This window comes from Saccoglossus kowalevskii, chromosome 5 (genome assembly GCF_978046115.1).
Source record: "Saccoglossus kowalevskii chromosome 5, keSacKowa6.1, whole genome shotgun sequence".
NCBI lineage: Eukaryota > Metazoa > Hemichordata > Enteropneusta > Harrimaniidae > Saccoglossus > Saccoglossus kowalevskii.
Genome location: NC_140645.1, coordinates 19,904,622 through 20,038,850, shown reverse-complemented (window position 1 = coordinate 20,038,850; position 134,229 = coordinate 19,904,622). Strand labels below are relative to the sequence as shown.

The 134,229-nt window shown below is 37.7% G+C and overlaps 2 protein-coding genes across 2 annotated transcripts; one reads left to right on the top strand and one right to left on the bottom strand.

Moving 5' to 3' along the window:
* Positions 1–13,454: 13,454 nt before the first annotated feature.
* On the bottom strand, positions 13,455–16,980 carry LOC146745865 (uncharacterized). The gene is made up of 11 exons (XM_085499601.1): positions 16,417–16,980; positions 15,879–15,982; positions 15,665–15,732; positions 15,354–15,466; positions 14,994–15,103; positions 14,793–14,894; positions 14,586–14,678; positions 14,253–14,386; positions 13,999–14,154; positions 13,779–13,901; positions 13,455–13,674 (listed from the first exon to the last, which is right to left on the bottom strand). The coding sequence occupies exons 1-11, from the start codon at positions 16,953–16,955 to the stop codon at positions 13,525–13,527; spliced, it is 1,692 nt and encodes a 563-aa protein (XP_085355727.1). The 5' UTR covers positions 16,956–16,980; the 3' UTR covers positions 13,455–13,524.
* Positions 16,981–65,906: 48,926 nt separating this feature from the next.
* LOC100377453 (serine/threonine-protein kinase SIK2-like) lies at positions 65,907–94,404 on the top strand. The gene is made up of 8 exons (XM_006811388.3): positions 65,907–66,621; positions 72,174–72,290; positions 73,647–73,710; positions 80,104–80,219; positions 87,028–87,198; positions 87,916–88,039; positions 88,326–88,543; positions 89,036–94,404. The coding sequence occupies exons 1-8, from the start codon at positions 66,496–66,498 to the stop codon at positions 90,656–90,658; spliced, it is 2,559 nt and encodes an 852-aa protein (XP_006811451.2). The 5' UTR covers positions 65,907–66,495; the 3' UTR covers positions 90,659–94,404.
* The last annotated feature ends 39,825 nt before the right edge of the window (positions 94,405–134,229 follow it).

Here is a 134,229-nt window from a genome sequence, read left to right as displayed (position 1 = left end):
TGCTGTGACAGATACACATTTTTCAAAGATAATTTTACATCATACCCACAGTGCTTTTACTAAGGAATGCGCATCAAATCAAGGTGTATGATTATTTGTTTCAATGTGACCTTGTAAACAAGGATGGTGTACGAAGATTTTGATACATATCAAAGGAAATGAAACTATATTGTAACTTTGTCCTTCTTTCTGGTTATCATTTACCAAATTCTGTTCAAGTTATGTTAATGGCTGTACATATTAAAATGCGTATGCATGATATAATGATATTATTATTAATATTATTATTATTATTATTATTATTATTATTATTATTATTATTATTATTATTATTATTATTATTATTAACTGTTGGTGCGTCATGAAATTTACCATACCATGAAAGCAATATCATGTAGCCGAGTGAATATACAACGAAACAGAAACATGATTATTTGTTGTATTACTGTGTATTTTCATATATACAGCCCAGCTCACAATTCATGGGTTGTGTACATATACACAATGAACAATGAAAGAAGAAGGGGGTAATTTAACAATCCTTTTACTCAATTCATTTGATAACCATCGGAATAACAAAAGCTAGTCATGGTCTCAGCAAAAACAGACATGTCATCGCATTTACGTTTATACCAGTAATGCGATTTGTCACAATAACTACGGTTTAATTTAGCAGCACACATACGGACATGACATAATAGTGAATATTGTTATTATTATTCAAATACTCGTTTATCAAGTACAACTGCATTGGAAAAAACTTCAGTGAGGGTTATGCCGAATCAATGCTTTTAATAAAATATTATTTTTATAAATCGGAGTTATAATTTTTTTTTCAGGAATTGAATTGCAATTCATATTTTCTGTTGACTGCTAATCTATTTATGGTTCTACTGTGCTGAGTTGTGTTCAGCATGAAACAAGTGCATAATCCGATTTGATTATTAAACATGAAGCTAAAGTTATATTTAGATTGTTAACTAGGCTTCAGATGGCTTTCATAGTTTTGTCGTTGAAGCTGTTGTAAATGGTTCTGTATTGGTGAACCAGTACAACAGCAACACTCATTCGCTCAAAGGTTTACTATGAACAGGGTAGGCCCCGGTTAGACATTTGGGCGTATCGGCAACGGTGTAAACACCTCGCACACACACCCTAAATTATGCAAATTTATGAAATAGTTACATTTCATCAATTTTAAAGGCAATGTAAGCTTAGTACGCAGTATATCACATGGTAAATAAATAAATATATCTACACGGTAAACGACGCTGGTGAAGCTGGTAGGTCAATACCAATTTAACCATTTAATTTGGTGTCTGTTTTTTCTATTTTAGACACAATTTACAGAAATTTATACATCTTTTTGTGGTGATGTGACAAATCATTATTCAAATTATTATAACAAACTTATGGTAGAAATATTGTGCTTACCCCAACAGGGAAATGGCTGAAACATATGGTGATGAAGCAGGGGGGTTGGAGATAGACCCTGAAGAACTTGAGGAGAAAGGAAAAACAACGTACGTCAGTCAATTATCTGTCATTGATCAGTATGTTTAATATTCAAATACACATGCTATGTGTCAGCTTTTATACAACTAGCACCGAACACATTTGAATTTGCCGTTCTGTAAAAAGCCAGGATATCAGTCCTCATACTGAAACATAACAAAACTCATTATAAGGTTCGAATGTTCCATTATGCAAAATATATCACCAACATTGACTCGTTCTAGGTTATTGACGTCGCAATCAAACACTTGCCTTTGTTTACATTGAAAGAAGCCACGTTATAGCGTGTTAGCAATAGACACCCCGTCATTCACGCAAACGTTCGCACGCACGACGAACAAGCGTCGTTCAGTCTCATTCTGGCCTAAAACTCTAATTAAATTAATATTACAAGCAAGAAAAAGATGCACAATAAGAAGGTTATCGCGAAAATACCGCAAAGTATACACTCGGGCAGTACAGGTGGCATCGACTTTCAGGTGTATACTTTGCGGTCTTAACCCCGTAGTATTTAATGTAATTGCCATTGTGGCCACGTGGTGCTGGAACACGCTATATTTATCTAATTCGCATTGTGCAGTGTTATTATGTGAACATATTGTATGGTTCACAATGTACCTATGATTGAGTAATATGGCATGGTAATAACATTTTTATTTCTACTCACGTCTTATCTGGAAAGAGTGTTCATACCAATTGCATGTTTGTTTGTTTCTGCAATACGTATATCATAGTATATCATATCATACGAATAGTATATGTTGTTATGATAAATAATTCAGTACAGCTTCACAGCGACCACACTTGCGTTCCTTTCATTAATGGCATAGTTTTATATCTCCTGAGAATATAGTAAACCATTTCAAAAGTTTGTATTCAATAATACTTCTCGAGTATAAATGTATTCGTTATAAAGTGGAGTTTGTTGGTAGCTAAACAATACCATCCAATTCGTATTCACTTTGTATGATACTGTATTGATATTTGTAAGCAATACTTACCATTCTGGTGATCAATTATTTATCCATAAAGATGGGACCTCATTAAGAAAGTGAAAGATCTGGCAACCAATGGAAAAGACAAATTGGTAAGTTACATTCATGAAATTATGGCTACTTAAAATTAAAGCCAAATACAAGTTTCAAATAAAAGGCCTTTAGCATACCTAATCCACATCTTATAATTGTATTATTCGGACATTTTCTAACTGGTTTTTAACATATATGTTCCATGATTGTTATTACACTATAACAACTGTAGTTATTTTGACATGTTATATAATACAGTTTATATATCTACCCTATTAGAATATATTTGAAGAACATTTCATAAAAATATCATCGAGATTAATCGATTCAATGTGCAATTATCGAAACAATTTGAATTTATTTTTTTAGTTGCGTGCGACATATATACACTGAGAACATTTCAAAATAATTTACTATATAGAACAACAATCCATGCAGCAATAACACTGAATATGCGAGTACAAACTGTGTTTTACAACCGTATCCGACTCAATTTACTCTGCGTTCAACATAGAAATACGCCTTTGGTCTGTTATAGTCCTCACCTGTGGTTGCCTTACACATATTTAAAGACTACGAGGAAATGCTTCCATTTGCTTAAATACCGCCGTCTAAAGCTAAAATTATTCATGTTTGCATTCGCATTTGTTGTAAAACCGTATTTTATTCATGAAATCTTATTTTCTGCACTGATTAACACAAATTTCAATCCCAGCATTCCATTGATACGAATCTATGTATTTTTTTTCATTTTAGAGAAATCTATGTTGTCCATTCACGCCTTCAGTGTTATTTGGCAGTATCCTAGCAACAATGGGCGTGACTGCCTTTGTTGGTACTATCACAGCCGTAGTTATAGTTACCAATCAAAACGGTGAAGGAAATGTGAATTCCTCATTGGGTAAGATCTATGACGTTATATCAATACAGAGTGACGTCACATGTCTGACATGGATCTCAGGTTTCCTATGTAATTCATTTGTTTATGACTGAGAATGACTCTAGACTCTCTGAAACGCTATTTCCTGCATTTTAAGGGGCAAAGAGTTTAGGCTGATTTTGGAGGGGCGGCGCCTCTGCCCTCCACCCCCTGTGCCGCCGCCACTGTTAATGTAAGGTACATGTGGATTGTTTAGTTTGTTGTTGTCTTTCAGTAATGGATTTGTAAATTTCCATATAACTTGTTCCCAAATAATTACGGCTGGTTATGTTATTGTTACTGACATTGTCGTTATTGATTTTGTTAGGTGTAATTCTTACACAATCGATATCAAACTTGTTGAATTCGGTTAACATAATTATTACAACTATGTACAGTTTTAGTTGTTATGGTAAATTCAGATGATGTGCATTTTACATATCACAAACCTTGTTCAGCTCATACGCCAACAAGGAATAGTCTGACTAATTAATTAATTAATTAGAATTATTATACATCTGTCACCGTAACGCCATAAGATACAGCGTGTCGTGATTTTGCGGTATTTTACGAGGTATTTTCATGCTACTATATAAGGAAATTTGAATTCCAAATATGGAATGATTACGCGCGTAAGCGTCCTTCAACAATAAAAACAAACATGGCCGCCACCAGGGTTTGACCGGACTCCACACAAAGAAGTTCTCTGATTCTGTTCTAACTTTTTAGATTTCGGTATTCCCATAAGGTCATTGCGAGGATACCTCAAATTATGCACTCAGACAGTACACCGTCGCAACGACCTCCGCTACTCGTCGGTGGATACTCGGACTCGCTGTACTGTCTTCGTGCATATGAATAAGCAATATCGATTTGACGTGCAACTTTTCTGAATAAAAATTCCTTCATTTCCAGTCAAATTGTCTTTCTTGGCAGATTTTCAGTTCCAACATTCCAGACAATGGTGCATAGATGTGCAAATATTCGACTTTTAAAACACCATTAAATTTCTGACTCTAAACTTTACTTGCAAAATTTCTGTCTTAGAAAAACTATTTATTTTTGCATGCTACTGTTTCGATATTCCAGGCACGTTTACAGGCATTCTTGACAACTTTTCCTGATAATCTTTCTACTTTGCTGTCAAGTTTCCCGACTTTTCATGAATCGTTTCTATGTAACTTTTCGTTCATTATATACCACTTTTCGACATTCCAATCATTTTTCTACATTCTTAGACAACGTCGGAATTCCGGAATTCTGGCATTCGACGCTTCTTCAACCTTCCCACTTCATTTTTTAATTTTCGTGATAAACTTTTAATTTTTTATTCAACGTGTTGACTTCCTATGTAATTCTTCCTTCTTTGCATGCAACTCCTCTGACTTTTCATAAACTTTTCCAAATTTAATTAAAGAAATTAAATTTGCACTGTCCCATTAATCTGTTTAACCAAGCATATTTTGGGATTTATTCCGGTCACCCATTCAGTAAGACACATGGGAATTTAACATGAAGTTGTTGAAGAATCGTTGAAACTCCAATATAACTATAACTGTAAGACAACTGTAATAAAACAAGCTAAATCACAGAATTCGTGAACAAAATGGCATATATCAAAACGCTATTCACAATTAGTTGTAATTTTCATGTGAATGTCAAAGGAAAGAAAACAATATGTTTCTATAAAACACAAGGGCCAGTTTCTGTATGTGAAGTGGTGTAACTCAAGACAGAAAATCACTCAGTGCGGATGGATGTATTTCGAACCAAAATGAGTAAACAAAAGTGCATTATGTCACTAAACCAGGAATCCTGGCCAAATGTACCCATGTTCGTTTTAAAGTTGTCACAAAACTAACGGGTAACGCGTATGTTGCAGTGGCTAGTTGCATTTGTGTGATCGTTAGTTCAAACGCCGCCCCGTGTGTGTTCAGTGGTTGTAATATGCCAATAATTAATATTACTTCCATTCGGGTGTTTGTCAGTATTGCTGGAATGGTCTTATCCCCTTTGGGGGTGATCGTGACTGGGGTAGGCTTTCTAAATCTGATATAATGGCTATACATATGAGCAGCACTATTGTGTATCTGCCATGTTAGAGAATCGATTTGCGTGTGTACGTCTTAGTCGCTGCAAGTACGCGCTATTTCAATCAACGTCCCCCTATGTTACTCTTATCATGATTTATATTTCAGTCAGTTTGACAGCGGTTGTCATGACATATACTGATAAAGGTTAATGACAAGACCAGATGGCGAGCTGGTCGAAATCAACCAAAAAACATCTTATGACTCTGCAGTTTTTAAGATACAAGACAGTAGCTGTAATTCTAAACCAATGTTGTTTGCGAGTTTAAAAAAGGTAGTATCTTGGTGGAATGTTAGTGCGAGATTATTACCCCATCAATATTAGTTAGTGTTGACAATGTATAGAAATGTTTTCTCTAGACAGCTTGACGAGTAATTAATTGATTATGACGTGTAAAACTTTCATGTGATTGGTTGTTTGTTGGAAGGCAAGGCCTTGGAGTCTCTTATACTGATTGTAATTGGTTAAGGGGTGACAAGAAATAAAGATGGATTTAATGCTGTCTCGGGTGAAAACCAGGGACTTGGCAGAGAATCGTTTTGGGAACATGAACGAAGCTTGTGTGTGTCTTTTGTTAGCCTAGCGTGGAAACGACCGAACCCCGGTTACCTAAGTGAAAGGTTTTTACCCATCAAAAATACCTATCACACTCTTCTGACTTACCATTCTATTTCCACGACTTTTGAAGGGCGGTGGTTTTTATACAACTTGTATAATTTCTAAAGACAACTTTCCTAACATTCTAGGCTGCTATTCGGACATTCCAACAAGCTTATGCACAAAAGATCATTCCATGACACGACATAACATCATAGACACCATGTTTTCCACTTATCTTTCTTTACTGATTTCACGTTGTACTGTGGTTTACTTGTCAGTTGTTCTGTTTTGTTATATGAGATTGAAGGGTACTTCATACTTTTCGTACGTGGTATTTTTTAACCACCAATAATTACCTTTAGTCATATACTTGTATTGTTCTCTTGTGTTACATACATTGCATCTATTACAATATAAATATGCTAATTAACTGCGTTCATTGTTCAATATCAGAAGTATCAACACCTTCATGGATGACTACGTTGGTGCACACAACGGAGTACGGTACGCCCAATTCAACGGTTATTTCAATAACCGACATGATGGCAGTCACTACAGGTAATAATCTTACACAAAAATGGCTGTCCAGAACTCACTGAGGGCGAGCGAACCACGATACTTGTTGATGTCCATTAACCCGTTTTCATTTTCTCCCGTAACCACGTCAACCATTTCTAACACCATGGTTACGTAAAGTCAGAGAAACGACGGACGCGATGACGGAACAACTACTTGGGGAATCACCAAGTCGTGCAGCTCGCTCGTTCTCAAAGAGGTCTCAGCGACTATTTACGTTTAGGTATATTAATTAATTTATAAATATGGATTTTTGAATATCTACCTTACGGTGTGGGAACAAGTGTTAGGGTAGTTTCAAATCTTGAATTTACTGCCACGGGGAATAATTTGCATAGATGCATTGAATACCATACACAAAAGCTTGATAAAGCTTCATGAGCCTGTACATCAATTATTCTGAATATTTTATCTCAAGTCTTTAACTTAATTTAACACGCACATTTTACCAAATCAACATGTTCATCAATATATTTCACGCATCTTTGCTAAATCTTGTAATCATATATTATTGTATATATTTAAACGAACACGTCAGTCACATCCATTCTCTCGACGAATGTATCTGGAAATAACTGCTACTTTCCAACAGATCATGGTTCGACAAAAGAAGCAACGTCCATTCCTACGACACTCACCGATAATTCTATCATGATATCGACGATAGATACAACGGACAGAGTTACAAGTATACCCACTACAGAACCAATAGCTGCTGTACCGTTCACCACGGTGGAAAAATCCACACAGGCGACGGACAAAATGTCAAGTACAACCTCAATCTTCCAAGCTACTCGCACGGGGCTTCCTACTGAGTTAACGAAAACCTCACCTTACATCCCTACAACGACAACCAGCAGTGAGATTTCTTCTCCGGTGTTTGCTACAGTAGCATCTCACACGTCGTTTACAACTGCCAATAATTTCCCGCCACCAACTACTGCACAGACGACAGTGCCACCTACCACGCAAGCTCTGGTATCCGAAATACCATTATCTACGTTAATGACTACGTTGACTCCTACCACAACAACTATGGCGTCAACAAGTGAAGCAACTACTACCCCAATGACTAAATTCTCGTCTCCCATGACAACTTTGGTGTCAACAATAAAATCAACTTCCCCAAAGACGACGCTGCTGTCGACCACAACAACTTTGGCGTCAACAACTTTAGGTACTACGCTAATGACGACGCTACTGCCTACTACAACAACTTTGGTGTCAACAATAAAACTAACTTCTCCGAAGACGACAATGCTGCTAACCACAACGGCACCAGTAACCAGTTCGCCTTGTAAGTTTTTCACATGATTATTTTACTATCTCTCCCGTAAGAAACATACTGTAACACACGTTCACCTCAAACACTCAACAACTTACACTTCCATGACGCAGTATAATGTATATTTCAATAAAATAAAATAATATAGCATTATTAGTGTTCTCAGTAACTATGTTGAACAATAGTGTTGTTAAACAGACTGGTAAAAACGGGAATACAATATTCTAAAAGCCTGTATGTATTCGTCCATGAACAAATCCAGTATAATTATGAACCTTTACCCGAGACAAAACTAAATGTAACTCAATATATCATATATATCTATTTCAGTTACGACCGAAACACCGTGCAGTTCTTATTGCGCCGATGTGTGCACGGTAAATAGTCTACAATCGTGTCCCTGTGACAATACGTCGTGTGGTGAGTGTACTGCATATATATTATTAATTTATTATACATCTGTCACCGTAACGCCATAAGTTACAGCGTGCCGTAATTTCCGGTATTTTACGGGGTATTTCCATCCTACCATATTAGGAAATGCGAATTCCAAATATGGAATGATTACGCTCGTAAACGTCCTATAATAATAAAAAGTTCGTTGATTCTGTTCTAAACATTTTGGATTTCGGCGTTCCCATGGTGTATCATTGGAAGGGAAAGATGTATAATAATAATAAGGTTATTACGAGAATACCTCAAAGTATGCACTCGGACAGTACACCTGCGCATCGACCTCCGCTGCGCGTCGGTCGATACTCCAGTTGTACTGTCTTCGTTCATATTTTGAGGTATCCTTGTAATAACCTGATATTGTAACGATTCACATGGCTAATAAATAACACAGAGTCAGTGTTATAAATAGCCAACTTGCACGTCTCTTTCCTTTTTGTATTGTTTTTTTCAGAATACCAACACATTGGTTGTTTCGGTGATTCAAGCGTGCGTGCTATACCGACGCTCGAGGGAACTGACCAACGATTAGACGGGGTATACTCATCGCGAATTAATGCTATCGAGAAATGCGCTTCCGTAGCTCGAGATAATGGTTACGCTATGTTTGCCATTCAGAATGGAGGATGGTGTGCATCAGGTTGCACAGCTTGCCAAACGTATGCGACATATGGACCTTCGGTTGCATGTGCTGGTGACGGCAAAGGTGGTGGTTATGCAAACGATGTTTACATTTTTGTAGATCAAACACCTTGACTACAAATCTAGTTGTTTTGTTTGTTTTGTTTTATTTTGTTATATTCAGGTGGCTAATGTCTTTTAAAGATCGAACAATGTTAAACTAATTCAATTAATCTTAGTTTTGAATTTGCGTTCGCGTGAATAATTAGGAAATATTAATATACATATTTGATTGTTCAATTTGAGTAATGCAGTATATATGCAAAATACACAGTATGTGCCCAATGTTCTCTATGTAATGGCACTCGCTCACTTTGAGCCATTCACAGACACAATCCTTTGTTATGTTGATTGTTGTAAGTTGTTATGGCAACAAAGTAGTCAGTTGGTTTATTAGGCATAGATTCAAGATCGTATAATGAATGGGTAATATAGTCATAATTATTGCAATCCGGTATTAAAATGATATAATTTGTATATGGATGTCGTTTTGATGAGAAAGTTGAAACAACATACACAAAATCAAGAACACAAAACAAACCACGTATAAACTTTACATATACTTATATAGATATTACTACAGTATGTAGTATATTGACTTATAATGTATTTGTCGTCGTAACGCCATAAGTTACAGCGTGCCGTAATTTTTCGGTATTCTACGGGGTATTTTCATCCTACCATATAAGGAAACGCGAATTTCAAATATGGAACGATTACGCGTTTAAGCGTCCTCCAATAATAAAAAACAAACATAGCTGCCACCAGGGTTTGACCGGACACAAAAAAGTTCGCTGATTATGTTCTAAACATTTTGGATTTCGGCATTTCCATGATCTATCCTTGGAAGGAAAAGATGTATAATAATAACTCAGACAGTACACCGTCGCATCGACCTCCGCTGCGCGTCGGTCGATACTTCCGCTGTCCTGTCTACCATGGAAGGTACTAACGGAAGGAGCCACGACGCTATTGTTTTAGCTTTACCCCATGATCTTTTGTCAATGTGTGTTCACAAACATTGTTCTTGTTAGCTTTTAACACCTTCGTACAATGGGTTATGCTAATCTCGAGCATTTGGTAATATTCGGAGCATGTTCGGAAGCGATAGTCGTACCTCGCATGCACAATATTGAAAATGGCGAACTTTAATGGAAAATTGTCAGATATAACATTGATTGAAGAAACTCTGGTGAAATATCGTGAATTTTGTATTTGTAATGGTATTAGAGTTAATCAATGATTGCTTGTGACGATTGCATTATTCAATGGTACCATTGTCAGTGCGTGGGTTTGGCGCCCGAAACTGTCGAAATTGTTGACCACCGGACATCGGCGAACACCAACAGAAAAGATAGTATCGAAAGAAGAGCATGCCTCGACACATTCTCTGTGATAATATTTCTTAGGAGTCCTTAGGAATTGTTGTTGTATGCACTCGAAATCTTGTTCTAGTTACAGTTGCTAATATTTAAAACATGGGAAATTTGTGAAGTCAAACGTTCATCAGTTGAATTTCCAGTTGTGAAATACGTATTTTGACCTTTTACACCTAAATAAACCCAGTGCGCATGTGTGATGACCGTAGTTTCATAATGCGCATATATTTTATAGTCACATTAAAACAATGGCGGGGTTGTATCATACTCCGCTAACTCGTTACTTGTGTAAACAATCGCAAACTATCACGGACATCAAAGATGAGCTAGACAATGGCCTTATCAGGATTAATTTGGGTTGAAACAAAAGGAAATAAGCCAGTTAAGAGGCTTAAGTGGCCACTTGATTGGCGTCGTGGCTCCTTCCGTTAGTACCTTCTATGTGTCTACGTGCATATTTTGAGATATTCTCTATGGTACAGATAATATCGCAAATCTCAAATTAGTTATTATTTCAAAATAACGGGTTTTAATAAAAGATACAAATATTATATTATATTGACATTATGTTCTATAGAGTACTGTAAGACGTGTCTTTTTCGCCAATTTAGCGAGAGAACTGATTCGCTAATTTAAGATGTCGCTAATGACTTCATTATAAATTTAAAATGGCGGCCAAACAACATCTTTTTCTCCACACACACACTTTGTAAATAACACAGAAAACATAATAATCTGGAGCGCTTCCCTATTACACTTGACAGTTTTTCTTTGTTTTTATGGAGGTGATAACTGTGCATTTGTTTTGGCAGGCGACAGACAAGTATTGTGAAAACAGGAAATCAACAAAAACAAGAGAGATTCGCTAAATCAACATTTCGCTATTACGTCATTTTACCACAATTCATTTTAATAAAATTGCATGTCGCTTTTTCAACATGTTTTACAGTAATTTTTAGGCAATCTTAGCTTCATATTGTACATACAATTGCAATGAACAAAATAGAAATGTATGAGTAAGCTTCTACATTTAATGTGTTATAATCCTGAATCAGTGTTTAAAATTCACTTTGAAAAGAGACATATACACCACATTAATACATTTTGTCTGCGTTATATACTATATTTATTCAGAATACTAGCGTTCTCCCTTCATCAACCAGGCACAACGTGAATAAATAAAAGAAAAGTGAACATTATTACAGAAACGGATGCGACATGTTGTATATTATGTCAATCACTTTTGAGACATACAATACAGAAGCATTTTCATCTATGCAACCTGCTAAAACAGAAGTTTTTTTTACAAATAATACATCTTTCCAATAAATTGCGCCCTCTGGTGGCGAATCCTTTCTGTAACCTAAATGTTTGACACGAAAGTCGTTCAACACGTTCGATATCGTGATCTGTAGTCGTCTTCTAAAGACGATTGCGTTTTCACAATATTCTAGACGAGGAACGACTAAACAAACAAACACATTTGTCTATTTGAACAACATTTCCTTCACCCACCATTTTGACGCCAAACAAGAGCTCCGTCACAAGAGGGCGCAATTTACAAGAATTGTGCCTAATGTCAGATACGAGTTCTGATTCTTATAAGATATTCGCTGCACTCAGTCTACGTATTTATTTCTGGACTACATTAAACAAACAGATCAAGTTGTACAACGTTGTGTTACATGGTTCTGCAATCCGACTGCTACAATGATTACACTATGTCATTTAATTCTCCCTTTAACTTGTCAGCTGTGGTCACGGTGTAAGATTCATATCCTCGGGGGCGGAGCTACGTCACAAGACGTTCCACGTTGCTACGACGCGCACCACTGTACATGCATTTCTATGGGCTCTGTGCGCGCTGCTCTGGAACGCCGGTCGAGCCGGTGAAAATTCGAAAAAAACAACACAAACTCAACTCTGAAGTAATCCCAAACAACCAAACTTATATATGTTACACACGTAGGGCTAATCTTGTTACACTGTTCAGAGGAGTCTCAACAGTTATTCCAAAGTACCGTTTTCTGCGAGTTTTGGGCCTTTGTTTTCACCGCCGCAGGTTGCCAGGCGGTGAAAATGCCCGGATGTCCGCCCCCGAGGATTGCTTAATTTCTGGGTCACTAAATTTCGTGCATTACTACTAGTATATTCACATCACGTGGAAGTTGTAAATTTCCATCATGATTTAAAGCGCGGCTCCGCAATCCCAGGAATTGCACCAGTGCATCATGGGAAATGTAATTTGCATGGTCCGCCCAGTTGTTTACTTGGTATACAGCTGTTATCATTTCAACTGAAGGCGTTAATTCCGTAAGCTAACATCATGCATTACGCTATTATCTGATTTGAAAGGACTTGCTGAATCCCGTTGTTCGACGTTCACTGGGCCTACGCACTCTTTTGAAAGCCGTTTTCTGTGTTTGTTTCGCTCGTGGTCGACTGTAAAGCACAATTTCTGTAAATGGCGTTACGGCATTGTAAGGTTCTCTCTGAATTGAGCTCATGCCTTTGCTTTCTTGCTATTGTACTAATATGTTACAAGTGCGACCTTTTTATACAATGTATTTATTAATTCACAACCCGTACGTTACGAGCGCGATGTATTCATACTACGTACTGTGCTATGTTGCCGTGGGTTTATTTATAAATATAATGAGTACGTAGTTGCAACAAGCCAGTTATTATTAAAAATCTAAATAGACAAAGTTATGAGTAAATCAATATAGATACATCGAACATGCAACGTGCGGATCATGAATAAATAGTTATAAGTAAACTTTTGGCAAAAATCCGTTGCCGAAAAGTCGGGGTGGTAAATGGTGACCGAAACTTCCATTCACCACTTCTAACTTGAACAGATCAAAACAGCATGGTAATTGTTCTTCCGCAAAATGGCTGGCACAATAAAACAATGGACTACTCTGTTATATTAACTGTACATGTATTTTTTTATTTAAAATTATCTTTACATCGTTTATGTTTTACTTGTTTTGTCTAAAACATTTGCTGCATCAATCTGTTCCAAATATTTGCACGCCAAATATACGTCTTCGAAGTCAGGTTTCGTTTACCCGACCTCCTCCTCGGCGCTCTTGCATTCTGTCCCACAGTCACAGACGTAGCAGGGCGGTCAACATTTTCATTCTGTCGAAGAAAATAATTAAATTGTAACTATAAGATTTGTTAGCCAGTGTCAACAGAAAACGCAATAATTTAGAGTTGGTAACGATGCGGACGCAATTACATACCCAGTCAAGGCAGGTGAGATCACTTCGGAATTTGTAGGAATCCCTGAGCTGAAAGTTGATTCTCTTGTCGTGGTAAAGTAACGCAACACTGTTGAATGTCTCAACATAGTGAGTGTCTATACACTGGAAATAATAACAATATGAATCGCTTAGAAAATAAATTGTGGATTTTGTAAATAAATATTGTATTAATTATAATCGTGAAGTAAGCACAACTTACATCCACGTAACTCAACGGGTTTCTATATATAGAAGTCTGTTTTATAAATTTCTGCAATAAATTAATAGCAACAGGGCTTCTCATTATGGTGAATGACGGCTCGTAGTTCGCTTGTGTGCGACACCTCGATGCAGAGTCACAATCAGCATGATTATTCTGTGAAGTAAATGAAAAAAATATATGTAAAAAGTCAACATTTATTTTAGCTTCGACGTTTAAAGCAACGTTGAAAATCTGTAGATAAATTGTTGTACCTGGTAGTGGTTGACAATATTTTCGAGACTGGCTATCAGTGCGGCAGCGGCGGCATCCCTGTCCCTATTGTTGCCTGCAAGTGTTGTCTTAGCTTTTTTCATGGCCCAATAAAAATGCGTCTTTACGGAAGCAGCTTTTTAAAATAAAGAAAAAAGAATTACATATATATATATATATATATATATATATATATATATATATATATATATATATATATATATATATATATATATATATATATATATACATTGCACATAAGTCACAATGTTCTAACATCGATAACATTATTCAATATTGACGATTCAAAACCACAAATCAAGAGTAAGACATACCTTTATCCGACAATTCTCTGTGCCATGTTTTGTTATGGTTCCTTGCAGCGCCCTTGGTTATGTTTTTTATTTTCTTTCCAATTTCTTTGGTAGCTAGGCAATGAACATATTTATTTGATTTAGTAATACAATATCTTAATATATAGCTAAGTGTTCGAAATTAAATCATGTATACGCAACTGATTGTAATGTAAGTAATATATTTACCATGCCACGTGTCGTTGCTACTGACTGTGTCCGGGCGTTCCTCTCTCAGGAATTTATTTACGGACATGTTTTTGTCGTGGCCATGAACCAATATTGGTACTCCTGTAAAATAGACAGAAATATGAATGACGTGAGTTTCGTTGCAGTCTGGCACAATAGATATGAATCGTGTTTTAAATCAGCATGTAAATATTACTGTACCTTCGTCATCTGCCCACTGGTAAAACCGTCTAACTCCAACCATTTCGTGTCTCTGGCTGCATGTATCGTCATGTTTAGTCACCAACTCTTTGTGGATGCATTTGTGTGTTCTAGATATTTTAATAACAATATATACAAGCAATATATTGTAAATCACACTAAAGTTTGAGGATGTACTTATGTTTTAATAAATACTATTCATAACATATAAAGAATATCACGCGAATACGTATTTCGAGTTGATATGCCAACAAAGGTAAGTGCAACAGTTTCATGTTCACAGCTAGCTGTTCACAGTTATTACTAATCTATCCCTCTTGTTATAAACAATACACAAATCGTCCATGGATTAATACGTACATGTCTCCCAAGAACACTACATCACTGTGTTTTGAATTTTTTCTTGTGCCATGTCTGGCATCCGACACGATGTCAATACCTTGTCTTGTCTCTCGGTCTTCCGAAGCATATTCCTTTAATAACATAAATTGATTTTTGCATAGATGAGAAATGTGGGTCACATCTGAATTACCTTATATTATCGATAACTGAATAATATAACTGTTGCATTATGAGATGGCGGTTTGTTATCAATAGCTGATGTAATAATATTGCACACAACGGGATGTACACATGAATATATAGTGGTCACGTTTTCTCTAATTTCATACCTCATGTAAAGCATCCTGCATGGATTCATTTGCGGCATCAGAAACATGTACTTGGTAATTCTGAAAAACTGTAGACATAAACAAAAAGTATACAGGTCAGTATCAGATAATATAATGTTGTGTGGACGTGTTATAAAATATATCGTTGTACAGGTGTATGCAATATTATAAACACAAATGTTTACGGTCATTATTTTAGAAAGTGGATATTTACATGATTTCCTGTACGATTTCTTTATAACTCCCATATTAGCGGCATCCACTATCACTTTGTACTCTTGCTCTCTCATGCCGGATGCATAGAATCCATGCAGCAGTCTGATTAGTAAATATGAAAGAATAGTTCTTTCGTTATTGTTGTTGCGTGTAAACATGGAAACTAAAAATATCAACCGTGGTGTGTTTGTCAGTCATTGCTGCTTGATGTGAGTTACAAACGCGTACGAATTCTACACTTTTTTACAAATGGGATTCTAGCTGTCCTCGTGTTTATTTACTAATAACTGTACATGTACATTGCAAGCAATGCTCATTTATAAGTGTCAAGTCACGAAACAAATATAACAATACGCAGTGTGAGCAAATCACGAGTTATGAGTAAATATAAATACGCTGTTTCTGCAACGTGATAAAATAATAATTATGACTCAAAAAAATACAATAAAAACACAAAGAACTGAAGTACAAAAGAATAAATAAACGACTGCGAAAAACATGTTAGAGGAAATACTATTAATTGAGAATTCACTCACCTATAGTTTACCAAGAGTCTACCATTTGGCAAGTATGGTGATGAGTTCCAAATAAATGCATGCTTGCAATTGCACTGAAAATGGAGTCTCGCTGCGTGACCAAGCATACAAGTCCTGTCCGTTATCATTAGGTTATCTGAACAGGTACGACTATGATGCTCGATGGTACTCGTCAGATTACGCATGGATGTCACCGTACTCAAAAACATCATTTCATTCGTTTTAGTTTCGTGGCATAGCTGATATACTGGTCCGTCAAAAGTTGCACCATTTTTGCTACCGTCATCAGGGCGGCAATCCTCCGAGCTGACCTTGTGGTTCATGAGAAAGAAGTCGATAACTTCGCTCAGGATCGAGTAATTTGCATTTCTGACGATATCAACTCGAGACCGTAGATTTGACAATTTGTTTAGCAGTAACCTCTTTTCCTCTGCGGAAGGAGCGGAAAATTCTATCTGACCGCGAATAGTTGAGTCACGTTGCCTTCGTTGGTTGCGTGCCTTGATTGCTTCTTTAGTCATAGACGGCCTAACATCCATTTTTTTTTTATAAATGTGCACGTTATAAAATATATAAAATGTGTTTTAAAAAAATCGAAATAACAGTAAATATAAATAAAAAATTTGTTGAAGTGTCAAAACTTTAAAAACTATAATTATATTATAAAAAAACGAAGTAAAAAGGATTAAAAAATGATGTAAGTAAAAAAACTGAATAATTGAAAGAGGTTTACGTATATGACGAGTGAGCAAGTGGCTGTCAGCGTTGAATGTACCAACATAAATCTGTATCGTCAGTTTTATAATTTACATATGAAGTAATATTACCACGGAAATGCTGGAGCTGGCTTTGACAAGGTGATATTGTCTCACACTTCTAACGTCTACTATCATGAAATCGTATTGTCCAAAAAGGGAAACTATTGTTTATACCCATTTGCACTTGTTTCCGGAAGCATAGCAGAACTTCGCGTACTTGAAGTCAAGTGTACGTGTTTGGCGGGACATTTGATTGCACCTTTACCGTGTAACAGCCAACATGCACAGAATAACGATACATGTCTCGGAAGCACAAGAGGCCGCGATACGCGCTCTATTCTCCCACTCTGATTGGGATTTAGTTTACGAGAACCAGGCGGAGGAAGAACTAGATTTAGATGATAGTGGGTTGGAGCCTGATCTGGTTGTTGAGAGAGTCGTCGGGCAAAACGAGTGTCGGTTTTGTCTTAGTCAACCTTGTGTGACAACAAACAGGCAAGATTGGTTGGGAAATGGCCAGGGTCCGTGTGACAACAACGCTGCTATTAGGCGTCGTTTATACAAAAAGTATTGGACGATGCTCGGACGACGAAATGCGTGGACTGACGAAAGATACATCCAGCGCAAGTCACAACTTATGAGGGCTGATGACGTTGTGGTAACACAAAGAGAAGTGATGCCGGAGTGTGTTGTAAGACAGATACGCGGACTGTATCCCAATCTCCCAGGCGTGCCTTATATGGGTCATCTCTGGTACTGAAAAATACGTGTCTTTCATTGATACAAACGAACCAAACGGCCCTTTTCAGGGCCAACAAATATTCCAAAAAGAGAACTACCGTATTGTCAATTACTTGCATCATGAAATAACTGTAGTTTATTTGAATGACCTACACAATGTAGTTGTCCTACAACGTTTGCCATAATGTGTCTTGTCGTCTAGGCAATAATGACGTTATGCAACGTCAAAAAAACAAAAACAAAAAAAAACTTTATTATACGTATACGGCTGTGCGGCACGGGTCCGACGCCAAATATACATGAATATATGTGCGGCTCATACTAGTACGTGACAAAAAGGGCTAAATATTTCACTGCAGGGACATGTTTCAGGGAACATTATAATTTTTTGTGAGACCTTTCAATTTATTTATTTCGAGAACGAAGAGAAATTTGTCGGGGACGTATTTGGGACTCCCTCGACTCTTTTCATCGATATCAGAGTGAAAACCATTTTTTTTTTATTTTCCCAGCCCTGTAACCGCGAATGTCTTTCTTTGCGCACACACACTACAGAAATTATTGGTATGTTTACGCAAAGTCCCTCCCCTCTCGCGCACACCCCAGCTCGTGCGATTCGCACTCGCTCGGATCGGACCGCTTCACGGAGCGCCGACGATGTCCCCTGAGATGAACGGACGGACAAACAGCTCACAGCATATCATTTCTTATTAGCTCCACGATATCACTTACATGATCAACTCCGTAATTACATAAACATACCTAGAGATTGAACAAACAACTCGGGACTAACACCTTACATTTACATAAACCCATGACTGACAGCCAGTTTGAGCAGTCAAAACGACTGTTTGAATCATGCTTTTCCGTCGCTTTTACGCGGAAATCACACTGATATCGCACCGAACTCGTAAATTAACATCGCAGTTGTATCGCGGACATATTCATGTTTGTGTACGACATGAAAATAAAGCACCACAGGCGTTAAGATTGCCGAAAAGAGTGATTTTGCGGAGCACCCCGAAGAGATGTTTCACGCTTGAGTGTCATTTGCATACTGAAAAGTGGCGGCCATCTTTCCTTTTATACACCCAGACCCGCGGTTTAATATTAATTACTTGTTACTGTAATTGTAAATGAACAGGAGAACATAATATCAGTTCTGTGCTCTAATATCTAAGACAAGTAATATAACTTCGGTCTATAATATTCACCGACACTGACTTACTGCAAAATTGATATAGATGACTTGAGTGGGACAGTTCGACTGGGTGTAATCTGGACTATAATATGAGGTTATTACGAGGATACCTCATAGTATGCACGAAGACAATACAGCGAGTGTATCGACCGACACGCAGCGGAGGTCGATGCGACGGTGTACTGTCTGAGTTATTTTTATACATCTTTACCTTCCAAGGACACATCATGGGAATGCCGAAATCCAACAAGTTTAGAACTGAATCAGCAAACTTATTTGTGTGGAGTCCGGTCAAACCGGCAGCCATGTTTGGTTTTATTATTAGAGGATGTTTACGTACGTAATCATTCCATATTTGGAATTCGCATTTCCTAATATGGTAGAGAAACGACATGTATAATGTGTCGTGATTGGGAGAACTCTTCGGAGAATTTGTCTGCGTCAGTGTCTGAAGCAGTGAATGGGTCAGTATATCCCAATACATCCCAGAAATACATCATACCTAAAAAAAAAGACAAAATCATAGAATATTATTGTACTGCAATATAGCAAATTATCCTCTTTTTCTGTAATATTCTGTAATCGGTAATTATGAAAATTATTTTATTGGTCCATAGGGAATACACTTCGTTATGTATTATTTCCAATATATTTCTGAATTATCTTGTCAATACCGTTTTTTTCAAGTTTGTTTTTTCTCATAAAAAACAAAAGAATTTCTTAATGTCAAAAACGGAAAGTCTTTATCGTTAGTGTTTGACCTACAAAATGGCAACTATCTACTAAAACAAAACTATCATTTTTTCGAAAATTTGGCTGGTGACCCCAACCGGCTAACCCTGGTATTTGCATCCAGTTTATGAATAGGCTTCTATCTTAACAACTTTTAATTTATAATCATACTTTGTTATTGTAGCGCCATATCAATTTCCTGTTCCGTTCAATGACGCCGTGTGATATGTATTAACACATCCATACAGTGAAATGCAATTTCTAGTGATTTGTGATTGGTTCATATGAACAGATTTACTTTTTGATATAATGGCCGACAATTTTAAAATACAAAAATATCTCAACATATTGAGGAGATCTACACTATATCTAGAATGGTAGTTAAAAGGCGGTAGTCGTCGCGCCGCGCATGCGTGGGATATATGGGTCTCATATAAACAAAGATGGCGATCAACGAGTACAAACTGAGACGTTAACAAGCTTTAATTAGGTCACAGTCCCTCTATAGGGACTGTGATTAGGTATTTGTAGGTGATTGGAAGGTATCGAAGAGTTCACCGGCGGTAACTAGCGCGACAACCACAGCCCTTTAAATTAAATCGTAGATTTTCGGCACACGAAGTATAATTATCTAAAACATAATTTGGTCTTCACCCATGTCCAATGAAGCTACGCCGTCGACTGCATAAACTCCACTAATTGAATTGTCTCTAAAATTAATGAATATGTTTTAAAAAATGCATCTAAAATGTGTTAATTTATTAAATGGCTTCAGAAATAAACATACACCTTAAATTATGTTTGATGTATTTTACACGCGTTCTATCCGTCACCGCATTGGTTCCCATATGGAACCCGACGCGGATCGACGACGCCCTTTAATCGATCGAATGGTAAACTGCCGACATGAAACTCTTCAGCAAATGATACAGAACGGTCTGGAAAGCTTTATCAGCTCACGAATTACGAGTCATATACTGTACGTAGTAGTATACTGGTATATTCATGACTACGAGTCATATGTTAGTGTTTAAAAGCTGCGAAACATATATAAATGGGATAAACATGATATCAAATTTGCGACGAAAACAAGAAAATCGCTATAATCTAGTTAAATATTTGACGAGGGTATCTCACGCGGTTTCATTGAATCGACCGTTTATGTGTTTTGTCACGTGACATTTTTCTCAGTGTGCATGACTATCCGCCATTTTGTCGACTTTTTTCGTATCTGGTTGTTGTAAAACAAGTGAGATAATATTGGGTGCCGATTGCTAGAAATCTTGTTTCTGTGGCATTTGATGTTATTGTGGTATGCATGAGCTGTTGACAGAACATGTCGTGAACGAACTTTGAACAAGCATGCAGCGTTACTGGCGTCAAAGAACATATCACGCGCACCTGAAATCAGCAGATCGTCCACTAGTTCTGTAGAGGGCGCAACCAATAATTGCAGATCAATGCTAAACTTAAAGTGGGAGGGTCGTCACCTGCGCACGCTCGGGAATTGAGTCCCAAGCGATGATAACAACACACACTAAAAACACCTGTTTGTAAACAATGACACGCTATGGCCACCTGACCCACAATCAATTGGGGGCTGAAAATTAATAAATACTAATTTAAAAAAAAAAATCTTCCGCTATACGTAAATAAATAAACAAGTTGTGAAACATGGCACCTAGTAAATCGACAAGGGGGATTCGCACAGAGTCCTGGGTAAATCAAGGAAATACTCGCTGTTACGGCACGCCTGATTCGCTAGAAATGAGTATGCGCACTTGATTTACCTAGAACTCTGTGCGAATCCCCCTTGATTCTGGCTGCTGGCCAATTCCGTTCATGAAATCGTCGGACATCACCAGAAAACGCGGGATTTGTGCAGTTTTGAATAAAACCAAGTTAGCGATTATGAACAATGGTTATTAACGTAACAACCGATCCCCTCTGAACTTTTTGTTTCGCATTTTAAGGTAATAAATCGACATTTGAAACCGACAAAGTGTCGATTTACTGGGTGCCATGTTTCACAACTTGTTTATTTGTATACGTATAGCGGAAGATTATTTGAAACTAAAAATTGGCATTCCAGCACAGCAGCCAATCAGCGACGGCCTAACTTAGTGGCTTAGTGTTCTAGGTTCTTCACGTAATTAGGTGTTCGTATGCAAGGGGATATTTCCACACAAAAACGACCGTACGAATTCGACCGAATTTTGTTATCGATTGGCTTAATATAACCCCAACGGACCGTATTTTTGTGAAAGATTGGTATTTTTGTCCTGATTTGTAGGAATCTGAAAAACGCGTTTCAAAACTTGTTTCTTATTTAGTTTTATGCGTCATTAAGTTCAAGATGGCGGCCCCCATATAGTAAATATCGTATTTATTTTATTATAACGTGTGTGCCAGCTGACTGTGGTGCGAAGGCAAGACAAATAACACATATTTTGCTCCCTTGCATAATGGCCATATTTGGTACAAATGAAAACTGTAATATAAATAAGTGGCCAATAATTAGTATATTTATGACCGCTATTGACCACTATTTCACACAGTGCTAATTAAATACTAACACAACTGAGTATTAATAGTTTTCAGCAAATAACACTTATTTTTGAGAACTGCAGTAAAATTCACATTATCAATCTGTTACTCGCTGTTGAGCTGTCAATCAATACGCAGCCAATTATAGGTAAATTAACAAAATGTCACGTATAACATCGACACGTTTATTTATTTATTTATTTATTTATTTATTTATTTATTTATTTATTTATTTATTTATTTATTTATTTATTTATTTATTTATTTATTTATTTATTTATTTATTTATTTATTTATTTATTTATTTATGTAAATTTCTTGAGAAATTCACACTCTTGAGAAATTCACACATACTGCTATAAATACCATGGCGTTTGAAACTCTTTTCTGTCCCGTCTTTTCTCTATATACACCTTAAAGGTGCGGCAAACTAAAACAAATCCCGATACGAGTTTTAGCATTGTTTGACCTCGTAGAAACGGCAAATCAGAATGCTATGAAATTTGTTATGCATGCACTTTGACGGATCTCTGTCAGATTTGTGTGAATATCTAACAATCTTTATTTTTGTTTAAAATTAATACTGTTGACTTCTACTTCAAAACTATTATTCAAAATGTCCTAGCTAGTAATTTGTAATGCTGCGTATAGCTTTAATTAACACAAAGGTTTTCTTGTAAAATTGCATAGAACCTATTATGATTAAAATAAGATCTTAGTGTTGGCTTTTTTTGTATATTTATTTTATTTAATTTAATTTTATTTTATTTTATTTTATTTTATTTTATTTTATTTTATTTTATTTTATTTTATTTTATTTTATTTTATTTTATTTTATTTTATTTTATTTTATTTTATTTTATTTTATTTTGATCTTGTATTTATTTTTTGAAGTTTTGGTAATTGCGAAAGCCAACAAGGTTGGAATTAAAAAAAAAATCAAAAATAAAAATCAAAGTAAAATAATAAAATAAACATAAGTTTATAATCAAAATAATTAATGCACGTACACTACATCCGATTTTAATCAGGATGCATAGAACCGTGAATGAATGTGCTAACATTTGTATTGTATGTCCAAACATTGTCACTTTAATTTCTGGTAGCAAGGTGGAGCATTTAAAGTCTACATCATGCCTACTCCAATTTATTTGAGCCATTCCTCTACGAAGATGATCTGCTGGACCCTAAACATTTCGATGTCTGTTTCAATCTTTGTTCTACGAGTGAGCATTGAGCCACTGAACAACTTCACTATGCTGCGCCATAACATTCGTTACTACACTCATGTATATACGATTTTTTATCAGTTGTATTCGACCTGTTATCGATGTATTTAAAATACTGAACTGTATCCAAATGATTTGCTTTAAAGGAATTGTAACGTATCCCGAAGAGGTTGCGTCTAAAACAACCTTACCGAAGCGACTTTTAGTGAACAGCGCCACCATGCGACGAGCTTCGTCGATTGTGACTGGCCTTTGAAAAATAGTTTTATCAATTGCTGTAATTTACCTAATTTGAATATTTTACGTAATACACAATGGTTTTCATGTGTGTGTTTTTTTCTAACTAAGATGAGTAATTTGAAAGTCGTTTATTGGCGTGTCAGTATTCAGAGGTCGGTCGGAACTCAAGTAAGCGCACAGAGACGAGTAGACTACACAAGGTTGGTAAAATGCCGGTTGCGTTCTACCTTTCGGCAATGATTTTAGAAATGCGTAGCTCGCCAACTTGACTTTCTATTTCTATTTCGCCAACGATGTGCACCAAACAGTCCAGGGAAACAACAGTATCCAGTGTCAAGGTTAAGTCTAGTGATTTCACATCTGTAACTAATTTTAATTTTTTAAGCCGCTTACTGTGTGGCTCAGCTTTGATATTTTTGGCGACACCGCCTGAAATCGAATACCTGGTAGGTGCTTTGAGCTTTGAGTTGGGAGTTCAAAGTCATCTATTGGCTCTTACAATGTCGTCACTTTTAAAATTAGATATTCTCTAAAATTATCTGTATATTACACTGGCACGGGCACAATTCTACAGTTAAGGACAATGAAAAGGGTCAAGAGGCTGTAATTAATTCAAATTTTACATCGCCAGGCTAGAGTTCGCGGAGGGTCGTATCCGATACCCGGTGATGGACGGGATTCAACGCTAGGTGGCGCACTCCGAAATGCACACATAGGAAATCCAATCTGTGTTAGCCGTGTATTTCTTCCTGCGGTGTTCTATGCGCTTCATAACATATTTTAGGATAAGGTAGTAGATAGATTTTTAATGTTTTCAGCCAATATGACATAAAATGATCCATAAAAATCTAATAAATCTACTTCTAATAAAATGAAAAATTAGAATTCGAAACTTCAAATGTAGGACGTCCATGAATGGTGATGCACCAATGGTGCATCTCAATCCTTTTAGTATGAATAACTTATTTTCACTAACAATGATATCTGATTCTTCAATTCATATTTAGCAGATAAAGGCCACACATTTTTTTTTTTTTTTTTTTTTTGCCAAAATAAGCGCCATCTACAGACTTTACTGAGTCGTAGAATGACGAAGTTAGATACGAATGTCCTGCACCTCAAAAGACTCCAGGCATTCAAACAAGATGGTACATAAAGTATGGCAACGTTCGTTGCTTGGTTCGGTCTCCCGTAGTAGTCGCCCTCATTGATAGCTTGGCTAATATGTCACATGCAGGCTTAAAAAATACAACCTCAAACCGCCTTATCTTAAAATATTTTAATATCATTAAATTTTGATTCTACATACTCGCAGTTAATGTTTTTCTTGCAGTAGCTTCTCGACACGTCATAGCGCCACCAGCGTTCCAAAATATTTGCGCGATATTGCAAAAACGTCTCTATGTACTGAAAAAGGTTGCAAAACATTATTTGTATTACATCGGCACGAGATTAAATCATGTCATGGTCGACGAAAACGTATCAGACAACCACACTGAAATCGAATTAGATTCTCAGTTTATTTTTTTTTAATTACATTCCTCCTCGTCACGGTCACGGTTTGCCAGGCAGTGACATGCTGGCAATGTTCTGTCACGTGACACATGTGTCAGTCACTGTTCTTTATTAAAAGAGACAATGTTGCCTGAACAGTGTGTTAGTAAGTTGGGCGACAGTGGCGAACTAGATTTATATACAAGGCATAATCTGACACGCTAAATCAAACTTTCAACAAGCTGCTCTCTAATTGTTCAGACTTTTAAATATTAGATTTCTGTAGACAAACGGGCACAATCTTGTGAGTGGCTTTGTATTGACTACATTATTGTGTCTCCCTCTCTACCTTTTCTCACATAAATTACACTATTATCAAGTAGATATTATCAAAAGCGGTTGCACCCGTCCCTTCGTCCGTCCCTTAGTACACTTGCCCTGTCGTATTCGATATGGTACCCATGGTGACGTACACGACGCGTGTAAAATCGCTGACACGAAATTGCGAGGCTTGTTGTACGACAAGCAATGTCACCTACGGGGTAACGGAATCCGTTTTTTTTTTTTTTTTTTTTTTTGTTACTAGAAACACTTGCCATTGGTTGGTCGACGGTGCCATTTTTTGTTAACACGGGGCTCGGTTTAACAACTTGGGCTACACTGAAATATACATGCATATTAAAGCAGGGGAGTCGTCACCCACGCATGCGTATGGTGGACATAGCGTGTCATTGTTCACAAACAAGCGTCTACCCATGAGCCTTTGCGTTCTTAGCGTGCGTTGTTATCATCGCTCGGGACTCAGTTCCCGCGCGTGCGCAGGTGACGACCCTCCTGCTTAAATCCGGGTACCGTGCATTGTTGCATTTTATTTCAACTTTACCCCTTCATATAATTCAGACGAGATACGATTTTTAACAATTTTGTTCGATAAAGGTTCAAGAATTTAACTTGCCGACATCGCACTGTTATTTTGGTTTCGTTGACACCCACCTCCTGGGAAATATCCTTGTATCTAGGTTCAATGCGTTGCGACAAGGCCTGGATTGCAAAGTATAATATCAACTGAATTTCAAATAATAGTGTCGCGGTAACCCCTGCGGATGTCGGAATCGTGTACATTCGTCATACAGACGTATCCCACAAGGTATACCCACGCGAAAATACTTTACCATTGAGTACATCTATACTCGTATCAAATATCGCGTACAATGTAGCGGCAGTTAAAGCGATATTCTAAAGGTCTTTTTTTTTCATTTTGATGTTCACAAATACCTGTTTGAATTCAAAACAAAGTTGTCAGCGACCGTCAAATTTAGGTGAAAGACTTTCGTTCGAAACAGGTACTGTAAATGCATTAATTTTTTACAGGGTTTTAATTTCGTTATTTTTCTTGATAAGTAAAATTGACAAAATCCACATGAACAAGTTAAATATATTTCACTGTTTCTCTTGCATATTTTTTGAACTTAAAACCCAGCAATTATGCTCAAAAAACAAAAATAGTGAAACTACTAGTAAATATCAGTGAAAAATAAACGGTTTTACAGTATTATAATGCTTTCTTTCGAGCGGTAGGATTTTAAGCCTAGGTAGGCAACTGGTTTATAAATAAGGAAACTACATTATTTGTTCTATGGCTCTTTATTCACTTCTTAGTTAGGCACTAATAAAAAACACACACACTTCGACACGTCAATGTCTCTGATTGAACTGCCAAGTTCAGGCAGTTGCCAAAAAGCTAATCCGGCACGCGCGTTATTGACACGATAAATTACAAACACATGCCGCATATTACTTTAACCACTCTGTGGCTGGCGGCATTCCAAATGAAACGCATATTTTGGTCATCAACCATAAGTAGCCCTGTGAGGGGCCCTCTAATGCAATTACGGTAGTCATGAATGACGTCATAGGGTTTTATTCAGCGAATTAAAAATGGCGGCGCTTTAGATGACCTGACTACAGTAGAGCGCCATGTGGTAAACTGTCATTTAAAAAGCGGATTTGAATTTTAAATTGTACGTCATAAGTATTTTGCAGTTGTCTTTTCGATTACAATATGACACATATATGCATGCATTGTCTGGAATTGGTTAGTAACAATGAATAAAAAACGCCTTGTTTTGTTTTTTCTCCAGGGGGTATCACAAACATTTTATTAAAATAGCGTTCGCCAAAAGGTGAATATTATGAGTTTTGGGTCCTTATCCTAGATTACTGACTCATACCAGTCACGGTGAAATGGCGACTAGGCTGAGCATGGTTACTAAATGAAACAGTAACCGTGGGCTAAAAAACTTTTAAATAAAATACACTAAGGAGGTCTGAAGAGATTATCGAAAACCAAAAACAAGAACAAAACAAAAAAAAACAGAATGCACATAATAACTTCGACCGTAAAAGACTCGGTAGCCAGCTCTGACCCATACTTCCAGACAGTATTACTCCCCATACGGTGGTGTAACTTTGTGTAAAGCTGAGTCAAATTGTGAACGACGAAGAGGCTGTATGAATTAAAACTCGACCTAATATCTAAGTTTGTTTTCAGTTTCGCATAGTAACACATTTTAAAAAGTGCAAGTTTGATTGAAACGCAACAATCGTTTTCGATGCAAGTCCCGCGAAATTTGTATTATCTATCCTGGAATGCAATGCAGCTTCCGACACCCCGATATCAGAAAACAGCTGAGATACAATTTAAGCAAGCGCGACGACTGCAGGGTTGCCGGGCAACACAAGTATCTAATTGGAGGACAGCGCCCAATAATCATTTCCAGTAGACGAAAGTCCGACGTGGTATCCTTTCTCGAGAGTCTGTTGTCTGCTTGCTTGGAACGTAACATATGCTGGATTTGTGTCCTAACTAGTATATAACGATCATTGGATACTTCGTGTCATATTTAAATTGATTTAACATATCATATATTAAAAACGTTTCGGGGGGTTAGTAAAATTAAAGCCAAAGATGAATAAAGAATACAATTGCCGCCGAGTACATATGTGCGTTGTGTTGACACATTAACACGTGAAACGAAACGTCAAAGAAACCACAGAGTTTTGATGTTCGACTTCTTGTTTGTACCGCCATTTTCAGCTGCACCAACGGCACTAATTTTAACAGATCAATACACTCGGGTGACCAGGTGACATGTAACATCATTATACAATTATGTATTCTGAATCATGCAATAAAATAGTCGCCAAAAACGTCACAGTATGAATAAAATATTTGGAGGCATTCCTTCCTACTGATTAACGAAAAATAAGCTGCTCTCTGATTGGTCTGAGTGTTCGGTGTTAGATAGCCAATCAGAGACAATCTTGTGAATTGCTTTGCATCGACTCAGCCCCCCCCCCTCCCATACGGTCTACTTCAAGTTATTTTCTATGATGGCAATCTGTAGGATTTATGGTCAATAAGCACCCATTAAGTATGCGGAGCGCTTCATTGCCATGACAACCGGAAGAAATAACGAAGAAATTAACCTTCTCTTTGTCGTCGGTTATTTTAATGTCCGACCTTGTTTTCCCGCTAAGTTAATAGATTTCGCGTCAATAAAAGTTTTTTACGTCATATCCGGCGAATGCGTTCTTCCTCTGGGTAAACAATGACGTGACTACTTCGTCAGCTGCTTGGCTTGGTGAATAAGGGCATTGCACGCAAGTTAAAATCCAGGGGCGGCGGCACAGAGGGGGGGGGGCAGCCCGCCCGAAACGAATATTTGGGGGCGTCGCCCCTCCAAAATTAAGCTAAAACCCTTTGTGTCAGCCAAATTTGCCCCTCAAAATGCAGGAAATAGCGTTTCAGAGGGTCTATATTTCGGAGCATGCCCCGGACCCCCTAGTAAGGTCGCGCAAGGTTGGTGAGCAGATCTCGATCTTCCATGCAAATTTCGTGTCTTAGCGTGTGTTGTTATCATCGCTTGGGACTCAATTCCCACGCGTGCGCAGGTGACAATCAGTGAGTATTACAATTCTCTAATTCAGAATTCCAGTCTGTCAGTGAACTGCACAAATTATAGTGGTTGTAGTGACCGGTGAGAATTTTTCTGCAGATCAGAAACAGTTGAAATGCAAATTTAACTAATTTTGTTATTTTACGATGAGCTCTAAGTGGAAGCTACACTTGAGTTCAAGTTCAAATTCAGTTATATGGAGTTGTAGAAATACGAGACTATCTAACAGCCGCAAGAACACACAATACTTGTTCTATAATGGTTACAAACTTGCAATAATAGCAGCATATTGACTCTACTGTTTTTAATAAAATATTCACTAATATTAGCGAATTAGACAACCACCCAAGGCACCAGTGTTTCCAAGTAAGCATTATAGTCTTACATCTGACGAGTTTCAAGAAAAAGGGAGAAATTGATGACGATGACGCCGACAGATAATCGGTAATGTGAAAAGCTCTGTTCCGTCCGTGACGACAGATGGGCTAAAATGGGCTTGATATCCATATATTGAAAAATAGAATAACGTAAAAGTCGGACTTTTTCTGCAGTTAATCAGTTCTTCTAGAAAAATAGAAGCATTAACTATGCTTATGAATTGAATAATTCATTGAGAGAGAGAAAGGAGTTATTTAAAGGCTGGAAAAGTAATTTAAAATGATAGAAACGTCTGTAAAAGCATTTAATTGTTGTCTTTTTCTCTCCGCACAACTTTCCAATATTCTAAAACAATATTATTGCTTGAAATTTGCCTTAACGCTACTCATTTATATCGGCGTTTACCGTAAGATGGGGAGTCTTTATTTTGGAAAGTATTTTAACTGAGGCGAAAGTACCAAGTATTCAGTGAAGTACATCTGTTGTTGCCATGGAAACCACTTATAAGGATAATGAAGTATACAACACGCAGTGGTTAATATAGTAATAGTAGCCATTATTATCATTGGAATAATGACTTACCATTACGCTCTATGGAAACCGCCTAACATAGCTGCGATGTTTGCATAATATTTTTGGCTATTTTATCTAAATTAACGTAATTTTGACATAAAATAATGTAGTTCAATGCCAACTATTATCCCAGTTAAAAACCACCTTTTACTAAAATTTCTCAATTACTGCAATTCGTCTGTTAAGGAATATGCATATAAGTGAGAATTAAGCACTTCTTTTAAGTTGAAACGATTTGTTTAAATTCTCAAAGAGAACACACCAAAGTTGTGCGAAGAGGATCCGGTTAGAAGTATGCAAAGATCCGTCTGGATACATGTATTGTTCCAGGCTATATTTCTCTTTAAATCTTGCGTAAGTACGCATCATTGTTTCATTTATTACTTTTATTATGTCCTGTCTCTTTGACTTGATCATTGACACATCAGCTTACATCGAGATCAACTTAATGACAATCAAACACACTGTGTATTTCAGCTGACCAGTTCCCGGCGCATAGCGAGACAGATTTCCTGTCGGATAGCACCACCCATTCTCCTCAATGTCTAAAGTAAGCACTGTCCGGATATTCAATGGCGTGTAGAATGTGGTGTGTGAAAAACACGCTCATCCTCTATCGCCTGGTTGCGTTGAAGGGCAGCGGTCGATGCGTCGCGCAGCGTCCTGTTAGAACACGCGCTACGCGACGGCGACCGCCCTTTAACGTACGTCGAAAAAAAAAAATCATTCACAGTGAGCAAAATGATATTTAAATTAAATATTCGGTTAGCCTTAATATGTGGTAGTTATTCTGCAATCTTATATTACGCAGCCCCATCGCATTATCTGTAAACGATAACATGTGATAAGCATGTCTTCTGGCTATATTAGTTATACCCTCGCTATTTGTAATACCAAAGTTCGCCAGTGTAATCCGAGTTCTGTAACACATGAATTCAAGTGAGAGACTTCGTATGTGGTATGGTGTGTCGTCAGAGGGAGCACAAGCTGTGGGTGATATACGATCCAAGTTAGGCCGAGCAGTTATCCAAATTTCAGGCTCTGGAATTGTGTTCCGAGGTATTTATAATTACAGTGGGTATGTTTGGGTTGTTTTGGCCATATCATTTAATTTTTAGGTTGAGCGCAATTGCATCGTTTTGAATCGACGTGGCATCATCGTTGTTGCTAACAGCTTTGACCTTTACGGCGAAATACGACAAATATTTTATGACGTCACCCATGTTTTATCAACTCTAGATAATGAAAGATTAAACTCGTTCGTTTAAAGCGCGGTGGTCGTCGCGCAGCGCGTGTTCGAATTTCATGTAAATAAACAATGTATTTTACACGCGTTGTATACGTCGCTATAAGTCCCATATCGAACAGGACGCGGCGCGACGACTGCCGCCCTTTAACCACTAGCTTTCAGTCATGGTCCCATGTTTCAATGAAGTTGACTTTGACATGGTTGTCAAAAGCGCAGCTTATTGGGCGGGAAATATATGGACAATTCCGCGTTTTCCTTGTTGAAGACCTTGCTCGTCTCGCCAGCCTAATAGCCACGCAAGCTGATCGACGAAAGGGAAGGAAATCCTCACTACTAGCGCACTAATTGCTTCCTCGAGGGTTTACATCAACACGCTGTGACGTCACAGACTAAATCGATCATTACTGCGTGGGGGAAACGAGGCTCCCTGTCGCTATATGGTAATCGTTTCAATCTGCTTTGGTTTCTCCAGAACAGCGTCCTTGCGTGCATGCCGGAGCATCAAGCGACATATCCGCTACACGAATTTTAGGTTATAATAACATCGTAACGGACAATGAAATTTCGTCACTACCTCGTTGACGTAATCTCGTTGACGCATGCCCCGCGCTCTGTCGTTTAATAAAAAAAACGACAGTTCCCGTCGTTACCAGTTGTACAATATTTCACTCCAGTCATAAAATTAACTTGATCTGCATTGAATTGCCATTGCATTTATAATTGTTTAACAGAAATGATAAATTATTGCGTAATTATGCTTGTGCATAGTTGTCGTGTATCGCACTGTGAGGGGTATCTGTATTACTGGCGTAACTATACTAAACAATGATGATGTAAGTAAGTAAGTAAGTAATTCTTTATTGCTATCGTATCCCATTTGAGATCTTGACATAAAATACAATAAAGTCAAAAACATGTAATAATAAAAAAAAAATGAAAATAAAAGGAAATACTAAAAGTACTGTAAATGAATGAAATAAATACATATAGCCAAAAACAACAACAACAACAACATCCATCGATTTTACAACGTCCTCCGCTGAGCACTGGTTACCAAATATTTGAGCGTCAGGCTTTCGGTTATATATGCGTCCTTCGATGTCTACGAAACCTTTTCATTTTGTTTTCTTCAGGAAGCCCAAAAATTCTAGGCTATTTTGGCGTGTGTGACCCGTAAAGTAAAAGAATGAACAGCGATAATGCTAAGTTATGCAATCATTGACTCGGAAGTAAATATATAATTGTCGTATCACAGCGTGATTCGGTGATGCGGTGAAATAGTGCGTAAAATTGGTCACAGAAAAATGTATCTCCGCTCTGTGAATTTCAGGGTAATTTATTGTTTGTTTTAATTTATTAGGTTATTTAGAATTAGTAACGTAACTTTAACTTTTTTTAGCAGTGATCTTACAGGAATCTGTATGATTCAAGTAAAGGCGTGCATAGGGAGAGATAATTTGAATGTGACCTTCGCTGTCTTGAGCGTCGTCATGGAGACGGCATCAATGCAGAATAATGGTGTATACTCCACATCAACATCACCCAGTGTCCTCCGACAAGAAATTTACAGTGTCACATTCTAAGAATTCGGAGAACCAACAATCGCGATTGCGCTTTTGATCCGATCATGGAGGTATAAGCAGACCTTCATGATCCGATCCAGTTCCAAATCCCCTTTTTAAGTACATGTCAATAACATATGCGCCAAACAGGCCCTCCATTGTGTATGGAAATTACAGAAAGTCCTCTCATTGACGTCACGCTTAAATGTAATGACGAACTTAAGCAGGATCTTATGAAAAGCCTCAAATCCTTAAACACTTTGAAAATTAAAATACCTCTGGCGTAACATGCGCTATGGAGTGATCTGTATTGTGACCTTTGATAAACTGATTGATTGATTGGGGAATTATTTTACTTCATTTACTTCGATAAATGCGATCCGGTCTCATATTTGTCCAAGTACTTGATATATGAAGAACGTCTTGCATACGTCACGGAGTGCGCCGGTTGGAATATCTCCGGGGATTAAAAGACAATCGGTTGTATATTCCAGACACAATCCTTCTTTTTTTATATCAACAAGAAAACAAGTTTTCAATTTCAAAATCAGTACATTCTTAATGAATGTGGTAACAATTACTAAACGTATGTTCAACGTTTCGCGACGTGGTTTGCTCTTTATTTTACACTCGTTATTTGGTCCGATCACGTGGTGGCTTGGTTTACTAATTGTACGATTGTACGCTATAACAAACTGATAACTTTTCCGTCTATTTCATATGAATCCATCTTCTGCCGCGGCGGATTCGAAATTGTCTCGTTTACTCGTAACTCCTGAGTTGTTTCAGATGATTGTCAATATCCTAGCACCCGATTTCGCTCAGCATTATCGTGTTTATCTCGTACCACTGTCGAGTACATTTGTTTACCGCTTGAAGTAATGTGCCGTAACTGTTACTATGGAGATAACAGACTCAACGGGGCAAAGAGTGGTGCATTTAATGAAAAGCACCACAGTTGCATCGCGGTCTGTTTATTAGAAAGATGATGTTAGTCTCAGGGCGCCCACTGGTTGTGTATTAATGTTGTAGTATTTTTTTTACAAAACTACTGGAACGCACGGTACAAAGACACACAATAACAACCAGACTTATTTCTGTATGAGCTCACCAGCGCCACCACAAGGCGCTTAGTGACGTAGAAATAACAATCTACTGACTCGATATGTACGTTGCAGTCCATTACCAAGTACACTTGTAGGTAGTCGGTGGGTGTTGTTGTTCCGTCTAATTAAATACGTCACCGACATGCTCTCACTAGTCTCTAGACTCTCATGGTCAATGTCAATGTCTCGTCCATACAAACAAATCAGTCAATCGAGTGCAACGTGTTTTCATTGTTCCAGATGTTTACCTTTGAGCAAACTTAATAGTTGATTGCCATGCCCCAGCCCCAACTTTTTTCATATCAGCGACATTCAATAAAATATCTATTTACAAACAAGAAACGTATCTGCCTCACTGGTACTGCGTTGTATTTATAAATCCTTGAAGTACGTATGAGCAATAAACATTTCCTCATTGCACCGTATTTGACGCTCTTTACTGGTACACCAAATCTGACAAAAACGGAAAGGATGCGCAGGTTTCACATTGACATGCGCGGGACGACGAGCAAACCTCTTTTTCCCTCAAGCAATATATTGTACATGTAAAATTGGAAACTACCACAAAAGTGGTCGAGGTGCGTAGCATGTTGAATAATCACTGATCTATCAAAAAAATTATGCATAAGGCTATGTTGGACTGGGTGACAGGTTCGAATACATCTGGACAAATCCATTAGTGAACTTGAATTCACAATGTTATTATTTTTCAGTGGTTGTTTTTACGTTTCTGTAATTCAACTTGTTGTTCGGTGTAATCTTGTTCTTTCCTGTCTGTGTGTTGCTACAGTGTATTTCATTCAACGCCGTTGCTTGTTTTATGCTATTACACAACACGTCACGTGTTTGTATCTTGTTTTTAATTGACCTTAGAATTTAGCAGGGGGTCGTAACCTCTTGAAGTTGAATGTTCAATAAATGTTTTAAATATTTTTTTTTTCACCAATAAATAAATAAATCATTATTTTGGATCATTTTCATTGATTCATATGTGGGTAAAAGGTGGTGGAAATATTCCACATTTTGTGTATGTTGCTGGCTGACATATAATGACTATCGGGACTGGAGAAAATCATCTCTATTGTAATCATTTATTGTAGATCAAAAACCAGGTTCGAAATGAGCAATTTTCACCAAAATTAGTAAAAATTGTCGGTACGATATCATATTTACAAAACTTTTGTTGAGCAGAATGAGTTTGGGTTACTTGTAGTTGTACCTGTTGTTATCTCATCCGATTTTCATTACGTCACTGGATGTGACCTTTTGCACATCAGTTCAAAAAATGATAATTTATAATAATGAGAAAAGTGAAATATAGACGAAAACATGTATTGTTTTAATATTATTGCTTGATATAGCCTTTTTAGCCGTGAATGTCACTAAGTATTGGAAATAAGTTCGTGTGCCCCGTATGCTAATAGTTGTCTGTCACGTGATTGTATTCCTTTCACTCAGCAAAATATCAAGAATTTGTAGTGGTTTTGAAGGGTGGTGGTTGTCGCGCCGCGCATGTGCGACATTTGTGTTGATAAACTTTGTTATCCCATAGTTCAATGCGCTCTTTTGACGGAAATCGGGAGTACGAGTTTTTACCTTGGCGTCACATACCCTAATTACCGCCTCATTCGATACCTTCAATTCACCAAATAAATTACCTAATTAAAGCTTTGTAATGTCTCAGTTTGAACTAGTTGATCTGCGCAACAGTCAAAGTCACCATCTCTGTTCATACGAAACCACACATCTTGCGCATGCGTGGCGCGACAACCACCGCCTTTGCGAGAGCCTTACAGCGGCATTCGGTGACATCACGAGTTGAGTCGATGCATATATACAAGCACAGTCCCTCTATAGAGGAATAGAGGGACTGTGATACAAGGCAGCATTTGATACGTCGCCAAAAACAAACAAGCTGCTCTCTGATTGGTCAGACACGATATCACGAGGCAATGTAAATTGATACATGTTATTAATATACAGTATGACGTCACTACATATGAAGTCTGACGTACGTGGTGCTAGGCCATCTGTGTATAATATCTATTTAGGTATGTCAATTATATTGTAATGTAGCTCAAAGGGGAATTTCTCGTGAGACACCCCTTGCTAGGTTATCGTAACAATCCGTCAAGACCTGCACCTGGTATGACGTCCCAACGTCCCCCCTATTCAATTCCCCCCCTCCCCATTTAAGCGTTGGCGAGAAGTCAGTTCACATTTGCTGGCACATGAATTCACACTACGTGGACAAATTGTAATGCAGGAACAAAGAAATTTGAGTCGGCGTGGGTTCCCACGCCTGCTTCCGTTTTTGCAGTGTGGTGTTAAAATGCCAGCATATTGTATACAAATGAGACATAGGGGGAATTACATGGTCACGTGATGTCCTGGAGCTGAATTACTATACTTCAGTTATCATGTCTACAATTAATAATAAGCAGTTTTCTTTAAAAACCTAACAATTTAAAAAAAAATATGTACATTTTTGTGAATTTAGCCAACAGGTACAAATTATGGCGGAGACAGAAAGGGGCATGATCACGCACACCCATACTCTCAATCATGAGGGATGTTGAATAAAACAAAACATTTCGTAAAAAAGGAAGATTACAATTATTGACGAAACTAATATTACTGTTATGGTAACAGGCACATTCCGCGATGCCTCCGTCTTAGACTGGTTCAGTCTCGTATGACTGTTTCATCCGCTATTGCGTTCTCGCCTGGTGTGAATATCTATCATTATCGACGGTATTCAAATCATGTCATACGTATCTAATCTTGGACACTTGTCCCGGACTCGTCGCTACATGCAATGTAAAAACAACCTTTTTTAAAAGTAGTAAACTTGATTGTTTGTTAATAAAAAAAATCTTTTTTTAGCATTTCGAAACTTGTGCACGTTTTTAGCGCACGATATGTTGTTCGATAACAACGTGATAAATTTGTAGGCTCTTTCAGAGATGTTTTCATAACGAGCTCGACCACCAGTTCATGTATACATAAAGAAAACTGTTTTAGAGATTTGAACAAGGCTGAATGCCGCGAACGAGGATGGAACATAATGGCGGATTAGATGCCATACCACGTGATACTGAAACATGCAAAGTTTTCAATTGGATTTTTCGATGTATTGTCATGTACTAAACTTGTGTGGCAATATGACGGGAAATTGGTGTTGACGCGAGAGCGTTCTTTCCTCACTTGTCGACACAGTCGTCTGCATCGTGGTGTCATTTGACGTGGATAAATGGACAAAATGAAATATATTGGCTTACTAAAGTTGTGTAAGTATCACAGCTGGTGAGCGAATTAGCATTGACGTCAGGAGTAATTGTCCGATTAGGAAAATGTTAATTTTATTTTTAAATTCATCGACACTTACGTCATTTTGTCAATTTCAGCGGCTATGACGCTCGTAAGATTTCGTTGAATTTAGCAACATTGTCAAAATATTGATACCGTGGCGGTACTTTATTAGTAGTAGTAAATTCAGTAGACGCGCGTATTTGAGGTTTTCGATGTATTTTTCGCTGAAATGTAATTTAGTGCAATGAATGGATTGGTCCAGAGCACGGGCTTTACAATGCGTAACCCGGGTAGTTGTCCCTGATGCAATCAAAACATACCCCTCTCCAGCCTAGTCAAAATGCAAAAATAGATTAAGGACGGCGGTCGTCACGCCGTGTCCTTTTTTTATGTGGAGATCATAGCGACGTAAAACAAAGTTTGTAAAATACATTTGCAAAAAATACATATTCATTATAAAAAAGAATTGTTTTTGGTATTTGTTTAGTATTAGCCATTTTTTCCAACAACAATTTTTGAAGAATATTTTTCTTTTGAATTTCGTGGGTCAATTATCAATACCGATGGCTGAAACGTAGTGGAATCCTTTATATGATGCCCCTTTTCATCAAAATATCTTTTAATTTTGCGGCGTCGGCTCGCCCATGATACAAGTACATACATTGACGCAATTGGAATCCCGCACTCTGACGGGAGCTGTCACATTAGATAGGAAGATGGATACAATTATGACGTTTTTATATTAAGAATGCAATTTTGCTGTGAAAGTAGAGAATTTCGGGTGTTGAGAGGACATCGTAATGCAATTCTCCTTATGTTTAGAAATATTGCTCATGGATAATTCTGACGGATTATATGATATACTTCATGATTGAATCCCCGTTGACGTCATAGTTTTTGAATTAAATAGGTAACAATCATGCGTTTTGAAATGTGAGGTTAGGGGGTCGGGAAGCTAGCTCTCAGAAATTCTTTTGACTATTCTACCTCAACTACTAATGACGCTGTTTTATGGTGACACCAAATATGGAGCTCGATCTACATGAGCATCTTGAATAACGCTATTCTTCGAAAGATTTTTTTCCCACAACGGTTGCATATACTGTGAATTGACGTAGCTAAATTTAGATAGTCGTCGTGAATCCGTAATGTTGAATGGGGCTGTATCTGTGACATTTACTGACTGTGCGTTGCTTTTTATCAATATTGTGTAAAAACAACGGAGGCCGAGTCTTGGCTTGATGCCAAGTTGACAACGCGGAGGTGCCACCCTTTCTGTAAAGTTAGGAATTATCTTCTTTGAAGCCCAAGAGACATTGCGCATTCGTATAAATTAAATGTGAAACCGACAGACTCAACTACATGTATAATCGTAGAGCACCAAGTCTAGAAGGGGAGGAAAAAAACAAACCATTTTCCTTCCTTTCATTTTTTGAGCTAAACTTTTGTTTGAAATGTAATGTTGATTTGCACGGAATTCGAGTCTTCTGCGTGTTTTCTGAGCATAATCTGTGGGATATTTTCTCCAGTGTGCGGACTCTGTCCATATCAACCTTTTCCCCCAATAGTTTCTAATGGTCAATCAATTGCGGGCACGTAAGGCGCTCCAAAGTATTTTTTTTAAAACCTCGGGTCGTGTTCAAACTAATCTGCATATTATTGAGCTCTGAATTGTTCGAATAATGGACATAGAGTTACGAAAACATAAAGTTACAAAAAATACCACGCCCATATTTCAGAAACCACGCCCACTTTTGCGAAACCACGCTTTAAATAACTGTTACGACCGAATTTCAAGTTACGGGCAACATATATTTTTATATTTGTTAAACGTCCACATTTAGTAACTCGAACTTTAAATAACAGTTAACCGAACTTCGAATTACGGGCAACATGGATTTTTTGTTTTGTTTAAAGTTCAAATTCAGTAACATGAATTTTAATTATCAGTTAACCGAATTTTGAATTACGGGAAAGGACCCCGGAAATAATTTGTAAAAATACATTTTTAATACCAATTTTTGTCCGACTGAGTTGTTAACTGTGACCGGCGAAAAACGGCTGATTAAACATGGTGATTTACAGTGGCAGACGGATATAACAACACTAGGTGAACGGGGCCTGATTTGTAAACATTTCATAGTATATACTATCGATCGCCCGCAACTGTTTTGGTTGCGCAGAGTCCGGTCATTCGTAAGGCTGTGTAGGGTCTATTAGTATATTATGCGGTTTCATGATATACCGATGCGCAAGATACTTTGATGATTTTTTAGGTTTGAGACGTTTTTCTTTGCAAGGAATATGTCATGTGTATATATTTTGTTATAATAACATTTTTTTATGTTTCTGAATATTCATGGAATCACTCCTATAAAATGGTTTGACTGCTGCTGGCGATTCCCCTGTGATCTGACGCCGACTTGAAATTTTTTAACATCTTTTACCAGACATGTTAATAAATTTAATAATTCGCTTTTGTTTTGGAGATGGACTCCCAGCTAATTGACCTTTACACACTTGGACAGAGCTCTCCTGATATCAGATATGGATGGAATTATTTTGTATTTTTATTTTGGCGACTATTCATTTTCAAAATTCGGTGTTCTCCTGTTATTTGCAACGATAATATCAACAATGGTCCGCGAAAATGGTATTGCTGTATAGGGGTGATGATTATTTTGTTTTTCTTAAAAAAAAAAGGAATATGTCGTATCTCTCCTGTTTGATTTTTTCGACAAAATGGTCAGTTTTTGTGGTGCATTATGGGCCAGTGGCTTGTAAATTATTTATTTATGGAGACCAGTGACGTTTGCATGAGCAAAACAATTACAAAGAAGAAAAAAAACTACTATGGATTCCAACTTCAGACTGTAAGAAACTTGCGGCAGTACAGTGGGGAACATATTGAAGTGAAATAATTTAATTCCCTCAAGGTAGCTCCAGGGGGAAATATGAGTTAAAATTGACCAATGACTCAGACATTCTATAAAAAGTTACCAAGCATGCTACTATAACAATATGTACATCATCTGAAAGTTTTTTGTGACTAAGCTGTTTATTTCAATCTTAGGTCGTTTCTAATCTGGGTAGCGAGAGCATCATGTTCCTACTTCCGGTTGTGACTCGAGGAATGAAAGACAGCTATAGAATACGTACATTGGATTAGCAAATCACTGTGCTGACAACGTGACGCTACCGGCCGAACAGTGCCGCCATGTCTAGAACAAAGCAAAAGCCAACTGTTTGGGAACCATCTTACTAACTGACTGTCCGAATAATTCTTTGAATGGATCATAGTCCCTCTAAATAGAGTAACTGTGAATGGATAAAATTCCTCTTATTTTCATTGCAAACCTTAAGATACGTTTAGTGATTGTGATTGGCGGATGTCATAATAATAATAATAATAATAACTTTATTTAATTAAGCGCAACAATTCTAACATATGAAGATCAAAGGCGCTGATACAATAAACAATCAGTCAAATATTAAAAGCACATTTAAATAAGTGCGTTTTCAGTCTGGATTTAAAAATGTCTACTGAAGGACTAGAACGAACAGACAGAGGTAATTCATTAAAAAGTTTAGGACCTAAATTTTCAAAAGCACGGTCTTTGTATAACACCTTGGACTTTTTACTACACATCTGGCGAGTTTTAATAAGAAACTTCGATTCAGATCTTAAACTACGACTCGGTACATAAAATTCGATTAATTCACATAGATAATTTGGGGCAAAACCATACAAAGATTTATACACTAGTAAAAGTAATTTGAAATTGATTCTTTGTACAACTGGTAACCAATGAAGTTCAACAAAAATGTCTGTAATGTGATCATATTTTCGAGCACGAGTGACAAGGCGGGCTGCTGCATTTTGTACACGAATAAGAGGTTTTATCTTAGTTACAGGGAGACCAGACAATAATGAATTACAGCTGTCTAAGCGAGAAGATATGAAAGCATGTACCAACTTTTCAGTATCAGATTGGGATAATGATTTACGAATACGATTAATATTTCTTAGATGGGATTATCCAGATCTACAAATAGTAGAGATGTGTGTTTCCATAGATAGCTGCGAATCAAACAAGACACCTAAGTTTCTAGCACTTGATGAAGCACTAACCAATTGTTCACCAATTGCGATACTAGACAAAGGACACGAGTCTTGTGAGAATCTCCGAGACGACATGCACACAAATTCAGTTTTCGACACATTCAAAAGTAGGAAATTACAAGACATCCAATCGCTAACATCTTGAATACATGTCTGAAGTATCACCTGGGCGCGAATTTGATCATCTTAGAAACCGATAAATAAATCTGTGTGTCATCGGCGTAAAAATGATATTTTACGCCGTGACGTCGCAATAACTCGCCCAATGGACGCATGTACATTGAGAACAATAATGGCCCTAAGACGGAGCCCTGTGGAACACCGGTTTCTAATATAGACGTCATATCAGAAAATACATTTCCAATTTTCACTTTTTGAATGCGGTTACTCAAATACGACTCAAACCATTTGATGATGAGACCATTTAAACCAAAATTTGATCTCAACCTATCGATGAGAATCCTGTGATTCACAGTATCAAAAGCGGCTGAAAGATCCAAAAGTACGAGAGCAACTGAATTCTTAGAATTATCAATACTGCATAGTACATCGTTAGCGACCCGCAGAAGAGCCGTTTCAGTGCTATGTGCGGTCCGATACGCTGATTGAAACTCTTCATACAACGAATAATTCTCTAAATGTTGTTTCACTCTGAATGCAACGACACGTTCAAGGACTTTAGATATAAAAGACAAATTAGAAATCGGTCGATAATTTTTCAGCATGTTTGAATCCAACGATGCTTTCTTGAGCAGAGGTTTAATCAGCGCACATTTCATACGTACGTAATGTCATGACGTAATTGGACACGAACCAACAGGTGACATTGAACTCCACAAGAATGTTCTGACACTATTAGCCGGACCCAGAAGAACACGCTATGTACACATATAACGCGTTCGTGTACTTTATGTTATGAACAAGTACAAACGGTGATCAATATACTAGTATTGTAAGGAGCATCGGTATTCAGCTAAATTGAAAAAAAAAAACATTTGTACAATGTCATTGTCGTAAATATTCATGTATGCATTTGTATAAGCATGGACCTTAGAAGGTCTATTGTATATTCCACTTCTCGGTATACGTGACCATCAACCCTTGAAGGTAAACAGAATAGTGAAGCGGGGGGGGGGAGTCGTCGTCACCTGCGCATGCGTCAAATGGCCGTAGCGTGTCATTGTTTACAAACAAGCGTCTACACATGAGCCTTTTCGATTTTAGTGTGTGTTGTTATCGTCGCTTGGGACTCAATTCCCGCGCGTGCGCAGGTGACGACCCTCCCGCTTTTACATTAGGAGTAACTGTGGACATAAATTTACGTAAATGCGCGGAGCGTTGCAGGAAAATCGTCACAGTTAAGTGTTAATGTCGCCACGGGTCAGTTTGTATGGATTATAATGAATGGGGAATGTCGTGTAGGGTGATGTATTACACCTAACCTAGATATGTTGCGTATTTAGACAGCGGTACTCCACTCGTCAAGTCAGTATGGCGACGTTGCGTGACGTCATCATGGCATCGTTACGTGACTAATCCGTCGTAGGTGACTTGGCTTGCCGACCCTGGTATTTGGGCGTATTGTTGAGGATAATCGTGTTTTTTGGTTAACAAAACAACTTTGTGCTATTAGATACCCAAATATGTGCCCATTTCCAAACATAGTTTGCATAGAGTGGACCCTTGACGTCAACGAGTGCTTATTTCACGATAACAGAGACGTTGTTTTGGTGCAACGCAGGGGGTCAAGGCACTTTGTTACAAGTGGACTTGTCTTCAAGTCCCATGGTCCATTGTATGGGGACTTAGTATTTCCAGGGTCCATCATATCGGGTCTTAGTATTCCCAAGGTCCATCATATGGGGTCTTAGTATTCCCAGGGTCCATTATTAATCATGCGGTGGATTTTAATTTCGCTATTTTCGTTGATAAGTGAAATTCGCTAAATTAAATTCACGTGAAAATGTAAATAGAATGAAAATAGAATTTATTCTTTCTCTGCCAAGTTCCTGAACTTAAAACCCAGCGAATCAGTTATCAAGTATCAAAATAGTAGAATTAAATGTACATTTTTGGAATTTATCGTTTACTGGGGGCACAACTAATTCCAACGCATAGATTTATCAACTTCTTGTGAATGTCAAGTGACATCGTAGAAACAGATGAAGCACGTGCCTGTCATGGAAGAATGGTTCTCCGGTTGGGTATTGGTATTGGTTTGTCTGATTCCAAAACAAATCGTGTCAGAACATTTACGATTAGATGGGATTCTGAGGGCTCTTTGTGAAACATCGTGCCGCAGCTGAATACTTCCATCGGTGCCGACGAGGCGATTTAGTTTTATCATAGTATGTGGGCCATTTAAATATTGGGGTGTGACGGTCAGACTGTGTCTTGTTCGCATTCGTAGTTTCATTTGCACAGTCCGTTTGAGTAGACCATTGACGTCACTGAGTGCCCATTTCAAGATATGTTGTTTCATTGCAATGCAAGGGGTCAAGGCATTTTGTTGCAAGTGTATTGTGGGGTTTTAGTATTCCCATGGCACATTACATGAATCTTAGTATACCAAGGGTCCATCATGTGGGGAGTTAGTATTCCCAGGGTCCGTCATATGGGGTCTTAGTATTCCCAGGGCCCATCATATGGGGTCTTAGTATTCCCAGGGTCCATCATGTGGGGTGTTAGTATTCCTATGATCTATCATATCGGGTCTTAGTATTCCCAGGGTCCATCATATGGGGTCTTAGTATTCCCAGGGTCCATCATATGAGGTCTTAGTATTCCCAGGTTCCATCACATGAGGTCTTAGTATTCCCAGGGTCCGTCATATGAGGTCTTAATATTCCCAGGGTCCATCATGTGGGGGTGTTAATATTCCCAGGGTCCATCATATGGGGTCTTAGTATTCCCAGGGTCCATCACATGAGGTCTAAGTATTCCCAGGTTCCATCATATGAGGTCTTAGTATTCCCAGGGTCCGTCATATGAGGTCTTAATATTCCCAGGGTCCATCATGTGGGGGTGTTAATATTCCCAGGGTCCATCATATGGGGTCTTAGTATTCCCAGGGTCCATCACATGAGGTCTAAGTATTCCCAGGGTCCATCATATGAGGTCTTAGTATTCCCAGGTTCCATCATATGAGGTCTTAGTATTCCCAGGGTCCGTCATATGAGGTCTTAATATTCCCAGGGTCCATCATGTGGGGGTGTTAATATTCCCAGGGTCCATCATGTGGGGTCTTAGTATTCCCAGGGTCCATCATGTGGGTTGTTAGTATTCCTATGGTCCATCATGTGGGGTGTTAATATTCCCAGGGCCCATCATATGGGGTCATAGTATTCCCATGATTCATCATGTGGGGTCTTAGTATTCATAAGGCTCATGGTGTGGGGGTCTTATTATTCCCAGGGTCCATCATATGAGGTCTTAGTATTCCCAGGTTACATCATATGACTCCTTATGATTCCCAGGGTACGTTATATGGGGTCTTAGTATTCCCAGTGTACATCATATAGGGTCTTAGTATTCCCAGGTTCCATCATGTGGGATCTTAGTATTCCCAGGGTCCATTTTATGAGGTCTTAGTATTCCCAGGATCCATCATATAGGGTCTTAGTTTTCCCAGGGTCCATCATATGGGGTCTTAGTATTCCCAGGGTCCATCATATGAGGTCTTCGTATTCCCAGGATTCATCATGTGGGGTCTTAGTATTCCTAGGGCTCATCGTGTGGGGGTCTTAGTATTCCCAGGGTCCATCATATGAGGTCTTAGTAATCCCAGGATCCATCACATGGGGTCTTAGTATTCCCTGGGTCCATCATATGAGGTCTTAGTATTCCCAGGGTCCGTCATATGGGGGTCTTAGTATTCCCAGTGTCCATCATATAGGGTCTTAGTATTCCCAGGTTCCACAATATGGGGTCATAGTATTCCCAGGTTCCATCATATGGGGTCTTAGTATTCCCAGGGTCCATTTTATGAGGTCTTAGAATTCCCAGGGTCCATCATGTGGGGTCTTAGTATTCCCAGGTTTCATCATATGGGGTCTTAGTTTTCCCAGGGTCCATCATATGGGGTGTTAATATTCCCAGGGTCCATCATATGGGGTCTTAGTGTTCCCAGGGTTCATCATATTGGGTCTTAGTATTCCCAGGGTCCATCATATGAGGTCTTAGTATTCCCAGGTTCCATCATATGAGGTCTTAGTATTCCCAGGGTAAGTCATATGAGGTCTTAATATTCCCAGGGTCCATCATGTGGGGGTGTTAATATTCCCAGGATCCATCATATAGGGTCTTAGTTTTCCCAGGGTCCATCATATGGGGTCTTAGTATTCCCAGGGTCCATCATATGATCGCTTCATATTCCCAGGATTCATCATATAGGGTCTTAGTATTCCCAGGTTCCATCATATGAGGTCTTAGTATTCCCAGGGTCCATCATATGAGGTCTTAGTAAACCCAGGATCCATCATATGGGGTCTTAGTATTCCCTGGGTCCATCATATGAGGTCTTAGTATTCCCAGGGTCCGTCATATGGGGTCTTAGTATTCCCAGTGTCCATCATATAGGGTCTTAGTATTCCCAGGTTCCATCATATGGGGTCATAGTATTCCCAGGTTCCATCATATGGGGTCTTAGTATTCCCAGGGTCCATTTTATGAGGTCTTAGTATTCCCATGGTCCATCATGTGGGGTCTTAGTATTCCCAGGTTTCAACATATGGGGTCTTAGTTTTCCCAGGGTCCATCATATGGGGTGTTAATATTCCCAGGGTCCATCATATGGAGTCTTAGTATTCCCAGGGTCCATCATATCGGGTCTTAGTATTCCCGGGTTCCATCATATGAGGTCTTATAATTCCCAGGGTCCATCATATGAGGTCTTAGTATTCCCAGGATCCATCATATGGCGTTTTAGTATTCCCTGGGTCCATCATATGGGGTATTAGTATTCCCAGGATCCATCATATGGGGTCTTAGTATTCCCTGGGTCCATCATATGGGGTATTAGTATTCCTAGGATCCATCATATGGGGTCTTAGTATTCCCTGGGTCCATCAAATGGGGTATTAGTATTCTCAGGGTCCATCATGTGGGGTCTTAGTATTCCCAGGTTTCATCATATGGGGGTCTTAGTTTTCCCAGGGTCCATCATATGGGGTCTTAGTATTCCCAGGGTCCATCATATGGGGTCTTCGTATTCCCAGGATTCATCATGTGGGGTTTTAGTATTCCTAGGGCTCATCATGTGGGGTTCATAGTATTCCCAGGGTCCATCGTGTGGGGGTCTTAGTATTCCCAGGATCCATCATATGGGGTCTTAGTATTACCTGGGTCCATCATATGGGGTATTAGTATTCCCAGGATCCATCATATGGGGTCTTAGTATTCCCTGGGTCCATCATATGGGGTATTAGTATTCCCAGGGTCCATCATGTGGGGTCTTAGTATTCCCATGTTTCATCATATGGGGTCTTAGTTTTCCCAGGGTCCATCATATGGGGTCTTAGTATTCCCAGGGTTCATCATATGGGGTCTTCGTATTCCCAGGATTAATCATGTGGGGTCTTAGTATTCCTAGGGCTCATCATGTGGGGGTCTTAGTATTCCCAGGGTCCATCAAATGAGGTCTTAGTAATCCCAGGATCCATCATAGGGGTCTTAGTATTCCCTGGGTCCATCATATGGGGTATTAGTATTCCCAGGATCCATCATGTGGGGTCTTAGTATTCACAGGTTTCATCACATGAGGTTTTAGTGTTCCCAGGGTACATCATATGGGGCCTTCGTCTTCCCAGGATTCATCATGTGGGGTCTTAGTATCCCTAGGGCTCATCGTGTGGGGGTCTTAATATTCCCAGGGTCCATCATATGAGGTCTTAGTATTCCCAGGATCCATCATATGGGGTCTTAGTATTCCCTGGGTCCATCATATAGGGTATTAGTATTCCCAGGATCCATCATGTGTGGTTTTATTTCTAGGGTCCATCATGTGGGGTTTTATTTCTAGGGTCCGTCATATCGGGTTCTTAGTATTACTGTAATTGTTTTCATAATGTCGATTAAACAATGAAGATAACAGATTGTCAGATTATCATCCCCAATTTTGTACAAAATGTATTTTACACATGTCGCATGGGACCCATGTGTGACGACCTTGACGCTTTACACATGCCGATCGGGCCTAATATAACTTTTAAAGCACCTGTCAATTTTGAATGTTGCGGGCTTCGGGCAAATGTCGTGCTTTTACCTGCTGTGACTTTTAGTGTATTTTATGTTTAGATAAAGACTCACGAGACAACAATAATTAAATAACGTGCACGTGGATAATATCAGCAAATTGGAGCAATCGATCCAAGAATTTACCGCGATAAACAGTTAGATAACGTACAGTGTTGTATTGTGTTGTGTTTCGTTGTGTCGCTTCCCTCTGCATGGCGATGCAATGCTGCGTTGCGCTGCGCCTCTCTGCTTTGCGTTGCGTTGCGTTTTGTTGCGTTGTGTTGTATTGTGCTGTGTTGTGAAAAGGTATGAACGTTCGTTTTCCACATTCGTTATTTTAAAAAAGTTTTCTTCGCGTATAACAAAATAATCCAAATGTTATTTACCGTTATTTAAGTCGTCGTGCCGCGTCCTGTTCGACACGGGACCCATAGTGGCGTATACAACGTTGTAATATACATTGTTTATTTACATGAAATTCGAACACGCGCTGCGCGACTACTGTAGCGCTTCAACTCGGGCAACTGTACTTGGATTACAACCGTCGCCTGGGGAAGAGATCGAGTGACATTGTCAGGTAACACGATTTCGACCTTTTAATGCTTTTTAATTAATGCTATGTAGTCTGCAGACAAATTAGTCCTGTCGACAGTCGATATTCTAAATATAACCTATGACGTGGTTGGCCAATCAAGAAAAAAACGAAAACAAGTCATCATTATTATACATGGAATGGTTTCGCCTGTAGCACTTCGCGCTTCGCGGTGTCTGGTGTAGTATGTTTGCCGTCGAAATGACTGATTTGCCGGTGAAGCATTGAGCTTAATCTGGGGTGGCGCCACAGTTATAGTTACATTAGTCGCAGGATAATCATCCCTAAAAACGTTCTTCTGATCACTGTGTATCTTAGAGCATATCTGAAAAAAGGTGGCATCGTATAAATCGGAAACTACGTAGGATTTCAGATACAAATACTTTTTTCGCCGAATTGCAGTATGTGGAATGTGTGACGAAGACAATAGGGTCAGCCCACCAAGGTGTACATGTTCAAAAGATTCGTCCCGATAGGCTGTTTTTCCGTTCACTGCGAGATCCTGCGTTGTGCGTGAAAACGAACTTCAAATCAGGACAAAGGTCATAGCGCCGTAGTGGCGCCAAAACATCGCGTGGGATTCGACAAAGATGAAAGTATTTGGGGGTATTTCCATGTTTAAAGCGGGAAGGTCGTCACCTGTGCACGCGCGAGAATTGAGTCCCAAGCGACGATAACAACGCACGCTACAGCGCAAAGGCTCATGGGTATACGCTTGTTTGAAACAAAGACACGCTATGGCCATCTGACGCATGCGCCGGTGACAACTTCCCCGCTTTAATAATGTGTGTTACGCATTTGATGATCAGTTTTGAAGTAAGGTCAGGTGATCTCAACGAATATGAAAATTTGGCATTTCGATATTGAGCTGTAACAAAATAAATTTAAGTTAAAAAAAATATTCGATTTTTGCGGCAGACTTTCAGTCCACACAATGCACAAGATCTCACAGAAAAAAGGAAATCGCCCATTCGTCACGTGACAAAACCCTTTCGGAAAGACATATGAAATAATAGGAAGGTAACCGTGCTAGTGTTTCATATACCCCAGTGTTGCAGTAATTTCTAAGACACAGTCATGCTAATGAGGAGTTACATCACACACCAACATCGGAGCGGACCGAACCACATCAAATACGTCAACATGAGCAGACGATAGACTGAGGTCTTTTCAAGCCAAATGCGTAACACCTCATTGCGGCTTTTTGTGTGAAGTCCAAGGAAATTCATTCGGCGATTAAAATCACCTGTAAAATCATCATGTCAACGCCACAAGCGTAGCTATTATGATTTATGTTTACTGATGTGTTTGTCCAAATCTAATAAATTCATGAATACGTAATGCTAAGTGACGTCATTGTTGAACCATCTAATAAATCAATAACTCAGCTTGCTTTAAAATACATGAAAACATATCAGGACAACACTATTTTCCTTCACTGCCGACTGCACACAAACATGTTGACAAAGCTTTAAGAAAAGGACGAAAACACATGAGTTTGCTGTTGTAATATCAGGTGTTGAGGTGCGTGATTCACCTGTCGTTTCTCTGACGTCAGAGCAATTTACGCGGGAAAACAACCTGTGTGGTTTCCCGCCACACGTGAGCAGACGTATTGTTAGCATCGCCATGGTACTACCCGCGGGCTGTTAAGAACACGTTCCATTTCGGTTTATTGTATAAACAAGCTGTCATACGTTTGATTTATATGATAACAAAACTGCAATCGGTTGCGGGCCCCCAAGGTCCTCTAGTTGACGTCACGTAATATTGTGTTAACAAGGTGTTTTGATCGAGCAACGGTAGTCAGTGACGTCACTGTGCCGCCATCTTGAATACAAATCGTCGTAATTGTTTACTGTAGTGGAATGCGGTTAGCACAGGATAAAGCAATTGGTGTGATTGCCCCGGGTAAAATCAATTGACACTAATAAAGTTTCAGGGTCCCACGCGAAGCATCAAAGCGTATCTATGTAATTCGCCTTAATGAAGCCATTTCGTCTCGTTACAGGAGTCTGAATGGTTCGTCATAAGCTTCAAAGTGTACCGTTCATTATACAGCACGCGTACGATAAATAATGAAACAGTGAAAAGCGACCGCTCCACGTTGGTCTCGTCTGTCGTATTAACGCAGTGTGACGTCTTGGATGAGTAGCGTAAACGGAGCGGTTCGAAAACAAATAATAATCGGTCGTGTTTCTTTTATTAACTGGGGCGTGTATTCTCAACACGCGAAAGATCTAGGTCGGCCGACTATGGCAACAGCATTTTCCGGCACGCTTCATGAAGCATTGTCGACAATGTGAAACACCTGGTATAGACCGTGGACATGGGATCCGATTTGTTTTCCTTGCAAAAAGTTTCCTGTCAAGGACACAGTATTGTTTTCTTCATTCAATACGCTAACCAACATGAAAAAAAAAATCACTGGTATTTAACTTCAATATACAATATTTTGCACAAATTCATTAAATTTACGTATACTTGTTTTCAAACTCTCAAAACGATTTTCGACGGATAATTTGTTTATTGGACGAGTTCTTTGTAGTGCATGTGAAAGTAAAGAACCGCAGCGGCGGAATACAAACGAGTGGAAACACTGAGGAAAAGAAAGGAATGACTCGTGAAAGCAGCTGCCACAGTCACCGATCACAAACGGCAAATGTTGTACGTCGCCCTAATCAAAAGCAATATCATCGCATTGAATGCAAATAGACATCATTTCATTCTCATACATTGACTACAAATCACCCATTCATGTCGTCATTAATGTAATTCTTTGCGTAACAACTTCACAAGTTCTATAAATTCAACACCATAATAACATCGTCACCGGTGTTAGATTATCGCATCCGTTCCCTTGGTTACGTCTCGCGCGTGCGTCTATAGGAATGAACTAATTGATCCACCAAAGGCTTCATTTTGTCGGTAGTATCGTCTCATCGGCGAGGCAACAAGACCTGACAAGAACGTCGTGATAGAACACCCAGCCCCCGTGGTGCCGCTGTGATTAATGTAAGGTTGTGACGTCACCACGTACGTGCACGCCGTTTCAACACTTAACCTGTAGTTAACACCGTATATTTGACCCAGAATTCACCACGCACCATGCACAATTCTTGCATCTCAACGCTCGAGATAAAAAACGCATTTTATTATCGTCATCGATATTGGATTGTCGCTTCCATTATCATTTTAGTGTATTTCTATGTCAATATCTGACGGATCTGACGTCATCAGTTCTTGTTGTAAAATGTAATGCAAAGAAAAGCTCTTCCTAGCTACAGAAAGTGGTTGCAGAACATACGCCTCCTTCTCCCTGTCAGTTTTCTTGAAGTAACTTGTTTTTAATTAGCATATAATTAGCATATAACTGTTGATTGGGTTACAGTTTGCACAACTACACTGTATATTTTGAAAACAATTCTGCCAAAATTGTCATTTTTACAACAGTTTCCATAAATACATTTTCATTTGGAACCTTTTCTTCAAGGCACCAAAATATATACAGTCAGTTTATATTTAGTTCACTCTGTCCGAACACACGATGAGATATGATCAAATGTCTTCAACACTTACTATGTTCCACACACAGGATAAAATACTTGACATTGCTGCATATTTAAAGCGGGAGGGTCGTCACCTGCGCACGCGCGGGAATTGTGTCCCAAGCGACGATAACAACACACACTAAAAACGCAAAGGTTCGTGGGTAGACGCGTGTTTGTGAACAACGATACGCTATGGCCGTCTGCCACATGCGCAGGTGACAACTCCCACGGATTTTATTAGTAACAATACCAAAGATAAAATACTTATGTTGGCTGAACGTACAACATGTTAAAAAAATGACAAATCCTGAGTGTTTTCATTCATGAAGCTTTAACCCAATATCCTCCCTCCACATTTATAATGAACGTCGTTACATCACACGATTGTTGCTATACGTTGTCAAGACAAGAATGAATGGCTCAACAACATGTACTTCAAGGTAATTTTGATTATACCAAATGAAACGATGATATTAGTACGATACGTTATTATAATTAAAGCGCGTGGGTCGCCACGCGCTAAAAACGCAAAGGCTCATGGGTAGATGCTTGTTTGTAAATAATGACACGCTATGGCCATCTGACGCACACGCAGATGTCGACTCCCCCGCTTTAAGCATGGTATTTCAAGAAGGAACCCAACAAACAGCGAAATGCAATGTGCAAAAGGCGACTCGATCTACGCAACGACAGAACACTTCTGCTTCTCACGACCTTGAAAAAAATTGCGATTTTTTTTTAGCTCCAGTGACCTCGATACAAGTGTATGATCTGACCACAGATGGGTCCCTGTAAACAAGTTTTGATGTAATTAATTATAGCTAACTGTTTCTTAATGGTGGTCAATATTAGACTAATCGTGACATCCTTCCGTTTATCGATCAGACGCAATAGTAGTAATTCCTTAGGCTTACACAGCGTAATTGAACACATTGCAAATGTACGATGCATGTAACCAACAACGTTACAATGTTATTTTAAAAATAATAAATTTCCTACTTCGCCAAATTGGACGAAGGGGGGGGGGGTCTCGGGCAAGATAATATAAACATTTTCCGATCCCAATGTGATGCTGCCGGGAATTCGTTATTGTTGTTAAAAATCACCACCACGTGTGACCACGGTGGCCGTCGCGCCGCGCAATTATGTGTGTTCTGGTGTGTCGTAGTATTACTTCACGTTACGTTGTTGTTATGTGACTGCGTTACATCGACATAGTTAAGTCGTCACGTGATATTGTTTGGGTCGTTACGTAACAATAATATGCATTGATGCTACACTGTCTTAGTGTCACAATATTAGTTCGGTAGTTTGGTTACACTGTACCGGTGTGTTACAATGTTGGTTACACAATTACGTAGAAGTTCTTCTATCCTATACCGGCGTGTTACAATGTGTTACGTGGTTTGGTCACACAATTATGTAGCTATTCTACAATGCTATTCCGTTCTGTTACATTGTTGCGTAGTTTGGTTACACTGTTACGTAGAGATTTGTTTTGCTGTGTTGCCCCGCCCCCCTCCGTCGTTGATTGTACAGTGCTTGTTATCATAGTCTTATACTTATACGTAATTGTGTTAAAATCCTTATAGCTAATAGTATCCTTTACTGGTGAGTTTGAAAAAGAAGTATTTTATTCACAGAACGGCCATTCGATGGTAGCCGTGATTGGTCGAAAGAGCGATATACTTTTGTTTGTGTCAACAGAAAACAAGCACCTTTTTCCGGCGAAACAGTCACAGCGTGAAATACTAATCGTGAGCATGCGCAGTTCTTGCACGTTGGCGTTGTGCGTTAAATTTGCCATCATCGCGATGGAAATGTTTGTGTGTTTGACAAATAATCGCCGGGGAGATACATACAAAGGTGAACAACCGCGATTCTGTTTAAGAAGTCACATAATGCTACGATCATATAAAATACGAGGGAATATCATACGGGGGCATATCAGATCGAGGTTAATTACGAACTCACGACTACCGTTCACAATGTTACTCCTCTACAGCGCTGAATGAAAACACCTACAGGCTGTTGTATAGACATTAGACCAAATGCTTCTATTGATGAACGCATATGACGTAATCGTTGTCATGCCAACTGGTGGGGTCTTTGTTCACTCTGAGTCAGAACCCAATGCCGGTAGTTTAATTATCCTCGCTACGAGCTCGCTCTCTATAAAGTACACCCAAATTATAACTATCGGGTTTCGTCGTAAACGGATTGCGATCGATTAGTGATGTGTTTTCACTTAAGCCGCCAACCACGTGACATAAAATGCGTATATATTATAATGATGTACGTAGTAAAAATTAAAAAAAGTCATATTTTTATTTCGTGCATATCCTTTCATAGTCTCCATTCCGTCGTGTTTTATACTTATTATACTTATAAAAATACTTCAATCGCGTTACGGTTGCGTTCTAAAATAATAATAATAAAACAAAAACATGTAGCAATTTCGGCTCACGTGTCTCAAAAATTTCATTTAGGCAAAACCCGAACATTTTTTTGGAATCTTGTTTCAGGTTGACAAATAAAATAGTATTTGGTATTTTGCTACAATCCACAACCACACCCGAGCCATGATCCGTCCGTTCTTGTCGCATCACACAAACACAAAGACATATCTGAGTCGACCGGAATCAAATTCTAACATAAATAACAATTTTTCCAAGTGTTTAGAGATTTTTTTTCGCATAGATTAACTTCTACACTACAAGACTAAATGAGCTATGTAATGTCAAATAAACGAACATGGAGTAACATGTTAGGTCATACAAGGTTACACACATGTGATCAGTTGCGAGATTCCAATCTATTTGCATATAATTTACATAATTATAGGCCACGTAACCTGTATTATCCCGTATTTAATTATTTACACGTGCAAATTTAGCAAAAATCGCACCTCGTGCACGTGACGTGGACAAGGTTATATTTGAGTATACCTGGATTTCGCGACACTTACACGAAGTGAAGTCAGATCACCCCCACACGTGATCATACCATGATACATTATTCATGAAGCGACATGTACCTATGGGATTTACCACGTGTGCATAGGAATATTATCACAACAATAAAAAACGGCTGTGAAAACTCGGAACTTAAACACAAGAAATATATATGTATATATATATTATACATTGATATCATATGTACATAATTTATAACAATAACAATAACAAAACACAGGATTATTGGCTCGTTTACACGACAGCGTTTTAAAGAAGCAGCTCGAGCCAGCAAAAGTGACTACTCAGTTAACGCGTGCAGCGCGAGCCGAATTCACTTCCCACGAATCCCCGAAGTTGAGCTCCGATAAGACTGTGCCTTAACATGGCTCCGACCGCCGTAATATGAGAACCAGAACTCAGATCACTAAAATTCTGAACCTAGATGTAATGGCACCCTGCGTTTTGCTGACGTGACGGGCATATACATTATTGGCATTTATATTCTATATTGTTTGCCACAGTGTTGGGAAAGGGCGCCTAACTGATAAAGTGATATACAGGGAGTTCGAATCTCTGAGTGCCATGTGTTGTCGATCAGCGAGGATTACCACTCCATCACGCTCACCTAATTTAGCGGGATATAATTTACCATATCTGACCGTTATAAAAAGGGAACAATAGCTCATTATATTAATCATAAGCATCTGTAGATTCTGACGCACGTCACGTATGACGTAATAGCCATGCAATGACGTCATATGTTGGACATATTGTCGACGAGTAGCTCCTAAGGTTTTTTTTTTTTTTTTTTAAACAATGTTTTAACTGTGGTTTTGTATCCTCGTTAATATCGGTTCAATTATTTTCTTGTACAGCAGTACACAGCCAACATTGAACGACGCTGAGTTCAATTTCCACGCCATCGTTCGATTCAGTCACGCGCCGATCCTGCACTGTTGGTGAGCGAATTTTGTGAAGAGAAAAAAAAATATTCTGATAGAGTACGAGAAAAGAATGAAATATTACATGATGTAAAGGAATTGGGGGGAAAGTAATATTAAACAAATTGTCGTCGAGCATATGTGAATAATGTACCGATAACCAGATTCAACCAATCCCGTCCTTGCTTTCAATGTCACAAGATTTGGCGCTGCTTGCATTCTTTGACACTGAACACTTTTCGCCTTTGCGTGTTCTTCAAATCTCGTGTAAAGATTATGCACGCGACTGAAACAGAAATTTCATGAAATTTTCAAATTATTGCCTGTGTGGTTGACTAGTCCGTTGTCTGTCAATACTTTTTACGGCATTTTGGCTCACAGTAAAACATGAAAATCTACAATTCTGGATAATCTGCCGAAAATTCTGATATAAATGTTTTGGCGGGAATTTATTCAGCAAACTACATATGCATGTACATGATAGAAAGGGAACGTATCACGTGATGGTACGTTTCAAACCATTAGCGCGTCGACACGCACATACTCTGACGATAGCGATTTTAATAGAAATGCAAATGTTTGAAATCACCATCAACAACCAGGGCGTGTGCTCGTTAACCTTTTTCACCAACATTCACAAAATAGTCCTGTTTATAGTCTGCGCTTTCCTTTATGATGAACTGAAAAACGTTTTGAAAGCATACCTCTGACATATGTCATTAGTGGAATGACGTCACCATTTTACACGCATTTTGTTTTTACCTCGAGCCTAGGGTATTAGATTCGACAAGAGATATCCGCATCTATGCATATGAATGCATGAAATTTGCATTGCGACCTTTAAAAAAAAACAGATTCCCAATTCAGTGGTTTATGTACAATAAATGTTTTGTGTTCAATAAAATAAAATACTAAAAGTATATTATTCAAATTTAAGGGAAAATATCATTTGTGTTTTCCCAGGGCGCGTTGTATTCTGTCCGATCGTGTCGACAATTTCAATTTATAGGCTCGTTCGAAATTGGTTTATGGCACGCGCTGTGCAATATCCGAGTCGCTCAAACGTGCACCAAACGACTACAATTTACCGAGATCTCACTAAGAACGAGCGAAGCACTGTACTTGTTTTTGCCCCTCAAATGGAAGAGAACGGGGTACTATTTGAAAGGCAAAGTCTCGTTGATCTCTCGTTCTTAACGAGATCTCGGCGGCCATTCGTGTTTGCGGTCTATTCGGGTCAGTATTTCGATTGTTTGCAAGATATTTGGAGGACTATTTTAGTGACGTGCTGGCGAAGGACTTTTATCACGCGACAACTCTTTCACAATTACAAATGTCTGGACAATTTCACAAAATCGAGTTAATATTGTGTTCTATTGTTTTATTTTCAATTTTTTGCTAAACATGCGTTATTCAGAATACTGGCCACACCCGTTGGTCTAGGTTGAACCTATGTATATGATTTATCACGTGATCTCATAAACTAATAAGCATAATAACAATGCATTGATATATTTGTCGTCACCTACGCATGCGTCAGGTGCCCATAGCGTCTACCCATGAGCCTTTGCGTTTTTAGCGTGTGTTGTTATCGTTGATTGCGACTCAATTCCCGCGCGTGCGCAGGTGACGACCCTCCCGCTTTAAATAGTGAGTTGTTTTCTTGTAGTTATGAACCAGTTTGTATTGGCGTTACTTGGTGCGCGTCCGTAAACGGTGCATCTGAACCAACGTACGTGATTTGTTTACACACAACATCACAAGTACATGTATTGTACTTTCACTTTGCCATTCTAGTTCAACATTATAAACATCCCAAATTGTTAAAGCGCGGTAGTCGTCGCGCTGCGCATGTGCGACATTTGTCACGGTGTTGATAAACATTGATTTTCCCACAACACAATCCAATGCGCTCTTCAAATGGAAATCACAAGTATGAGGTTTGACCTAGGCGCGACTTGCACTGATTACCGCCGGTAACTCTTTCGATGCCTTCCAGTCACATGAAAATTACTTAATTAAAGCTTGGAAACGTCCCAGTTCGTACTCGTTGATCTGCGCAACAGTCAAAGTCGCCATCTTTGTGTATATGAGACCCATATATCTCGCACATGCGCAGCGCGACGACTACCGCGCTTTAAGCAATAACCCGATTCAACTAAAATGACTCCACCCACCCGAAACAGTTACAACTCAGTTACATGATGTTACAGAAGTAAAACCAAGAAAATTGATTAAAAGCGCTGTTCTTACCTCAAGACGGTAAAAAGTAAAAGTAAAAAATAAGGGGTTCATGTCGAAGAGACTCTAGGGTACTCTCTCACTTCAACCATGGAAGGTACTAACCGTTAGTACCTTCCATGCTTCAACGCACATGTACCTTAGTCCGTAGGCATTGTTTGCGAGATCTTAAGATCACGCGTGACACGTTAACAAGATTGCGAGATCGCCAGATCCCGCGTGACGTGACAACATGTACTGTACATTTCGGTGCTTGATCATCATCCATAACTCTGGGATGAAAGATGATATAAACACTATGATACGAGTTGTCTTTTATCCTTCGTTTAGTTTTTAACTATGATTTTTTCCGGTTAATGATATTGTGTCTTTTGTTTAAACATCAGGTTAACATGCGATGGACCTCGGGCTGGTATAGAAGCACTGTATGGAGCACCGTGAGTGCAGAGACATATCAACAAACAGCTGAGCTAAACAAATTTCACGTTCTGAAATAGACTACTACATCCAGCTAACACTGAAAATGTTTCTCCGCATTCACTTCAGTGACTCAGTGATTGTTGTGAAAAAAATCAGTTGGTTAGGCTACAAATCGTGAAGCTAGCCTACAATGAAGGTCATTTAATGACCAAATCAGTCGTAATTTGCATTATTTTAATTAATCAAGGCTACTTAACTTTATTTTAGGAGGGTTTTCCGTTCACTGCGAGAATCACGCGTTATGCGTGAAATCGAACGTAAAAACAGGACAAACAAAGGTCATAGCGTCGTAGTGGCGTCAAACATCGCGTGGGATTCGACAAACGCGAAAGTATTTTGGGGACATTTCCATGCTTAATAATGCGCTGTCCACATTTGATGAGAGGCAATTTCGATTAAGTAAGGGTATTCGGAAGCAATATTCCTCTGTCGAAGATCGGCCGGTCGATGTGAGCTACGAAATAAAGAAATTCGAGTTCAAAATCAAATCGTTCGATTTTTGCGGCAGACGTTCGACGCGCGTCTTTCATGCATCTCGCGAGATCTCGCAATTGTACGGAAAATCACCTATTCGATTTCTGTTGGACAAGATTTCTTATGAACATAACCGAAAGTATTCAGGATATCAGGGGCTATTGAGGACGTAGTAGAAGTTATTGCTATTGCAATTGCATAGCACATTTCTGAAGTAACATATTCTTTGAATCCCATCAAGTTATATATTTTTAGAAAGCTTATTTTTCAAATAATCTGAAATAAATATTCTAACAACAAAATGGAACCGTGTAATTACGTGATCATTGTGCAAATAGAGAGGTGTTATTTTCGAAGAAACCAACATAAGGCCACAGAAATGATGTTCGCGGTACTTAGAGATACTATAAAACGTTTGAATTTAATTTTATATACTGTAAAATACTTTATTTTAGCTGGAATTAATTTTCGCTGAAAAGACATTTTGGGTTTTTTCTTTGGAATTTATTTTCACTGATTTTTGACAAGTTGAATGTAAAATATAGGAAAAAAGGTGTATTCGTTGGATTTTATTTTTACTGAACTTGAATCATTCCTTCAACGAAAATTAGTTCCAAGCGAAAATAAAGTATTTTACAGTACATCATACAAAGTGGGAATTCAACTTCAAGTTTATTCGTCATTTGCATACCCCGCTCCTCGTACGTACGGAGGTTGATCGAGATGGGATGTTATTACAGTTGCTTACACTATCCGTGATGTTCGATTGTGCGTGTACTCATTGTGTGGACGCAGGGTGTGTGTTTTATTGATCATAATCATGTCCTGTCTGTATATCACACCAATGCATAAACCACATCACGAAATGATGTTGTTTGTTGTATTGATGGTTGTCACGCACCACACAAGTACGATTTTAATGGAGTTCGTGCTTTACTGGAGACATACCACACGCTCAGCGTGTGTGATGTTGCAATAACGGTATAAGGGTATATCACGTGTCTATTACCGTAACGCTGCTTTGTCGTACATTGTCGCCGAACTTCGGGGGATTGTTACCAAATTTCCGAACGGTCATTTATTTTTTTCTGGTGGACACTTCCTTCCAACTTCTCCTCGGACCAGTCTGACGTTGGGCGAAAATTTTCCAAAATAACAAAACGGCGTAAAGACCCCTTCAAGTTTGGGAGATTGAAAACGTGGTCAGGAAATGTTGTGAGCAACAAGGAAACCCTACCGTTAAGTACATATCAATAATTCCTACTTTCCAATGGAGTATGGGTTTCGGGCTGAATAGGGAAATTTTTGTTTGGCATACTAAATTCTTCGTCCAAGGGAAATAACCCAAGGATGGGACATAAAATAACGTTGTTATATTAATCATTGACGTTCAACTTCAATTCGAACGCACTAAACAATGTATAAACCTCTCTCTCGATGGGACACCATTTTGTAATCAATTTCCTCCCGTTGTCCCTCCCCTCTGGTGAAAAATATTGAAAGGTGCACAAAGACCGAATACATTTTCTTTTCTCGTAATAGATTAATGATATACTAGTAGGGTCTGTTGTTGTAGGTTTATAAGTTGTGTTTCATTTACAATTAGAGCCTTACAAAATATGTGAAACTAATATCATGAAAGCTGGTTTACAAATTATTTACATTATTCTACATTTTCCATACAAACCGTAGCAGTCTACAATCAGCATAAAGGCAAAACGACTAAGTGTGAACTTTTCTGGGTTTATACCACTCATGGACATATGACCCGCTGTCTTGGGTGTTTATTTATTAATGGAAACATCACGGGAACAATGCGGATTGTCGGATATAACGTCACGCTTTTTGATCAGTGCCTGTAAATCGCGCATATTAGATAACTACATTTTTTTATGCGCGTATTAGTAACACCCACATTTCTTTCTAATACATACTACTACTACTAAAATAAAACTGCGTTTCACATGTATATTAGTAAAAATCAACAGGTTTGATTTAAAATTTGAAATTATATTTATATATTTCTATGAATTTCATAAAATCAAATACATCTCACAGGAATCCCAATAATGCTCTGTGAATGCTCTCAAAGTAAAAGCGGATTTTTCTCAAATGTTTATTCCCCGGGGTACATATAGTCTAGAGCTAAACAAGGGATTCACAAAAAGTAAAAAAACAAACAAACTCATTTTAAACTGATGTATAACTGCCTAGCTGCAATGCAGTGGCTCGTCTGTAGTATGTGTGGTTAGTTTGTGTTGCAATGCGAATCTACAGCGGACAAAAAAAAAAACGTAGGTACTCTTGTCCGTGGGATATTTAAAATGCCTTTCAGAAATTCGTTAATATCTCACTGTGGCGGACCGTACGGCACTCTCACTGCAACACGTCGGGAAAGCTATTGTTTTCAGTCATTGTTTTCTCTTAAAGCGCATTTAATAATCATTCGAATGTACGGACCGTGTTAACGTGACAGGTCAATGTATCCGTATGTTGTTTCATTCCGCGACAATTGATTCAAGGTTGTGTATCTACGTTGTTATCGGCGAGGACGAATATATCGTCAACTAACTACGAAATGATGCCCAGTGGGACTTAATTTGAATGCACTTGACGTATGAACAAGTCGCTTGCGACTCACATGTGCGGAGAAGTAAACATAGATTGGTAATCTTGGGATGTGCTGACGTCATCGGGTGAAAGGTCGCAACTATCACGACATTCATCATATCGTGCGCGCATTTCATTGAAACCATTTATTGTTTTAATTTTCGGGCGAAATCATTCACAACGACTACAGTAACACGGAAAATAAAATCCAAGAAATATACTTACCTCAATGATGTACTAGCTATGAGAATTTTGCCGACGTCATCGTCGGAAGTGAAAACTTAGAAAGTCGCGCGCAATTCATTCAAACCATTTTTCTATTTGAATTTTCGGAGAAAATCATTCAAAGCGAGTACAACAACACGGAAAATAAAATTTAAATTATGGCAAACAAGGCTGAAAAGTACTTCCTCTGTGAATTTCTAGATATTGCTTTCAGACTGCGTAATCTTCTTTATGTTTGTTGCTGGTAAACAAAACAGTGAAAAAAGTAGTTCCTGTTAATTATAGTTAGAAAACGAACAAAATCATTATGTAAAAGAATCTCGTGTAATTTATTTTAGGACAACGCCAATTTTTCGACATTATGCCTAACCAAATCTAAAAAAAAATGACATTTCGTTATCACCCCGGTGGGATATATATATAATAATAATTATTATTATTAATTTTAAGTTAATTTAGTTTAAAAATTGGTCTCTGTATGATTGTGATAACCTTCAGTCCTTACCAAACCTTGCACAATTGATACTTCAAGTTTTGTAAGGTTTAAAACAACTACGTCGACTCGGAATTACAAAAAAAAAAAACGTATAAAATGGTGAAAACACTCTAATATATCACTATGACGTTCTATGACGTCATGCTTTAAAAGTGTACATATACTAGTACATACTACATAGAAAAACCCCGATTTATACCACACTGTTTCATTCAGCGGAACAGATTACTCTTTATACCTGTGTACTGGAGATCGGTAACTGTCACGATGATCTTATTCATGAGTCACGACATTTTACAGCTTTAAGGTAAGTACGATGAATCAGACATTGACGACGCCAAATCCATTTGTATGTGCACTAATTTTGTCTCTTTGTGATGATTGATCAATTAATTAGTCGGTTCACTCACTTAATGACTCTAACTAACATTCTGCCACACCATAAAATCCGTCGTTTTCAACCTCTGATTTCAACTTGAGGTTGAATAGTCACGGTAGCCATGAGATTTGGTTTTGAAAAGACAAACAACGCTGGATTGCGTGATATCTATTAGTGTCTTGGAAATACGATAGCACCGGTGAATCGGATAAAACATCTCTGTGTTTTCTTTTTCTCGAAAGAGATTTGGCCAGATTTAATCGACGGGTTAATTCACCTACAAAGAAAGCGGTGCATTGTGGGTAACCTGAATAAGGTCGCCGGACAAAATGGAATATATAAACGAACAACTTACATGTAAAGATTAAAAAAAAATACTTGGAAATGCTCAAGGCAATTAGAAATAACGTTCCATGTACTGTTTGTCCTTGGTGTATTTCGTTCAGCACTTCATACACTCACAAACAATATCGGCAAATAATTTAACTTGGACGTGAATACCAACAACGTGAATTAAATATAATCTGACTCACCCGTATCATGGAGGTATAGACAGATATACCTCCATGCCCGTATCAATACTACTCATACACAAACTACAGTCCAGTTTACATTATGTAATTAGCGTCAAGGGAAACCGTGCGTGGTATTTTCCACCAATGACGATAACTCACAGCTTGTGGTAGATTGCCACTGTGCCGCCGAGTCCGTAATCTGAAAGTGTTGGTCATTCGAAACTCATGGCGGCGAATCAGTAGACCAACTAAGCAAGAAAGTAATAAGTTATGAAGTTGATTTTTTTTTCGATGATATTGTCATATTTGTATAAATATACAATTGTTCGTTTGTCACTGTTCCATTTTTTTTTTTTTAATTTTACCACCAACAAAGATGGTTCGAAGAAAATCACGGAGCAGGAAGTGAGATCCGTCTATTGTGATGGATTGATTTATGTGTGTGGCGATCATCGCGAAGCTTTTGGGACATTTGACAAACTAAATAAGGGGATATTGTCCCCGCAATAACATATCGTTCTACACCTCAACGTTCTCACACAAGGGGCATTGTACTGTGGGTTGAACGGCGGAGTACTAGTAACGGATGGGTGATTCAAGCAGGTCTAGGAGGGCACCGTGAGTGGAGGTCGAGTAACCTGTTCACGCCCGGACAATACTCTCACTGCTTAATGCGCTGAAGTCGAATCCACTGGGAGAGTTAACCAACTCTCGATGAGGGTGGTCATTTAAAGCTCGGTGGTCGTCGCGCAGCGCGTGTTCGAATTTCATGTAAATAAACAATGTATTTTACACGCGTAGTATACGTCGCTATGAGTCCCATGTCGAGCAGGACGCGGCACGACGACTACCGCCCTTTAAGATTACTGTGCCACTTTTTAGATACCCCCCCCCCCCACCGAGGTGTGGCACTGAAACTACATCGTCGATGGCTAGTGATTAAGACCTCGTCATCTCGAGTCGTCACCTGTATTTAATACGGCGTGCTTGAGAGGTGGAATTTACGAACATCTTAATGTGGGATTAACGCCGGATGTGACGTATGCGGTCAATAATAATCAAAACTATGTTTTTTAAATTTTATTTGTCATTGTGCATTGTTCTTCGCTTGGTGACCTTTGACTGTCAAACAATGACATTCTTCAGTCGTCACCCTTTCATTTTATACTTTGTTGATAACAAGCCTTTTTTCTGATCACGTACCCTAGACGATTTAAACTCTCATTCTCAACGTGTTTAATAGATGGTTGACGGGCATTTCAAATTTATTAAAAAATATGTTTCATTTTTGGCTGTTTTATGTTTAAAATTGTCACATATATATATTTATCTAAGTATGGTGTTGTAAAGACATTATGACCAGTTCACAATGCACAGTGTTATTTCTTCCAGGCAACTGTGACATTGTTCTTTTTGCGTCATAATAGCATGATCAGAAATGGTTATTTGTCGAATCGCTTGTAGTACCACAATGCACTGCGTGTTTCCACCACCCACATCCAGATATTCATAATGACAATAGGGGTGGAAAAAAGCAACAACAAAGAAGTTTATACGTCATTTATCAGTTGAAATCTCTCAAATAGGAAATGCATATACATTTTTAAACAGGATATGTTAATGGCATCATTATGCCTAACGCTAAGTTCTTTGGACGGGTAATATGCTCTTCAAAGTACTCGTAAATACACCATAACTCCAAATACATGCGACGAAACAAGGTGGTACGTAGTGCACCAAAACTATAATTTATTAGTATTAGTTAAGACAACACACGCTATTATTATGGTGACTCACATTGACACGAAACATCGATAAAAAGAATGGTTGGTTTATTCAGGGAGGTTTATACCTCCATGGTTTATTTAGTGAGCACTTCGCATATACACAAAGATTGAGTGTAAATTTACAATACACCTCAGACCACGATACTCATACTAAACTGAATCTAAAACCTGACAGAAATGTATCTTGATTACGGTTTGACGTTCCTTTTCACTGGACCTTTCACATAAAACGACGTAATTCAATGATACTGCAATGGGTGGCCGGACCTTCACCTTGGCCTTCATTGTCACAACGCTCGTGTTTTAATGTTTTAACGTTGTCGACAGAGGGCGCATACTCGAAATTTCGACAATTACGTTGCAAGGATGTCGAGCATTGAAGTCGGCAACCTGTACGTATGTGCAATTTAAACCAGCAAACAAATTAAGTTAGCTCGAGTTAGCAAGGGTATGTGCTTTTGCTCAGTCTGTTGTCATCGGATGAGCTTGAGAGCTGTCATAGAAACCCCGGGCTTCCCGTAAGTTGAAATTGTTTTTGAGATCAAGGCAAACACGAAATAACATCATTGTGTGTTTTAATTCTCAGCTGCGTTAAATAATTTGCTCAAGTGGAGCTATTTGTACGTATATTGTGTGATTGACAAGCCGGACGCTTTCCCACTACACCACACGTCTGGGTTTCATGCGTCATCGACCTACTATTGTAACTAAGCGATGGGCTGCACTTGGGATCCCGGCATTGACGTACACTCGCCGGGGGAGGCTGCCATCAAATATATACTATATTTATGACTCAAAAACATATGTATGTTTACAACAATTCTTAATATCCGGATAAAATATCAGATACGTCTTCGTCATTGTTTTTTCTGGATGTTTTGCGTGGTGTGAGGGAAACGTCACCCGCATAGCACAGGGTTTCCGCACCCGCATGTAATGGTACATCCCGACCTTAATTCTCAGTAAACTCAGCTCACAGTGTGGCAGGTCCCGCCTACTCACAGATAATACGCTGGAATGACGTCAAACCCTGACGTGTGCCTGCAAGCATCCTGCGGTGTATTCCGCGCGATGAAAGCAAGCTTGGCTCTGCCAGCGACACGATCATCTTGGACGTGTTCATAGTGTATTGACTGCCATCCATTCAAACGCTTTTCTGCAACGTTCCAGCTAGGAAGGGTATAACCAGCTTCGGAGCTAAAGTCGGTATCCCGCCGTAGCGGTTCACGCTCTATCCCTCTGACTCACACAGGAAATCTAAACGACTATGTCCACGCTGTTGTGCCTGCTCTGACGAAGGAAGCGATGGACTATTTTGCCGAGCTCCACCATGATTTTCTAACATTTTTTTTATTCTGATATTCCTGTGCGTCTGTGTGTTTTCAGACCAGCGATGGTTATCATGGCCGAGAAATCGAAGGGGCATATCCGTGTGGGATTTTATGACATAGAACGAACCATCGGTAAGGGGAACTTTGCCGTGGTGAAACTAGCTCGCCACCGGATAACTAAATCGGAGGTAGGTGGAATCGGCTTTTTAATCCTATACATGAATATATTTACTGTTTTCGTGGAGTGTGTTTGTGTGCGGGACACAGTGGTACTATCACAATCGCGATTGTTTTTTTTTACACCACAGCTGATAGGCGTCGGCTGAAACTATAATATATTAAATGTATACATCGATCTTTTCCAGCTTTTACTATGATCGAAAATAACGTGCCTGGCCATTGTTTTAATTACCCTACCGCGTTTTGTTACCCCATAACCTTGTTACACAGGTCGTACCATTCATTTTCACTAGCATGGGTACCACGCCGGGTTTTCTTTGTTTACGATGCTATCCTTGTTTTACATTTTGTGGATAGTTTTTCACATAACCCGCAATTCTAAATTCTCCCCTCGCGCGACTCGCTATTAATTAATTTTTCATCTTACCCGCCATATGCACTTGCACTTCACCACCCAGGCGTTATTTTTAAAACTTTATTTGCTTTCAAAATCGGTTAAAAACATCAAAACTAATTTATATTTACCCGACATTATACGTTTGCTATGAAAACAGTTATAACGTTGATATACAGCCCCTTTTAGATCATAGGGGCAGTTACAAATATACTCATTTCCGCCATAAATATATACAACCTGCGCTCGCAATGTGACCAATGCCGGTAAATCTATGAAGGCTTTGATCGGTTTTAAAACTACCCGTTACTTCGCGGGCCAAACACCGACACAACACAATGTCGTTTTAGCAATCAAATATGACGTCTCTTCGCGATTAGCCCTTTTTTAATTATCCTACAATCAATTAATTAATTACCTGCATTTTAATGTCTTTTTTGACTACTCTTGTTTACGTCACGCAGTTGTCATCAAGGCCATGTTAATTTCCGGCTAAACTGCCAAAACGTTGAATCGCAATGTCCCGTATTGCATTGCGTATCCCCTTTTACTTTAATAATAAACAATCAGACGTCAACACAAATTGTATTTAACAATGAAAGACCCATTATTTATCTTCTTATATTTATAAGGTTGTAATAAAGAATTATCTTCTCTTATCTTATCTTATCTTATTTAGTTTGTGATGTTGATTTGCACGTTTTCTTTATTTCGCCACCCACTTCTATAAAAAAACAACACATCAACAAATTGATATTCCATATTAGTTTATTACTGGTAGTAAATATTGATCCATGTGTGTCACAGGACTATTTCAAGAAGTATTTCTAATGCATGATCATAAACTATATCTCGCTTTTTGGTGGTGTACACACCACTGTTGCTTTTATTAGTTGTGAACAGTTCAGTTTAAAACCACTAGTTCATCAACATTCTGTGATCGAACATATTTTTTCTTTGTTCTGGTTTGTTTGGAAGCTTAGAAACTATGTTTGTTAACATTCTGATGATTATTAATAGACCAAAAAACAATGTTCATGTTTATTGTCTGGTTTCAGGTTTAGATTTGTTTGGTTAGTTTTTTTTGTTTTTTTTTAAATTAATTAAGAATAATATGGTTTCATGAAAAATAAAAATGAAATAAAAATTGGTTCATGCACATCGATTTTACATCCAAAAATTGAGCAGAAGCATTTTTTTTTCATAGATTTATTTTCAACAAATTAGTTCTGAAAAAAATTTACTTTACTAGAATCATGGCTTACCTCCATGCTAGAATTAAAAATACAAATAATTCGCCTAATACCCCTTCTGAATCACTATACCTAGTCAAGTCCCATTTTACAAAAACACTCCAAATGTTTTGATTTATTTACATCACTATTTTTTTTTTTTACCTAGAAATCAGGGGTCTACTTAGAGGTCGACTGTAAGCTAATTAGTCTTCACCTCTTGTTCATAGTAAATTTGAACATCAGCCCCCCACCCCAACTTTTCTAAATACGATATTTACTCGATTAGCAGCACATCTTCAATAGATGCACATATATTGATCAAAAATCACATTTATTGTATAGTGAATCATCAAAATATGACTTATTTCGACCACAGAAATCATCAAAATATGACTTATTTCGACCACAGACTCACCCCTATAATTGATATAAGTACGTGTGCTACTAATAGAGCAAATTCGGTATTGTGTCTGAAATAATTACGCCACCTGCTTTTTTAATAAAGCCTTCTTATACTCATCGTCTGGAAGAGCTAGGGAAATGAATATTCCCAGCAGAACAATACTCTTTGTCCGAATTGCACAGTTTCATGAACTTTTGTTAACATATGCACAATGAACCTGTGTGTGACTTGACCAAAAGGTCGCATATTTGACCTTAGTTAATTCATAGATCGGATTGGAAACGCATGTAAAAAAAGGCACCCATGACGATGCTGATGTACGTTCTTCGAAAAGGTATATCACTCTGATGACAAATAGGGTTCATTCAACAACTGAAGCTGAAAATAATCTCTGAAAATTATTTTTCCGATGAAAGAAGGACTTGTACCATAACAAATTTATGAAAAGATATCTTGTCTCCAACAAGGTATACATTTTTCGTTAAATGGTGTGACAGGAGTATCCATTTTCACAAATTTGTAGTTTCGGTATTTTTGGAGCAATCAACGAAACTGTTGCAAGAGCAGTGACAATACCCTGCATTCAGAATCAACTGGTGATTCTTGTCAGCAAATTTCTCCTCAGTATTTTATTATCCAGGAGAAAATCCTATATTTACAAAAAATGCAGGATCACTTACCGAAAATTTTTTCAAATAACAAGATTTCTGTGGAAAAATATTAGTTTATTTGTGTTCTTGTGCTATATTTCGTCATATCAAAAAGGAATTGCTCTGTGATGTGGATGAAAAGGTTTGTATTGTTATTGATAGAAATTCTGATACCGCTATTCAATATACTCCCATAATGCATTGCACATATGCTTAGTAACATGCTCAGTAGATGCAGAACTTGAATTCCCCTCCCATGATGCATTGTACATGTGCTCAGTAACACAGACCATATTGCAATTTCAAATTACAGTGCATTGTGGGATAGTATGGTAGGTTGCACAGGGAGCTTTGTGATTAGCGGAGTTGTATTCGATCATGATTCGAATTGGTCAAAACTATGGTCTGTTCAGTAGGTGCAAACTCTTATCCCATAATGCATTGCACATACATGTATGCTCAGAAACGTACTCAGTAAATGCAAAACGTGAATTTTTTTTTAACTGCTGGTAATTTGAATATGCAAATATAAATATTCTGATAACTACGTAATCAAATATGCAACATATAAGACAAAATCAATATTATAAAAAAAAACAAAAAAAAAACATTTTTTTACCTTTGAAAACCCCTCATTGTGTACCCTCTCACCCCTCTACTGAAATGGTCTCTGTGTAGCAAAGTTTTAATTATTTCCCTCTTTTGTTTAAAAGATTTCCTTTCACCCATCATCATTGGCACCTGTCTTTTTTCATTCTGAAGTGCTTTATAAAAGCTGTCATTATTTATGCTGTTTCTGCATGGATTTTGAACTAGAAGAGCTGCGACGATAACGGTACAATGAAATGATATGAAGGAAATTTTTTATTTCTGTTTTGGTGTAATATCAGACAATTGTATTTCCTGAGAAAAGAATTCCAAATTACTGTAGTACTAACAGCGTGTAAAATTGCTTTAGCCTAATTTTTCTCAAATGTTGAATGAGAGATCTGCTCAAATTGTCTTTCAGTTTTCAGATTTGCATGGCTTGGAATGAATATAGCTTGGTTTGTATAATATTTCATAAAAGGCAAAGATGCCAACAAATTCGAAAGAGATGCATTGTTCAAAATAGCACTGGCCGAGTGTCTTTCCGCACGTAGATATGATTTACTTCCCGAGGTGCTAGCTGATCAGATGAGTGCATCATGCACACATTCTCAATACCTTTTGAGCGCGTCATCCAAAAACTCGAAAATATAGTTCAGGCACGTAGCAGATGACGAATCGGATATTTATAGCGATATGAATGTTGATATTGTCTAAAATCAATTTGCCGAATTGGACGCCGGTGACCTGAACAAGCGTGTGGGTGGTATTTATATGCTAATTATCGATGCATCTTTCCGTGCCTTTAGGCGATGGGAAATAAAACTCGTACAGAAATTATCGCATCTATGATTTGCAAATAAAAGCATGTGTATTTAACCTCATCATATTACTGGATTTTGATTGTTACAAATAGTAGGCAATCAGATAACAATGATATTCGTTTATCTGAGATGAGACTGTTGCTTAATATCATCAATCTTACGTCAGAACTCGACAATAATAAGTAAATGGAAATCTTCTTTTCTGGGATGAGAGCCCGTCGAGGAGCATTATCACTATAAACAATATTAGAATGGATGTAAACAGACAAGAAATGTTAAAACAAAGAGCAGTTAATTGCCTTTTTAGGTAATTTAGTTGGTATTTGTAGTAGCTGTAATGTACTGTGGACACCGTTCAAGCAATACTTGTGTGCTTCTAGTGTAGGAAAATAGCATGACCAGTGTGCCCCTCTATCTGGGCTAATTTTGTAAGGATCCTGAGTCAAAGTGAAATACGAAAGATAAATTTGAGTCAGCTTGTTGACTGCTGGGGAGCTCGGTGTTCCAAGTAAAAATGTAACTGTATGCTTGTGTACGACTTAATAAAAAAAAATGTTGTGGCTCCAGACTTCCTTCATTTTAACTTTCATATTACCAAATTATTATAGTAAGCTGTTTCTCAAGATCACTATAACTATCAAACGTGCCAGTTAATTAACACAACTCATTGCCGAACTCAAAAAATAATTCCATAGTTGGTTCAACTACTGTAAAAATTTCGCTTGGAATTAATTTTCGCCATTTTCGCTAAAGGAATGATTCAATGCAAATAAAATCCAGCGAATATACCTTTTTTCCTATATTTTACATTCGACAAATAACAGGGATTGAAATAGAATTTTTTCCCTGCATGCACAGTGTGCATGTTGAAGTTGAAATTTACCTGCACTAATTTATTGTTTTAAAGTTTTAATAAAATTTACGGGTTCTCGATTGATGCGATCGCGAAAAGAATTAGCTTTTTTTTTAGTTGTCTTACAATATTGGTTGAACTTAATTTAGGCTTAGTGAATATGTGTTAATTTCTACATGCACAGTGTGCACATTATATTTTGAGTTTACTTGCACTAGGTAATAATCTATGTGCATAGTGCAGTGTGCACAAGGGTATTTCGACCCCTGAATAAAAAAAATCAGTGAAAATTAATTCTATACAAAACACCCAAAAAGTCTTTTCAGCGAAAATTAATTCCAGCTAAAATAAAGTATTTTACAGTACTTTTTTTTTTCTTCTCTCACTTGATGTTAAAGAAAGTGTTATTATCTTGTACTATTCTTGTAACTATTCGTTTAATGTTCTGCCATTCATATGTAACATTGTAAGCAAGGGGCGTACATTTTTAAGGCTGCATTACCGGTACTCATTACTCAGTCATGCTAAGAAAAAAAAACTTAATAAAGATTTTAAAAAAAAGTTTGAAGAAAAAATTGCTGACATTGTTATTTTTTCTGTTCTCTTTTTCTAGGTTGCCATCAAAATCATTGACAAATCTCAGCTGGACGAGACGAATCTTAAAAAGGTTTACCGCGAAGTCCAGATTATGAAGCTTTTGAATCATCCAAATGTCGTCAAGCTTTACCAGGTTATTATTCATTTTTTTTTTAAATTTATATTTTATTCAGCATGTCAGCGAGTCAGAAGGAAATGACGTGAATGTCGTAGATAGATAAAACTCCACCGCCGATAGCTTCAAGTCGCAATATCCATACAGTTCAATTGCATGAACAAGAAATGTGATATATATGTTCGTAGGATGAAAAGAACGCAGTGCGAAGATTTTTTTACTTTACCCGCACGTTCTTTCGAATCAGTACCTCACCACTCACCCGATTATAAGTACTTTCACAAGATTTTCAATCTTCTAATTTAACAATGTTCAATTTGTTTCGTACTAACTTAAGTGAAAACTCTCTCTAACTTGTTAAGCTTAGACTTGTTTTTTGTCTGTTTTGTAGTATCTTCAAGATACTGTGGCGCTCCAATGTGCACAGCATGTATTGAAGCCATCCATTATACAGCATTTGTAAATTTACTGTTTTTAGCGCTTTCAGTCCTCCGAATGATTAATAATAATTTTTCTTGAGTCATGTTCAAAATCATTCTATGAATGCAATAACATGGATGGAATACAATTCTATTTTAAAAATTACATAATTGTTATCTAAAGTTCAAAGGTCATCTCACTTTTTTTCTTCGGGGGGGGGGGGGGGGGTTCGGGTATCAATAAGCTAATGCATTTTATTGTGACTTGGCCAGTGTTGTCATGGTGACAATATGCAGTATACATGTATTGCTAAATATCAGAAACAAAACTTAAACAGCCATATTGACTTCCGCTTTCACTGCCATGAATAATTGAATGTGATTGAATAATTAGCCATTTCCATGACAACTGTTTTTTGTTTTTTGTTTGGTATAAAAAAAAAGTTACATATACAGGTTCACTAACTGGAGATATTGATAAAATTTATCAGAATTTATATTCTACAAAAAAAAGACATATACATTTTTAACTGATGAACATTTATGTTTTTTTTCTGGGTCTTAGCAACGTCTGTTGTTAAGGGAGGAAGCCAGATTTCAAAAATGTCATACACAGGCTAATAATGCAAACTATGTCAGTTACATAACTAAATGTTTTTTTTTTTCTGATGAGTCAGAGATCGAGAATTTTTATTTGCCTCGATTACCAGGCATCACCTTTCCTCTCTTGCTCAATTCAAATAAAGTCCTTTCATTTTGCACGTATCTGACCCCAAAGATCAAGTCTTCCTGACCTCTGAACTCTGACCTGATTTGTGTCTGAACTTTGGGATTACCCAAAAACTGGCTATATTATGTCAGCCGTTTGGAGAATCTGTGTATGAAAACAATAATCCAAACTTTGTTTTATTTTTCAGCGATATAATTTAAAATTTTTTTTTAATATTGTTGTCAGGTTATGGAAACCAAAAGTATGCTTTATTTGGTCACCGAGTATGCCAGCAATGGAGAAATGTTTGGTGAGTTCACTTTTTTAGTTATTTGTATATTATTATATCTTATATTAAAATGGCAATTTTGTGTTCCATATAGTTATTAGGGTGGCCATTTTGAAAAAAAAAGAAAAATTATAATAACTTATAAAGATAATTAAAAAAAATAATGTTTGGATTTCACGTTTTCTCATTTAATAATCAATAAATTTTTAATTACATGAAATGTTCAATAATAAAGCACTTAAAGGGATTTAAAAACTGTATGCTTTGTGAATAAAACAAAACAAAACAACAACTTAGCATTTATTACATTAAGCCTGTTATATAAGCATCGATTGCTTAGTGTATTCCGGCAGCTGTCGTGCGTGATAAACTATTTCACTGCAGTTGACAAGTTTGGTTGTTTTTCGCATAATAAATCCTTAACATTAAAGGGGTTTGTTTTTCTTGTGACTTTTATCCATGAGGTGTTAAGTAAGCATGGTGTTTGACATTCCGTTGGTGAACTGGTTGCTGAAATCAAAATAGGCTATAGCTGATATTTTTCGCGTGATTTGATTCCAGTCTATGGTACAAAGATAGAATGATGTGTATACGTACATACCAGTGCCGTCCGTTGTTAATTCAAGTGAAAGAGAATCACATTTATAGCTCAGATATAAAAAGAAAATTTGTTTCAAGCATTCTGTTTTTGTTTAGTTTTTAGCTTCGCTGTCGTCTTTGTCGAGCGGAGCTTATCATATGAGTTGTCCGTCGTCGTCCGTGTCAATGTTTTACTTTTTCGACTTCTTCTTGGAAACTACAAGCCTGAATGCTTTGATACTTCGTGTATATGTACCTTGGGTAGACCTCTCTCAGAATTGTTCATTTCGTGATGATATCTTTAATTCTCTAATTTTGGTGAATATTTTTGTCATTTTTGGTAAAAAGTGATATTTTCAACTTCTTGTTAAAAACCGCAAGTCCAATTGCTTTGATATTATATATATTGGTACTACATGTAGACCTCTCTCAGGTTTGTTCATTTCGTGATGATATCTTTAATTCTCTAATTTTGGTGAATTTTTTTGTCATTTTTGGTAAAAAGTGATATTTTCAACTTCTTGTTAAAAACCACAGATTCAATTGCTTTGATATTACATATATAGATACTACATGTAGACCTTTCTCAGATTTGTTCGTTTCGTGATGATATCTTAAATTCTCTAAATTTGGTGAATATTTTGTCATTTTTGGTAGAAAGTGATATTTTCGACTTCTTGTTAAAAACTGTAAGTCCGATTGCTTTGTTACTATACATATTGTTCATTTTCTAATGATGTCTTCTGTTCTTTAATTGAAATGTGCATTGCCAACAGCGGAGCTATCTCAGTCGATAGGCTGCTTGTTTATTCTTGGAAAGAGACTAAGACATGTTTTTCAGCAAGCTAATTGGATGTTACAGCTAGAATAATCAATATTTTGTGATATTTAATTTTCATATTCCTCATTTGCATATGCATTTTTTTTTCCATGTCATTGGAAGTAGTATGAATAAACAAAGGCCCTAGGTAATATAGTCAGTGTCATGTCATGAATCCCAGGGTGGGTGTAAAGAGGTATAATTTGTGGCATAATCATTTTTTAATCCTGTTTATTATACCATCCACACTCCCATTAATTTTCATTCAAACATTGCAAGTAAAAATAAAATGCAGAGTAATTGAAATTTAACAGGCAAACATTTTTTTGGCATTATGAGTTTAACCTGTTAATCACCAGTTTCCTCTTTCATCAGAAATTCCCAAAATGCATTTTTCTCGTTTGCACTTTCCTTCAGAAGATTGGAACAAAAGTAGCCAAATTTTTTGAGTAAAAAACAAAAATTGACTTAAATTTTGTTTGTTGGCTCCAAAATCAGGATTAATTTCCTGAAATATTGAAGAACTTAAGAAGAAAAATGCAGACAAATTTTAGTGAGAAAATCTGGTGGTGAAACGGTTAAATATTTTTTTCTGCAGTTGTATAGACATTGAAAAAAGTAGAATAATTATAAAATTAATTAATTATTATTATAATTAATTTATTATATAATAATTTGAATATTAATATTTTTGAGCTAGGCAGAGGGGATCAATAAAAAAGGTATTATTATAAAGGGTTAAATAAATAATAAATGTGTCAGTATTATTTTTTTTTCATTTTCAAAATATATCGGCTTGTGTTGAAGTGAATATTTTCAAGGTCAGTTCAATGTCAATGCAATGTAGTTCAGTTTGGTTCACAGACGTCACTTGTTGTATACTGTAAGCAGACTTGACATTTGTATTAACCGTCCCCTATTGCCTGGTCCGGATAAAAAAACAGTATGGGTGTTCTACTGATAAACACCTAGCTATTAATGTGCCTAGCTTTATCGCCAGATTAATGGTTCATGTTTTCTGCATTGGATTTAAATTACATGTAATATTGTTTTCTTTTATAATTCCCCTTCTGTAATTTCCTCTGTGTATCGTTGCTTGCAATAGGATACATGTTGGCTTCGTAATGTGAACAAATATTGGTCCTGAATTTAGCTCTAATAGGGGTGGGGGTGGAGGGTGGGGAATTGGAAATCAATGGATAGGTGCAGTCAGCAAAAAAAAGATAGGGTGAGGCAACCTATTGCAATGATTCTTGAAAACTATTATGGCTGAGAGTTTAATGATTTTTTTGTTGTTGAGAAATTATTACTTTAATCTTTTTTTTTTGGGTAGAAAAAATCTCTTACTTTTTCTATAAGGCTCTTAAGTTATTCATAAAATATGAATAATATATATAATATAATATGAATTTTCTGACTAAAAAAATTATTCCTGACAACCCTAAGAACGCTTTGTATAACTATATAAACCAATGCTACTGACCAAAATATTTGGATATTCATATTTGTCCATTTTACCCAGAATGCAATGGTGAATGTCTAAAAAATTTGCATTTTCGTAGATGTTTGATGAATTTTTCTTGTAGGAAATATAGTCAGGATCATATTTTGATTATCTGGGTTTGTGATTTACAGCATAAAATAAAACGATAATTATTCAAGGAAATCGGGTGATATGTTTTATAAGTAGCCAAATGCCTTACATGCTAGAACTTAATGGCCTTAATATGATGTCTTATAGTATTAATAATAGTTAATCTGTTGCCATTTATTACTGTATGAAATCGTAGATTAAATCCTTCCTTAATCTGTATTTCATTCTATACGTATTAAAAGTGAGAAAGTCCAAATTATTCCTTTTGTCTACCGGCTTATCTTTTCATACTATTCGTCACTATTCTTCAAACAATTCATAGCATGTTTCCATGGCGAGTCGTGACTATTGCATTAGTAAGCTGCTTTATTCAAATTGTTGTGGTTTGGTTACATTTCATGGCAATTGTAGTTTTTACCTTTTTCACTTAAAATTTTTACAAACTTGTCATTCAGATTTGTTTTAACGCATTATTTTTTTTCATTGATATTTTATTTTGAAAAATCTACCTTTGTGATTTGATAGAATTTAAAAATAGCCATAGATTTCTGTCAAATTTATTATTTTTTTTTTACTATTGGGGTTTTGCAGTTGTGTGGAGTAGTTAGTGCTAGAAATGCAAAAAAGCAAATAAGACGCAGACACACCTATGTGGCTGACCTGTTTGGATTGCCGCAACCATGGCAATATGATTGAGTCGCATGTCCACTGAAATGCACTTACCAGTGAGTGTAGCCTATACAGAATAATTGTCTCCGTGGAGACGAGCTACAACTGCCCATTATCCTTCCTGATGATGTCACTGGCACCATGGCAACCATCTCCATTAAGGTGTTAGCCACTGATCAGCATTGCAGAATGAAAGAAAAATACTGTTATTATCTAATGTAAACTGAAAGAAAAGTCCCTCCCCCCTCCCCCCTTCCCCCATAACATGTCAGACCACTGAGGCTTACTGTCTGAGATTATCAGTCCTACAAATAAATCCAGAAAATTGACGCTATAATGATGGGGGATTTATGTATAGCTACAAGGGTTGTGGCGAGAGAGCATTGAATAAGATTGCACAGTAATCTGTTATCCAAATTATTCTGTCTTGCCAGAAATCCCTCAGAGGCCATGTGTTTCTTTTATTTTCCTTCTTTTTTATTCTATTATTTTTTTGTTATTCTATTATTTTTTTAGGAGAACATTAGCGTGTAATACTGTAAATTACTTTATTTTAGCTTGAACTGGTTTTCCCTGCAAAGGCCTTTTCAGTGTTTTGTATGGAATTTATTTTCACTCATCTTTGACTATCTTTGAAAGATTATATTCACTGAGTCATCCCTTCAGTGATAATAAATTCCAAATATTTTACGGTAATTCTTATTTTTGTGACAAGTTCAACTTCATTACTTCACTTTATTCATGGAATAATCTACATGTAGAAAGCAAAAAAATAATATGATAAAAAAAGTGATTACTGTAATATCTTTTTTTTTCGAATCACATGTAATGTACTATGCATTATGCTATAAGGTTTCTGAATTTAAGTCACGTCTTGAGTGATGTTTATTTCGTGTCATTTTATCCGTAAATACCACTTGTATAATGCATTTGAAAAAGGCATTATGCAATGGGTCTTCCCGTTGATTTTTTTTTATTTCTGGTAAATCAAAATTGACTTAAAGGGAAACCACTCAATCCCATGGATTGCACCGAAGATTCATGGGACACTATTGTTCATGCTTACAAAGTTAATCTATCTTTTGTTATCCATTGTTATTTTAATCCAGGGAGTAAATTTGTTGTGAGATTAGGCTTAACTAGAAGTGCCCCTTTAAAGTTTGATAATCAAAATTTATTGAAAGAAAATTGATGTTCAAGTTCTGTTTTCTGAAGAATAAAAAAATTATTCCATAGTTTTGATCTTTTGCCTTAAATCACCATAATCATTGAGCCACATCATGTTTGATACAATGCTTCAATAATATTATCTGACGTCCATTAACATTTTTGGTCTCATTGATCAGAAAGCATTGCATTTGTTTTAATTCACACACATAATTGTTTCTATGCATATAAATAATGCAATAATCTTAACCAAGTATGCCCTACTTACTGTAAAATACTTTATTTTCACTGGAATTTATTTTCGCTGAAAAGACTTTTTAGGTGTGTTTATATGGAATTTATTTTCACTGATTTTTGGCGAGTTGAATGTTATTTTCACTGAATCATTCCTTTAGCGAAAATAGCGAAAATTAAAGCATTCCACAGTAATTAATGGGTAGCTATGCTGTTCACATGCCTAAGCAAACCTTAACAATTTCTCATAATCAAATGCGTGCAGTCAGTGATCAGCTTCCTTTTCTAATCTATAACATATCTGTATCAGATCCCCCTCCTCCACCTCTACAAACACCATTTTTAATTTTATTCAATCTCTTTTGGAATTTGAAACCCACAAACGCTTCCGCTCATAAGCCCTAAAGGCACTACGCTAACAATAATCAGCTTCATAATTGTCTGTGTGTATGCATGGAGATCTACAAATGGAATGTCCATCCCCCTCGTACTAGTTAAACATAGCCTGATTATGGAGAGATATTTTTGGATCAGAAAGTTCACACCAGCCTGACCTTAAGCTGTTGTTGGAATGCCATAGTTCGTTGGATCTTTTTTAAAAAACTGCATGTCCACTACTGCTTTTATAGTACATTTTCGTATCCGGCAAATTATTATCGATTTTCCAATTTCAGTTATTTTGGGATAAGTACATAGTTAGAACGTCTGGGCGGGTGGCTGCTTTTGCATTGTATACTGCGTTGCTTACGAACATTCTGCTAAATTTAACGTTGTGATAGTTACTCGTAGCAATTACCTCCTGATATTTATGCACTGGGTTGAGGTATACTTTTTAAAAACATACAAATATGTGTTGTCATGGAAACCAGTCGCTGTAGTACTCTGGAGTTTAATGGGGCAGATAATGAGCTTATTAATGTGTCTTTTCAACCCCTATATTAGTGTTTTCGTGTGCAAGTTTCTTCCTGTTCAATTTTATCATGGTGTTATGTGTACTTTAACAATCACATGACAACAGTATGACTAGGTGTACTTTTAATGTAAGGTGTATTTCCGAGAATTACCAGCTGCTCGTTTTTGACGTAAATAGTTTTATCATTCTGAGATTTAGTAGGTAATAAATTAGGTAATTTGTGGTCTAAGCAATACTTCTTTTATATTGGATAAAAGCATATATCCATTGCAAACTTTGATATGTCGAAAAACAAATTCAACAAACAAGCCACTTTCTGATTGGTCCCAACTGTTAGATGTTGGGTTTGGTTAGCCAATCAGGCGCACTCTATTAAAGATGTAGAGTAAATGCAAGATTATTGATGTTGAAAATATAAAATCTTTTTTTCTTTTCCAGACTATCTAGCAAATCATGGAAGATTGAATGAAAAGGAGGCACGGAAGAAATTTTGGCAGATTGTAGCGGCCGTGGATTACTGTCATAATCGGCATGTAGTGCATAGAGATTTAAAGGTACGTTGAAAATGTGGAAATTTATTTGTTTGTGCGAGTTACAATTACTGCCATTTTAGCTTGGCATAGAATGTGTTGAATAGAATGTATTGCTTTTTCTTCCCGTATCCTTTGACTTTCCATCAACATGAACAAAAGTTTTTTGTTTTTCTTCGAACAGAATCAATAATGACTTAGTTTGTTGTATAGCAAATTTGACAATTTGATTTGCATAAGATGGTGAAAATGAGGCTATCAATTTGCATAAGATTGTGAAAATGAGGCTATCGATTTGCATAAAATATTGAAAATAAGGCTATCAATTTGCATAAAATGGTGAAAATGAGGCTTGAGACTGAAAATGAAAATTTTGATTAGCATGAATTTGTGAAAGTGAGGCTACATGCTTTAATCAATACATTTTTTTTTTTTTTTACCGGTAATTAGTAAATTGTTGAGTAAGACTAGTATTACAAGATAGACTGAAGAGGGTTTACAGGGGATCATAAGAACAATCGAAAAAACTAAATACTGGTTTACCCCCCAAAAAACAACATTTTCTTGGTTGTTGCGGTGTGGTTGCCCGAAGCAAGAACTGACATCAGTAATTTTTAAATGGGACAATACTGTGAAACCATTTATTTTCACTGGGTGTTAATTTCACTGTTTTGATGATTTGTGTGTATTTCACTGGGTGAACTTTGCATAGGAACAATGAACTATATTGTTATTCTACATGTTCATGTTGATTTAATTTAGCGAATTTTACTTTTCAGTGAAAATATCGAAATTAAAAACCAGCGAAATAATAAATGCATGTACAGTATATTTTTTGCTGAATTATTACAAAATCCGGAAGTTGTTTCTCTAAAAGTGTTGCAATTTTATCTAAAAAGCAAATCGACTTATAGACGAAGTCAGATGTTGGGCTGTCTCAATACAAACCCCGTTCCCCCCAAGCGAACCAAGTGTCTTGAGTAAACTGGTATGATAAAGTGCAGTATTATTGATTTCCACATTTTGTAAAAAAAAAAACAATTTCCTAAATGCTTGCATAGATTTAATTTTTTCTGTTTAGTAGATTCTCCATCCCTTCTTAATATAAGTATGTCATTATATTGTTATGAATTGGCTTTAATGCCTGAATGCTTGTAATAATTAAGCTACAAGCTTGAGTCAATATTTTGTGCTTCTCGGTTTATAGATATCTTCTTTTTTAAGATGAGCATGCATCAAATATGCGTAAAAACAAAAAACATTTTTGCTTGGTGGTGCGGCAAATCTACGTCAATGGCATACCAAACACAGCAAGCCCTCTGCTGACACAACAACAGTCTCATTTGACTCCCTAAGGAGGTGAAAATATGTCTGTATGTAGACTCCCTAGAGAAGTGTTTTTTTTTTAGTGCTTTGGAATTTTTTAACAGTGGAAGTGCTTGAATTTTATTTCTTGAAAATAGATTGTACATTACAAGTACTAGTATGACTTTTTCACACAAATCTACCAAAGATACACAGCTCTCTCCGGCTTGGTTGAATCTATATAGCGTTATTTGGTGAACTGGGTAAAATATCTTCCCTGGTTTTAACCGCTCAACTATCTCTTTTATAAATCAAGTAGCTGTGGTGGGAATTTATTTATGTTAGTGTCCAGAATACAGAGTTGTGATCCATCAGATTAACAACCAAAAATGTAAAAAATTGGCCAAACTACTTTTTGGGATTCTATGGAACTTTGAATGTGAAAATTTTTACTTTTGTCACTTTCCACGAAATAAACACAGTTTTCAACAACTTTGATCATGACTTGTCGCCAATCACAAAGGTTGTTCATTTTATCTAAAATTAATAAAAAAAAATATACAAAAATACTTGAAAATTTGCATAATGTTTCACCAACATTTTGACAGGGAAAAATTATGGTAATGTCAGTGATGACTGAATAGTAACTATTTTTGGTAAAATAGGACCTTGTGTTTTTTTGTTCAATTGTCATGTTTATTTTTAGACATAAATTATCTGACAGTTTTAGAAGGAAACTCTGCTTTTGTGTTGAAATAAATGAACTCGGTATAAAAACTCAAGTGAAGTGGACTAGTTTATTTCAAATGAGGGGTGGCACATACACTACAGGGATGGTTTATGTGGTCAGTAAATGTGTCTGCTTGTCATATGTAAATACTCTGCTGAAATATAGACAGCTTTTTTATTTTCCCTGAGCAGTGCTACATAGACTATTGGATCATTACATTTTTGCTTGATAAATGTTATAGTTTGGTTGGGTGTTATCTAATATCTAATGGTATTGCATCCAAAAATTGATATGCTAAATTCAAGTTCCTAGCAGAAGAATTCAACCCCCCAAAAGCCCAAACTTTCACTCGATTCATATGAATAATTAACTAACAAATTCTGTGTTTACTCTATTATTAATTATCGCATGTGCTTAGGCCTACCAGATCTATGGTCATAATATAACGAGTCGTATAATGTACCGTAAAATGTTTAATTATTCACTGGGTTTTAATTTGCTTATTTCGCTGACTGGAAAATGTGCTAAATTAAAACCCAGTGAATATGTAAAATTTAGCATAGAACACATTTATCTAAATGATAGAAACTGTGAATTTAAAACCCAGTGAATATGCCGGAAATGGTAAATCAGCTAAATTTAAATCCAGTGAAAATTAGTCATTTTACAGTAAATGGAATGTTTATGTTTAGTTTATGTTAACTTATATTGGAGATGTGCTTCTAATAGAGCAAATACGGTATACAAACTTTGAAAAAAAACACCATTGAATGCTAGAAACATATCTGCGCAAATCTTGCAAATGGTAAAATAATGTGATAATTAAGACTATTGTTTGTTTTTACAAACATCTTGCTTGTACATGATACCCCTGCTCAATGCCTGCAACTACTTATCTCCTGTTTAGTATGTCAATAAAATTCCTCATGTGGTGTGCTTTTCCAAGTTAGTATTTCTGGTGTCAAAGCCAATTTATTTTTACAAATAGTCTTGTCTGTATTGCCCTTTGTCCTTTTATAGTATAGTGCATTTGTCTCACTTAAAAAAAAAAGGATTGTTTACATAAAGGCTGATAAATTCGTGAATATACTGACTATAATTTTTTAAAAGGTCAGGGGGGAATTATCATACGACTGGATGCATATGAGCTTAGCTTTGTTAATGGAAGTCCAATCATCCACACACACCCGCCCACCCACTCCACACTAGGAAGTTAAATCTCTTCGGAAACCTTACAAATTTGTCTCTATACAAGAATTAATTGTTGGGGGATTCAATACTTCTGCGTAACTCGTACACTAAATTATAGTTACTGATAGTAATTATTTTTTATTTGCAACGAGAACTAGTATACAATGTTCTCTATTTCCTACATATCGATACAAATTATTCAGAATTGCCTGTTCTCCACAGTTAAACATGATGACAGAATGTACAAAACTTATATTTATTATTCAAAATTACGACTCTGATGGGAAAACCCCTCCGATTATGGATTACAAATACGTGGTTTGCATTGGAACACAGAAACCAATTTAATTGATATGATTTCCATGCCATTAACAGTCGTTAACATGTCTCAACTATTTCACTTCATATGCTGAACACTTCGGGACATTCCATTTTAATCCAAGGGAGGGAACATGACTATTTTATTGACATCCGCAGCCTATCAGGAACAATTGCAGAAGCAATTAGATTGATTAGCTAAAATATACGAAGTCAATCGTAAGAATAAATGCTAAACCATTATCCATTTTACTTTATCTTTCCGGCATACCCTTTACTTGAGATGATTATGTGAAAATGCACGACACGTTTGAACTTTAAAAAGCTGGGATTGGAATGTACTTTCCCGTGACTAATAATAGGCTTGCTGTTTTCGCACACATCAGAGTAAAAGTGATATGCCCAGTGTGTAATATTTGTTGAAACTATTCTTAAAAATCAAAACTACCTCATGTTGCTTTATGGGAAGCATCATCTCTGAGGGATAATGTATTTGGTACCCATATATTGTAAATACTTTATTTTAGCAGGGATTAATTTTCGCTGAAAAGACTTTTTGGGTGTTTTTGCATGGAATTTTATTTTCACTAATTTTGAATGTAATATGTAAGAAAAAAATATATATTCGCTGGATTTTTATTTTCAATCATCCATTTAGCAAAAATTGTGAAAAAATTAACTCTGAGCAAAAGTAAAGTATTCTACAGTAATAAAGATAAATATAAAAAAGTAAATGTAAATTTGTAAAATTGCATCATAATCTTTGTGGCATTTCAACACAAAAGTTTAAATATTGTCACTGTGTTTCTACAATAACGTTGTTAGCGGCACCCTTTAATTAAGATTTCCAGTCATGAAAAGTTATACTTGCATCTGTTCTCCTGAGCATGTATAAATATATCTCCATCTTCCGTTACCATAGCAGCAAATCCCTTATTTATGACAGTCCCATCAGCATCATATTTTCTGCAGCTTATCTCAAATCCGTATGATTCCTACGTGTCATCTCATTACATCAGCGTCTCAGTTTTGACAACTAAATAAATGTCTTTGATAAATCCAGAATTACCATTAAAATTATTCTTGTTTCATAACTAAAAGCGGGTATTGGGAGATGAGTTATTATTGCGAGCTGATGACGGGTACTAACAACAATCAGAGTATTGCGGAAAAAGCCCATCTTCAAATCGCAAATTGGGGATTTTTGTGTGAATCTGGGGACTGTTTTTTGTGATGAGGAATAGGGCTTATGTCAATTGAGACATTAAATTATTGATTAAAATCAATTTACAAATTAGCTGCTTTGCCAAGATATAATATGGGGAGGGAGGGGGGGGGGGGATAATACTAGTGTGTTTGCTTGGTACATATTTGAATCAGTTCAAACCAAATTTAAATTTCCACTACTGAGTATGTTACTGCACCAATGTGCAAGGCATTATGGGAAATACTCTTCCATTCTAAATAGTATTATTATATAGTATATTCTATTATGTATATAATTTAATATTATACTGGGAACTTACTAAATTTTATTTAATTCATTTTTAAATAGTATTATGATTAGTATCAATGATAAACATGTCGCATGGGACCCACATCTGATGTCTGTTATGCCTTGGATTTCAGCCAATCACACTCAGTATTACAAAAATCTGACGGCCAATCAGAAATGATTTTGTACATGTTTTTAATAGAAAATTGAGAAGTGTCTTACAAACAAGCACTTGGATGTAAATATAGTGCTGTCTTGTTCTAAAGCTGATTTTCCTGTGACAGTTCATTCACGTCATTGTAGCGCAAGTTGTTGAAAAAGAAATGAATCTTATTCCATCGAGTGGACAGCTTTTCTTTGATAATCGTCATTAGCGATGACAGTATGTGGGCGGTGTGACATTTCGAGTTAGTATGACTTGTAGTTTTCGTAGCTGCCCCTACATGACATTTATACATTTGCAGATACAGATAACAAACAACAAATCCATAGTTCCACTGCGGCATTACCATGGTTACCAAAAGCATAGTTGTGGAGATTTCTACAACAATTCCTCGGAAACTAAGTGATAAATAATCTTCTACATCCGTAAGAAAATATTATTTGTTGTCGTTTCAATTTACCAACAGGAAGGAAAAAAACAGAAAGGATTATTAATTCAGTTGCCCAGTACATTATGAATATTTTCTAGGGCAGAGCTAAGGAGCCCACATGTAACTGCTCCCCTAGTTTGATTTAAAAAAATACTTCAATTAATGTTATTTTAAATTATGCACATTTGTCATTGATTGAAATGGATAGTCTCATACCCCCCCCCCCAATATATATCAAAGTTGTCATATTATTAATATAATTATCTATAAACGTTTGAAGTGATTAGCTATATTTACTGTAAAACAACATTAATTTTAGCTAATTCAGATTATCTATAGTTTAACTAATTATGTTAGCCAAATGAAGATTCTTTTAATTCATGCATTAGGTCAAATTTGCTGATATGACATGTAGCAATTGAGAAGAGTTTTACAGTATATTATTTTTTTCTTTGAAATAAATAATTTAGTACATATCTTTTTAGTCAATGTTTTTTTGAAAGCATCATGCACAAAAATTGCAACGTTACTAAAGGCTGTGTTTGTATTCATAGACATAATCTCTTGGTTCCAGTAATTGTTAGGTGAGAATAAAATTAAGCCAGTTGAGGTTACAATAGAAGTTTAATAATATGAGGTTATAATAAAAAAACAAACAAACATTAAGTAAGCTTTAAGACAGCACAGTGTTTGTAACGACAGAGCTTGTAGTTATAAATTAATGAGAGATTACACCCGGAGATGACAATGACGATTTTTTGCGCTGTCCTAATGTTTACATTCAATGATATGATTATATTTTCGTCACATGCTTATAGCACTTCTACTTTCAATGTAGACAAAGAAAAGTATTTAAATATTTTATAAATAACTTTGAACGTGTTAGTTTCAGAGTTTACCCCATATAAAGGGAAATTTGAATTGAGCACTGTAAAATGACTAATTTTCACTGGTATTAAATTTCGCTGATTTACCTTTTCAGGCATATTCAGTAGGTTTTAAACTCGCAGTTTTATCATTCAGATAATGTTTTCTATGTTAACTTTTACATATTCACTGGGTGTTAATTTAGCGCATTTTCCAATCAGTGAAATAAGTAAAATTAAAACCCAGTGAAATATTAATCCTTTTACAGTAAAAGAAATGATTAACCGTTGTATGGCAGTAGAATAATTATTTTTTCCTAACTTGTTTTCACAGGCTGAGAATCTTCTGTTGGATGGCAATATGAACATTAAAATTGCTGACTTTGGGTTCAGTAACTATTATAAAGCAGGTGAACACCTCGCAACGTGGTGTGGGAGTCCGCCCTATGCTGCCCCAGAGGTGTTTGAGGGTAGGAAGTATGACGGGCCACGACTTGACATTTGGGTGAGTCTCGCTTTTTGTTTTTACCATCTGTGGCAGATAGTTGTATACCATTTTGTGGTGAGGAGCCCTCTCACTTATGGTGTAAAATATTGTGCCCTCTGGTGGCAGAGACTTAGAGTAGTTGTAGAGTTGACCTGTGTAATATTAACACTGATAATGCATTACGACCTGTATAATATTAAGGGCGATGTACTTCGACCTGTGCATTATTACAAATAATGCACTCTGACTTTATTACCAGTAATGCATTCTGACCTATGTAATATTACCAACAATGCACTCTGACCTATGTAATATTATCAATAATGCACCTTGACTTATGTAATACATGTATTACCAATATTGCACACTGACCTGTGTAATATTACCAATATTGCACACTGACCTGTGTAATATTACCAATATTGCACACTGACCTGTGTAATATTACCAATATATTGCACACTGACCTGTGTAATATTACTAATATTGCACACTGACCTGTGTAATATTACCAATATTGCACACTGACCTGTGTAATATTACCAACAATGCACTCTGACCTGTGTAATACTACCAACAATGCACTCTGACCTATGTAATATTACCAATAATGCACTCTGACCTATGAATATTACCGATAACGCACTCTGTCCTGTGTACATTAGTGGTAATGTAATTTTAATGTTGTCCATAATATTCATCATTTCCATTTGTTTTATTTTTTACAATTCATAGAGTCTTGGTGTTGTATTATATGTATTAGTCTGCGGTGCTCTACCCTTTGATGGCAATAGGCTGCACCAGCTCAAAGAACGCGTCCTTGCGGGAAGGTTTCGCATACCGTTTTTCATGTCAACGGGTTAGTATTATATAAACACTTTTTGTAAATACCAGTCAGTTAATATCAAAATCCTTTTATTATTTCCTGGTTTTTGGATTTATGTACAGGTAATTTAAGTCCTTAACTGAACTCTCTAAATCTGCTTTACAAAATGTCATGTTTTTTAATAGAACAATATTTTCATGAAAAAAAAATTATGTTTATATATAGATACATTTGTATTCCTCAACTGTCACCCTGCAAGTCAGTCTGCCACCCCTACGGTGTAATAGTATGTCTCACTTTTTTATTCATTTATTTATAGAATGCGAGACTCTAATCAGGAGGATGTTGGTTATAGATCCCGCTAAGAGGTACACCATAGAGCAGATTAAGAGACACAAGTGGATGTTGATGGACATGGGACGTCCCCGAAACCTTGTATTTCCCGATCAGATTCCCGACAGTACGCGAGGCGAGTATAACGAGCAAGTATTACGACTGATGCAGAGTCTGGGCATTGATCAGCAGAAAACAAAAGAGGTCAGTATATCATTAATATTGGACGCAGATATCCACCAATCAGAAGCCATTGCATGATTGAATCAATGAATAATTTAATTACTTAAAATCCTTGTCATAGTGACGCTCGCGAAAATGTCATCATGGCCATATCAAATCACGGAAATTCCTAGTGACGTAAATTTACAGTAATCTATTGTCTTGTAAATTATGTCAGATATGATAACTCAACGCATATTATAATGGCAATATGCATATATTCACCCGGACTTTATATTTATAATAACCTGCTGTAATCCATTTGAATATAATATAATTGAGTTTATAATAAATAATATCCTGACTTGCATACAATGTGTAATAATGACCTGCCTGTATTAATGACCTGTTGTAATAATGACCTGCCTTTTAATAATAACCTGCCTGTATTAATGACCTGTTGTAGTAATGGTCTGCCTGTATTGTATTATATTGCCAAGTACTGATTGGTGGTTATATTTTGTCTATTTTCAGTCGCTGAATAAAGAGGCTTATGACCACTACACCGCAATATATCATTTATTAGTGGAAAGACTCAAGCATCATAGGAGTAGCTTTCCAGTCGAAAACCGAATGGATGCAAGAAAACGTAGACCAAGTAGCATAGCAGAACAAGCGATGATCAACCACAATGCTACAACCAGCAACCACCGACCACTGCCGCACCAACATTCAGTACCATCACAGCCAACTTATTGTACAATGAGCTTTGGACCGCATCTGGGACCACAGTTAGAACAGCCTCCAGTAATCAGCTCTGAACGAGTGGAGAGAAAATTGACTCATCAAATGGCATTAAGCGAAAGCGAAAATGTGCCGATACCGCCGGGTGTTAGCGGCTCAATGCTGGATTCCTTGCCGATGCCGGTAATTAGGAAAGTGAGGTCTATGTCACCGCACACCATGATGGTGACGTCAATCGACGAGGGGGTGGAAGTTGATATGTCAGAACCAGAAAGTGATAAACAAACTGATAGCTACTGTTCGTATAGGAGGCAGACTTACGGTGATAGCTGCCAGAACTCTATTTCATCGGACACCAGCATCAATAGCTTTGGAACAGATAACGGATCTGTGCTGACAATTGACTCACAATGTGATATGGAACTCATGCAAACTCTTATGCAGAACCAATCTGGGGGGAAATTCCCCGCCCATGTACCATGCAACTCCCCCAACATGTCGCCCCCGCTCGACGAAATTCTGAACATGGACTTGAAAAGCACTCAACATGTTGGTCAGGATTGCCACCGTCTGTGCACATCCCCGATTAGTTTTCGAGAAGGTCGGAGAGCATCTGATGGTGTTCTTACTGCAGGTGCAATAGCATTCAGACAGCAGCTGAAGGACCTGACTCAAGTTAAAGGGGTGCTCGAACTTCATAATGAGCAAAATTGTTTACAAGACATAGGCGTAAACACTTGTAGAGATCGGCCAGTGTCGCCACTATCAACAATGACTGGGCACTATCAAGAGTTAGTGTCGGACACGGAAGAATTTAATTTGCAGCATCAACAGGGTCCAAATCAGCCGCAGACGTGGCGTCATCTCCCGGGTGAATCATTCCCAGAGAAACAGCAGCAGCTGATTGCAATGAATCGCAACATGCACACCGAGCCGTCATTCTTTGATCGCTCGCAAACCATTGAGGAACAGCCTCAGAACTTGATTGCTATGAAGCAGGCCAGTGCAAAGACGCTGCAGCAGCAACTGATGCAGCATCAGCTTTTTCAAAAAAGACAGGTTATGCAGAAACAGGCGCAGATGCATCAACAGTTTCAGCAGATGCAGTTGGATCTGAGGCATTCACCTACGTTGGAGCGTCGGCCACCCCCTCCAATGAGACAGGACTCATACAAACTTGCCCAACAGCACCCACTTATACCTCAGCTATCGATAGAAAAATCACCACACCAGCTAGCTATAGAGAACACGTCAGCTAGCGTTCTGAGACAAGACTCGTATGAGAAGGCTCAGCAGCATCAGGTGCTGCCACCGACGCCCCCACAAAAACAGAGTCTGGAGGAACTCGATGAAAGCATGGACACATCAGATGGACTTAGCAATCAGTCTGGCAACTCCCTCGTGGCATGTTGATGTAATTAGAACCACCAGGTCCAATAGGGACATTTCGGTAACATATGTTCACTCCTACGTAGGTCTGATACTGGTACTAAACCTACCAACCATGGATGAACGACACTCGTTATCCATGAATTAATATTGACCATGTGATGCACGAGACAAGACAAGGCGTGACGAGACATAGTGCTATTTAATGTCTATAGCAGTGTTGAAAGCTATGGAGTTGTGTAAGTGTATGCTCTCACCATTCTGAAAGAGGTGGCAACTAACACGATAATTTTAAATAGTGATTGTGAAAGAATCAACTGGTTGGGTGATAATGATAATCATACTCATTGCTTTGGCCTTGAGTAAATTTCTCTGCGGAAATAACAACGTCAATAAACCATGTGAAAGAAAAACATTGTGACATTTCAGAGAAGATGAATACATTCATGTGTGGATGATATCAGAAAGTTATTTGAATATATCTTCACTTTTTAATTGCTATTCAATATTTTTCAGAAGAATTTCCACTGGAACTGCACTGTCATCTTATTATGTAATATTAGAGATACACTTTGTAATTATCAATGATCTTTTCATTGTTTTTTTTTTGTTTTTTGGAATATAATTTACATATCAAAGTATCCCATCCAGCCATTTATGAAAAGTGCTCATATGACCATTTATGGAATCAGTGCTGCCATTTATGAAATCAGTGCTGCCATTTATGGAATCAGTGCTGCCATTTATGGAATCAGTGCTGCCATTTATGGAATCAGTGCTGCTATTTATGGAATCAGTGCTGCCATTCGTGGGGGCATTATTTCCATTCATGGAACAACTATGAAAACAATTATAACAACAAAATTGGAAATTACTATAAAAAAAATCAACAGCACTGAAATCAAAGAGAATCTTTCAAAATTGTTTATGGAAACCTTGGCCTAAATTTATCAACAAAATGGCAACACAAGTTTCAGATCAGGTACAGGCAAGAAGAACTATAATTGGTTGAAATCAAGGTGACCCGTAATGACACACATCACAGTATTGCGTAAATATATATTTTTAAACGATGCAATCATTGATTCAAGTTCAATCAGAAAACAAATCACACAATAAATATTGTAATTTTGAAATTTCATCCTTAAGTTGGAATTAAGAATAGAATGTAATCAAATAACTTCAATGCACGATTGTTAACAAGAAAGTGCAACTGCGCTTGTGTCAATTTTTCTTTTAACTGACAAATCTATCTTTTACATTGGTTTTACCTGTACGTACAAGTCAATTCAAAGCTACTTACAGGACTGTGTCTGATTGGCTATCAAAACACAACATGTAACAGTTGGACCAATCAGAGAGCAGCTTGTTTAGCACAGTGCATTTTAAAATGTTTGCTGCACATTAAAATGTTTGTCACACATTCAAATTTTTGTCGCACATGCAAATGTTTGTCACGCATTCGAATGTTTGTCATGCATTCAAATGTTTGTCATGCTGTCAAATGTTTGATGTACATTCAAATGTTTGCTACACATTCAAATATTTTTCATGCTGTCATATGTTTACTGTACATTCAAATGTTTGCTACACATTCAAATGTTTTTCATGCTGTCAAATGTTTGCTGTACATTCAAATGTTTGCTACACATTCAAATGTTTTTCATGCTGTCAAATGTTTGCTGTACATTCAAATGTTTGCTACACATTCAAATGTTTTTCATGCTGTCAAATGTTTGCTGTACATTCAAATGTTTGCTACACATTCAAATGTTTGTCATGCTGTCAAATGTTTGCTGTACATTCAAATGTTTGCTGTACATTCAAATGTTTGTCACACATTATTGGACTTGCAATTGTTAGTTGTGCATTCAAATGTTTTTTTGCAAATATCCATTGGAATATGATGATGCTAGATTATCATTATAGCGAACAACATCCAATGTTATCCATTGTTTTAAGATTTATTTAAGTAAGGTAGTTTACTACCTTTTAAAACTTATTGCCATATTTTCTTGACTTTTACCACATTAATTTAAGCTGTTCCCGAAATTAAAAATGTTAATGAAATATTCTTCAACCCCAAAATTGGTAAGACTCCCATGAATATGGGAATTTATCATTGGTTTCTATTGCAGAAAAAAAAGTTCATCTCAAACTTTTATTTGAGTGCTTATAGGGAAAAGATTCGATGTAGTTTTCTGATTGGTACTTATGGTTGTTCCGAATTATTCTGATAAATACTATTTATTTTTAAATGAAATAATGCTTTAATATGAAGTTTTATGGAAATTGTTTCACTTTTTGCAAAACTGTTTTTCTCTCATACTTGGTAAAGAAAAGAAAAAACGCCCCAAATTGACGACTTAAGTCTAAATCAATAATTATATTGTTACACTTCTGAAACAATTTAGTAATATTTATTGTTGACCAGATATTATTAACTTCGGGTTTCAACCGGGCATTTTGTATTTTAGTGGAGCTGTGAGAGAATATGAGAGATATATCTAAATATATGAATGAAGTATTTTCATTGCACACAAAAAATAAGTATGCTCTTGGCTTACAAATTGAGCACGTTATTATAAACTTTTTTTTTATCTTATTTATTGTAATTTGAAGTATATTTATTTCAAGTATATTTGATTCATGTAAAATATTATAATGTAAGTGTTATTTACATTTTTTTCAAACCTACCAAAAAAGCTTATTTCATAATATTGATACAGCCCTATAGTACATACTATAATATTGCATGCTATTGAAACAGACACAGCCTCGTCTGCACTGGCTTCACTAATGTAGTCAATCTTGGCAAAATACTGACCATTACATGACCACTTAAGTTAGTCGTTTGTATTTACATTTGAAAACCTTAGTCTTTCTAAATTGATCAATGCCCTCCATGTTTGGTAAAAAAAATTGATTAATCTAAAAAGAAGGCCCCTTAGGATTGCATTTTATCATTAGGTGATACAATAAGCCCTCTAAGTTAGTCTGCTTTATTAACTAGTGGAGCTAAAAAAAATATAACTGGAACCCCTAAGCTAGTAATTTTGAAAAGATAGAATAAGAGCTTTGTTTCAGTGACCTGTTTTTATGACAGGAATAGTTAGGATGTCGTGCACTGAAACCACACTGCTGGAGATTTCACCTGTTGCACATTGGTAATGGGACATTTGAATTTACATCTTACTTCAAGTAACTTCAGTTAAATAAATAAAAAAAAAAAAATTACTCAACAAATTTGGCAGTGGGGGTAGAGTCAAGTGCAGTTCATATAATTTAAAAGAAAAATTATTTTTTTGAATATCTGTTGGACCAATTATTATATCTTTATGAATTAAAAAAAAATCCCTTCCTTTCCAAAAGTGGTTATCAGGTGATCTTTCCAGTTCAGCAGAGGTACAAAGCAACGACATCAAAAAGTTTCTAAAAAGATTCAACCAGGCTGGTCCTAATTTGAGGTTCATTTTTCTGGAAAAAAAATTGTTATTTGTACCACCCACCAGTTTGTTGCTGCCAGTTTACTATTTTCCGGTCAATTCGACTGCCAGTATCTTTGTTAAAACACCCCTGTCACAGAATGGTCTATTCCATTAAGGAGACCTCATGTGCAAAAAAAAAAACCTCTACAAATAGTTTCATTTCAAATGACAGCAATATGTGGGTGTTTAAAGGGACACAAACTCCCTCTGATTTTGCACAATGTATATATGGGTTGAATGACCTGTTCATTGCACAAGAAATACAATTTTGTATCAATGAAACTGTCTCAGTTGTCATTCTTTGAATTATCTATATAATTACTGATTGGGGTTAAAGCGTGTGTGTGTGTGTGGGGGGGGGGGGTCACCTGCGCACGCGCGGGAATCTAGTCCCAAGCGACGATAACAACACGCGCTAAAAACGCGAAGGCGCATGGGTAGACGCTTGTTTGTAAACAATGACACGCTATGGCCATCTGACGCATGAGCAGGTGACGACTCCCTTGCTTTAAACGAACATGGGATGTTTGATATGGGGTTGTATACAACGCATGCAAAATGCATTGTTTACACAAAATTAAAACATGCTTGTATTTTGTATTGGCCGACTGCTCATTCAAAATTAATGAGGATTTTTAATTGATTATTTATTAATAGGGACTTATAATTCGTCCGGAGTCGTATTTCAAAGTCCTCTGGAAAAAAAATCTGGTCATTCTTTGCATGTGCCCAGTACTTTACTTGGGGCATATGCACATGATTCCTGATTCAACCCTAGATGGCCGACTGGCAGCCATTTTGTTTTTTGAAAATGTAGTATCTCACGCATGCTTTGTCAATTTTTGTTCAAATTTGGTACATACATTGTATATTTGTGATTACACGTCCATGACAATTTGTTTCAACTCACTGACGGGTGATAGTAAGGATCTCTGGCTTGCAGACTCGCAAAATCTTGGCCAGATCGTAGTCAAGTTTTCAAAGTATACGTCGAATCTCAAATTTAAAGTTCCCAAGTGCAATCTTCCACATCTTCAAATCTTTGCATAACACGTGGATTTGTGGTCTGTAAAAGTCTGTGAAGTGACATCTCTCCAAATACATGCTGAACTTATCTAAAGCCACGGACAGGGCATCTTTCTCTTTCGCAGAATATGTTTATTTAAACTGAATAAGTATCCATGAAACACGCACGATTACATCATACTTAGTGCGAAAATTGTTCCCAAAACTGTTATCAGCTCCAAATGTAAATTTAATGATGAAACTGGAGTTTAGGTATTGAATTGGAGTTGTTTTATGGTCTTGATCAAAAGTTTAGAAACTTGCAATGGCCTTTTGTTAGATCAAGTGCTGTAACATGCTCACTCCTAAGCTGTCATCAGTTATAGGAAACGAAAAAAAAGAATCAGATGGTTTTCAAGCTTTTCTGCACTAACAGCTCTACTCCAGGAATCCAATAGTAAAGTACATGACATGCTGGCTGACTTACAGGTGGAGAATGACTTTCACCGTCTGCTTAAAGCGCGGTGGTCGTCGCTCGGCGCGTGTTCGAATTTCATGTAAATAAACAATGTATTTTACACGCGTTGTATACGTCGCTATGAGTCCCATATCGAACAGGACGCGGCGCGACGACCACCGCCCTTTAAGCTTATTCCATATCCACTGAAGATGCATCTGCATATGGATTAATAAAGGCAACATTTTCATTAGGTGTTATAATGTCAGTTTCATTTGGGAAACAAACATGACATCTTGTAAACTTAATCAGCTCTAGTTTTTCCGGGGGCAATCTGTTATTATATCAGCTCTCCTACCAGTCGTGAATTAGTCAACTCTGTGCTACCAGCTGCTATGTCACAGTCAAGGCGAAGAAGATTTGTCATATGCATGCACCATGCTCACGAACAGAATCAATAACACTGTCGCATCCAAGCTCCATCCGCGCGAATCCTTCTAATCCAACAGTTTCAACATGTTCCAAGTTTGATCGATTTCACGAGTAACCTTTTAAAGCGCGGTGGTCGTCGCGCAGCACGTGTTCGAATTTCATGTAAATAAACAATGTATTTTACACGCGTTGTATACGTCGCTATGAGTCCCGTATCGAACAGGCGCGGTACGACGACTGCCGCCATTTAACTCTATACATCTGCCTTTGCAGTACGCTAATTATCACTGCTGCCCTATACTACATAAAAGAGGAGACCATTACATTGTAAAGATCGCGTTATCGCACACCTTTATTAGTCCCCGTTCGGACGTAGTCCGAAAACGGGGACTTATGGTTTGCCCTGTGTGCGTCCGTGCGTCCGTGCGTCCGTGCGTCCGTGATCACCTGTATCTCGAACATGCATGGACCGATTAAGTTCAAACTTCACTCATACATCACACATTATATGGGACATATGCACATGCATTTTTTTCATGATCCGATTAACGATAGCCGAATAGCGGCCATTTTAAGGCCGAAAATGCATCAAAATCGCACATTTTCACCATTCCGGACCCGGATCTCAGTTATGCATGGACAGATTTTGTTTAAATTTGGTACATACATTAAACATAATAGGACCTTGATGCACGTCTTTTTTTTTTTTTGGATTGGGTTCGAAATAGCCGACTGGCGGCCATTTTGTTTTAAAGAATTCAGTTCTGGATCCGTATCTGAGACATGCTTGGATTGATCGAGTTCAAACTTCACACACACAAGGTACATCATGTCACAAATATGTATGTGCATTTGTTTCATGATCTCATTAACGATAGCCAAATGGCGGCCGCTTTAAGGTCGAAAATGCATTGAAATCGCACATTTTCACCATTCCGGACCCGGATCTCAGTTATGCATGGACGGATTTCATTCAAATTTGGTACATACATTAAACATAATAGGACCTTGATGCACGTCATTTTTTTTTCGGATCAAGTTCGAAATGGCCGACTGGCGGCCATTTTGTTTTAAAGAATTCAGTTCTGGATCCGTATCCGAGACATGTCTGGATTGATCAAGTTCAAACTTCACACACACAAGGTACATCATGTCACAAATATGTATGTGCATTTGTTTCATGATCTCATTAACGATAGCCAAATGGCGGCCACTTTAAGGCCGAAAATGCATTGAAATCGCACATTTTCACCATTCCGGACACGGATCTCAGTTATGCATGGATGGATTTCATTCAAATTTGGTACATACATTAAACATAATAGGACCTTGATGCACGTCATTTTTTTTTCCGGATCAAGTTCGAAATAGCCGACTGGCGGCCATTTTGTTTTAAAGAATTCAGTTCTGGATCCGTATCCGAGACATGCTTGGATTGATCGAGTTCAAACTTCACACACACAAGGTACATCATGTCACAAATATGTATGTGCATTTGTTTCATGATCTCATTAACGATAGCCAAATGGAGGCCGCTTTATAGCCGAAAATGCATTGAAATCGCACATTTTCACCATTCCGGACCCGTATCTCAGTTATGCATGGATGGATTTTGTTCAAATTTGGTACATACATTAAACATAATAGGACCTTGATGCACGTCTTTTTTTTTTCGGATCAAGTCTGAAATGGCCGACTGGCGGCCATTTTGTTAAAGAATTCAGTTCTGGATCCGTATCCAAGACATGTCTGGATTGATCAAGTTCAAACTTCATACACACATGGTACATCATGTCACAAATAGATATGTGCCTTTGTTTCATGATCTGCTTAACAATAGCGAAATGATGGCCATTTTAAGGCCGAAAATGCATCAAAATCACGTATTTTCACAATTCCAGAACCGGATCTCAGTCATGCATGGATGGATTTTGTTCAGATTTAGCACAATGTGTTGTACATATGCAGGTGCATTTCGGTCATGATCTGCTTTGAATGTATATGTCACTCAAATATGAACGGAACGGGGACGTGTCATTGACAATGACTTGTTTTCATTTGTGTTTTTTTCCTTTGAATCGTAATATTGTAATATGAAGAGATGAAATAACCATAACAATAACGATTTTTTTTCTTCTTACACTCATTCAAATTCACAAGACGACAACAATTATTAAGAAATCACACAAGACTATCTATCAGAACTAGAACTATTTTTTTTTAGAATATGTGTTTGTTAGTTGTCTGGAGACGTGTGAATATTCGCACCGGCTATACTCCTTGTCTGGGTATCATCTGTCATATATTTGCAATCTTTAAAGGGCGGTAGTCGTCGCGCCGCGCATATGCGATACTTGTGTTGATAAACATTGATTCTCCCACAATCCAATGCGCTTTTCTGATGAAATCATGAGTGCGAGTTCGTCCCTGGGCGTCACTTGCATTAATAACCGCCGGCGACTCCTTCGATACCTTCCAAACACCAAAAAAATACCCAATCAAAGCTTGATAACGTCTCAGTTTGTACTCGTTGGTGTGCGCAACAGTCAAAGACGCCATTTTTGTTTATATGAGACTCATATCCCGCGCATGCGCGACGCGACGACTTCCTTCCTTTAATCACAACAATCATAGTCATGTGTGTGTGTTACGTTTATACCAATCACAACTGTGATAAAGCAATCATTGTCATGATTGGAAAAAACACACACGCCAATATTATATATGTGCTCTCTATTGTTGGTTTGACCACCTGATTCTTGTGATGAGCGTTTTGGACAGATGAACCTGCTCCTCCATAAGATCATGGAACGTAATTTCTTCTGGATGGTTCTTGTTGAGGGATGTTCTGGTTAGCAGCAACTGTAGCATTATCGATCCCAGTCATACCAGTAGCACCACTGCCACTACTAACCATATAAGTAGAAATACTATAAGGTTATTACGAAGATACCTCAAAGTATGCACGAAGACAGTACAGCGGCAGTATCGGCCGACGCGCAGCGGAGGTCGATGCGACAGCGTACTGTCTGAGTGCATACTTTGAGGTATCTTCGTAATAACCTTGTTATTATACATCTTTTCCTTCCAGGGATACATCATGGGAATGCCGGAATCTAAATATTTTAGAACTGAATCAGCGAACTTCTTTTTATGGAGTCCGGTCAAACCCTGATGGCAGCCATGTTTGTTTTTATTATTAGAGGAAACTTACGCGCGTAATCATTCCATATTTGGAATTCGCATTTCCTAATATGGTAGGATGAAAATACCCCGTAAAATACCGCAAAATTACGGCATGCTGTTACTTATGGCGTTACAGTGACAGATGTATAATAACACACTTTAATATGGGCTGCATTTGATCCTATAATATGTGAGATGTCCTTGTTTAAGAGTGCCCAACGCAACTTCCACCAACATTACCATGCAAAGCTGGTCGAAAAGATAAAAATTGATGAAAATAGGCTTCTCATGTACCTACATTCTTGATTTATTGGAATGCTGTTTGAGACGAGGGCAAATAGGGTAGCTGGTACAGGTTACAGAAAAAAAAAAACGAAAAAAAAACATTTTTTACGTTTTTACAGGAAATAAAATGAAAATTCCATTTACAGTAAAAAATAGGTTTTTAGGCTTTACAGGATAAACCAAATTCCTAATTACATTTTTGTATTATATTTGATAATTTGTGTTTAAAAATCAAAATTGGAAATTGCGTACGAATTTCGACATTTAATGTGGAAAATGTTGTGTACGCTTAAAAAAATAATTTGTACAAATTACGGACGAATAAAATAACTGATTACATTTTACACCTTGTCCATGTCTACGAATTTACGTTTTTTATTTATTTAAATTACATTATTACGAAAAATAAAAACAATTGATTACAACTTACGAAAATTTCTCTTGACGATCCTCTTTTTTTTTTACCAGGTCTAGTATAGTAAATGTAACTGTTTTCTCTGTTCTCTGTACACATGTCACAGTAGCAAATTCTCTTATAACTGGGATATTGTTTTTCCAGTCCTAAATCTCTCTATCAAAACATTTGATGAATGAAACTAGGTTTTAGGTTCCCATCTTAGGGCATTTATTTTCATCACTAATATTACATCAAAATTACATCAAAAAAAGGAAAAGAAAAAGGTTCGACGGTTCCATATTGGGGGAAATCTCCCCAAATGATAGTCGATGGCATACTTAAAATCAGATTAGATCATCACGTACAAATCGCGGTGATTGTCAACGAGACACTTTTCCTGGAAATGGAGGTTATCTCCTGATTTGGAGATTTAGATTCAGGGAATATCTAGTAAGACGACACGCGTCGGAAACATGTACAGGCGCCCACACACTCTTTTCGTTATTAACACTACACATCCCTTCCCTCGGGCGTTTTCTCGCTCGTTAGGTGTCAACAACACGAACGCTATATTGTTTCTCATTGCATGTTGTACGTAAGAGGTGTAATTATACAATTGAAGGAAATTTAAAGTAGTTTTCCGGCTTCCACTATTTAATAAATAAAATACTCTGTCACGAGCATGTTAGTTACGTTGTCACGTAGCTTGTACGTTGCCCGGGGTGTACGTTTCTTCAGCGATACCTCACCTTTAAAGGGTGGTGGTCGTCGCGCAGCGCGTGTTCGAATTTCATGTAAAGAAACAATGTATTTTACACGCCTCGTATACGTCGCTATGACTTCCATATCGAACAAGACGCCGCGGCATGACGACCACCGCTCTTTAATACACACACTCACGGTCATTCTGAAATCCCCGGGCCTGAAATACGTCTAATATGTGGGTATCGCTTCCCAGAAGTGTGACGAGACATCTCTTTTCATTTGGCTCATTTCAATTTCTCTCTGCTGGATTATTATACAAGCATGACGGAGTTGTGGGTCATGTATGCATAATTAATGAGTTGCTCTTGCATACTTAATGAGTGAAAGTCTTACATGCGTTATGCATACTGTGTATTTTTAAATTATTCATAGCTTCCTTACGGGCAATGATATACTAGTAGCCATGCGTTGCATTTGACGAGAACGATCGAAGGATTGAATAACATCCCAGGTTTTATCGAAAAATGAATTCTTTGAGAACATATTCCAAATCATCGGTATTGAAGTGATCTACAGCCCGTTGAACACGTGGTCTTTCCTACAAATTTTATATAAAGCATTACATCATGATAACATATATATATATATACGTAATATGGTTCTAAATGGTGCGCACCATTAAAGAATGTACTATTATTTCTAATGGGGGTGACAGGTTACATTTTATTCGAACGGATTATTCTGTAAAAGAAATTTTGTGAGGATCAAACTTCTACAATTTCTCCGGGTCTTAAATGCTCTCATTTCTAATCCATCCCGTATTCTTCCCGATGGAATTAAAGGGCGGTGGTCGTCGCACCGCGTCCTGTTCGATGTGAGACTCATATCAATATACACGACGCGTGTAATAGACATTGTTTACATGCAATTCGAACACGCGCTGCGAGATGACCACCATCCTTTAATATCCCGCCGCATGGATGAATATAATGGCCTCGCAAGAATTCGAAATTCTTTATTTAGTAGACACGTGTACGGAACAGAACAGCAATTCCGTTACCGCTAATGTGTTATCAGTGTATGTATTAAATAAAATCATAGTCTTCTAAGCATATATAGTAGTTTATGTCGGGTCCTGCTCGTTATTCTCCACTCCACTAATTCCTATCGCTAGTAATGTATTATGTTGTAGTCTAAATGTGTTGCCATTCTTCTCTCAAATAACGCCTACCAACGATGCTAGTAATATCTCATTACCCATTCACGTTATTCATCCGCCATGTCATAAAATTCACTAGGAATTTCAAATTTTAGCTGTCAAACTGACAGATATTTCATTCATCCAATCAAATTATGACCTATTATTATGACCGTATATACTTAGTGGGGTGGGGAACACCGAACAGGTTCTACCTGCATGGGATATTACTAGCACCGTACCTAGGCGTTAGTGGGGTGGCTTATAAACCCTCACATACTAGGCCCAATATAGTCTCAGTACAACGCTTCGTCATGACGTCGCGATTTTTAGTCGTTGCCGGTATTATTTTCCGGTATCTAAGATTCGATTTTAATTCGACCTGTCTCAACACATTCTGCATTCATGTGCGTTCCAATATGTATTTAACTAAAGGGCATGATCTCGTGGTGACATTTTGCGCGTTCGATTTTTGTTTTTATACAAATGATTATTTTACACAACGGTTCTGCATACCCATATCCACGATGTGAAGACTGTGACGTGTAAATCGATCGAATGTCATCGTTTCAACACACACGTCCTAGTAATGTGGGTCGAATGGTCACAATTTCCCTTTGTCCACAGATTTTGATTCTGTGTAACGTGTCAATCATGAATATTATATTTGCGTTTATAGCTAACTTTAGCCTGTCTCTGATCGTTTTCTTTGTCACAACAGTTGTGCAACACGACTTACAATAGCGAGTCTGTAAAGTATATTTGTTCTACTTGTGTGTTTTTTATATGTGTCCCGGTTTATGACTTGGGGTGTCGTGTTGTGGTGGTTGATATTATCGTGAAACAATATTCTCAATCTTCCCCGAATAAAATATATTACTATTATAATAAACATTATATGTGTGGAGAACACAGCTACAATGGTGTGATAGATGAAATATTATTCGTTTGAGAATTTGATATTATATGTTTTACAGATTTATTCTTCGAAGTTCATTCGAAGGACAATACCCGACTGCTTTCAGGAATGCGCATGCGTATATAACTGGTAGCTGTCAATCTTAGTCTGCATAGAAGTTGGGAATGACATTCATACTTTGAAAAATAATTGTAAACAAACTATCGCTACCTAATAAACTGTGACAACTATCGCTGATAAAGTTTCTACGTTTAGTTGTGTGAGGATTAAAAAGAATAAGAACGATACAATTTCATTTTTTAAGTAGTACGACATTAGCGGTAAAATACCGTAGGACTGTTCCCCACTACGCCAAACAATTGTTGTAAAACACGTGACTAATAAGAACGAATGTGCGTTTGATGATGTCACCGTTTATGGGAATAACCAATCACATGTCAGTAAAATTCAAATAAATGTATTGTCAAATGATATTTTAATAACCATCAATGTCTGTCCGCTCAATATCGCTGTCAGAGTCGGTTGCCAAGGTTTGTGTATACACCCTTGAATGCAGGATGAATGTCCCCCTCTCCACGTAATCGCGTCCACTGTCTCAGCGTCGTATGTAAATCAGGCAAAAACCAAGTCTTGTAATTCTCTCGCGCTCAACGAGATCTCGGCGTTCATTTACGTCTAAGATACGTATGCCAAGCTATGGTGGGATAGACTCGGCATTTAGACAATTAATTGTAAAGGAGGATGAAAAGTATGTCGGATTTGATGACGTACACTGACGCAAAAGGCACGTGACACTGCCACCTGCAAAACGTTCTATTGATTTTTACCCTCTGGGAATCAATATAAACGTAATTAGATATTGTCTGAACTGCTTCTTCACCGATTCACCTAGCACAATGACGGGTGTTCTTCTACTCGGGCGGTAATCAACGGTATACACCGAAGTCGTTGAAATATCCCATAGACGTGAATGGAAGATAATCATCAAAAGAAAAGGCCACAAATTCTCGTGTTTCGACAGATATAATACGCTTAAATGCCATCTGTTCTCTCCCCGTTTTAAAAAATATGACGTACAATTTGGTTGATACAGCTGACTCCCAGCCGGGGCTTTAACGACCCTAATCGGCGAACTGCTTACGTAAACAGACGTATTTGCTGACGTCAGCAAGATTGACCTATAAGAGGCACGATTACTTTACATTGCTATCACGACACGATAACATTTTTTTCATTAAGAATGGCGACGTACCTCCTCAATAAATTACCCTCGACATTTCGGATAATAAAAATAATAACATCATGCAGCAATGGAGATTCCACGCTATAATGTCTTACTGCTTATCCACTGAAGTAGAAAGTATGCAATTCTGAAATACCGCTAATAAACGACAAAAAGACGGGTCATTGCCCTCGTTTGCTCTCGCGGAAAAGTTGGTCAACAGTACTGTCATGTTATGTCTATCAACCATGTCAAAATGCGACATCCGTGTTTGTTTCATTGAAATAATAGTTCGTGTCTTGCCGGAGAAGCGAAAGTGCCAACAATGTGTCCCGGGTACACAGAAATTGATGGATGTATTTTAGTTGAAAATCGCCATTTTGGCTCTATTATCATGTTTGTACCGTAAATTCCAATGGCAGAGATATTATACAATCTCTTAAAATCTAGCCTGGTGACATAGGCTGAAAAAAAATTACATATTGTGAATAATGGAGTACTTTTTGTACAAATGGAGTACAAATTATTTAAACAATCTGGGTTTTAAAAAGTGTCAAAAAATGCAATTTTTCTTGTGTTCTATAGAACTGTTCTAAAATAGCAATTGTCAAGATAAACTGTAACTGTAACACGCAAAATAATGCTATTTCATTATACCATGGGACATTAGCTTCATGATTGTACATTGAACATTGTCATGTGTTTTATGACCAATTTTGTCAAAATTATGAGTAGGCTTCTACCTTAAGTTGATCTACATTCATTAAGATCCGTCCCCCCTTTTTAATGAAATGCCTACCACTTATCTGGCTAGTTCAATGTAATAAAAGTACATGGCTAGAAGGATAGGGTTTAAAGAAGGAGGCTAGAGGGGATAGCTGGCTACAGGAAATAAAAAAAGGCATTTTACCTTTTTACAGGAAATAAAATGAAAGGTCCATTTACAGTAAAATGGGTTTTTACACTTTACAGATAAAGCAAATTCCTAATTACATTTTTATAATAAATATATTTGATAATTTGTGTTTAAGAATCTTAATTGGAATTTGCGTACGAATTACGACATTTAATGTGGGAAATGTTTTTTTACGCTTACTAAAAATAAGAATAAAATAGCTGATTACATTTTACATCTTGCCCATGTTTACGAATTTACGTTTTTTTGTTTATTTAAATTACATTATTACACAAATACAAACAATTGCTGTAGCTTACCGAGACGTAAATATCCCTTGTCGACCCTCTTTAAAGGGCCACAGTCGCCGCGGCACCTCGTCGGGTTCTCTTATATGAATCCCATCGAGATATACAACGTGTGTAAACTTCAAATTTGAACGCACGCTGTGCGACAACGATGGTGCTTGAACATACATACCTTAAAGCGGGAGGGTCGTCAGCTACGCACGCGCGCGAATTGAGTCCCAGGCGACGATAACAACACACGCTAAAACGCAAAGGCTCATGGGTAGACACTTGTTTGTAAACGAAGCTGGTTTTGATGCATCAAATATTCTAAATTAAGACAATTGGAATCTAAAAAAGCTGCTCGTCTACTCAACTTGAAAACCATGGTTGCCGCGTTTATTTTACATGAACTCATCTGTTGCGTGGTTTCAGGTTTGGCAAATTTGTTTTGCAACTCGCGGTGTTTTTGCTCCTTTTTATATATTCCACGTATTCTTAACAAAAACATTTTGGACTATATGTGTAGTTTATGTGTACAAAGTTTGTTCCAGAATACCCATAATAACGGTTCTTTACAGTATTGAGAACTCGCTACAATTAACAGAATAGTTTAAAGGGGGAGGGTCGTTACCTGCGCACACGCGGGAGTTGAGTCCTAAGCGAAGATAACAACACACGCTAAAAACGCAAAGGCTCGTGGGTAGATGCTTGTTTGTAAACAATGACACGCTATGGCCATCTGACGCATGCGCAGGTGACGACTCCCCCGCTTTAAGTTAAATGCAGATTTCTGCAAATATTTTTAGATTAACCATTACTGTTTTTAAGTAGCAATTTGTATAGACATGAACCACCGTATTGACGGGTTGAAATCATGGACACTGCGCATGTGCGATTTATAATACCTGATCTTCATTTATCCAATACGAGGCTTCTGGTTGCTATGTGTTTGTAAGGAAGTTTTGGAGTACCGCGTCATTTGCATTGACGTCAGTGCAGCGATGGTATTCAAAAAAGGTCCCATTTGCGCAGCGGCGAATGTGTGCTTGTTTGTTCAAGTACTTCGCCGTCTATTCTCGTGTGATCATTGCGCTCCAGTTGGTGCTACATAAACTAGGACGAGATATAAATCATTGTCCCAATATGCCATTTGCGGATTTCTGTTCAATTATGTCGGCAGCTTTTTCAACTGGCGGTCATCGACTGTTTTTTTTTTCGCAGGGTTTTGCAGTACCTTTACCTGCTGAGTTGTCGAACTGATAAGACCAGCTACGAACGAGGATAAACAAAATGGCGGAATCGATGACATACTCGGAAACAAAATGGGAAAGGTGTTACGACTTTACTGGTTAATTTGATTGAAATCACGTAAAATAGATCCCATAAAGAGACGAGGTGTTGGGACGTGTACATTTTAGTGTCATGGCTAACTTAAATTTATTGAGACAACGTGTGTTCGAGTCCTTCAGACGTGTAAAATTGAAACGCAATAAAAATGGTTACTGCATCAAGTAAGCAGGCATGTACAAATGCGTTTAACGGAATGCCCCTGGCCATGAACTCACCTCCTTAAAGGAATCTGATCGCAAAAACTTGTTAAGCGTCGCTTATCCTTAACTCATACTGCGCATGCCCACACCGTATATGGTAATCGCCCCAGGCTAGTACGCGAATATAATCACAACTGACTAAACTAGGCACGTACTCGTTATACTCGCATTTCAGTTTCGTATTGTGTGTTTTCATTATAAGCACCACTGTGTGTGTGTGTGTGTGTGGGGGGGGGGTTAGAAATAGTCAAAAGTAAAAAGCTGCATATATACTATACCTTATATGATAGGTGATTTCCCGTTCACTGTGAGATCTCGCGTATATCGCGTGAAATACGCGGATCGAACGTCTGCAACATAACAATCTCACAGCGAACGGAAAACTGTCTATTTCCCATTCCTTCCAAACCTAAACGATTTGAACACAATTTACACAGTTGATCCTGTAGCCTGTTACGTCACTTCCGAGTGTCACTCGTATTTTCAAGTTATCTTAACGCTTACTGAATCATAATACCCCATGTTCTACGCAGTCAGTCAGTCATACCAACGAGACCGCATAACTCACCCAGAATGCACCTCGATCGTGCCTGTCACATGTAACAACATTCAGGCTAATCTGTATTGCAGAAAACAATGGCAACAGATTTGACAAAATAAAAATGTGCTTGCAAACAGGTTGTCCATTAACGAGTTGGAGAAAATGTTTCTCGTTGAAATTAAATTTCGTGCAATTAAATTTGATGTTGTGTGTTGTGCGGGGGGGGGGGGTCGTCACCAGCGCACGCGCGGGAATTGAGTCCCAAGCGACGATAACACGCAAAGGCTCATGAGTAGACGCTTGTTTGTAAATAATGGCACACTATGGTCCTCTGACGCATGCGCAGGTGACGACTCCCCCGCTTTAACAAGTGACCTGACGGTCGAAATAGCTCCACTGTCCTACAAGAACATTGTGGTGGCCAAATCGAGCAACGCACATACATAACAAAAGTCGTTTGGTTTTGGCTGTTGAGATGATAGTTTCCAAAAAGAAGTCGAATATGGCATTTTTTTTACCAAAAATGACAATATTATTCACCAAAAAATTGAAGATATACGCCACTCCACTGGTGAAGTATTGGGACGAAGCATAGATGAAACATTAATAACACCGCACCTAGCCACTAGCACCGTACCTAGGCACCACTTATATCTAGTGGAACGTCGTATAGATTCTAGGCTACACAATGAGATATTACAAACACCGTACCTAGGCACCACTTATATCTAGCGGAACGTCGTATAGATTCTAGGCTACACAAAGGGATATTACAAACACCGTACCTAGGCACCACTTATATCTAGCGGAATGTCGTATAGATTCTAGGCTACACAAAGGGATATTACAAACACCGTACCTAGGCACCACTTATATCTAGCGGAACGTCGTATATATTCTAGGCTACACAATCAGATATTACTAACACCGTGCCCAGGCACCACTTATATCTAGTGGAACGTCGTATAGATTCTAGGCTACACAATGAGATATTACAAACACCGTACCTAGGCACCAATTATATCTAGCGGAACGTTGTATATATTCTAGGCTACACAATCAGATATTACTAGCACCGTGCACAGGCACCACATATATCTAGTGGAATGTCGTATAGATTCTAGGCTACACAATGAGATATTACAAACACCGTACCTAGGCACCACTTATATCTAGTGGAACGTTGTATAGATTCTAGGCTACACAATGAGATATTACAAACACCGTACCTAGGCACCACTTATATCTAGTGGAACGTCGTATAGATTCTAGGCTACACAATGAGATATTACAAACACCGTACCTAGCCACCACTTATATCTAGTGGAACGTCGCATAGATTCTAGGCTACACAATGAGATATTACAAACACCGTACCTAGCCACCACTTATATCTAGTGCAACGTCGCATAGATTCTAGGCTACACAATGAGATATTACAAACACCGTACCCAGGCACCACTTATATCTAGTAGAACGTCGTATAGATTCTAGGCTACACAATGAGATATTACTAGCACCGTACCCAGGCACCACTTATATCTAGTGGAACGTCGTATAGATTCTAGGCTACACAATGAGATATTACAAACACCGTGCCTAGCCACCACTTATATCTAGCGGAACGTCGTATATATTCTATGCTACACAATGAGATATTACAAACACCGTACCTAGGCACCACTTATATCTAGTGGAACGTCGTATATATTCTATGCTACACAATGAGATATTACTAGCACCGTGCCCAGGCACCACTTATATCTAGTGGAACGTCACATAGATTCTAGGCTACACAATGAGATATTACAAACACCGTACCTAGGCACCAATTATATCTAGCGGAACGTCGTATATATTCTAGGCTACACAATCAGATATTACTAGCACCGTACCTAGGCACCACTTATATCTAGTGGAACGTCGTATAGATTCTAGGCTACACAATGAGATATTACAAACACCGTACCTAGGCACCACTTATATCTAGTGGAACGTCGTATAGATTCTAGGCTACACAATGAAATATTACAAACACCGTACCCAGGTACCACTTATATCTAGTGGAACGTCGTATAGATTCTAGGCTACACAATGAGATATTACAAACACCGTACCTAGGCACCACTTATATCTAGTGGAACGTCGTATAGATTCTAGACTACACAATCAGATATTACAAACACCGTACCTAGCCACCACTTATATCTAGTGGAACGTCGTTTTGATTCTAGGCTACACAATCAGATATTACAAACACCGTACCTAGGCACCACTTATATCTAGCGAAACGTCGTATAGATTCTAGGCTACACAATGAGATATTACAAACACCGTACCCAGGCACCACTTATATCTAGTGGAACGTCGCATAGATTCTAGGCTACACAATGAGATATTACAAACACCGTACCTAGGCACCACTTATATCTAGTGGAACGTCGTATAGATTCTAGGCTACACAATGAGATATTACAAACACCGTACCCAGGCACCACTTATATCTAGTGGAACGTCGCATAGATTCTAGGCTACACAATGAGATATTACAAACACCGTACCTAGGCACCACTTATATCTAGTGGAACGTCGTAAAGATTCTAGGCTACACAATCTGATATTACAAACACCGTACCCAGGCACCACTTATATCTAGTGGAACGTCGCATAGATTCTAGGCTACACAATGAGATATTACAAACACCGTACCTAGGCACCACTTATATCTAGCGGAACGTCGTATATATTCTAGGCTACACAATCAGATATTACAAACACCGTACCTAGGCACCACTTATATCTAGCGGAACGTCGTATATATTCTAGGCTACACAATCAGATATTACAAACACCGTACCTAGGCACCACTTATATCTAGTGGAACGTCGTATAGATTCTAAGCTACACAATGAGATATTACAAACACCGTACCCAGGCACCACTTATATCTAGTAGAACGTCGTTTTGATTCTAGGCTACCCAAATAGATATTACTAGCACCGTACTTAGGCGTTCGTAAAGTAGCGCACAACAAGCGGAAAGCCATGCACTTGCAAAGAAGACGCTATTCTGTCCTCGGCTGTAAAATGAATCGTATGTAAATTATTATAACCTCGTAGACTACGGTTTATTCTATATCTATCCTGGGGGCGGAGCTACGTCGCAGGACGTTCCACGTTGCTAAGACGCGCACCACTGTACAACGTATCCTCGGGGGCGGAGCTACGTCACAAGACGTTCCACGTTGCTACGACGCGCACCACTGTACATGCATTTCTATGGGCTCTGTGCGCGCTGCTGTGGAACGCCGGTCGAGCCGGTGAAAATTCGAGAAAACAACACCAACTCAACTTTGAAGTAATCCCGAACAGCCAAATTTATATATGTTACACACGTAGGGCTAATCTTGTTACACTGTTCAGAGGAGTCTCAACACTCATCCCAAAGTACCGTTTTCTGCGAGTTTTGGGCCTTTGTTTTCACCGCCGCAGGTTGCCAGGCGGTGAAAATGCCCGGATGTCCGCTCCGAGGATTCATTGACGCTGCAGGTCGGCGTCTTCTACACCGATGGGAATTCGCTAAAATAGTATGTCGCTTTTACAACATGTTTTACATTACATGTATATGCTTTCGCAACTGTTTACGTATTGCGCGCGTATGCGCGTACGCAGTGACTGGTTGGCATGAACCGGTCGTTCACTCATGCAATTATTCCTGTTATTAAAACAACTTATGGCAAATGTTGTCGCGGCAGATTGCAATCCAGCGTTGACCAGCGAGCGACATTTATTATCAGGCATTCGCTTGCTGGTTAGCAAAAATGTAAATATGACGTCACGGTGGGAAGGCCAAGTATGGTACATTTTATCGTGTGCCTCTTGTAGCATTTGTTCTTGTAGGATGATGAATGTTCGTATTGCATGCAATTTGGCGCATGCGCAATTTTCAAGTGCGCGACTGAATAAACGTCATAGTTCACGATAAACATTATTCCCATGCGTATATCATAAATGATGTAAGAAGGTGAATTATGTCGATGTCATATCTCGATAGTGTTTACTCGTGCCTGGTGTACATGATATACGTCATGATATTATGCTCGTTCGAGGTTGATTTACGACGTATATGGTCACTGAATCGCGGATGTATGCATTATTTACAAAACTGTCAGCACTTTGCGGTACGTTTCAGAGCAAACATTTAAAAATAAAACAATATTGTGACAGACAAATATCTGTAGGAACATTTTAGCGAACTTAATACAACGAGATGTGAAACAAAGGAAGTACAAAATGCTCTAGTTTTTCTGATTTATTCCGTGACAACCTGACGTCCATCCTACCCAGAAACCACACCAATGAACAAACTGAAACCTCGCAAAATCTGTATTTCTAAATACCCCAGTGGTTACAATCTATCATATCGGTAATTGCGACCTGCAAATTGGAATGTATATACATCAAGCAAATAGCACACAGTCTTTGATTAACGTCATTACACCGGCAAACAGAAAATGTTTCCACCCTTAAGCGGCTCCGATTTATAAGACATCTATTGCGCTCTCGGTGAGTTCGTTCATTTGTCTGATGTTCTTTATCGCTGGGGGCTTACACGTTCGCTGATTCCCGGCGTCCTTTGCACGAAACGCAGTACACATGACGACGGGGACCAGCGAAACTAACACGTACCTGATTATCTGCAATAATTGCCTGCTTCCGTGTTTGCTGTTTGTTCAATACGCAGCCTCGTTGTCGGTGACTATGAAGTAAGCTTTTCTCGAGATCCTCACGTACAGTTTGAGAATTCGCGATCTGTATATGTTTTAGAGTGATTCATAACGTATTTTGAACACGGCGTGGCACTTTAATACTGCGCACACCTCGTGCCGAGCACGTCGTAAACCAGCGTGGTAATATTAATACCTTCCCAACGTGTACTACCGGACACATGGAAATAACAATTAGGACACGTCACACTTTGGAGAGTAACTTCGTCGTTTAATTTGAATTTAAATTCTTCTTTGTCTTTTACCACCATGACCCGAAAGCGCACTTGTTCATTCTGTGCGACCACACCGTGGAGGCTTGGGTCGCCCGTTGCAGTTTTTTCTTCCATATGAAATCAAATTCAGTAGGACTATAGTCGTGTTCAGATGGCTGCACCAAGTACGGGCTAAGTTTGCATATCGGCTAAACCCAATTGCATCCACACCAAGAGGGAACAACAGTCAAACACGGGTCATGGAACGCCCAAGCCTGTTAGAGACATATACAAATCTTAGGTCTTTTAACAATGATTACTCAGTACAGTAACTGGGAAGGTGTACAAGTTAGTTCTTTGATTACAAACAATAATAATTCAAATTAAGAAAGTGATTGTAAAGTAACAGGGAGTTCATTTTTTTCCCGAGAACAATATCTCTATATTTGCTCGCGTTGATTGTCATGTCGGGAATGACCTACAGAAATAAATAGTTATGAATAAATTTTTCAAATGAACATGGAATAAAAATTTGTTTGACGCTTATCCCGATCTAAGTTTGGACCGGGTCTTTAAAACGGGTCTGATTCACCTCGTACTTATCATTTTTAAGCGTTCACGCACGTGTTCTTAGTACGGACTAACATGTTTGAGGCGCTAAGGATCTGTACCCGAACGCATGTTGATTGAACATGGTGATTTACGGAAATATAAAAATAGATCGGAGCAATATACTTATTTCTTTTGATGAGTGCTCTAAACTTAAAAGTATGCGGACATTCCGAAAAACGATGACCCCCATTTGTCAGCGCATGATTTTATAAAACACCCCGGGCGACACGAACGTAAACTGAATACACGTGACACGTGACTTCTGTAGAGGAGGTTGTTTAACGAAAGGTGTAATGTTCTGAAAAAATATGACTGATTCATCTGTCGAATTGGTTGAATTTGCCAGTGGAACTTGTTATTGAAGCTAGTACGTGTTTTTGCACACCGGGAACGCAAAAACCTGAAAAGTTTGTCTTCGAGGCAATAAACAGTGCTCGTTTTGAAATATAAGGCTAGTTGCGCAGGACGGATATTACGTCACGCCTCGCCAAAACAATTGTATTTCGAGATTCCACGCTACGGTATACTAGTATATTGATACTGGGAACATGGCGGAATCGTACCGCATTGTGCTGGCAGCAAGACAACTTACATAGCGTGAGTCACGTCCAGAATCTCACCAATTACACACTGTCAGCAGGGGTTCAAAACAAGATATCTTCTCTTTCACGTCTCGGAATGACCTTTAATAAATAATTGAACTAGTATAATAGCACAGATGATGTCACCGGAAGACAGGATATGTAATTTGTTTTCATTGGGTAACTGTAAAGGTCAATGACGCAGTGGTGTCTCCTGTTGCCCGGCAACAAGGATCTGAAACCCGACGTTCTCAGGCGTGCGTCAGAAATACACATGCCACACGGAAAGCTAATGCAGCTAAAGATAGCACTTGAAGAAATTGAATGAGGGGAACAAGAATTGCAACGTAAGCGGTATGCCACGGTTTAGTGAGTGAGTGAGTGTTAGTTGCACTCCATTGCGGATTAATCTTGTTTCTGTTTCTGTGATGAGTGAACACAGTACAGTCAAATAATTAGTTTTCATTAGTATTTTATTTCCCTATTTTGGCATTTTTGGCATATTCACCTAGTTTCACATTCATTTATTCTTTACAACAATTTCTTTTGTAATTGTCCATGTTCACGTAGATTTAATTTAGTGGATTTCACTTATCAGCAAAAAAATGGCGGAATTAAAACCCATTGAATAATTAATTCGTTCATGCGGCATGCCTTTACACCTATTTACGTCATAGAAAAGCGTAATCGCTAGAGGGCGCGACCTATGAAAGGTATATTCTTGGGGCGGACATCCGGGTATTTTCACCACCTGGCTCCATCACGGTGAAAAAAAAGCCGAAAACTCCCAGAAAACTGTACCTTTTTGAATAGTTGTTGAGACTCCCCTGAACAGTATAACAATATTACCCCTATATGTGAATCGTATATACATTCGGTTGCTCAGGATTATTTGGAAGTTGAGTTTGTGCTGTTTTCTCGGCTTTAGCTATTTTCACTGGCTCTAAAGCTTCAACCGGCATTCCACAGCAGCTTACACAGAGCCCATAGAAATACATGTTACAGTGCTGTGCGCCTTAACAACATAGAACGTTCTGTGACGTGGCTCCGCCCCCGAGGATAGGGGGTTGCTGTAGGCATCATATCCACACAAAAATGATAGATGTGCGGTGATGATTAAAGGCGCAATGATTCATAAAAACACTTGTCCAAAAAAATAAAAAAAACAAACGTGAAATGTTGACCTAGACGTCAACAGAAATAATGGTGCAATGACTTATTACGAGGTTTATGCTACAATCGAAAACAGAATTACGTGTGTACCACGTGCCACGAGTCTGCCATTATCGCCGAGTAAGTGTACTTTTCATAATCACGAAGTGTCAACGTACTAAATCAGGGAATGTAGGTACTCGATCGTATATCGCGGAAATGTCACAAGTATCACCCGGGGAGTTGGGGTGGGGGCAATTCCTTGGGAGCGTACCGATAAAATAGATGATTTTCCGTTCAACTGTGAGATACTTTCGCGTTTGTCGAATGCAACGCGATGTTTGACGCCACTACGACGCTCAATCTCCTTCCCAGAGGCCTTTGCGCAATAGTGCCTCTGCCACGGACAGTCTTCAATTTTGTGGTCAATCACCAATCTCCCTGACAGAGTTCTATTTACGAATATATCTCTGCCACCACGCGATCTTATGCTTGTCGTTGATTGGTCGATGCGTCATAGCGCCATGCAGGTGTTTTATTTTCGAACCTGTCGAATGTGTACGCGTTGTTTGTATATACTGGCCGTTTTCAAAGTTAGAACCTTTTTTTTTCTTTCTGTAGCACAAACGGTGCGACAGTAGGACGATTTAGCCGTCAATACCCCTAAGTGCAATCGTTTCTTTATATTTTTTTGTCTGGAAATCGACAGGACGGTCAGTTTGATGAACCGAGTATCACCTTAGCAACCGTTATTCCGCCGCATGAAATTATTTTCTTCTGTAAATTATAACTATTTCACCCTTGACAGTGCATTTACGGAAAAATCGTTATCAGCTATCGATAAAATATTTTAAAACTTGTTTTCCAGTAGGAATAAATCAACACTAGATCCCTCCAATAACAAAATACGCAAATAACAAAACGTAAATACGAACCATTTTATCACGGACTATGTTTTGCAAGGTAATGTTATTGTAGTGAAATGGCGCACGTGATAAACTAAAACTAGGGAAAACAGCGTTCTGTGTATGTACATAAGATGGGGGAAGAAACAATAATTTTACTCGAAGGGATTTCTTAACAAATCTGTTCGTATTGTTTTCTGGTGAATATTTCAATACTATTTCTAGCTTGAACGGATTCGATTCTCCGCGTCTAACAGTTATAGAACACACAGGTTCTAATAAGTTTATAAAGTTATTAATTTATTGTATAATCTAATGTCTTGATAACTTTGAAAGGACTGCACTTTCCAAGCGTAAAACATGTATGTTTAATTTAATTTACCGAACAGTTCTTTCAGATTTAGGGCGTAAAACGTTTTATTAAAGTGATTGAAGTAACACGGTGGCTTAAGCGTAACTGTGTTAACCGACGGGGTATTGTAGTTCGAACACATTCGAATATGCAAATGAGTTCTATGCAAAACTGCTTTGTGCAGTGATGATAACGAACTCCGCACAGTTCGATACGCGTTACTTATCATCACTGCACAAGGCAGTTTTGCATAGAACTCATTTGCATATACGCAATATATATATATATATATATATTTGCAATTAGCGCAAGTTGCACCCAGGTCAAACCTCATACTTATGATTTCTATTAGAAGAGCGCATTGCATTGTGTTTATCAACACAAATGTCACACATGCGCAGCGCGACGACCACCGCCCTTTAACCACAACCCTTTTATACATGTTAATCCATTTCGTACCGTAATTATGCTTACTACAATGTTGGTGCTATCCCCCCTCAAATTTGTATGGATTTTTCTGGAATTGTTCGGTTAGTTTTGGACTAAATAGACATAATTTTATGTTGTCTGCAGGTTTTGGTCAAATTCATTTGAAAAAAAAAATGAAAAAAAAAATACGTTTTTTTATTTATTTTTTTATGAATGGTGACAAAAATTGACTCTAAGGTTGAAGCGGGAGGGTCGTCACCTGCGCAGGCGCGGGAATTGAGTCCCAAGCGACGATAACAACACACACTAAAAACGCAAAGGCTCAGGGCAGACGCTTGTTTGTAAACAATGATACGAACAATGTTTTTATAATGTATTATGTATGTGCATTTTAAAATAATTTACTAGTACATGTATTATAACAATTCTATATATATGTTATGTAGCAAAGTTTGCACAGGGTCGCACGTTTAGGAGTTCACCGGTACTCCTCTCATCCAGCTATTAATCAAGTGTTTCCGCGTTATTTCACTAAATTCATCATCGTCTAAGGCGACAGTTCTCTGCAGAGGGATGTAATACCCCAACCTCGTGTAACAGCGTTGCGATCAAGATAGAAAGTTAAAAAAACTAGACCAATTAAAATAAAGCAGCTAGCCTATAATCAGTGCGGTGAATTCTGAGACGTCTACATCGTGGAGTTGATTTGGCCTACTAATAATGACCATGTGAACGTATTCAAAAGTCACGTACTATTTATAAGATTGCTTTACCGGAACCAAAAATACTACGTAGAAATTCCCTACTGGACACGTGTCCATAACATGTTCACGTTTTCAGAGATTCAAACACGGCGCATTGCGACGACCGCCGCCATTTTATTTCCCCCAAGCTGCTAACTTGATACACCGTACTATTTTGCATAAGCATAGACACAGGAAACGCATACAACCAACTACAACCGAGGACAGAATAGCGTGTTCTTCACAAGTCTGGAGACGCATTCCAATTGCCACAGTCATCACGATGCGCCGTGTGCAATATGAGGGAAGCACAAAAAAGCGTGTAAAACGTTTTGATTTACAAATGAAATTCAAGAGCGAGATTTACGGTGGCGATGCGGCGTGTGTGATATGTGTGTGTCCAGGGGAAAGTACAAAAAACCTATGTGAAATTTTTTTTACGTGAAATTTAAACGCGAGATGCACGGTGGCAATTTAATACTCAAATAGTATTGTCTGTGTGTTTTACTACTTGATGTTATGTTTCATCTCGGCGGCACTGCTTTCTAATTTCATGTGTTTCGTTTGAATTACTGTACAAGGCGTCATAAAGCACCATTAACGCGCGTGTATTAATAGATGATTTTCCGGTCATTGCGAGATCTCGCGTAATGCGTGGAAGGCGTGCATCTAACGTCTGCTGATGCTGCTGCAGAAAAAAAAATGATTCCCCCCCTTTCTAGTTCAATGTGGAATCGCAGATCTATCCGAATATGATGTTGCGATACTATTACCGCATACAAATGATTATCATCAAATGTGTATGGCACATTATTTATTTACGTTCGGTTTCACGCATACCGCGAGATCTTACAGTAAACTGGAAATGGTTCAAAAAGATATTGGTTTCATTATGTTTCGTGTGTCCACATGATCACGGATTCAAATATCAAATTAAAAATGCCAGCACGGTCGAACTCATCTCAAATCAATGTACGCCTTGCTGTCACAAAAGGAGGATTAGAACCCTGGAAATTCATCGTGACATGGTATCTCGTGTCTATAAATGCAGTCATGCTGGCGGTCCGTTAACTTGCCACTCGGTATCCTCGGCTTATCAGCGTTTGATAATACTCCTCGCGGCGGCAAGCCGGTAGGAGTTAATCAGACACACTGCGGAGATTAGCTGATGATGATGATGTTCGGTCGGCGGATATTCATGTTCATCTTCATTTTACTCCTAGTTCTTCTTCTTTTTGATGGCGTGGGAAAGTTGAATACAATTCAAAGAATCAAAGTAATAATAAACATAATCATACATTTTCATCACAACAAAACCGTTCTCTTCATTTTCATGAATATTTATATTTTTGTAATGGAAGTTGAATTTAACCAGCCAATCAAAATGTTGCTATGTTATTCCATCGGCTATAAGAAACATATTATTTAAGTTTAAACTGTAAAAGGAATAAATGTTTATTTGAAACAAAAATATGGGAATGGGTTTGTTGTGTCGATAGTATAATTTCTGGGGGGGGGGGGAAGACACTCTAAACGCTCAGCCAATCTTTTGAAAAAGAGGTGGTCGTCACGACGCCGCGGTAATTATGTATCACGTTCCCACGCAACGTCTACAATACGTTTACAATACTTTTTTTTGTTTGCATAAAATTCGAATGCCCCAGACCTTTTAAGGTAGATAGCTGCCTTATCTGACCACTAATTGCAGATTTTAACGATTTGTGACGTACTCACATTTACTAATATTTCTATCACAGAAATACATAATAATAAAAATAACACCTCACATTTACAAAACGAAAGCCAGTAAAGGATTAACCATGTAAAATAGTCAAAACATCGTTACTGTGATGTGCAATAGTAGAAATATATTCGTTTTGTAGATTCAGAGTACTATTCCACAAAACGATGAATAAATCGTTAATTAAAGCTAGTAAATGCAGTCATATTACGCCCGAGAATTTTAATTCGATTAACCCACACATACAACATAGTCAAAACATCGTTACCTTGATGTGCAACAATAGAGATATCTCCGTTTTGTAGATTCGGAGTACTATTCTACAAAACGATGAATGAATTGTTAACTAAAGCCAGCCTGAGTGAAAACAGCCACATTACGCCCCGATAATTTTAATCTATATAAGTATTAATTAACCTACATATAGTTACTACAATAGTTACTGTAATGTACAAGTACATTGTTAATGAAATCGGCGTTTTCTTTGAAATCTGCGTTTTGTAGATTTTGGACTGCTAGTCTACAAAATGAAGAACCGTTTAACTACAGGTTGTAATGGCAGCCATAATCCGCTCATGTGATTATGAGTTACGTAATAATGGTCTACATCAAACCGCACCAATCTCCTCTATGTTACATAGTGAAAGTGCCAACAATCTATATGTCGTTGAAACCTTCGGGTTGTAGAATCTACAAAACAAATGTCCGTGTATGTACACCAGTACGTGAATAAACATGTTCAAAGATGTAGTAGCATTTCAAACGCTCTACACATAGTATATTTACCACGGACACTACACGCTGGATAACGGTCAACAACACGGTATTCTGTTTGGTATGCTCACTACATTCATGTTTTAGAAAACAATATCCAACAGAAAGGAGGTGTTGACAAAGTCACGAAAACTGGTAGATATCGTACTTGGCAAGTTATAGAATAGAATGTTGCCAATGTGAAAAGACATATTTTCGGTTTGTGTGTTCTTCGTTTTATATCGGCCCCATTGCCGCTGAAAAAATGTCTAACCAAACAAGTTGGCAGGAGAGACCCTATGCCAGGGTGGGTGGGTATTTTCACACATCCTGGTACTTATTTATGATCTCTAAAGGTTACACATCCTTATACTTATTTATAACCCTAAATGTCATACATCCTGGTACTGAATTATAACTCTAAAAGTCACACATCCTGGTACTGAATTATAACCCTAAAGGTCACACATCCTGGTACTGAATTATAACTCTAAAAGTCACACATCCTGGTACTGAATTATAACCCTAAAGGTCTCACATCCAGGTACTGAATTATAACCCTAAAGGTCACACATCCTGGTACTGAATTATAACCCTAAAGGTCTCACATCCTGGTATTGAATTATAACCCTAAAGGTCTCACATCCTGGTACTGAATTAAAACCTTAAAGGTCACACATCCTGGTACTGAATTATAACCCTAAAGGTCACACATCCTGGTACTGAATTATAACCCTAAAGGTCTCACATCCAGGTACTGAATTATAACCCTAAAGGTCTCACATCCTGGTACTGAATTATAACCCTAAAGGTCTCACATCCAGGTACTGAATTATAACTCTAAAGGTCTCACATCCAGGTACTGAATTATAACCCTAAAGGTCATACATCCTGGTATTCATTTATAACCCTAAAGGTCACACATATGGTACTTATTCATAACCACTAAAAGTCCATTTTCTGACCATTCTAGCGACCAAGTCTACTACAAATACATAATTGTTTTAGAATAACTTGTTTTTAAAATAATAAACATAAAAATTAAAGCATTCTTTCATTAAATGTCACCGTTTTTATGATGTTAAAAATAACAATCCTCGAAACATTATCGTACAAACTATTAAAAAAATTCAAATAGTTTTCAGTCATTGATTTGCATAGTAAATGAACAGTGCTGACGAGAAATTGACGATAATATGTGCGTTGTATAGTGTTCCTGTAAAGCTTATGGCATAGCATTGATATACTAATTTAATAGATCTGGAGTTCACAGCCCTTTGTGAATAGTATATTATCAAATATCTGTTTATTACTTGGCAATCAGCGATAGTTTGAAACGGGGGAGGGGGTCGTCACCTGCGCACGCGCGGAAATTGAGTCCCAAGCGACGATAACAACACAACCTGAAAACGCAAAGGCTCATGGGTAGACGCCTGTTTGTAAAAAATGACACGCTACGTCCGTTTGCCACATGCGCAGTAGATTTGCATACAGCCCCTTGTTTATTTGTTGTTGTTTTTATTCAATGAAACAATATGTTATGGGAGTGTAAAAATAGAGAAAGCAGAGTTACTGTTGCGAAAGTCGCGGTAATTCGGCTTTCGCCATTTATACATTCCCACAACATATTATTTTATTAAAAAAAATAAACAAGGGGCTGTATGCAAGTCTAGATGTGCAGGTGACGACTCCCTGCTTTAAATTCTAAAACTTCTTATCCGATTGTTTTGAAATGTTCAAGTTATTACCACCCGGTTCTGCCATGATAAATTAATATTATGTAGTATCTTCAATCGAACAGAGGGGATCTCCATAACCTGTTGAAATAGAACATCTGAAATGATCACGACGTACCGCGATATCTGACGTCATGATGGAGTGGGAATATCTCAAAGTATTTCAACGATGGGTCTGTTATAGGAGTTAATCAAATTCACGTGTTGTTTAAAGTTTCCAGGAAATCGACAACTGCGAAGGTGCGAAGACGTGTCGTGATCACATCATGCATTGTATGTGGAATCAAATCTGAAGGTGTAACAAATACAACGGCACATTTGAAACCAAACGCCAAAGCTGTCATACTTCCCGCAATCGTTTTACTATAGAAACAACTCAGAACAACTTGTTGTTTGACAAGTCCGCCACAGGACTTCCTGTTATCGCGTTACTATAGAAACGACTGTTACGCACATTTTTGTTGGAAATATTACGCCTATGTTCATCTTTGTAAGAAACAAAAGATGTTTTCAGAATCACATCATCTATTTTCAACCGTTGATGCTACATAGAAGGGATTTTAAAATTCTGAACGGTTGCCTCACAATGCATTATAAAACGTCTCAGTGACGTGGTTGGATTGTCAAGGTCCCGATAGAACGCACAATTTAATTTCGTTTTTTTAAATCAGATTGCGTCGACTATTAGTTTGGTGGCCTGTTCTACATTTACGCGATCTCGAAGTTAGTTGGCTATTTGGGGGGGGGGGGGGTGGGGTGAATAACGCTATCATATCATGGTAGTCAAAATGATAATCGTGGCGTCGTTCAGTTCGCCACAGTCCCTCTATAGAGGGATAGAGGGACTGTAAGTTCGCCAATCAAATGTTCATTTTACAGTGCACGTGTGGTCACGTACCAACTATATTGGAAAACATAATCATGTCGGTGACGTAAAACATTAAATAAGATTGGACCCAGCATAAGAAACGAATAAATATACTTATTTTTACGTCAATCGATTATATGTAACAATCGATTCTGATATACATACACGTAACGAGTTCTTTACGGCATCACGCGGAAATGGGAAAAAAGTGCGTTAACACTTTAGTGCGATGACGTCAGAGCACGTCGGATGATGTCGGAATCTGACGTCAAAACACATCGGATGATGTCGGAATCTATTATCGCCACCGTGTTTATGGCAAAGCTATTGAAATCAGACAATATTGTTGTATAGTGGATCAATATGAAGGCATCGCGCTACTGTACAGCAATATTAATAACATAAGAACGTTCCCGCCTAATTTCACCCGTTTGCTTACCTTTAATTTGAACGAATGTTGTTTTTTGTCTGTTTTGAAACATAGACATAAGAGTTCTGTTGCATTTTTATTCAGAAGACTATAAAGCTAACATGAACATTTAAGCATTTTATAAAATTCAAACTTGGTCGTTTATACTACGCCGATGGCGTGCAAATGTAATCTGTATTCATGAAATTATCTAACATACTGGCCTCAAATTAAAATCAGTCTAAATCGTACTGAATAATCCATTAATATTTAATTGTAACAAGAAGGTACAAAAATGAAATTATCTCCATTTCCAATATAATCCCACCCACGCAGGCAATATCGCTTAATTTGATATCAGCATACGGAATATGGCTATAACATCATGTTGTTATATTGCAGTGAATGTCAATCAATTCGCTTTCAGTTGTAAATCACTCTGCGCACGCGCATAGTAATTCAACGCAACACTGTTATTTGATCATGGTGAAGCGCCACCATCCGTACGCGTATTGATAGAAGAATTTTTGTTTCTTCGCTGTGTGTGTGTGTGTTTCTACGGAACATTCTCGTTTTTACATTGTTGGAGATTGTACATTATATACTAGTAATACTAGAATTACGCCCAAATTTGAATGATGCGCAGTAGGGGTGAATCCTGCTGTCAACTGAAAAAGGCAAAAATGCAAATTTGCTCCATCGCTTGATATATATAAAATGGCTGCGCTAGTTCCAGGGCCCAGCGTTCCGGGTGATGTTTCATATGTGTACATATGTTTTTATTGCTCTAAAGTTATTTTCATGTGAGCGATGGGGTACAAGAATTGTATTTCACAAATCGAATGGTATACCCACTGACTGTGGCGGTTTTATTCCCTCAATATTAAACGGTATGGTTGGCCAAATCTCAGGTAAACAAGACACACCTACTGTATTTCGATTACACCTAGAGACATCACTGGGAAAACACCAAGATTAGAACATCCAAATACACACAGAATAAACCCACAGGTACACAGCCGCTAAGTAGTAAATAAAAGACCACATGTTAGTCTCACTTTTGATCCGGGTTGATGCACGCCGTCAAACAGGGCGCACCTGAGAAAAAATATTTAAACAATTTCATTGCTTCTTGCAAGGAATTTAAGAACGGTCATTGGTTGATTAGTGGCGTGAGACCTTATAGCGCCAGCAGTCGTGCGAGAATGACGGGATCATTTCTTGCTCGTGTAATTCAATCGCTGATTTCCCTGGATCCCGGTGTCCTGATGAAGTATTGAGCGTTTACGAGGCGAAATCAACCTCCCTACGCAATCTGCTTCTCATGGTTTTTTGCGCTTTACGCATAAGAACCTCTGCCACAAGCAGCCTTCAATTTTGTGGTCATTCATCTCACTACGCATGGTCATTTTTCTGTAGTTGTAACATCTGAAAACGTAATAAAAAAGGTGAAGAAAATATATATTTAACAACCGCTTAGACATAAAAACCCACATAATGATAAGCCGCCAAAGATCCACATTTAACGCTTGGATTAGTTACAGCGCCCTCGCCGTTAAATTATACTGCAAAGTCCGGCGTATCAAGCGAGGGCGCATAAACTCACGTTGACGGTATTTTATGCCTTGGTCAAGCATATGCAAACGAATCCCAAGCCCACCTTACAATCCCACCCCATAATAGTTATTGACAATCATGATTAAATGGAATGCGTAATCGTTATGAATGCCACACATTGTCAAGTCGGCGTATTCAAATATTCGCATTTATGACAATGATGTAATGCGTAATCGTTATGAAAGCCACACATTGTCAAGTCGGCGTATTCAAATATTCGCATTTACGACAATGATGTAATGCGTAATCGTTATGAAAGCCACACATTGTCAAGTCGGCGTATTCAAATATTCGCATTTACGACAATGATGTAATGCGTAATCGTTATGAAAGCCACACATTGTCAAGTCGGCGTATTCAAATATTCGCATTTATGACAATGATGTAATGCGTAATCGTTATGAAAGCCACACATTGTCAAGTCGGCGTATTCAAATATTCGCATTTACGACAATGAAGTAATGCGTAATCGTTATGAAAGCCACACATTGTCAAGTCGGCGTATTCAAATATTCGCATTTATGACAATGATGTAATGCGTAATCGCTATGAAAGCCACACATTGTCAAGTCGGCGTATTCAAATATTCGCATTTATGACAATGATGTAATGCGTAATCGTTATGAAAGCCACACATTGTCAAGTCGGCGTATTCACATATTCGCAATTATGACAATGATGTAATGCGTAATCGTTATGAATGCCACACATTGTCAAGTCGGCGTATTCAAATATTCGCATTTATGACAATGATGTAATGCGTAATCGTTATGAATGCCACACATTGTCAAGTCGGCGTGTTCAAATATTCGCATTTATGACAATGATGTAATGCGTAATCGTTATGAAAGCCACATATTGTCAAGTCGGCGTATTCAAATATTCGCATCTATGACAATGATATAATGCGTAATCGTTATGAAAGCCACACATTGTCAAGTCGGCGTGTTCAAATATTCGCATTTATGACAATGATGTAATGCGTAATCGTTATGAAAGCCTCACATTGTCAAGTCGGCGTATTCAAATATTCGCATTTATGACAATGATGTAATGCGTAATCGTTATGAAAGCCACACATTGTCAAGTCGGCGTATTCAAATATTCGCATTTATGACAATGATGTAATGCGTAATCGTTATGAAAGCCACACATTGTCAAGTCGGCGTATTCAAATATTCGCATTTACGACAATGATGTAATGCGTAATCGTTATGAAAGCCACACATTGTCAAGTCGGCGTATTCAAATATTCGCATTTACGACAATGATGTAATGCGTAATCGTTATGAAAGCCACACATTGTCAAGTCGGCGTATTCAAATATTCGCATTTATGACAATGATGTAATGCGTAATCGTTATGAAAGCCACACATTGTCAAGTCGGCGTATTCAAATAATCGCATTTACGACAATGAAGTAATGCGTAATCGTTATGAAAGCCACACATTGTCAAGTCGGCGTATTCAAATATTCGCATTTATGACAATGATGTAATGCGTAATCGTTATGAAAGCCACACATTGTCAAGTCGGCGTATTCAAATATTCGCATTGATGACAATGATGTAATGCGTAATCGCTATGAAAGCCACACATTGTCAAGTCAGCGTATTCAAATATTCGCATTTATGACAATGATGTAATGCGTAATCGTTATGAAAGCCACACATTGTCAAGTCGGCGTATTCAAATATTCGCATTTATGACAATGATGTAATGCGTAATCGCTATGAAAGCCACACATTGTCAAGTCGGCGTATTCACATATTCGCATTTATGACAATGATGTAATGCGTAATCGTTATGAATGCCACACATTGTCAAGTCGGCGTATTCAAATATTCGCATTTATGACAATGATGTAATGCGTAATCGTTATGAAAGCCACACATTGTCAAGTCGGCGTATTCAAATATTCGAATTGATGACAATGATGTAATGCGTAAACGTTATGAAAGCCACATATTGTCAAGTAGGCTTCTTCAAATAATCGTATTTTGACAATGATGTAATGCGTAATCGTTATGAAAGCCACACATTGTCAAGTCGGCGTATTCAAATATTCGCATTGATGACAATGATGTAATGCGTAATCGTTATGAAAGCCACACATTGTCAAGTCGGCGTATTCAAATATTCGCATTTATGACAATGATGTAATACGTAATCGTTATGAAAGCCACACATTGTCAAGTCGGTGTATTCAAATATTCGCATTTATGACAATGATGTAATGCGTAATCGTTATGAAAGCCACACATTGTCAAGTCGGCGTATTCAAATATTCACATTTATGACAATGATGTAATGCGTAATCGTTATGAAAGCCACACATTGTCAAGTCGGCGTATTCAAATATTCACATTTATGACAATGAGGTAATGCGTAATCGTTATGAAAGCCATGCATTGTCAAGTCGGCGTATTCAAATATTCGCATTCATGACAATGAGGTAATGCGTAATCGTTATGAAAGCCACATATTGTCAAGTCGGCGTATTCAAATATTCGCATTTATGACAATGATGTAAAGCGCAATCGTTATGAAAGCCTCACACTGTCAAGTTGGCGTGTTCAAATATTCGCATTCATGGCAATGATGTAATGCGTAATCGTCATGAAAGCCACACATTGTCAAGTCCGCGGGCAAACACAGTCTTTATGTTTAGGACAGAATACGGCGGAAAATAAAAATAGAGGCAGAGCCGACTACTGACAAACAGCAGTTTTTGTGAAATCAATTTGGTTTTAATGATTTGTAAATATTTAAGGTTACTCTATGACTTCAATTGGTCTGCGAACGAAGGCGACATAAATATACAGAATGAAAATGAAATATGAAAAAAAACGAGGATATAAATAAAATAAATAAAAATATTATTCAAACGTAGGCATACTTAAGTAAAGTAAACGGTTGCTGAATGAGTTAAAGAGAATGGCATTATTTGGCATGTGACTCATTTAAATTACCTAATGCGCTCGATATGGTGTTAAGTGGTTAATATCAAGAAATGAAAGTTGTCGAACCAATTAAAACCAAGTATAATGTTAATCAATCACATGAGGGAGCGCGCTATAAAAAAGACTCGTGTTGTCAACTCGGTCAGATCTTTCTGATCAGCTGATCTTGGCATTGCTTTGAAACGCATTCTCTCTTTACTGTTATACCCAGTCGTATATATTATATTACTATAATCATGGCTTCTCAGCACAAGCAGTCTCTAGTGCAGTTGCCGTGTGGTCAGTGTGGCAGCCCGTGTGGTGATGACGGAGTTATTTGCTGTCATTTGTGTCATGTATGGTTCCATGATCGCTGCCAAAACCTCACGTCGCACGACATGGAAACACTGGGGGCTATGACTAACGATTTTTTATGCTCTCTCTGTACAGCTGGTTATAGTTTTGAAGATGGTCTCGATCGGTTACATGCAGCAGAATGTTATAGTGGTATATCGTTACGAGATGTTGCTAGGATGGAAGATATTTATATTAGACGAGTGGAAAAGATCAGTATGCCGGAGAATGGGATCATGTTGGGCGAAAAGGTAGTTGACAGTACATCATTGAAGATATGGGAAAAGGCTGGTGGTGACGAATGTCTGAAACCAGTGAGTGTAATGGGTGGCGGTAACTGCCTGTTCAACGCTCTATCTGTTGCCTGTGTCGGAGATGAGAGTGCCGCTACCGGGCTTAGATTGAGGTCATGCATCGAGATGGTCAACAACCAGGACTATTACACCCACTATCACCAGGGAAGCATGATTGCTCAGATATCACCAGACTACGCAAAATGTATACGTGACTGTGTAACCGGTGGTGGGTATTCATCGGCCCTCACGATTCATGCTGCCGCTACTGTTCTTGGGGTCGGTATACGGTCGGTATATCCGAATGTCAATGGGATACTTGACAAATATATCGGTGTACTCAATACTGTATTCACCCCAAGGGTATTAAGTGGTGGTCATGGCAGAAGCGGTGTATTAATTATGTGGACATCGGTAAGTATGCCAGGTAAGTATAATACAGGAACATGGAGACCTAACCATTTTGTTCCTCTGTTGCAGGTAGATATTCAGCCGACCATGGGTGTATTTAGTAAATCTCCGAGTTCACATGCAAGTACCTCAACACCAATCGAGAAAATCAGAAGTGATGTGACAATATTACCAGACGACAATAACCAGCAATCAGACATATCTGAAGTAGTAAGTATTCGGGCAAGTATACGTTCACTTCCTGGTGCAATGCACGGTAATGGCCGATTTATGGATGCAGATGATTTGTTTCAATGCATGTCACGAAATCAGCCTAGTGCAAACTCGGTGCCACCAGGTGTGAAGGAGAATGTTCACTTCCTGTTGAATTTTGAATCTAATTTTCTCCGAAGACAAAGGAACAAGAAGATGACTTATGTAGACGACTGCGGAGCCTGGGATGCCATATCATCTGGAAAAACGCATCACTACATTATGGAAGACGACAGACTAAAGTTTTATGTAGATTTGAAAGATGGTGTATATTGCAGGGACGTGAAGCGGAAGCGTGTACCACTAGAGCCACAGCCGAATGAAGACGATGTCATTGCGTTTAGAAGATATTACGTAGTACTGAAACGAGATTGTAATTACAGGAAAAGAATTAGTACAGTAGTGAAGTGTAGAGACAGCCTGGCTCATTTGAAAAAGCTGGCAGTTGTGGAATACATAGGTAAGTATCCAATTTAGTTGCAGCCATGGTAATTCGCATTATCTGAAAATAATACAAAACATTATTTATTTATTTATTTGTTTCTTTCAGAACTTCGATGATATGTGATTTCCTCGTATTTACTCGTTTGCATATTTCAGAGCTTTATTTGTTCCTTCTTTTAAAACTCCGATGTTATATAATTAACTAGTGGATAATTTTCTCGTTTGCATATTTCATAACTTCGATGTTATGTAATTCACATTTATGTCTCCCAAAAAACCAACCTCGCGTCCACGTCCTGGGAGATGGAAGCGGACATTTGTGCCGACTAAAGAGGCTCTGGTAATAAGAATATAATATAATATACGGGCAATGCACTATTAAATTCATAGTATTACCGAAAAAAATATCATTTTGTTCTTGCGTGTTTTTTGCCCGTTTATAAGGTGGAGATGCTGTGGTTACCGGACGATATAACCAATGACGTAAGACTGTCAATGAACTGTAAATGTAGGCGTATTAAAAATATCATCATTTATGTCAATGATGTAATGCGTAATCGTTATGAAAGCCACACATTGTCAAGTTGGCGTCTTAAAATATTCGCATTTATGACAATGATGTAATGCGTAATCGTTATGAAAGCCACACATTGTCAAGTCGGCGTATTCAAATATTCGCACCTATGACAATGATGTAATGCGTAATCGTTATGAAAGCCACACATTGTCAAGTCGGCGTGTTCAAATATTCGCATTCTTGACAATGATGTAATGCGTAATCGTTATGAAAGCCACACATTGTCAAGTCGGCGTGTTCAAATATTCGCATTTATGACAATGATGTAATGCGTAATCGTTATGAAAGCCACACATTGTCAAGTTGGCTTCTTCAAATATTCGCATTTATGACGATGATGTAATGCGTAATCGTTATGAAAGCCACACATTGTCAAGTTGGCGTCTTCAAATATTCGCATTTATGACAATGATGTAATGCGTAATCGTTATGAAAGCCACACATTGTCAAGTCGGCGTATTCAAATATTCGCACCTATGACAATGATGTAATGCGTAATCGTTATGAAAGCCACACAATGTCAAGTCCGCGGGCACACGCAGACTTTATGTATAGGACAGAATACGGCGGAAAATAAAAATAGAGGCAGAGCTGACTACTGACAAACAGTAGTTTTTGTGAAATCAATTTGGTTTTAATGATTTGTAAATATTTAAGGTTACTCTTCGACTTCAATTGGTCTGCGAACGAAGGCGACATAAATATACAGAATGAAAATGAAATATGAAAAAAAAACGAGAATATAATTGAAATAAATAAAAATATTATTCAAACGTAGGCATACTTATGTAAAGTGAACGGTTGCTGAATGAGTTAAAGAGAATGGCATTGTTTGGCATGTGACTCATTTAAATTACCCAATGCGCTCGACGTGGTGTTAAGTGGTTAATATCAAGAAATGAAAGTTGTCGAACCAATTAAAATCAAGTATAATTTCAGAACTTTATTTGTTCCTTCTTTCAAAACTCCGATGTTATATAATTAACTAGTGGATAATTTACTCGTTTGCATATTTCAGAACTTCGATGTTATGTAATTCAAATATTCGCATTTATGACAATGATGTAATGCGTAATCGTTATGAATGCCACACATTGTTAAGTCGGCGTATTCAAATATTCGCATTTATGACAATGATGTAATGCGTAATCGTTATGAAAGCCACATATTGTCAAGTCGGCGTATTCAAATATTCGCATTGATGACAATGATGTAATGTGTAAGCGTTATGAAAGCCACACATTGTGAAGTCAGCGTATTCAAATATTCGCATTTATGACAATGATGTAATGCGTAATCGTTATGAAAGCCACACATTGTCAAGTCGGCGTATTCAAATATTCGCATTTATGACAATGATGTAATGCGTAATCGTTATGAAAGCCACACATTGTCAAGTCGGCGTATTCAAATATTCGCATTTATGACAATGATGTAATGCGCAATCGTTATGAATGCCATACATTGTCAAGTTGGCGTCTTCAAATATTCGCATTTATGACAATGATGTAATGCGTAATCGTTATGAAAGCCACACATTGTCAAGTCGGCGTATTCAAATATTCGCACCTATGACAATGATGTAATGCGTAATCGTTATGAAAGCCACACATTGTCAAGTTGGCGTCTTAAAATATTCGCACTGATGACAATGATGTAATGCGTAATCGTTATGAATGCCACACATTGTCAAGTCGGCGTGTTAAAATATTCGCATTTATGACAATGATGTAATGCGTAATCGTTATGAAAGCCACACATTGTCATGTCGGCGTATTCAAATATGCGCATTGATGACAATGATGGAATGCGTAATCGTTATGAAAGCCACACATTGTCAAGTTGGCGTCTTAAAATATTCGCATGCATGACAATGATGTAATGCGTAATCGTTATGAAAGCCACACATTGTCAAGTCGGCGTATTCAAATATTCGCATTTATGACAATGATGTAATGCGTAATCGTTATGAAAGCCACACATTGTCAAGTCGGCGTATTCAAATATTCGCATTTATGACAATGATGTAATGCGCAATCGTTATGAATGCCACACATTGTCAAGTTGGCGTCTTCAAATATTCGCATTTATGACAATGATGTAATGCGTAATCGTTATGAAAGCCACACATTGTCAAGTCGGCGTATTCAAATATTCGCACCTATGACAATGATGTAATGCGTAATCGTTATGAAAGCCACACATTGTCAAGTCGCCGTGTTCAAATATTCGCATTTATGACAATGATGTAATGCGTAATCGTTATGAAAGCCACACATTGTCAAGTTGGCGTCTTCAAATATTCGCATTTATGACAATGATGTAATGCGTAATCGTTATGAAAGCCACACATTGTCAAGTCGGCGTATTCAAATATTCGCACCTATGACAATGATGTAATGCGTAATCGTTATGAAAGCCACACATTGTCAAGTCCGCGGGCACACGCAGACTTTATGTATAGGACAGAATACGGCGGAAAATAAAAATAGAGGCAGAGCTGACTACTGACAAACAGCAGTTTTTGTGAAATCAATTTGGTTTTAATGATTTGTAAATATTTAAGGTTACTCTATGACTTCAATTGGTCTGCGAACGAAGGCGACATAAATATACAGAATGAAAATGAAATATGAAAAATAAACGAGAATATAATTGAAATAAATAAAAATATTATTCAAACGTAGGCATACTTATGTAAAGTGAACGGTTGCTGAATGAGTTAAAGAGAATGTCATTGTTTGGCATGTGACTCATTTAAATTACCCAATGCGCTCGACGTGGTGTTAAGTGGTCAATATCAAGAAATGAAAGTTGTCGAACCAATTAAAATCAAGTATAATGTTAACCAATCACACGAGGGAGCGCCCTATAAAAAAAGCTCGTGTTGTCAACTCGGTCAGATCTTTCTGATCAGCTGATCTTGGCATTGCTTTGAAACGCATTCTCTCTCTACTGTTATACCCAGTCGTATATATTATATTACTATAATCATGGCTTCTCAGCACAAGCAGTCTCCAGTGCAGTTGCCGTGTGGTCAGTGTGGCAGCCCGTGTGGTGATGACGGAGTTATTTGCTGTCATTTGTGTCATGTATGGTTCCATGATCGCTGCCAAAACCTCACGTCGCACGACATGGAAACACTGGGGGCTATGACTAACAATTTTTTATGCTCTCTCTGTACAGCTGGTTATAGTTTTGAAGATGGTCTCGATCAGTTACATGCAGCAGAATGTTATAGTGGTATATCGTTACGAGATGTTGCTAGGATGGAAGATATTTATATTAGACGAGTGGAAAAGATCAGTATGCCGGAGAATGGGATCATGTTGGGCGAAAAGGTAGTTGACAGTACATCATTGAAGATATGGGAAAAGGCTGGTGGTGACGAATGTCTGAAACCAGTGAGTGTAATGGGTGGCAGTAACTGCCTGTTCAACGCCCTATCTGTTGCCTGTGTCGGAGATGAGAGTGGCGCTACCGAGCTTAGATTGAGGACATGCATCGAGATGGTCAACAACCAGGACTATTACACCCACTATCACCAGGGAAGCATGATTGCTCAGATATCACCAGACTACGCAAATTGTATACGTGACTGTGTAACCGGTGGTGGGTATTCATCGGCCCTCACGATTCATGAGTTAAAGAGAATGGCATTGTTTGGCATGTGACTCATTTAAATTACCCAATGCGCTCGACGTGGTGTTAAGTGGTTAATATCAAGAAATGAAAGTTGTCGAACCAATTAAAATCAAGTATAATTTCAGAACTTTATTTGTTCCTTCTTTCAAAACTCCGATGTTATATAATTAACTAGTGGATAATTTACTCGTTTGCATATTTCAGAACTTCGATGTTATGTAATTCAAATATTCGCATTTATGACAATGATGTAATGCGTAATCGTTATGAATGCCACACATTGTCAAGTCGGCGTATTCAAATATTCGCATTTATGACAATGATGTAATGCGTAATCGTTATGAAAGCCACATATTGTCAAGTCGGCGTATTCAAATATTCGCATTGATGACAATGATGTAATGCGTAATCGTTATGAAAGCCACACATTGTGAAGTCAGCGTATTCAAATATTCGCATTTATGACAATGATGTAATGCGTAATCGTTATGAAAGCCACACATTGTCAAGTCGGCGTATTCAAATATTCGCATTTATGACAATGATGTAATGCGTAATCGTTATGAAAGCCACACATTGTTAAGTCGGCGTATTCAAATATTCGCATTTATGACAATGATGTAATGCGCAATCGTTATGAATGCCACACATTGTCAAGTTGGCGTCTTCAAATATTCGCATTTATGACAATGATGTAATGCGTAATCGTTATGAAAGCCACACAATGTCAAGTCGGCGTATTCAAATATTCGCACCTATGACAATGATGTAATGCGTAATCGTTATGAAAGCCACACATTGTCAAGTCCGCGGGCACACGCAGACTTTATGTATAGGACAGAATACGGCGGAAAATAAAAATAGAGGCAGAGCTGACTACTGACAAACAGCAGTTTTTGTAAAATCAATTTGGTTTTAATGATTTGTAAATATTTAAGGTTACTCTATGACTTCAATTGGTCTGCGAACGAAGGCGACTTAAATATACAGAATGAAAATGAAATATGAAAAAAAACGAGAATATAATTGAAATAAATAAAAATATTATTCAAACGTAGGCATACTTATGTAAAGTGAACGGTTGCTGAATGAGTTAAAGAGAATGGCATTGTTTGGCATGTGACTCATTTAAATTACCCAATGCGCTCGACGTGGTGTTAAGTGGTTAATATCAAGAAATGAAAGTTGTCGAACCAATTAAAATCAAGTATAATTTCAGCACTTTATTT

Coding starts and splice junctions, on each gene's coding strand:
- LOC146745865 (XM_085499601.1), bottom strand. CDS start 16,955: ATGGATGTTAGGCCGTCTATGACTAAAGAAGCAATCAAGGCACGCAAC. Junction 14,895..14,993: donor CCAGTGGGCAGATGACGAAG/GTACAGTAATAT, acceptor TCTATTTTACAG/GAGTACCAATATTGGTTCAT. Junction 14,679..14,792: donor TAGCAACGACACGTGGCATG/GTAAATATATTA, acceptor TTCATTGCCTAG/CTACCAAAGAAATTGGAAAG.
- LOC100377453 (XM_006811388.3), top strand. CDS start 66,496: ATGGTTATCATGGCCGAGAAATCGAAGGGGCATATCCGTGTGGGATTT. Junction 66,622..72,173: donor ACCGGATAACTAAATCGGAG/GTAGGTGGAATC, acceptor CTCTTTTTCTAG/GTTGCCATCAAAATCATTGA. Junction 72,291..73,646: donor ATGTCGTCAAGCTTTACCAG/GTTATTATTCAT, acceptor TATTGTTGTCAG/GTTATGGAAACCAAAAGTAT.